Below are 127,421 nucleotides of genomic sequence, written 5' to 3' on the forward strand. Positions count from 1 at the left end.
TGATAAAAACTCTGTAACCTAAAAACAACACTGGAAGGAGCATAATATGACATGAAGAGAATGTGAATACTTTTGTTTAAGGAAAGTAAATAAAAATAATTGTATCTTTAATCATGATGATGATTTGTGGTTATGTTAGGCCAGCAGAGAAGGTCTTGCTGGCCCTGACGCCACACCACTGGATTGAATTAATGGTAGCGTTCATTATTTTGTGCCACTTCTTCTACCTTAATAACTACTCTTTGTCCCAGCAGCATCAGGTGACGGTTGCTCCTTGATCCTCAAGCCCCCCAGAGTGGTGGTGGGCTTCGGCCAGCCCGTGTCGGTCAGTTGCGAGGCCGCCCGGCCCGTGCGGGTGCTGGGCTGGGAGTCGGCCGTCAGCGCGGCGCACACTCAGCAGGGCCCGAGCGTGCAGTGGAAGGTGGACAGCCTCATCGACTGGATCGACGAGCCCATCTGTTACGGCGTCTTCTTCACCACGCCACGCCAGTGCGAGGAGAAGCTCAACCTCGTCCTCTACAGTGAGACATCTCCTCTGCTTGTTTCTCTTCTTCTTACCACACCTTATTGTCTTGTCCTCGTAGAGACAGTGTCACCATCAGGACGGTGAACCTTCTCTTCTTCTTACCACACCTTATTGTCTTGTCCTCGCAGATTCTTCTTACCACACCTTATTGTCTTGTCCTCGCAGATTCTTCTTACCACACCTTATTGTCTTGTCCCCGCAGATTCTTCTTACCACACCTTATTGTCTTGTCCCCGCAGATTCTTCTTACCACACCTTATTGTCTTGTCCCCGCAGATTCTTCTTACCACACCTTATTGTCTTGTCCTCGCAGATTCTTCTTACCACACCTTATTGTCTTGTCCCCACAGATTCTTCTTACCACACCTTATTGTCTTGTCCCCGCAAATTCTTCTTACCACACCTTATTGTCTTGTCCTCGTAGAGACAGTGTCACCATCAGGACGGTGAACCACACTTGTTTCTCTTCTTCTTACCACACCTTATTGTCTTGTCCTCGCAGATTCTTTTTACCACACCTTATTGTCTTGTCCCCGCAGATTCTTCTTACCACACCTTATTGTCTTGTCCTCACAGATTCTTCTTACCAAACCTTATTGTCTTGTCCTCGCAGATTCTTCTTACCAAACCTTATTGTCTTGTCCCCGCAGATTCTTCTTACCACACCTTGTTGTCTTGTCCCCGCAGAGAGCCCAGACAGTGTCACCATCAGGACGGTGAACCGTCTCTTCTTCTTACCACACCTTATTGTCTTATCCTCGCAGAGAGCCCAGACAGTGTCACCATCAGGACGGTGAACCACACTTGTTTCTCTTCTTCTTACCACACCTTATTGTCTTGTCCCCGCAGATTCTTCTTACCACACCTTATTGTCTTATCCTCGCAGAGAGCCCAGACAGTGTCACCATCAGGACGGTGAACAACACTTGTTTCTCTTCTTCTTACCACACCTTATTGTCTTGGGGCCGCAGAGAGCCCAGACAGTGTCACCATCAGGACGGTGAACCTTCTCTTCTTCTTACCACACCTTATTGTCTTATCCTCGCAGAGAGCCCAGACAGTGTCACCATCAGGACAGTGAACCACACTTGTTTCTCTTCTTCTCACCACACCTTATTGTCTTATCCTCGCAGAGAGCCCAGACAGTGTCACCATCAGGACAGTGAACCACACTTGTTTCTCTTCTTCTTACCACACCTTATTGTCTTGGGGCCGCAGAGAGCCCGGACAGTGTCACCATCAGGACGGTGAACCTTCTCTTCTTCTTACCACACCTTATTGTCTTGTCCTCACAGAGAGCCCAGGCAGTGTCACCATCTGGACGGTGAACCACACTTGTTTCTCTTTTTCTTACCACATCTTATTGTCTTGTGGCCGCAGAGAGCCCAGACAGTGTCACCATCAGGACGGTGAACCACACTTGTTTCTCTTCTTCTTACCACACCTTATTGTCTTGTCCCCGCAGATTCTTCTTACCACACCTTATTGTCTTGGGGCCGCAGAGAGCCCAGACAGTGTCACCATCAGGACGGTGAACCTTATGTTCTTCTTACCACACCTTATTGTCTTGTCCTCGCAGAGAGCCCAGACAGTGTCACCATCTGGACGGTGAACCACACTTGTTTCTCTTTTTCTTACCACACCTTATTGTCTTGTGGCCGCAGAGAGCCCAGACAGTGTCACCATCAGGACGGTGAACCTTCTCTTCTTCTTACCACACCTTATTGTCTTGTCCTCGTAGAGAGCCCAGACAGTGTCACCATCAGGACGGTGAACAACACTTGTTTCTCTTCTTCTTACCACACCTTATTGTCTTGGGGCCGCAGAGAGCCCAGACAGTGTCACCATCAGGACGGTGAACCTTATCTTCTTCTTACCACACCTTATTGTCTTGTCCTCGCAGAGAGCCCAGACAGTGTCACCATCTGGACGGTGAACCACACTTGTTTCTCTTTTTCTTACCACATCTTATTGTCTTGTGGCCACAGAGAGCCCAGACAGTGTCACCATCAGGACGGTGAACCTTCTCTTCTTCTTACCACACCTTATTGTCTTGTCCTCGTAGAGAGCCCAGACAGTGTCACCATCAGGACGGTGAACCACACTTGTTTCTCTTCTTCTTACCACTCCATATTGTCTTGTCCTCGCAGAGAGCCCAGACAGTGTCACCATCAGGACGGTGAACCACACTTGTTTCTCTTCTTCTTACCACACCTTATTGTCTTGTCCTCGCAGAGAGCCCAGACAGTGTCACCATCAGGACGGTGAACCACACTTGTTTCTCTTCTTCTTACCACACCTTATTGTCTTGTCCTCGTAGAGAGCCCAGACAGTGTCACCATCAGGACGGTGAACCACACTTGTTTCTCTTCTTCTTACCACTCCATATTGTCTTGTCCTCGCAGAGAGCCCAGACAGTGTCACCATCAGGACGGTGAACCTTCTCTTCTTCTTACCACACCTTATTGTCTTGTCCTCGCAGAGAGCCCAGACAGTGTCACCATCAGGACGGTGAACCACACTTGTTTCTCTTCTTCTTACCACACCTTATTGTCTTGTCCTCGCAGAGAGCCCAGACAGTGTCACCATCAGGACGGTGAACCACAGCGGTCCCATGCAGGAGGGCAAGGAATACCAGCTGCTCTGCGAGGTGCAGAACATCGCTCCCGTCCAGTACCTCAACTTGAGGTGGTACAGAGGCCCCACCCAGGTGTACAACCGCTCCTTTTCTGACCTCACGTCCGCCTCGCCGGTGCAAGTGTCCTCCGTCCTGGTCATCACGCCCACCAAAGCCGACAACGGTGCATGCTACAGCTGCGTAGCAGAGCTGGAACTGGGACCGGAGGGACCGCAACCACCTCTGGCTGTCACCTCGCAGACCCTGAGAGCCTCTGTGCACTGTGAGTCTGACATGCTCTCACTCCAAACCATATCAAGAGGTATATTTGGCCCCGAGCTTATTCAACTAATTATTAGTATTAAGGATGTGCCGATCGATCAACCACCACTCACTATCAGACAAATACATGATGGTTGCCATTATTACCTTTTATTGTTGATCACAAACACTGACCCCTTTCCACAGAGTGTGAAATGTGGGTGTCAGGGACAGACGTGGAAGGAGATTTTTACAACAAAGTTGTAAAGCTTAGTGATATATCACAAATCCAGGAATTTGTTTTTAGAATTGTTGAAGTAGATCACACAATTCCTGAACAGGCTTAATATTTTGGAGTTGGAACCGTTTGAAAAATGTGGAAGTTGTGGAACTTTGAAGAGTGTCCCATTCATTTCAATGGGAATTTCAGAAAAATTGGGAATATTGGGAAAAATGTCCCAGAAAACCTTACATTTTGGGAAATCTGCGATTACCGAAAAGGCTGAACAGTTTGAAGTTGGAACGCTTTGAATCGGGTGAAAAATGTGGAAGGTGGAGAGAGACAAAATCTGGAGAAGAAGAATAAGTAGTTGAATAAATAGATGAATTGTGGTGTATAAAACCACATGTGTGAATGTTTTGGAGCATTCACACAATAATAATAAGAAGAATAAATAGATGAATTGTGGTGTATAAAACCACATGTGTGAATGTTTTGGAGTATTCCCACAATAATAATAAGAAGAAGAATAAATAGATGAATTGTGGTGTATAAAACCACATGTGTGAATATAATAATAATAAGAATAAATAGATGAATTGTGGTGTATAAAACCACATGTGTGAATGTTTTGGAGCATTCACACAATAATAATAAGAAGAATAAATAGATGAATTGTGGTGTATAAAACCACATGTGTGAATGTTTTGGAGCATTCCCACAATAATAATAATAAGAATAAATAGATGAATTGTGGTGTATAAAACCACATGTGTGAATGTTTTGGAGCATTCACACAATAATAATAAGAAGAAGAATAAATAGATGAATTGTGGTGTATAAAACCACATGTGTGAATGTTTTGGAGCATTCCCACAATAATAATAATAAGAATAAATAGATGAATTGTGGTGTATAAAACCACATGTGTGAATGTTTTGGAGCATTCACACAATAATGAGTTCTGGTGTAGAGAAGTATCAGCATGGACAATATAATGATGTGTTTCTTCCCCCCCCCCACCACAGTCCCCCCAGTGTTCCAAAGTCCTGGAGCAGAAAGTGTGGACTTGACAGACGGTGGTGAAGTGACACTAAACTGCAGCGCTGCAGGAAACCCAGAACCCGCCTACAGCTGGTGGGCCCCCCAGGCCCTGCAGGAGCTGAGAGAGGAGGGCCACGCTGTGCTGGCCTCCTCCTCCTTGCTGCCAGGAACCTACACCTGCACCGCCTCCAACACCCTGGGCAAGAAGAGCAAGCATTTCACCGTCAGAGCCAAGGAGGTGTGAAGGTGCGCTCTTTAAAGACTTTCTAACATTATTAGCATTTCCCCTCAAACAGTGACAATTGACTCCAATAAAAGCATCACCTCCCTCATTGTGTCCCCTTCAGGCTGGAATACCGTATTTTCCGCACCATAAGGCGCCCTGGGTTATAAGCCGCGCCTTCAATGAACGGCATATTTCAAAACTTTGTCCACCTATAAGCCGCCCCGTGTTGTAAGCCGCATCTAACTGCGCTAAAGGAATGTCAAAAAAACAGTCAGATAGGTCAGTCAAACTTTAATAATATATTAAAAACCAGCGTTCTAACAACTCTGTTCACTCCCAAAATGTACGCAAATGTGCAATCACAAACATACGTATATCAACATGGACAGAGCTGCGTGAAAAAAGCCACCCGGCCTCTTCGCGTAAACTTAAACTTACCTTAACCACTCGCTCATCTTTTCTTCATCCATCCCTTCGAGTTAGCTTTTATGATGACGCCGGCTGGAAAGGTCTCTTTTGGCAAGGTCTTCCTTTTGAATATCACCATGGGTGGAAGTTTCTGGCCATTAGCATGGCAAGCTAGAACCACAGTGAAGGATGACTTCTCATTCCCTGTGGTGCGAATATTCACCGTACGTGCTCCCGTTGTATCCACAGTGCGGTTCACAGGAATATCAGTTGCTGTGAAATAGTAATCCGTGTGTGGATGGAGAGATTGCGTCTTTTCATGAACCGGATCCCTGTCGTTTAGTAGGAGCCATTTTGTGGTCTTTACAGATGTAAACACACAAAGGAAATGAAACGTACGGTGATATCCGCGCGCTTTTTCTTCTTCTACGCGGGCGGGTGGTTGCTTACAGTAGAAGAAGAAGCGCTTCCTGTTCTATGGGGGCGGGTGCTTACCTTGGCGGTTGCTTGCGTAGAAGAAGAAGCGCTTCCTGTTCTACCGGGAAAAAAGATGGCGGCTGTTTACCGTAGTTGCGAGACCGAAACTTTATGAAAATGAATCTTAATATTAATCCATATATAAAGCGCACCGGGTTATAAGGCGCACTGTCAGCTTTTGAGAAAATTTGTGGTTTTTAGGTGCGCCTTATAGTGCGGAAAATACGGTATATGTTCTTCTACCACATCTTTACCTAAACACACTGCCAGCAAAGCACACCTGGCATCTGTAAAGCTGCCATTGACAAACGATAGCGATGCTTGAGAGCAAACACTGCAAAGAAATTGCACCGAAAACTCAATTATTTTTGTATTATTGTAGCAACATGAGTTCGGTAAAGTGTTTTCCTATTGGGCTCCGTGAAGAAACGTGTCTGGGCTTGTTCTTCCACAGCTGCATGCAGGTACGTGGGCGGGTCCTGACGTTTTAGGTCTGATTTAAACATTTGAACTGAGTTTTGCTAAATCAATTTATGTTGGAAGTCCAATAAAATTAATTTTATCACATAAAAAAGTAAGTTATGAAAATATTCACACTTTTTACTTATAGATAACTCAAAAACTCTAAAAATAAAAATAAATTGATTTATTGGAATAAATATACTTTTAAAAATAAAGTCTGCCGAAGTTCTGGGTGTCCGCCTTGAAATGACACCTCACAATTTTGAATGATACAAAATTAACATTTTCATAATTGAGGGAGACATCCTGCATTGTTCAAAAAACAAGCTGAAGTCTGGTGAATCAACTTAATGAGATTAATCAATGCTATGATGATAGCGCTGCTGCCATTTTATAGAATTTTATTCCATGGAACAATCTATAGAACTTTCAGCAGATAAAGGATAATGTCTATAGAATTTCTGTTAGACATTCTATAGAATGCCCAGTTCTATAGAACAATCTATGGACTTTTCATCAGATAATGTAATGTCTATAGAATTTCTATAGGATATTCTATAGAATTCCCAGCTCTATAGAACAGTGAAAAGACCTTCCAGCACATGAAGCTGATGTCTATAGAATTTCTATAGAATTTTGAATACATATTCTATAGAATCTTCAGTTCTAAAGAAATTCCGACGAAATTCTATAGCGTTCTATATATTTCTATAGAGATTCTATAGAACATTTTTTGCAGGGAAAATTATTCACAAACGTCTATCTCAATCTGTGCACGTGTACTCCAATTTGTGTGTGTGTGTGTGTGTGTGTGTGTGTGTGTGTGTGTGTTCAGAAGTTGTCTGTCTGTCCACATTAACAAAGAACCCTCAAATATTTGGACTCGGGGGCCACATTGAGAGACAAAATGTTTCTGGGGGGGCCAATGTGTATAAATGATATATCAATCAATCAATCAATCAATCAATCTTTATTTATATAGCCCTAAATCACAAGTGTCTCAAAGGGCTGCACAAGCCACAACGACATCCTCGGTACAAAGCCCACATACGGGCAAGGAAAAACTCACCCCAGTGGGACGTCGATGTGAATGACTATGAGAAACCTTGGAGAGGACCGCATATGTGGGTAACCCCCCCCCCTCTAGGGGAGACCAAAAGCAATGGATGTCGAGTGGGTCTGACATAATATTGTGAGAGTCCAGTCCATAGTGGATCCAACATAATAGTAAGAGTCCAGTCCATAGTGGGGCCAGCAGGACACCATCCCGAGCGGAGACGGGTCAGCAGCGTAGAGATGTTCCCAGCCGATGCACAGGCGAGCGGTCCACCCCGGGTCCCGACTCTGGACAGCCAGCACTTCATCCATGGCCACCGGACCTGTGCCCCCCCCCCTCAAGGAAAAGGGGAGCAGAGGAGAAAAGAAAAGAAACGGCAGATCAACTGGTCCAACAGGGGGGCTATTTAAAGGCTAGAGTATACAAATGAGTTTTAAGATGGGACTTAAATGCTTCTACTGAGGTAGCATCTCTAATTGTTACCGGGAGGGCATTCCATAGTACTGGAGCCCCAATAGAAAACGCTCTATAGCCCGCAGACTTTTTTTGGGCTCTGGGAATCACTAATAAGCCGGAGTTCTTTGAACGCAGATTTCTTGCCGGGACGTATGGTACAATACAATCGACAAGATAGGACGGAGCTAGACCGTGTAGTATTTTATACGTAAGTAGTAAAACCTTAAAGTCACTTCTTAAGTGCACAGGAAGCCAGTGCAGGTGAGCCAGTATAGGTATATATATATGTATATATGTATATAAAGGTATATACAGTATAGGCGTAATATGATCAAACTTTCTTGTTCTTGTCAAAAGTCTAGCAGCCGCATTTTGTACCAACTGTAATTTTTTAATGCTAGACATAGGGAGACCCCAAAATAATACGTTACAGTAGTCGAGACGAGACGTAACGAACGCATGAATAATGATCTCAGCGTCGCTAGTGGATAAAATAGAACGAATTTTAGCGATATTACGGAGATGAAAGAAGGCCGTTTTAGTAACACTCTTAATGTGTGATTCAAAGGAGAGAGTTGGGTGGAAGATAATACCCAGATTCTTTACTGATTCGCCTTGTGTAATTGTTTGGTTGTCAAATGTTAAGGTGGTATCATTAAATAAATGTCGGTGTTTAGCAGGACCGATAATCAGCATTTCCGTTTTCTTGGCGTTGAGTTGCAAGAAGTTAGCGGACATCCATTGTTTAATTTCATTAAGACACGCCTCCAGCTGACTACAATCCGGCGTGTTGGTCAGCTTTAGGGGCATGTAGAGTTGGCTGTCATCAGCATAACAATGAAAGCTAACACCGTATTTGCGTATGATGTCGCCTAGCGGCAGCATGTAAATACTAAAGAGTGCAGGGCCAAGAACCGAACCCTGAGGAACTCCGCACGTTACCTTAACATAGTCAGAGGTCACATTATTATGGGAGACGCATTGCATCCTGTCAGTAAGATAAGAGTTAAACCACGACAAAGCTAAGTCTGACATACCAATACGTGTTTTGATACGCTCTAATAAAATATTATGATCGACGGTATGGAAAGCAGCGCTAAGATCAAGAAGCAGCAACATAGATGACGCATCAGAATCCATGGTTAGCAGTAGATCATTAGTCATTTTTGCGAGGGCTGTCTCCGTAGAGTGATTTGCCCTGAAACCGGATTGAAAAGGTTCACAGAGATTGTTAGACACTAAGTGTTCATTTAGCTGCTGTGCGACAATTTTTTCGAGGATTTTCGAAATAAAGGGAAGGTGGGACACCGGTCGGTAGTTTACCATGAGGTCAGGATCAAGGTTAGGTCTTTTGAGCAGAGGATGAATAACCGCTTTCTTGAATGCTAGGGGAACAGTGCCAGAGGAAAGTGATAAGTTTATAATATTTAGCACTGATGGACCTAATAATACAAAAAGCTCCTTGATAAGTTTCCCAGGAAGTGGGTCAAGTAAACATGTTGTTTGTTTTATCCCACTTACACGCTGTAATAGTTCCTCTAATGTTATTTCATATATATACACATTTAGATGTACAGTATGTGTGTATAAATGATATATACACATTTAGATGTACAGTATGTGTGTATAAATGATATATACACATTTAGATGTACAGTATGTGTGTTTGGCTCCCTCTTTTCCAGGAACACTAATAGCAAAAGTCACAACGTCCCATAGAGTTGTAAAAAAGTTGTGACAGACCACCTCAGAAAAAACGAAATGGAATTTTACAGTTTTTTTACTGAATGAGACACCCAAAATGTTCATGAAAATAGAGAAAGTGGGATTTACAATATTAACTATGAACAATAAAACAGTGAATATTAACAACATCTTTTACTTCTCAGACCAGCTCCTCCATAGTTGTGTATCTTTTACAATCAAGCAAAACACAACAAACAAACAAGTGTAATAAACAGCTACAATATGATATATTATCATGTGTTTGTGACACATGTGTTTGGGGCTGGCTGCTCTGAAAATGCCTCTTCTTTTAGCTACTACGTTTCTTCATTTAGCTACTCTTCCTCTTAATTTAGCTACTACTTCTCTTCATTTAGCTTCTTATAGCTACCATTTCTCTTCTTTTAGCTCCTATTTCTCTTTTAGCTACTATGTATCTTCTTTTAGCTACTACTTCTCTTCATTAGCTACTCTTTCTCTTAATTTAGTTACTATTTCTCTTCTTTTAGCTACTATTTCTCCTCTTTTAGCTCCTATTTCTCTTTTAGCTGCTATTTATCTTCTTTTAGCTGCTATTTATCTTATTTTAGCTACTGTTTCTCTTCATTTAGCTACCATTTCTTTCCATTTAGCTACTATTGCTCTTCTCTTACTTTCTGTTTGCTACTATGCCTCTTCTTTTAGCTACTACTTCTCTTCATTTAGCTTCTTATAGCTACAAGCTAAAAGAAGAGACATAGTAGCCAAAAGTAGCTGAAATAAAATAAATAGTAGCTAAAAATTGCTAGAAGAAGCGAAATAGTAGCTATACGGAGATACAAAATAAGAGAAACAGTAGCTAAAATACAAGAAACAGTAGCTAAATTAAGTGAAAGAGTAGCTAAATGAAGAGAAGTAGTAGCTAAAAGAAGAGACATGGTAGCTAAGAGAAGGTAAGAGAAGAGAAACAGTAATGAAAGTAAAATAAATAGTAGCTACATGAAGAGAAACAGTAGCTAAAATAAGAGAAAAAGTAGCTAAAGAAGATCAATAGTAGCTAAAAGAAGATAGTTTCTCTTCTTTAGCTACTATTTCTCTTATTTTAGCTACTTTTAGCAGACTAATTGGGAATCTTTGTTTGTTTACAGAATTTTACAGTTTTTTACTGAATGGGACACCCAAAATGTACATGAAAAGAAAGAAAGTGGGATTTACAATATTAACTATGAACAATAAAACACTGAATATTAACAACATCTTTTACTTCTCAGACCAGCTCCTCCATAGTTGTGTATCTTTTACAATCAAGCAAAACACAACAAACAAACAAGTGTAATAAACAGCTCCAATATGATGTATTATCATGTGTTTGTGACACATGTGTCTGCTCTGAAAACACTCTGCTTTGTTCCTGGTCTGAGCTGCTGTGACCTAGATTACTGTAATAACTCCTAGAACACTCTAAAGTGCACATTTCAACCATTGAAATACTTTCTATAGTTCAAGACTTAGTCATTTAAAAACATGACTGCACATCATAATGGCAAATACACTTTCCATCTTAAAGGTAAAAAAAAATGATGTAGAAGGTCCGGCGGGCTGGATTGAAAACCGTAACGGGCCGCATGTGGCCCGCGGGCCGTGACTTTTGCCACACTTCTGCCGTGATTGGTTTGAGTGAGCGCATCCAGATTGGTGAGCGTGTAATACAACGTTTGCGCGTGCTTTCAGACTTCCCCAATGCAGCTGAGATAGGCTCCAGAACCCAAGGGACAAGCGGTAGAAAATGGATGGATGTGTGTAACACAATCTGCATGTGCATAATTGAGCTGTGACTACATTTAACCAACCACGGAAGACATGGCTTAGATCACAGGTGTCAAACTCAAGGCCCGGGGGCCACCTCATTTTATTTGGCCCTGGAAATAATATGTATCAATAAAGTAGTGTAACTTTTCTTAGAAAAAGATACATGTACTCATGTAATCGCAAATTATGTTAACTGAAATGTTGTCTAATTGTGCAAGAATATATGATCAAACATTCAAACCACTTTTTAAATAGAAATAAATACTAATAATAATCATTTCAAAGCAAGTTATCCATCAAATTTTGCAATGTAAAAGTAGCAATAGATTTCATGGTCAAATTGTGAAATTTACTGTGCTTTTTACAGAATTAATCCATCCATTTTCTACCGCTGGCCTATCTCAGCTACAATCGGGCAGAAGGCGGGTTACACCCTGGACAAGACGCCACCTCATCGCAGGGCCAACACAGAAATACAGATACAGCATTTTTCTCTAAATGAAATAAACTGTACTTTTTTTTACTGTAATAAAATGCGGTGTTGTTTTGGTATTTACAGTAATACACCCAAAAATATACACTTGTTAATTTGTGGTAAAAAAAAATAAAAATTAAAAAAAATGGCAGATCAGGTGCCAACATTTTACTGTAAAATTGCAGTTTTTTTTATTTATTCACATGTGATTAATGCTGTATAATAGACTGTATTTATATTATTCACCTAGTGTGTGAATGTTGTCTGTCTATCTGTGTTGGCCCTGCGATGAGGTGGCGACTTGTCCAGGGTGTACCCCGCCTTCCGCCCGATTGTAGCTGAGATAGGCTCCAGCGCCCCCCGCGACCCCGAAGGGAATAAGCGGTAGAAAATGGATGGATGGATGAATACAAATGTACATTTTACAGTAAAATTCAGGCAACTGATCTGCCTTTTTTTTTTTACCATAAAAACATTGGGATTGTTTTTCCATTTACAGTAATACACACTACATTTACAGTAATATACACTACATTTACAGTAATACACACTACATTTACAGTAATATACACTACATTTACAGTAATACACACTACATTTACAGTAATACACACTACATTTACAGTAATATACACTACATTTTGAGGTGAATTTATTGCAATTTTATATATATTTTATGACATTTTACTTTTTTTTAAATCTACTAATAAAATGCATTAAAAAAGGGTGTAATATTAGTGTTCGCTGTTAGACGCGGCCCTCTGGGGCCAAACATAACTGTGATGCGGCCCTCAGTGAAAACCACTTTGGCTTAGATGCATGAAAGAGAGACTCCAAGACCCGCCTCACGTTCTTTATGATTGGTTTAAATTGTGTAGCGTCTTCTGTGGTTGGTTAAATGTCAGCACAGTGGATTGATGGCGAATTGGATTTGAAGCACACAGATTGAGATAGAAATTTGCAAAAAATGTTGCTACAATAATACTTCCATATTAAACCACCATTCAGGGAGTGACCAACACAATGTCAAATATGTTTTATGATCATGCATACTTTATTGCCATATATATTTGGCCTCATTTGCGGAAAAATTATACACAAATACATATTTGTTATCATTGTAAAAAAAAAAAAAATACATTAATACAAATAAAGGCATCCCTAACTTAATGATAATAAATATAATCATACCACAAAAGTGCTCACAGCACACCGTAAAAAATAAAATTAGACCAAAAAACACAGTTCAAATTGGAAAAATAAAGCAAAGAGGCACAATGTAAAGAGGAAAAGATGAAATGTTGAAATAATTATAATAACACAAAGCTGTTTTGAAGGGCTTTTTTTAAATGTTTTTTTTTTACAAAATAAAAAATATATATAAGCAAATATCAAAGTTTCCCCAAGCATTCAATGTTTTTTTGTGTGCGGCTCCCAATAGGAAAAAATGCAAACATTCCTGCCTTATCCGCATGAAATGCCTCGTGCTCTCTGCAGTTGACTAAACGCAGTCAATTTTCTTGTCAGAAAAATCTAAGTTGTACTTTGTTCCATATTGATTCAACGACTGTGTTCTTATGTTATACATTTGCTGCTGCTTTATGTTATAAAGCACACTGTGTTTGTAGGAACAAGAGCTTGGTTAATAATGGTCACAACAATCATTAGTAGCGACTGTTAAAGGTGAGGCTGCAAGAAAGAAATAAAGTTGTGTTTGTTTATTAACAACGTGATTTAACAACGTGATTTTTATTGTGAAGAGATGCAAAACCGTTTGTAATGTGAATAGAATAGAGTTTTATGGTCATTATTACAGTGAACAGGTTCAAAGAACAACGAAATTGGAACAGATCCCCTAAGGTGCAAACACAATCATTTAGTAATATAAATAGTAAAAAAAGATTAAAAAAAAGATATGTATCTATATATATGTATATATCCACACACATGCATATATCCATACATATGCATATATATACATATACACATACATAGACACACACACACACACATATATATATATATATATATATATATATATATATATATATATATATATATATACATACACAAACATATATAAATACACATATATATATATATATATATACATATCTATACACACATATATACATATATACACATATATACATATACATATATACACAATATAGACACCTCCCTGCTTGACACTCCGCATTAAGGGTTGGAATTGGGGGTTAAATCACCTAAAATGATTCCCGGGCGCGGCCACCGCTGCTGCTCACTGCCCCTCACCTCCCAGGGGGTGAACAAGGGTAATGGGTCAAATGCAAAGAATAATTTTGCCACACCTAGTGTGTGTGTGACAATCATTGCTACTTTAACTTTAATATACATACATACATATATATATACACATACATACATATATACACATATATACATATATATATAAACACATACATATATATACACACACATAAACATACACATATATATATATATATATATATATATATATATATATATAAATAAATGGGTTATACTCGTATAGCGCTTTTCTACCTTCAAGGTACTCAAAGCGCTTTGACACTACTTCCACATTTACCCATTCACACACACATTCACACACTGATGGAGGGAGCTGCCATGCAAGGCGCTAACCAGCACCCATCAGGAGCAAGGGTGAAGTGTCTTGCTCAAGGACACAACGGACTTGACTAGGATGGTAGAAGGTGGGGATTGAACCCCAGTAACCAGTAACCCTCCGATTGCTGGCACGACCACTCTACCATCTTCGCTATGCCGCCCCACACATATACATATATATATACATACATAGATATATATACACATACATATATACACACATATATACACAAATATACACATACATATATATACGTATACATATATACACACATATATATATATATATATATATATATATATATATATTGTCGGAGGAAGATATTTACATATATCCGAATTTAAGTTGTACTTCTTTTATTTCATAGTCATATTTGAAAACAGCTCGTGTTTTCCATTTCTTCTCTTGCTGCTTTGTCTCCAAGTAAACTGTGTGTGCTTAACCTTGAAGTGAGGAATGTTTGAAAGAGCGATAATAAGCATTTGTTTTGGCTAAGAGAGACATGACTGCCAGGGGGGGGGGGGGGGGGGGAAGAGGAGAGGGGTTTTTGGAATCGGGAAGGCAGACCATTTTGGCGGCGCGATAGAATGTTCTTTGCTGGACTGGTCTCCAAAATATATTTGCAAAGCTTTGAAAATATACAACAAAATACCTATTCTGTCTCTGGTGGTTTTTCAACTCAGCTTTAAGTGTCGTAAAAAGCTTGGGAGCGACTTGTGACTTGAATTCCCTGGGAGGAACAACTGGTCCAAAACGCAACAATATATATATATATATATATATATATATATATATACATTCATACATATACATATATGTATGTGTGTATACATATTGTTAGAGCCATTTACTGTTTCTGTCCGTCAAATGTATGACGTCATTAAAAGGGTTGGCTCAAGGCCAAGTGCCAGTCTACTTAGGGAGGGGCTGGGATCTTGCTCAGGTGTTGCTGAGTGGAGGCGCAACAGTTTTTGACTGTGCCAGGCTATGATTTGTTTGTTCCCGTTTATTTTCCGTTTTTGTTACCAAGTGAGTTTGATTTACGTGACTGTATATTAATAAATATGTGTGTTAAACATGGACACAATTCTGGACATCAATTATTAGCCAGCTGCACACGTCTAAACTAGCTTCGGTTATATTCGGCAACCAGTAGCAGTAATAGTATAGGACTTTACCGCTACACATATATACACACATACATATATACATACATATATATATACACACATACATATATATATATATGTATATTTATGTGTGTATATATGTATGTATATGTATGTGTGTATATATGTATGTATATATGTATGTACTTGATTGATCAAATAATGGAGACAAACAGGCTATTCTTTCGACTTTACAGCGTTTCAAAAGCCTAACTGATGTTCCAAAGGGTTCAATGTACTGTAAATATTGTTAAGTTGAAAACTTGTTTTGTTTTTAATGATATAGAAGAGTGAAAACGTTTGTTGTTGTTGTCATTAACCTCCCGAAAATATAGCATACGCTGCAATAACACAAACAGCCAAGGGGTGTCGCTGTTACACATCCAGACAATTCTATTGTGCGTCACGTGATGAAAACATTGCAAAGGCGGAAGTCCAGCGAGCTGTGACACCGGAAGTCTCCGCCAGCGTACGTGATTATCAATATATATATCTATATATATATATATATATATATATATATACATATATATATCTATATACATACATATATATATATCAGCAATGCCACAAAAAGACCCGTGTCAAAAACAAGCCTGTGCAATCCAGGCGTGTTTACAAGGTATGAATATAGTAAGTATGTAGTAAGTCTAACTGTGGCTTTGAACCTTTTCTCCTTGGCCGCAGCTAACAAGTACGTGGAGGTCAAGTGCGTGGATGTCATCCATCACATGCGGGAGTGCTGCAGAATACACGCCGAACACTCTGCATGCTGCTCCGGCTTTAAACACACGCCAGCACGACCTTCTAAAGACTTGGCTTGACAGAAGTGTAAAAAAAAAGGATTGATCATGTGCATCAACAAGTCTACCCGCTGTTCTTACACTTCCAAATAAAGAGTCGTGTGTAATAAATGCTTATGCTATTTTTATGGACTTGCTTCTTTGTGACGTTAAGTTCCTGTTATAAGCTATTATACAGTATATGCCTTCAGCTCTTGTTTTGAAGGCGCAAAGAGCGGAAGTGGTGACACATTGCGGTGCAGCGGAGTTTTTTGAAAACAAACGTAATAAATTGCTCCTCGTCCTAAATGCTTTTTTCAATTGTTCAGGAAAAAGTTTGAATCGTATAAAGAAATGTTTTTCTTTCACTGTATCTAGTTAAAACAAACAACGTAGATCTCGTTTAGCTTTATTGCTTTTATTTTCTTATGATTATTCGACTGGATCATATCATATCATGTCCTAACTGCTGTTTTTCTTTCTAGCAATGCTTGCTTTTTGGCTCTGGAAGATTTTTTTTAAGTAGGTAGCAAAGCATTTTCTGTATTTTTTTGTGTGCACGCCATCTTCTGCCCTCAATGACTGTTTCACTTATTTCCCACTTTTTTTGTTGCATTTGAACATCTCATTTCAATTGAAAATGGCTTGACCTTTTCGATTTTTAAACGACTCCCAATTTACTCGAGATTTTTTTCTTGAATATGTCAACAGGCTTGGGCTACTTTTGGCATATGATGTTACTTTTAAGTTCAGATACTTTCCCATATTTTTATCACAAAAAGTTGGTAAACAAATACAGACACTTTGAGGCTAACCTGATGATGAACTATTTTGAGAAGAATGTTTTTATGTTATTTGTAAGTCTACTGTACTTCTCAGTTTTGTAAATATTGACTATTGTGTGTGCAGTCCTACTTGAGATTAAGTTCAGTTTAAAGAATTAGGCCATCAAGTTAAGATACATGTAATTGTGACTTTATTTGATTTATTAGGGCCCGCATGGCCCATTGCATAAGGTTATGCAATGGGACATAAGGACCTATTGAATTTGTAAGGTTTTATTCTTTCTTTATTATTATTCTTCCACCGCCTCTTTGAGCACTAATTTGACCCACTTAACATGCTTCAAAACTCACCATATTTGACCCACACATCAGGACCTGCGAAAATTGTCTTTTAATAAAAAAACCGAACCCCAAAACTCAAAATTGCGCTCTAGCGCCCCCTAGGAAAAAAAAAAAACTAGACTGCCTGTAACTCCCACTAGGAAGGTCGGAGAGACATGAAACAAAAACCCCTATGTAGGTTTGACTTAGACCTAGTTTTCATAATTGTATATCCTCGGGCAAAAATCAACAGGAAGTTGGCAATTCCCCCTTCAAGACAAAAAAGTACTAAAAACAGTCACTTTTGCCTTTTTGAGCTGTAATTTGACCCCCTTAACATGCTTCAAAACTCACCAAACTGAACGCACACATCAGGACTGGCAAAATTGTGATCTAATAAAAAAACCTAACCCCAAATTTAAAAATTGCGCTCTAGAGCAATTTTTGAATAAAACAAAGAAAAAACTGCTCCTCGGGAGAAAAAAATGACAAAACTGCCTGTAACTCCCACCGGGAAGGTCGGAGAGACATGAAACAAAATCCTCTCCATAGGTCTGACTTAGACCTACATTTCATAAATTGACAACCCCCAGCAAAAATCTACAAGAAGCTTGCTATTCCCCCTTCAACACAACATTTTTGTAAAAACCGGTCACCTTTCTTCAAACATTAGCTCCTCTGAGCGTGTTTGTTGTTTCGGCTTCAAACTAACACAGGAGAGAAATTGAACTCTTTTGATTGAAAGTTATCGAAAGAGTTTTAATACCGGCTCCGGTTTTGATTTTATGACCCTTCAAAGAGCCGCTGCGCTGATGCTGCTGTTTTTTCAAGAAGGCTGCTTAAAAGCAGGAAGCACCAGCGTGCCCACACAATGCAGACAAGGTAGGTACACTACACAAAAGTATTGGGAGAATTCGGACTAAAAGTAGACAAAAGTATTGGGACACTTGTGACGAAAACTGAACAAAAGTATTGGGACACTTAGGACTAGCACCTGCCAAATATGCGGGCCCGACCAATGCTGCTTGCAGCTTTAATTAGGGCCCGCAATGGCCCATTGCAAAAGGACTCCCACAGGGAGTCCTTATGCAATGGGACATAAGGACCTATTGAATTTCTAAGGTTTTATTATTATTCTTTCTTTCTTTCTTCTTCCGCCGCCTCTTTGAGCACTAATTTGACCCACTTAACATGCTTCAAAACTCACCATATTTGACCCACCTATCAGGACCTGCGAAAATTGTCTTTTAATAAAAAAACTGAACCGCAAAAATCAAAATTGCGCTCTAGCGCCCCCTAGGAAAAAAAAAACTAGACTGCCTGTAACTCCCACTAGGAAGGTCGGAGAGACATGAAACAAAAACCTCTATGTAGGTCTGACTTAGACCTAGTTCTCATAATTGTATATCCTCGGGCTAAAATCAACAGGAAGTTGGCAATTCCCCCTTCAAGACAAAAAAGTACTAAAAACAGTCACTTTTGCCTTTTTGAGCTGTAATTTGACCCCCTTAACATGCTTCAAAACTCACCAAACTGAACGCACACATCAGGACTGGCAAAATTGTGATCTAAAATTGCGCTCTAGAGCAATTTTTGAATAAAACAAAGAAAAAACTGCTCCTCGGGAGAAAAAAATGACAAAACTGCCTGTAACTCCCACTGGGACGGTCGGAGAGACATGAAACAAAATCCTCTCCGTAGGTCTCACTTAGACCTACATTTCATAAATTGACAACCCCCAGCAAAAATCTACAAGAAGCTTGCTATTCCCCCTTCAACACAACATTTTTGTAAAAACCGGTCACCTTTCTTCAAACATTATCTCCTCTGAGCGTGTTTGTTGTTTCGGCTTCAAACTAACACAGGAGAGAGATTGAACTCTTTTGATTGAAATTTATCGAAAGAGTTTTAATACCGGCTCCGGTTTTGATTTTATGACCCTTCAAAGAGCCGCTGCGCTGATGCTGCTGTTTTTTCAAGAAGGCTGCTTAAAAGCAGGAAGCACCAGCGTGCCCACACAATGCAGACAAGGTAGGTACACTAGACAAAAGTATTGGGAGAATTCGGACTAAAAGTAGACAAAAGTATTGGGACACTTGTGACGAAAACTGAACAAAAGTATTGGGACACTTAGGACTAGCACCTGCCAAATATGCGGGCCCGACCAATGCTGCTTGCAGCTTTAATTTTACTTGTATTCTAAATTTCCCTCCTGAGAGATTAACACCTTATTGTGATTAAGACGGGGGTCGGCAACCCGTGGTTCTAGAACCGCATGCAACTCTTTACTGTCATCCCATTGGGTTGAGTTTTTCCTTGCCCTGATGTGGGATCTAAGCCCAGGATGTCATTGTGGCTTGTGCAGCCCTTTGAGACACTGGTGATTTTAGGGTATATAAGTAAATATTGATTGATTGATTAATTTAGCACCGCCCCAGTGGCTCCCCCAGAGCAACCATTTAGGTGCCCGGAACTGGCAAGAAGGACACAATAAGACCAGGGCTGGAATTTAACCGCAAGTAGCGCGACAGCCCGTGTCACTTGCCGTAATGCCCTAAAAACATAGACCGGCATCGACAGCAAGAACATGCCGTGACCTCCCTTGACCTGCTCAGTGGCCTAGTGGTTAGAGTGTGATGGTAGGTTGTGAGTTCAAACCCCGGCCGAGTCATACCAAAGACTATAAAAATGGCCACTCGCAAGCTGAAGTCTGGTGAATCAACTTAATGAGATTAATCAATGCTATGGTGATAGCGCTGCTGCCATTTTATAGAATTTTATTCCATGGAACAATCTATAGACCTTTCAGCAGATAAAGGATAATGTCTATAGAATTTCTGTTAGACATTCTACAGAATGCCCAGTTCTATAGAACAATCTATAGACCTTTCAGCAGATAAAGTAATGTCTATAGAATTTCTGTTAGACATTCTACAGAATGCCCAGTTCTATAGAACAATCTATAGACCTTTCAGCAGATAAAGTAATGTCTATAGAATTTCTGTTAGACATTCTACAGAATGCCCAGTTCTATAGAACAATCTATAGACCTTTCAGCAGATAAAGTAATGTCTATAGAATTTCTGTTAGACATTCTATAGAATGCCCAGTTCTATAGAACACTCTATGGACTTTTCATCAGATAATGTAATGTCTATAGAATTTCTATAGGATATTCTATAGAATTCCCAGCTCTATAGAACAGTGAAAAGACCTTCCAGCACATGAAGCTGATGTCTATAGAATTTCTATAGAATTTTGAATACATATTCTATAGAATCTTCAGTTCTAAAGAAATTCTGACGAAATTCTATAGCGTTCTATATATTTCTATAGAGATTCTATAGAACATTTTTTGCAGGGCGAGCATCAAGGGTTGGAATTTAAGCGGTAGAAAATAGATGGATCACCAAAAATGATTGGCGGGCGTGGCCACCGCTGCTGCCCACTGCTCCCCTCACCTCCCAGGGGGTGAACAAGGGGATGGGTCAAATGCAGAGGACACATTCACCACAACTAGTGTATGTGTGTGTGTGACTATCAGGGCCGGCCCGTGGCATAGGCCGTATAGGCAAATGCTAAGGGCACCGTCCATCAGGGGGCGCCACGCCAGTGCCACAAATGTTGGAGAAAAAAAAAAAGAAAAAAAAAGTTGTTACTATTATTTCTAAATACAAAAAATAATCTCACGTTAATTATAATGCAAAGTAAAGCCTATTTAATAGAAATATTATTTGTTACAACATTACGCCCCCCCCCCTCCTCCCCACGCACGGTGCGCCCCCTCCCTTCCCGTATCATGACTCTTTTTGGACGTCACCACATCAAAAAATCAACACAAGATGTCAAAACGGCCAAAACTGTCAGGTGCCCAGGGAAGAAAAAAGAGAAAAGAAGAGGAGGAGAAACGAGAAAAGACAGAGTTAGCAGGTAGGTAACGTTAGCCTACATGAAATTATTTGTCTGTTACAGAATGTGATAGTAACCTGGCTTTTTAGCATTAAGCTAATGCTACATGATTCGGCAATTGCTAATCAATAAATAGCTAGTTCTGTTTTAACGTCGGGTTAATATTGTGGAGGGGGCTAAATTGTTATGGAAAAGAATAATGTAACGTTAGGTAATTACAGTACTCCCACCTTACATTCCTCAGGAACATTTGTATTAGATCTTTTAAGCAGGTGTTTTTTGTTTACATTGTTATTGCCTTCTGGTTAGCTAATGTTTGCCCTGCAGGTAATAGTCACTTTTCCACCCCTTTATATATTAGGTATAGTTGTAAGTAAAAAAAAAAAGGTCAAAGACAAAGCTATTCGGGTTCTTGTGAGTATATACACTTCACTGCCGATGTGGGGGGGGGGGGGCGCCACCTAAAATCTTGCCTAGGGCGCCAGATTGGTTAGGGCCGGGCCTGGTGACTATCATTGCTACTTTAAATTAATCTTTAATCTTTTTAGTTGTTAATGTTGATAATGATCATTGGAGATAAAATTCCCAACAGTTAGTAATACCGTCTAATTTTTTAATGACTGAAAAAGCGTAATTTATTAATGCATTTTAGGCGACAGGATGCGCGTGATAATCATGGCGGACTCAGAGTAAGGGAGCCAAGCGCATTGTTTAACGTCATTTTGATTATTATATTTATATATATAAATGAATGAATGATTTATTAGATGATGTTTAAAAATATACTCATTCATATTGATTATGTTCAAATGACTGCACTGTGCTCGACGCTCGGATGTTGGTGGCGGGTCCTTTAAGAAAGGGGGAGGAGTTACCGACGCACGGAAAGTGCCCTGTGACGTCAGACGTGCGACGTCTCCCGGAACTTTCTAGAATGTAGCAGCAGCATCACGCTAGCTCCCCGCCTTGTGGATTATTTTTATCAAGATTTCTCTTTCAAAATCGCCTGAACCGTCGAAGGTAATGTCGAGTGGGATATTTGTTTCCGCATATTTAAGACTCTCATTTGAGTTTGCTGTCTTTGTTAGGCGGCACTATTTTAGCGGACTCCTCGCTTCAAGCTAACGTTGGCTGGCCGGCATCATGTCCAGGATAGACTACAGCGTGTGGGACCACATCGAGGTGTCGGACGACGAAGATGACACCCACCCGAACATCGACACTCCCAGCCTCTACAGGTGGCGCCACCAGGTACAAGTCACCCTTCTCATTGGAGGCCAGCTCCTTAGTGGCTCTCCGTGACGTCATGCTTGCTCGAAAACTTGCATGCAGTTACAATGTCAATCAATCAATGTTTACTTATGTAGCCCTAAATCACCAGTGTCTCAAAGGGCTGCACAAGCCACAACGACATCCTCGGCTCAGATCCCACATCAGGGCAAGGAAAAACTTAACCCAGTGGGATGACAATGAGAAACCCTTGGAGGGGACCGCAGATGTGGGGGACATCACAGACACAAGGTCACTAACCCAGCAGCGAGCCGAATTGCAGCACTGCAGAATACTCTACAGCGCACCCAGCTGCGGGGACTAGACCCAGCAGGCCCCAACCAAGACGGGCATCCAGAAGTGGTGAGGGGTAGGATCCAGGCGCCCCAGACACAGCCTGGCTGCTGTTGCCTAAGGTGCCAACCCCTGGCGGACAGAGAGCGCGAGGGCAAGACCGGGCCGACACCCGACAAGCCAACCACAGTGTTTCCCACAGGACAGGCATCTATTTGTGGTGGTGTGGTCGGGGGGTGGGGGGTGGCGGCGGCAGCGGCGATGACCAAGAAGAACGCGGAGTTGGAATATAATTACAACATTTTATGTACATATTTATATACAGATTTGAACAATTAGTGATTCACTGAAATATATTTATTAATTGTGGTTCTTACAAAAAATATATCTTATAAAATATAAAAGCTAAAATGTCTCTTAAAGCTCTGCCCCTTTAATTAGTGAATACTAAATAATTTAACTTTAGCCTACTACTACAACCATATTATTTACCAGCAACATGAAGTGAAACAGGCAGAGGTGTCCTGCCACAGTCAGTCAACCTCCTTCTCCTCCTCCTCCTGCTGCTGAACAGGTCGCACCTGTGGTCCGGACTGTAGGCCTACCTCCTCTCCAAGTCGAGCCCTTTTCGGCCGTTTAAAAATATTTTTCTATACTCATCTGTGTGAAGGAGTGAACATCCAACATTAGAATTTATTACTAACGAGCAGAAGCGCTCTATGTACAGTGCCGTCTAACCTTAAGTGGCAGCAGCTCAACACATGCAGGGTTCAACGTTAAGGTTTTTTTCTACTTGCCCGACTTCTCAAATCTACTTGCCCCAATATTTTTACTTGTCCTGCCTAGGTTTTTTTCTGGCTGTGTAGTGCTCATGGCTTATATCTCACTAAAATTCTTCCCGTTGACTATTTACAACACTACACAGTATTTATTATTATTATTATTATTATTATTATTATTATTATTATTATTATTATCTATAATTACATTTAAATGGCATTGCATACATGTAAAATTAAATGGTATTTCACATTATTTGACCAGTAGCAGTTACACTCATATGAACAGGTCAGCCACCTGTTTAAAGCCCGATCACAGTTGAAATCTTAAAATGAAGGGCTTTTAATGGCCAAAACATTAACCTGGACAACATTTTAACAGCTGGTTGGCTCAGATTTTATTCTTTTCATTGCATTCACATGCTGCAGTGGACAGTGGACAATTTAGCTTCAGTCCATGTGTGTTTATTGACAACATGGTTATAACCTGGACACGTTAGCTCGTCTGTAGGGTAACACGTGACTTTTACTACGTTCGTCTGCCCCGGCCCACGAGTCAAACAGCGGCGGTGTTAATGAAGCAGCGGATTAACGTTAAATATATGACGAGCCGCGAGCGATGCAGCTATAACATATCTACCTAGAACCTATATTACCCTCGTAATTTTGATCCCGTTTCGTCCGTCCGTCCGTCCCTCTTCTTCTTCTTCTTCTTCTTCTTCTGGCCCACCAGGTGAATTAAGTGCTATTGGCGGAGTTACCGCCACCTACTGCGCCGGAGTTGTAACTACAAGCAACATTCACAGACAGTCCCATTGCTTTTATGAGCGGTCGAGCGAGTCAAAAGCCGAAAAATCCATTTGTGGCGGACGTAATTCTTTCGTGGCGGGCCGCCACAAATAAATGAATGTGTGGGAAACACTGAACCAACATGATAACAAATGAGAACGCCAGCCCCGACAACCACCGTGCACGCGCCGCCACAAACCACAACATCCGCCGGAAGTGAAGACCGCTGACCACCCAATCCGCCTCTATTTATAAAAATGTAATACCTCACACTAGGGCTGGACGATATGGCCTTTTTTAAATATCTCGATATTTTTAGGCCATATCGCGATACACAATATATATGTGGATATTTTTGCCTTAGCCTTGAATGAACACTTGATGCATATAATCACAGCAGTATGATGATTCTATGTGTCTACATTAAAACATTCTTCTTCATACTGCATTAATATATGCTACTTTTAAACTTTCAGGCAGAGAGGGAAATCACAAGTAAAAGTGTATTTATTAAAGAGTTATTAAGCAGTGGCACAAACATTCATGTCATTTCAAAAGAGAAAGTGCAAGATTGTCAAGAGACATTTTAAAACAAGCTATTAGTGCACTTTTGTGCATGATGTCACTAAGATGACTTATCAAAACAACACTCAATTAAAGTGCACTTTTTGTACAGAACGCCACTACAATAGTTTAAAACAAATAAAGTGCACTTTTGTGCATGATGTCACACAAGATATTTCAATAAGTGTCAAATAAAATTGAGCTGCATATCAAATAGTATATGTCATACGGTGTTGATGTGGGAATGGTTGCTTCAGCATTTTGTGGGTGTGGCACCGAACGGAGATGTTGACATGCGGAGTTTGAAGCACTCTTCATTCTCTAGCGGGTGACTTTTCAAATGATGCTACAAATTAGCAGTGCTGCTAATTGTTCGACATATTCCCACTTGAAGCCGAACCACCGTCAGATGATGGACCCCCTGCTGTTTTTCTTGGGGAATTAATTCTTCCTCCATTTGTTACCAGATTCGCACCTTCTTTGTCTAGTATTACCACTCGCACCACTCCGTTAGCATCACAGCTAATGTTACCATGTCGATACCTCTCTGCTCCGCGGGAGCGTGTGACGTTACACACGTGACATGTGTAGTCTCTGTGAGAAGGAGAGACAAGAAAGAGGGAGAAACGCGTGCAGTGTAATGCCCACAACTGCGTGAGAACGTATAATCGAATATCACGATATAGTCATTTTCTATATCGCACAGAGACAAACCCGCAATATATCCAGTATATCGATATATCGCCCAGTCCTACTCAACAGCGCACCCAGTTGCCGCGGTAGATGCAGGGACTAGACTCAGCAGGCCCCAACCAAGACAGGCATCCAGAAGGGGTGAGCGGTAGGACCCAGGGGCCCCAGACACAGCCTGGCTGCTGTTGCCTGAGGTGCCAACCCCTGGCGGACAGAGAGCGCGAGGGCAAGACCGGGCCGACACCCGACAAGACAACCAACAAGACAACAAATGAGAACGAAGCTGGCCGGTTCGCCGAGGTCTCTGCATGGCAATGGCAGACCACCAGACCACAGTTCTTGGAACAGCACCCCCGAACCCTAACACACCCGATCATGTGATGTGGGAGTGTATAAGGTGTCCAGTGCCTACTTAACATTAGGACCTCTTGTTCCTCTAGATGTGTGTGTGACAATTCTAGCTCATTTTGACCATAACTAAATAATGCTAGCAAACACATTGAGTTGTACACTCATAAAAATGTTGCATAAAAGCGGAAAACATTTACATGATTAAAGAGAATATGTGTTCGGTAGTGACAGTTTGTAAAGATATACACTGGTTTCCAGACTGAGCAACACATTTATTTAGAAACGTTTGGATCGAGTGACTTACCATGCAGTAGTGATGGGTTGATGAGGCGTCATGAAGCGTTTCGACACATTGCAAAACTGTATTGATACTGTGTCGATACTGTGTCACTAAATACTGACATCTGCTGGACATTAAAAATCCCTACAGGCAACCTATGGACCGACTCAACTGACACTGATTTGATGCCCTAGTACAGGGGTCACCAACCTTTTTGAAACCAAAAACTACTTCTTGGGTACTGATTAATGCCAAGGGCTACCAGTTTGATACACACTTAAATAAATAAATATATTGTCATTTGTAAGTTACACGTAAGTGTGATTTAAACAAGAATAGCTAAATAAATAAATTTATATATATAAAAAAAATGAGTATTTCTGTCTGTCATTCCGTCGTACATTTTTTTTCCCTTTTACGGAAGGTTTTTTGTAGAGAATAAATTATGAAAAAAACACTTGCCGTAATTGAACGGTTTAAAAGAGGAGAAAACAAGAAAAATGTAAAATAAAATTTTGAAACATTTTATCTTTATCATTCAAAATTCAACCGACAAAAAGAAGAGAAAAACTAGCTTATTTTAATCTTTTTGAAAAAATAAAAAAAATAATTTATGGAACATCATTAGTAATTTTTCCTGATTAAGATACATTTTAGAATTTTGATGACATGTTTTAAATTGGTTAAAATCCAATCTGCACTTTGTTAGAATATTTAACAAATTGGACCAAGCTATATTTCTAACAAAGACAAATCAGTATTTCTTCTAGATTTTCCAGAACAAAAATTTTAAAAGAAATTCAAAATACTTTGAAATAAGATTTAAATTTGATTCTACAGATTTTCTAGATTTGCCAGAATATTTTTTTTGAATTTTAGTCATAGTAAGTTTGAAGAAATGTTTCACAAATATTCTTCGTCGAAAAAACATAAGCTAAAATATGAATTATTCTTTACAATAAAAAATACATAAATTTACTTGAACATTGATTTAAATTGTCAGGAAAGAAGAGGAAGAAATTTAAAAGGTAAAAAGGTATATTTGTTTAAAAATCCTAAAATCATTTTTAAGGTTGTATTTTTTCTCTAAAATTGTATTTCTAAAAGTAATAAGAAGCAAAGTAAAAAATAAATGAATTTATTTAAACAAGTGAAGACCCATCCATCCATCCATCCATTTTCTACCGCTTATTCCAAGTGAAGACCAAGTCTTTAAAATATTTTCTTGGATTTTCTAATTCTATTTGAGTTTTGTCTCTTTTAGAATTAAAAATGTCGAGCAAAGCGAGACCAGCTTGCTAGTAAATAAATACAATTTAAAAAATAGAGGCAGCTCACTGGTAAGTGCTGCTCTTTGAGCTATTTTTAGAACAGGCCAGCGGGCGACTGATCTGGTCCTTACGGGCTACCTGGTGACCGCGGGCACCGCGTTGGTGACCCCTGCCCTAGTATATACAATAATATAAACCAAGTCATTGTATTTCATTTAGGATTATTTCATATCTTCATTTAAATAAAAATATATTTTTATCTTTTTTAGATACAGTCAATAAATAATGTGAACATGTATCATAACATGGAAATCTAAGAGAACGTGTTGTGGATGATTGTGGACTGGGAATTTTTTTAATTTTAATTTTTTACACATTTTTATAAAAAAAAAAATTTAAAAAAAAAGTTTTTAGACGATTTCTCTTCTTAGTTATTATTTCTCCGGCTGTAGAAAAGAGCCGCTCACAGGGCACAGAGGAGGCGTCAGTGCGACACAGTTGGCGTATCGGTCACGTGACCAAAACAGCTCATGATCGGTCACGTAACTTTCTAAAAGCGGTACGCGCACCGGCACAGGGTTTTGCTCTATGAGCTCGACGCATGCGCCGATGCATCGGTTTTGCCGGACCCATCACTACCATGCAGCCATGAGGGGCAGAAATGTAATGTCGCTTCCTGGTCAAAAATGTAGGAGTGTGGCCTAAATCCAGAATCAGCCACGCTTCTAAAGCTATTTTGTTCCGGGAGTGACATAAAAACTTTGGACATTTTTTATTTTTTTTTTGCAAAGTTTTTTTAATTAAAACATTTTACCCACAATAAATGTCTTTCAACCTCTGTTTGAACTTTGTCATATAAGATCTTTTAAATTACAGCATTGAAATGAATGTAAAAAATGTTTTAAGCGTGGTATTTTCATAAATTGAAATGTAGCCATCAAACAGCAGTTTAAATGATTGTTATATGCTCAGGCCCGTGTGGATCGAATGGAAGAATTCCAGAAGAAAACCCAAGACCTGACCAAGGGGCTGACGGAGTCCCGTCGCAAGTTAACGGAAACGCAGAAGAAAGTCCAGGAAATGAGCCTCTCGGACGAGGACAAAGCCGACGTGAGCAAACTGAAGACGGAGGAGAAGAAGCTGAAGAAAGAGGAGCGCGACTGGGAGAGGAAGCTGGAGGACCACCGCCGGGAGGAGAAGAAGATGCCGTGGAACGTGGACACGCTCAGCACAGAAGGCTTCAGCAAGGTAAGGAGCAGAGTTCAGACAGTGTTTTTATATATACATTCGGCCATGTTATCTACCCTATAAATGCTTGTAATATATTTCAACCATCCCATTTTTTATGACTTTAAATGTTACGCAATAGGATAATATTTTTTTCCTTTTATTAAACAAATAATATTTAACAAATAGCTTACTTTATTAAAGGAAATACTTTTCATAAAATAATCATACATAAATGTAATTGATGGTTAAAGGGTTCCCACACCTGCTCTGTAATGTGCCCGACAATTACCAGGAATTATACAACAAAATAAATTGTAAATGATTATACAGCCAGAAGAGAGACACAAAAATCGTGGAATATTTTGGGCACACCAGCCTGTTCAAAAAGACATGGTGTAATAAAGAAGTAGTAGAACAAAGAAATCTGGGTTTAAATAATGGAGTGCATCTTTTCCTCTAAGAAATCAACTAACAGTTAACTGGGTCCCCAGATGAACCATGAAGTTAGACATAAACAATTACTATTTTTTTAGTCAAGTCATTTCGCTCTAAATTATTTTCTTTCAATCTTCTTATCAAACACTTTCTCATAAGTCCTGTGGCTTTACGTTGGCTGCAGTCCCTTTTATTAACGCTAGGTTTTGCTGCGGTCCCTGCTATTAACGCTAGGTTTTGCTGCGGTCCCTGCTATTAACACTAGGTTTTGCTGCGGTCCCTGCTATTAACACTAGGTTTTGCTGCGGTCCCTGCTATTAACACTAGGTTTTGCTGCGGTCCCTGCTATTAACACTAGGTTTTGCTGCGGTCCCTGCTATTAACGCTACGTTCTGCCTTGGCTGCACATGCCGCTTTGTACTGCTTCCATAAATCTTTACGATGGTGACTTTTAGATTTCATTGTGTTGAAGCTCGTCTTTAATCTGCCCCGTTTATTTCTCCAGAACACGTCCATCCATTCATGATCAGCACATTCCAAATAAATCCCTAATGTCGTTTTAATAATATCAACTTTATGAATGGCTTGTTCTTCAATGCAGAAGCTTGCATAATAATGGCTGCTTTTGCGTTTGGTACATTACTACATGTGTCCTATACATACGTTTGGTACATTACTACATGTGTGCTATACACAGGCTTTCAACGGGGGAAAAGATTTATAATGACTCTTAAAGGTTAACACTAGGGCTGCAGCTAACGATTATTTTTCTATCGATTAATCTATAGATTATTTTTTCGATTAATCGGTTAATCTATAGATTATTTTTTTCCGATTAATCTATAGATTATTTTTCCTTTTACCGATTTTTTTTTAATTTAAAATGAAGAGGAAAAAATAAATGTAGGCCAGTTTTTTCAAAAGGCATGGCTTTTATTTACAAAAAAAAAAGTATGGCCACTCAGTCAACATTGACAACAACATGACAAAATATTCTGTAACAATGTAAACATTTAAAACTTTTAACATTTAACAAAATTAAAAGTAGCTTATTTGCTTTTTAATGTGCAAATATAAAAGTAAACATCCAGTGCAAATCTTAATATTCTGGAATAGTATAAGCATTTCAAAAGTAAAAGTATTGCTTATTTTGCTTTAAAATGTGCAAAAATAAAGATAAACATCCAATACAAAAAAGTGCAAAACGGAAATATTCTGTAACAAGTGTAAACATTTCAACAAAAGTAAAAGTATTGCTTATTTGCTAAAATGTGCAAAAATAAAGCTAAACATCCAATACAAAAAAGTGTACAGTGTAAACATTTCAACAAAAGTAAAAGTATTGCTTATTTTGCTTAATAACACAACAATGATAGTATGATTAAAGTGAAAGTTAATTGTTGGTTTGTACATAGTATATGTAACTGTTAATGTTGTAAAAGGTATTTGCACAACTAATTAACGTTAGCGTTTGTGACACGTCTTGTGCCGTGGGGTTCTTTCAGGACCGACAGACTGAACGCCAGACGGCTTTGCCAGGTTTACAATCTTTTAATTTTACACAAAGTCTTTTCTCTTCCAACTGCGCGGATCGCGCACCTGGGCACGATTGCGGCGTCGCTCCCGGCGCGCCCCGCCTCGCCGCTCGCTCGCCGCCGCCGCCTCTCCACAGCGTTAAAGAGGAGCGCGTCTTTGTAAACACTGAACAGGCACGCCAAACGCGCCTCCCAGAGCGAAACGGTGCTTTAGTTTATGAATTTACAACGCAGATACAAATGACACATTCATGTTTTTGTGTAATAATGACAACGTATACGCACGCGGACGATTGACTTGTTGATGGTGATGGCAAGAACGCTGTCGGGGGTTTTCTTTTCAAATGTTCGTTCATAGCCGTTGTGCTGCTATGATAGGCCATTTCCGCTCGACACAGTGTGCATACAACAACATTATTAGGCCGTTTATTGAAATACTCCCACACTTTTGACGACTTTTGGCGTGCTTTTTTCCCCTCGCTCGCATCGTCTGCTTTGCGCTCCGCCATGACAGTAAAGTAGTGTGACGTAAATATGCGACGCGCCGACGCACAAAAACGGCGTCGACGTATTTACGTAACCGATGACGTCGACTATGTCGACGCGTCGTTTCAGCCTTAGTTAACACTGTACAGTAGATCCCTGCCTATTTGCGGTATGAAATCATCACACATTATTTTGTATTATGTCAAGCAGAAGAAAAGCAACAAGTTAAACATTCAATACTTAATTTTCTTTTATAAAGTATGAACTGCAGCACATTTTATGGACATATTGTATTATTTTAGTCATTAAAACAGACTTTTTGTTTAAAACAAATTACTTTACAAAGCTATTTTTTGTTTATGTATCATTTTTTGTAATCATGCAGTAGATTTAAATGAATATATCACAAAGTTAAGTTTTTTTCTCTGCATTTTTTTAGTTAAAATTACCATATTGATTAGACCAGTGGTTCTCAAACATTTTTCAACAAGTACCACCTCAAAAAAAACTTGGCTCTCCAAGTACCACAATAATGACAATCATCAAGTTACAGTAGCGTCGTCGGCCTAAGTATTCATTGAAAACAAGGCAGAGGTTTTATTCAACAAGTATATTTAATATTTTTGGCCACAGTATCATTACACACAGTTTGAACAGTAACACTATGTATGACTATAGGAAAATAAAACACTGTACTTTAATCAAGTGATTTTTTTTTTTTTGCCATACCACTAGATGGAGCCTGCATACCACTAGTGATACACATACCACAGTTTGAGAATCTCTGAATTAGGCTAAGTTATTACCGATCATAATTAATTAATCTATTACCGGACACCTTCTATGTTAGCTACTTCTCTTTGTTTATAATTTATATTTTCTGCTGGATCTACTCTCTATCTTATGCTGCAGCTGTTACATACTCAGTGGCCTAGTGGTTAGAGTGTCCGCCCTGAGATCGGTAGGTTATGAGTTAAAACCCCGGCCGAGTCATACCAAAGACTATAAGAATGGAACCCATTACCTCCCTGCTTCGCACTCAGCATCAAGGGTTGGAATTGGGGGTTAAATCACCAAAAAATGATTCCTGGGCGCGGCACCGCTGCTGCCCACTGCTCCCCTCACCTCCCAGGGGGTGAACAAGGGGATGGGTCAAATGCAGAGGACACATTTCACCACACCTAGTGTGTGTGTGACAATCATTGGTACTTTAACTTTATACTGTAATATTGTACATGATAATTGTTATATATTGTATATATGATATAAACATATAATATAGTATATCAGTATATATCATATACTTTACATACCGGTATATTATGTAAATATTACATATATGTTATATTTTATATTGCTACTACAGTACATTTTTAGTCTATTTTATACCTGCATTGGATCATTAAAGTTTGTCTAAGTATAAGTCTAAAAAAAAATGTTATCGCTTGACTTCACTACACAGAATGTTACCTTGATGCTAGAAGTTAGATGGTTTAAAAGTGCTTTCAGAAAGCAACGTGCTGTTGTGTGCATCTGTAGCTTTAGTGCTAATGAGTCGTGTTTGTCCACATGTGCCTCCAAAGAATATAGAAAGTGGTTGCAGCATTTTGTATTGGTACACATTTCAGCACAAAACATTATACCGTATGCCTTAACTTGTTTTTTTATGTTTAAAATTGAATTGAAAATGTGTTTAATAACTAAGAGCCTATGGAAAATGAGACATTTGAGCTTTTTATGTAGGCGGTAGAGATGCGCGGATAGGCAATTTATTTCATCCGCAACCGCGTCAGAAAGTCGTCAACCATCCGCCATCCACCCGATGTAACGTTTGATCAGAACTGCACCCGCCCGCCATCCGCCCGCACCCGCCCGAAGTTTTATTTACGGAGGCAATAATTGAGCATGGATTTCCAATCGCACTGGCTGATCACATGGGACAGTTAAATGTTTGTAATGCAACCTTTAAAAATCATTACGCGGTGATCGCGGTCCCAAAAATAAACTTTTCTTGCATGATAATGTCCAGAAAAATTCGCTTTATATTACTATAGAGTCCTTTTAACGAATGAGTTTGATGGTTTATCACAAACCTTAAATGAAAGAAGTCCTTTGTTCTCCTGCACCTGCATGCGCTTTGGCCTTGCTTCGTGTTTGGTGCGCAATCCTGTCGGCTGTATTTCACAGCACGACATACTGTTAAAAGTGTTTATACTATTTATGCTTTCAAGTCCAAGTTGAAGAAATCTTGTTAAATGTTGACAGCATAACTACCAAAATACAGAAGTATGTCCTTAATATTTTTGCAGTGCTATTTCTGTTGAAAAGTTAAAATGATTACATTAGAGATGTGATGTGCCACTTTTCAAGTGTCTGATGGCTTAAATTAATTTTCATTAATTTTTCATATTTTGAATTCTTTTGCAAGGCTTACAAAAAAACTACATTTGAATTGTAATTCCATGCTATTGACAGGACTATTAATTTTAATGAAGTTAGCTTACCATGTTTACAGTATGATAATTGTGATAGAAATGTGAATTTTAGGCACAGAATATTTTTTACAATTGAACAAGGCAGTAGATTATACAAGCTTGGACAGAAAGTTAATAATGACACCAATTTTTTTTTTAATGGAATTGTTTAGTACTGTTTTACCATTTGTTTACGGTACTGTAAAAAGTGTTTATACTGTTTATACTTTCAATTAACAAATTGAAGTCTTGTGAAAGGTTGACAGGATAACTGGCATTAACTGTCAAAATAATTTCAAACTATTGAAGTTAGCTTACAGAATAAACATGTCAATCAACCCATATGATTTTTGCTGTAATATTTTTGTTTTGAAAAGTCACTGTGACTGATAGAAAAGTGATGGTTTTAGCAACATTTTAACCTGTCTGAATGCTAATAATCATTTTGCGTCGGGGGGCGAAGCCCTGAACCCCCCACTAGGACTTTGTCCTGGACCTACCGGGGCCTGCGGCCCTTGGACCCTGGCTACTAGGTTTCTCTGATTTCAAAAGTTGGCAGGTATGGTGAGGTTATAAAGCTTTTGCCTGTTAAAGAAAGGAGACTGATCCAATGCAGTACAGACTTTCGCGTGCCACGCTGTCACGACCCAGACGCACACCAGTGCGCAATCATATGGGAGCCGCGCTGAGCGCACCTCCAAGCACTCCAGCGCCATCCATTTTCAGGGCTAGTTGATTCGGCAGGTGGGTTGTTACACACTCCTTAGCGGGTTCCGACTTCCATGGCCACCGTCCTAGCTGCTGTCTATATCAACCAGGGTGAGCCCCACCACTTTCGTGAGCGCACTGCGCGCGGAGTGACCCCTGTTACGCGCCCCCGGCAACAGGGGTGGCGGGCAGGTAAGCTGCGCGGGCGGAGCGCGCGGAGTGACCCATGTTACGAGCCCCCGGCCACGGGGGTGGCGGGCAGGTAAGCTGCTTACCTGCTGCGCGTGACGCCGGCCGCGGCGAAGGCGGACGAGGCGGGGTGTCGGTGCGGTGGGCGCGGTAGTGACCCTGGACGTGCGTCGGGCCCTTCTCGCGGATCGCCTCAGCTACGGCTCTCGGGGGAAGGGGCCTCGGTCCCGGACCCCGGCGAGGCATCCCTTCTCCGCTCCGTAAAAGTGTCCATCTCTTTTCTTTTTTTTTCTTCTGTTGTGGCATATGCTGCAGGTGCCTGCTCGTTTTTCGTATGTGGGTAACAACATTTAACTATGTATATATATTTCCCAATTGGTTTAACTGCCACCCGCAAAAAAAAAAAAAAAAAAAAAAAAAAAAATCTAATTAATCCGCCCGACCTGACCCGCGCGCGGATAAAATCTTATTTTTTTTAATTTCATCCGCCCGATCCGCGGACTCCGCGGTTGTGCCCGCAAACCGCGCATCTCTAGTAGGCGGTGTCCTTTATTTGCGGTGTTTACTCATTTGTGCGGGGGTCTTGTAACAGATAGCGAAGATCCATCCCATATATGACCTTTGCATATAATTACAGTATAAAAGCAAAGCTTCATCTTAAACTTGCACATTCTGTTTTGTCTGTGCTTGTTTTTGTGACGACGAAATAACACCATGCGTCTTCTCACTGGAAAGTTCCACTGATGACTGAGAAACACTCTCAAAAACAAAACCTTTTGTGGTTTCCTGATTTTTATTTTTGGAGCTTTTGTCTTTTGACATCACCCCACAGAGCATTGTCAACCTCAAACCGGAAGCTGAAGAAGAGTCTGAGGAAGACAAGGAGAAGAAGCACAAGTCCTTTGTGGAAAAATATGAGAAGGAGATCAAGCATTTTGGTGAGGGTTTGAATAGTTTTTATGTTGTGGTGTTGACATGTGCTCATCCTGTCTGTTGTGTTGATTGGCAGGCATGCTACGGCGCTGGGATGACAGCCTGAAGTACTTGTCTGACAACTCTCACCTGGTTTGTGAAGAGACTGCCAACTACCTGGTCATCATGTGCATCGACCTGGAAGTGGATGAGGCAAGTACTTTCACATTTTGACCTACTGTAGTTTCTGCATGAATAGCATTGATTATTTAGCACTTTGACTTTGGCTGCCACACAATCATCCTCCTTTAGAAACACGCCTTGATGGAGCAAGTGGCTCATCAGACCATCGTCATGCAGTTCATTCTGGAATTGGCAAAAAGCCTCAAGGTGGACCCACGGGGATGCTTCCGTCAGTTCTTCGCCAAGATAAAGGTGGGTTTATGTGCATGTGGATAAATTTAAAAAAAGTATATTTTATACCTGCATTATCCTTTCCATCCCTTGTAAGTGAGCTACTGTGTGGAACAATTTCCCTTGTGGATCATTAAAGTGTGTCTAAGTCAAAATATCCTTCAAATGATGTGTGCGGTGTCCTCCAAAGACGACAGATCAGCAGTATCAGGACGCCTTCAACGACGAGCTGTCGTCCTTTAAGGACCGGGTGCGTACCCGGGCCAAGATTCGCATTGAAAAAGCCATGAAAGAATACGAGGAGGAGGAGCGACAGAAACGACTTGGACCCGGAGGACTTGACCCTAATGATGTATACAAGTCTCTACCACAGGCAAGTCCTCCTACTTTTCAGCAGTTATGTTCCCTTATATTTTGTATAATTTTTTGTCAAATTATTATCGTTTTTGTAATCCAATTAATCACACTTTTGAATTTGGGTTAGTCATGATAACTCAGTCTATTACTAGCTAGTAGTGATGGGTTGATGAGGCGTCATGAAGCGTTTCGACACATTGCAAAACTGTATTGATACTGTGTCGATACTGTGTCACTAAATACTGACATCTGCTGGACATGAAAAATCCCTACAGGCAACCTATGGACCGACTCAACTGACACTGATTTGATGCCCTAGTACAGGGGTCACCAACCTTTTTGAAACCAAAAACTACTTCTTGGGTACTGATTAATGCGAAGGGCTACCAGTTTGATACACACTTAAATAAATAAATATATTGTCATTTGTAAGTTACACGTAAGTGTGATTTAAACAAGAATAGCTAAATAAATGAATTTATATATTAAAAAAAAAGGGTATTTCTGTCTGTCATTCCGTCGTACATTTTTATTTTCCTTTTACGGAAGGTTTTTTGTAGAGAATAAATGATGAAAAAAACACTTAATTGAACGGTTTAAAAGAGGAGAAAACACGAAAAAAATTAAAATAAAATTTTGAAACATAGTTTATCTTCAATTTTGACTCTTTAAAATTCAAAATTCAACCGACAAAAAGAAGAGAAAAACTAGCTAATTTGAATCTTTTTGAAAAAATTAAAAAAATAATTTATGGAACATCATTAGTAATTTTTCCTGATTAAGATACATTTTAGAATTTTGATGACATGTTTTAAATTGGTTAAAATCCAATCTGCACTTTGTTAGAATATTTAACAAATTGGACCAAGCTATATTTCTAACAAAGACAAATCAGTATTTCTTCTAGATTTTCCAGAACAAAAATTTTAAAAGAAATTCAAAATACTTTGAAATAAGATTTAAATTTGATTCTACAGATTTTCTAGATTTGCCAGAATATTTTTTTTGAATTTTAATCATAGTAAGTTTGAAGAAATATTTCACAAATATTCTTCGTCGAAAAACTAGAAGCTAAAATATTTATTATTCTTTACAATAAAAAAAATTACTTGAACATTGATTTAAATTGTCAGGAAAGAAGAGGAAGAAATTTAAAAGGTAAAAAGGTATATTTGTTTAAAAATCCTAAAATCATTTTTAAGGTTGTATTTTTTCTCTAAAATTGTATTTCTAAAAGTAATAAGAAGCAAAGTAAAAAATAAATGAATTTAATTAAACAAGTGAAGACCCATCCATCCATCCATTTTCTACCGCTTATTCCAAGTGAAGACCAAGTCTTTAAAATATTTTCTTGGATTTTCAAATTCTATTTGAGTTTTGTCTCTTTTAGAATTAAAAATGTTGAGCAAAGCGAGACCAGCTTGCTAGTAAATAAATAAAATTTAAAAAATAGAGGCAGCTCACTGGTAAGTGCTGCTCTTTGAGCTATTTTTAGAACAGGCCAGCAGGCGACTGATCTGGTCCTTACGGGCTACCTGGTGACCGCGGGCACCGCGTTGGTGACCCCTGCCCTAGTATATACAATAATATAAATATTTCATTTAGGATTATTTCATATCTTCATTTAAATAAAAATATATTTTTATCTTTTTTAGATACAGTCAATAAATAATGTGAACATGTATCATAACATGGAAATCTAAGAGAACGTGTTGTGGATGATTGTGGACTGGGAATTGTTTTAATTTTATTTTTTTACACATTTTTATATAAAAAAAAAAAAAAAGTTTTTCCGACGTTTTACATTTTAGACTATTTTTCTTAGTTATTATTTCACCGGCTGTAGAAAAGAGCCGCTCACAGGGCACAGAGGAGGCGACACAGTTGGCGTATCGGTCACGTGACCAAAACAGCTCATGATCGGTCACGTGACTTTCTAAAAGCGGTACGCGCACCGACACAGGGTTTCGCTCTATGAGCTCGACGCATGCGCCGATGCATCGGTGTTGCCGGACCCATCACTACTAGCTAGCATCATTTAAATTAACTTTAAAAAAACTACCTCAATATTTGGACACAATTACAATTGTATTGTCAGAATATCATACAGTAACATTTTAAAAATGTTTCACTTGAATGTATGTCATTTATTTGCGCAAAACTGGCTAACAGTTTTTAGCTAAAGTATCGTTAGGTTTTACTTTGAAAGAAACTTGACCAGAGAGCACACCAGTCACAGTCTCCTCACTCATATTTAGATAATAATAATGCAATAGTTTTTTTTTGTGATAAATCACACAAGTTAACTTCTTTTTGTCAGCCCTAATTAAAATAAAAATAAAAATATATATATACATATATATATATTTAAACATGTCCAACAATAGTTAATAAGATGTCCATAATCTCACCCTGATGCTGTAATTTAAGTGTGAATTTAAAAGTGTTTTTAGTAAGTAATAGGGTTGCAACAATTTATCGATTATAAATAAATGATAAATGGGTTATACTTGTATAGCGCTTTTCTACCTTCAAGGTACTCGAAGCGCTTTGACACTATTTCCACATTCATCCATTCACACACACATTCACACACTGATGGAGGGAGCTGCCATGCAAGGCGCTAACCAGCAGCCATCAGGAGCAAGGGTGAAGTGTCTTGCTCAGGACACAACGGACATGACTAGGATGGTAGAAGGTGGGGATTGAACCCCAGTAACCAGCAACCCTCCGATTGAATAAATTAATTTGATTAGAAAATGGGTTGAATATATTGTGCTCCTGTGTTAAATTCCATCCATCCATCCATCTTCTTCCGCTTATCCGAGGTCGGGTCGCGGGGGCAGCAGCCTAAGCAGGGAAGCCCAGACTTCCCTCTCCCCAGCCACTTCGTCCAGCTCTTCCTGTGGGACCCCGAGGCGTTCCCAGGCCAGCCGGGAGACATAGTCTTCCCAACGTGTCCTGGGTCTTCCCCGCGGCCTCCTACCGGTCGGACGTGCCCTAAACACCTCCCTAGGGAGGCGTTCGGGTGGCATCCTGACCAGATGCCCGAACCACCTCATCTGGCTCCTCTCCATGTGGAGGAGCAGCGGCTTTACTTTGAGCTCCCCCCGGATGACAGAGCTTCTCACCCTATCTCTAAGGGAGAGCCCTGTCACCCGGCGGAGGAAACTCATTTGTACCCGTGATCTTGTCCTTTCGGTCATAACCCAAAGCTCATGACCATAGGTGAGGATGGGAACGTAGATCGACCGGTAAATTGAGAGCTTTGCCTTCCAGCTCAGCTCCTTCTTCACCACAACGGATCGATACAGCGTCCGCATTACTGGAGACGCCGCACCGATCCGCCTGTCGATGTCACGATCCACTCTTCCCTCATTCGTGAACAAGACTCCGAGGTACTTGAACTCCTCCACTTGGGGCAAGATCTCCTCCCCAACCCGGAGATGGCACTCCACCCTTTTCCGGGCAAGAACCATGGACTCGGACTTGGAGGTGCTGATTCTCATCCCAGTCGCTTCACACTCGGCTGCGAACCGATCCAGTGAGAGCTGAAGATCCTGGCCAGATGAAGCCATCAGGACCACATCATCTGCAAAAAGCAGAGACCTAATCCTGCAGCCACCAAACCAGATCCCCTCAACGCCTTGACTGCGCCTAGAAATTCTGTCCATAAAAGTTATGAACAGAATGGGTGACAAAGGGCAGCCCTGGTGGAGTCCAACCCTCACTGGAAACGTGTCTGACTTACTGCCGGCAATGCGGACCAAGCTCTGACACTGATCATACAGGGAGCGGACTGCCACAATCTGATACCCCATACTCTCTGAGCACTCCCCACAGGACTTTGCGAGGGACACGGTCAAATGCCTTCTCCAAGTCCACAAAGCACATGTAGACTGGTTGGGCAAACTCCCATGCACCCTCAAGGACCCTGCCGAGAGTATAGAGCTGGTCCACAGTTCCACGACCAGGACGAAAACCACACTGTTCCTCCTGAATCCGAGGTTCGACTATCCGGCGTAGCCTCCTCTCCAGTACACCTGAATAGACCTTACCAGGAAGGCTGAGGAGTGTGATCCCACGATAGTTGGAACACACCCTCCGGTTCCCCTTCTTAAAGAGAGGAACCACCACCCCGGTCTGCCAATCCAGAGGTACCGCCCCCGATGTCCACGCGATGCTGCAGAGTCTTGTGTTAGATTGAATTTATTTATTTTGTTTAATTGTATTTTTCAGTATCATGTGGCAGTATCAAAAATGTTTAAAATTTAAGTAAGGATATCATTTTTATTTTTATTTCACGCAAATTGATGCACTTGAAATATTTTATGTTATGGACAAAAAAAATGTTCATACATTATTTTTGGTAAGCTGCCTTTTTTTCTTTAATGTTAAGGATACAATGTCATGCAAAGGTGTACTTCAAACAATTGTATATGTTTTTCTTCACCATCACCGCCATTTGAGTGACAGACATGTTCGCCAATTAGAATTGTTGAGCTTCACGTTTGTTCGTCTTTTGCTCAAAACAAGGAAAAAGACGTCTCATTCTTTGCATGGCTTTCAGCACCTGAGCACGTTTATTTAACAGTAGAATTAACTGAACAAAGTGATCCCTCTTTTCAGTCATCCACAATCTTTGTCTCGTCTGTGGGCGAAGAGCGGCTTTACACAAACAAGACGCACGTACAGACAGTCTCCTTAAATGCATAGTAACAAAAATTAGGAGGAAAAAATATGATTACACAGCCAAATGTGGTAATATTTCAGCTTCAAATGGGATGGGCAATATGAGCCCATCAACACGGACGAATGAGAAGGAATGCAGTGATGGCAACAAACGGCAACGTCTGAACAAATTTTCTCAACTGGAAATAAAAAGCGCTTTAAGATGTTCAATATTGATTTACTGGTAAGTTAAAGCCCCACTTGAAAACTCTTTTGGTTGATTTTGGCGTCGCCGGTGGCCAAAGCGGTCGTGTTTTGCCTGAAGGATGGCCTCATTTCTAATGAGGACCAGCGCATAGCGTCGTAAATGGCCAGAAACTACTGTCACCTACGTACAAACTGACACGATCATACCACATATTTGACTCCAACTTTATATTTAATCATCGCATTGTTTTTTCTTTTTACAGTACTTTTGGGTTTGGTCGTATCAGTGTGGAACTGCCAACTGGCAAGCTGGTGGCTATTTATTGCTACCACACAAATTTCCGATAGCTAACATTAGCAATATCATTTTGATTTGAGCACTTAGTCACTTAGTTGTCCAGCAGGAACATTATCCCTCCTCGTCTTTGAGCTCACGCCAGCGACTGAAAGCCGGGCCAATGTTGATCCTTGACTGTCCTTTTATCCTGGTAGCCTCCCTTTTTTATTGTTTTAATTAGGGCCCGCATGGCCCATTGTATAAGGACTCCCAAAGGAAGTCCTTATGCAATGGGACATAAGGACCTATTGAATTTGTAAGGTTTTATTAGGGCCCGCATGGCCCATTGTATAAGGACTCCCTTTGGGAGTCCTTATCAGAATCAGAATCAGCTTTATTGTCATTACGCAAGGTAACGAGATTGAGGCCATTCCATACAGTGCGATGTGTGCATGCTAGAAAAACAATGTGCAAATATATAAAAATATAAAAAATGTAGAAGTGCAATGAATATGGTGTGAAATGAATATATACATGAAAAAAAACAAAAACAAAAAAAAACAGGGTGGTTGGTGGAATGGGTTATTGCACCGAAGAGAAGGCAGTTATGAGGGACAATGGGGCAATGGGACATAAGGACCTATTGAATTTGTAAGGTTTTATTATTATTATTATACCGGCCGCCTCTTTGAGCTACAATTTGACCCACTTAACATGCTTCAAAACTCACCAAATTTGACCCACACATCAGGACCTGCGAAAATTGCCTTTTAATAAAAAAAACCGAACCCCAAAAATAAAAATTGCGCTTTAGCGCCCCCTAGGAAAAAAAAAACTAGACTGCCTGTAACTCCCACTAGGAAGGTCAGAGAGACATGAAACAAAAACCTCTATGTAGGTTTGACTTAGACCTAGATTTCATAATTGTACATCTTTGGGCAAAAATCAACAGGAAGTTGGCGGCAATTCCCCCTTCAAGACAAAAAAGTACTAAAAACAGTCACTTTTGCCTCTTTGAGCTGTAATTTGACCCCCTTAACATGCTTCAAAACTCACTAAACTGAACGCACACATCAGGACTAGCAGAAATTGCGATCCAATAAAAAAACCTAACCCCAAATCTCAAAATTGCGCTCTACCGCAATTTTTGAATAAAACACAGAAAAAACTGCTCCTCGGAAGAAAAAAATGACAAAACTGCCTGTAACTCCCACCGGGAAGGTCGGAGAGACATGAAACAAAAACCTCTCCGTAGGTCTCACTTAGACCTACATTTCATAAATTGACAACCCCCAGCAAAAATCTACAGGAAGTTTGCTATTCCCCCTTCAAAACAAATTTTTTGTAAAAACCGGTCACCTTCCTTCAAAAACTATCTCCTCTGAGCGTGTTTGTCGTTTCGGCTTCAAACTAACACAGGAGATAGATTAAACCCTTGTGTATAAAATAACAGAACAGCTTTTTAATACCTGCTCCGGTTTTGATTTTATGACCCTTCAAAGACCCGCTGCGCTGATGCTGCTGTTTTTTAAGATGGCTGCTTAAAAGCAGGAAGCACCAACGTGCCCACACAATGCAGACAAGGTAGGTACACTAGACAAAAGTCTTGGGACACTTCAGACTAAAAGTAGACAAAAGTATTGGGACACTTAGGACTAGCACCTGCCAAATACGCGGGCCCGACCAATGCTGCTTGCAGCTTTAATTTTTTGTTGTTTTGTAGCTTCTGCCATGATGGCAGTAATTGCACTTAGCCTTTGTATCAACTTCCGGAAAAGAGGGAGTTGGCATATGCCGTAAAGCAGTCTGCACATTTGTGTTTTTTTGTGTGGCAAGGTTCCTGCCACCCTCCTCAAAGTCGCTAACTGCCAGTGAAAGCAATACAGAACCCTCAGGCCATGACAGAGGTGTCCATGTATCATCCCAAAAAGTATGAAGATATTTGATGAAGGTTGACAAGTAACTTAGTGCCGCTTAAAATTTTTGCTTACAGAAATGAGTCCATTTTATTTATTTATTGAGGATAACAATGTTATTTACCTTCCAATTACAGTTAATTGGTAAACAATTCTACGGTAATGAGTTTTAAAAGGTTACTGGTATTATTATACACAGCCCCTTTCCAAAAAAAATAAATACTAAAAAAAAAAAAAAAAACTAGAACAGCCTAATAGCTAGAACAAGCACACATATATCTAAAAAAAAGGCTTTTTTTAAAAAGAAGGGTTTTTAAGCCTTTTTTAAAAGCATCCACAGTCTGTGGTGCCCTCAGGTGGTCAGGGAGAGCGTTCCACAGACTGGGAGCGGCGGAGCAGAAAGCCTGGTCTCCCATAGTTCGGAGCTTTGTCCTTGGAGGTTGGAGGAGGTTAGACTGTCAGGTGTCGTGTGGAGGATTTGGGGGTGAGCAGTTCTTTGAGGTAGAGGGGGGCATTTTCATGAGCAAACTTCGCTTCGAAGCGATTCTGGACCACCATCCGCCGCCTCAGGAAGGGGAAGCAGTGCACTATCAACACCGTGTATGGTGAGGATGGTGTTCTGCTGACCTCGACTGCGGATGTTGTGGATCGGTGGAGGGAATACTTTGAAGACCTCCTCAATCCCACCAACACGTCTTCCTATGAGGAAGCAGTGCCTGGGGAATCTGTGGTGGGCTCTCCTATTTCTGGGGCTGAGGTTGCTGAGGTAGTTAAAAAGCTCCTCGGTGGCAAGGCCCCGGGGGTAGATGAGATCCTTAAGGCTCTAGATGCTGTGGGGCTGTCTTGGTTGACAAGACTCTGCAGCATCGCGTGGACATCGGGGGCGGTACCTCTGGATTGGCAGACCGGGGTGGTGGTTCCTCTCTTTAAGAAGGGGAACCGGAGGGTGTGTTCTAACTATCGTGGGATCACACTCCTCAGCCTTCCCGGTAAGGTCTATTCAGGTGTACTGGAGAGGAGGCTACGCCGGATAGTCGAACCTCGGATTCAAGAGGAACAGTGTGGTTTTCGTCCTGGTCGTGGAACTGTGGACCAGCTCTATACTCTCGGCAGGGTCCTTGAGGGTGCATGGGAGTTTGCCCAACCAGTCTACATGTGTTTTGTGGACTTGGAGAAGGCATTTGACCGTGTCCCTCGGGAAGTCCTGTGGGGAGTGCTCAGAGAGTATGGGGTATCGGACTGTCTGATTTTGGTGGTCCGCTCCCTGTATGATCAGTGTCAGAGCTTGGTCCGCATTGCCGGCAGTAAGTCGGACACGTTTCCAGTGAGGGTTGGACTCCGCCAAGGCTGCCCTTTGTCACCCATTCTGTTCATAACTTTTATGGACAGAATTTCTAGGCGCAGTCAAGGCGTTGAGGGGATCTGGTTTGGTGGCTGCAGGATTAGGTCTCTGCTTTTTGCAGATGATGTGGTCCTGATGGCTTCATCTGGCCAGGATCTTCAGCTCTCGCTGGATCGGTTCGCAGCCGAGTGTGAAGCGACTGGGATGAGAATCAGCACCTCCAAGTCCGAGTCCATGGTTCTCACCCGGAAAAGGGTGGAATGCCATCTTCGGGTTGGGGAGGAGATCTTGCCCCAAGTGGAGGAGTTCAAGTACCTCGGAGTCTTGTTCACGAGTGAGGGAAGAGTGGATGGTGAGATCGACAGGCGGATCGGTGCGGCGTCTTCAGTAATGCGGACGCTGTATCGATCCGTTGTAGTGAAGAAGGAGCTGAGCCGGAAGGCAAAGCTCTCAATTTACCGGTCGATCTACGTTCCCATCCTCACCTATGGTCATGAGCTTTGGGTTATAACCGAAAGGACAAGATCACGGGTACAAGCGGCCCAAATGAGTTTCCTCCGCCGGGTGGCGGGGCTCTCCCTTAGAGATAGGGTGAGAAGCTCTGTCATCCGGGGGGAGCTCAAAGTAAAGCCGCTGCTCCTCCACATGGAGAGGAGCCAGATGAGGTGGTTCGGGCATCTGGTCAGGATGCCACCCGAACGCCTCCCTAGGGAGGTGTTTAGGGCACGTCCGACCGGTAGGAGGCCACGGGGAAGACCCAGGACACGTTGGGAAGACTATGTCTCCCGGCTGGCCTGGGAACGCCTCGGGATCCCCCGGGAGGAGCTGGACGAAGTGGCTGGGGAGAGGGAAGTCTGGGCTTCACTGCTTAGGCTGCTGCCCCCGCGACCCGACCTCGGATAAGCGGAAGAAGATGGATGGATGGATGGAAACTGACGATTAGTTGGCGAAGCTCCAGGATTTGTTTGAGTGAAGTCTGCTTTTCTTAGGAGGGAGATTTTGGTGCTCACGGACACAAATCATTAAAAGTCCATTTTGTATTATCGGGAACCTTTAAAAATGCCTCACAAAGTCCTTTTTTTGTTTGTATTCATGTCCCTGAACTGCAGGAGATGCAGAAATGCTTTGATGAAAAGGACATCCAATTGTTGCAAGATGTTATCAGCAAGATGGATCCAACGGTGGGTGACTACAATCTGTTCCAGTAAAATCCTGGTCTTTGCTATCTGCATATTTTCTTATCTTTTTGCCTAAAATCGAGAGAGCTTTATGGATGCTGAGCAGGTGTAATATTTGTGCTCTAGGAGGCAAAGATGCACATGAAGCGCTGCATCGAGTCGGGACTTTGGGTCCCCAACTCCAAGCCGGATGAGGAGGACGAGAAAGAGGAAGACTCCACCTCCGAGGAGGTGAAGGCGGAGCCAGAAGAAGAAGCCAAGAATGAATGAGCATTTGTCCTGTCAGCGTGTCAGTAGTTTATGTTTCGCCTAATGCTCATTTTTGATTGACTGATTGAAGCTTTTATTATCATGCATCCCGCTTGGAACTGCAGCTTGTCTTGTTTAGGTCCAGCTTTCAATTCCAGTCCACTCATGTTGAGTATTACTACTCTTTTTGGACTTAGTCCCTCAGCAGTCACTGTCCTCCTTTTTTCTATAAACGCAACTTCATGCCAATTTACAGTATATGATTTATTATTTATTCATTGAACTATTTCATGCATGACTATCTGGCCCACAGGTTCCTTTCACATCTTGCATTAGAAGATTACTAACTACAGCAGAGCACTCCTGTCAGATAGAAGATCTTTGACTAGTGCTTTTGCAGTACGTCCTTTGAAACAGCAAAGTGCTCCTGTCAAATAGTGTAGTAGTACATCCTCAAAACAGCAGAGTGAGCCAATCCAATATAGGATCTTTGCAGTAAATCCTTTAAAACAGAAGCGTGCTCCTGTCATTCAGCAGATTATTCCTGGGTGTTTTTTTTGCTGCAGGTCTTTGAAAACAGCGTAGTGCTTCTTTTAAATAAAATATTTTTGACAAGTGTTTTTGCAGTACATATTTAAAAACAGAGTGCTCCTGTTCTTAATAGGATCTTTGACAAGTGTCCTTTAAAAACAACAGGGTGCTCCTGTCATAAAGTGGATCTTTGACAAGTGTTTTTTTTTTTTGCAGTTCATCTTTCAAAGACAGTGCTCCTGTCATTTATACAGGGGTGTTGACTTGTCCAATATAGGATCTTTGTCTTTAAAAACAGCAAAGTTGTTCTGTTAAATACGGGATGTTTTGACAAGTGTTTTTGCAGTACATCTTTAAAAGCAACAGAGTGCTCCTGTCCAATATAGGATCTTTGACAAGTGTTCTTAAAATAGAGTGCATCGGTTAAATACAGGATCTTTGACCAGTGTTTTTGCGGTACATCATTAAAAATGGCTGAACTGATCCTGTCATATAAAGGATCTTCTTTGTGTTTTGCTGTCAGTCTTTAAGGCAACAGAGGTCTCCTGTGCAGTATAGGATCTTTGACAAGTGTCTTTTAAAACAGTAGCGTGCTTCTGTTAAATATAGGATCTTTGACCAGTGTTTTTGCACTACACCCTCAAAACAGCTGAGTGCTCCTGTCAATATTTATGTTTTTGTTGCAGGTCTTTAAAACAACAGGGTGCTCCGGTCGTATGAAGGATCTTTGACTTCTGTTTTGCTGTAGGTCTTAAAAACAGCAGTTCTCCTATCCAATATAAAATAATGTGAATAGTGTTTTTGCAGTAAGTTTTTAGATGCAGCAGAGTGTTCCTGTAATATCAGACCTTTGACTAGTGTCGTCTTTGAAAACAGCAGAGTTCTCTTGGATCTTTGGCAGATGGTGCTTACTAAACAGCAGCATGCCCCTGTCGCATAGACGATCTTTGACTCGTTGGCGCAGTACGGGTCTTTAAAAGCAGCAGTGTAAACTGGTGAATATGCAGCTTCTATTATATAACAAATATGTGTGTAGTTTCCTTAGCTTGACGCTCCTCTTCGTTTTGTAACGTTTACTTGTCAACCTAATCCATACTTGCCAACCCTCCCGAATTTTCCGGGAGACTCCCGAAATTCAGCGCCTCTCCCGAAAACCACCCGATTTTCAGCCGGAGCTGGAGGCCACGCCCCCTCCAGCTCCATGCCGACCTGAGTGAGGACAGCCTTTTTTCACAACGGGAGGACAACTGGGTGACAAGAAATAAATCATCCAGACTAGAGATAAATTGTATTATTATGTTTATCTTACCTACAAATAAATATGTTTATTAATTAAAAAAATAAAAATATATTTATATATTTTGCTAAAAACATCAAAATTAATTGGATTTTTATTTGTATTTTTTTCTGACTCATTACATCCAGGCATTAGAATTATACATTAAAATAAACATATTTGAAATAATTAATTTTAAATTATCATAATAATTCATTTAAAATGACCATATTTAATTATTAAAATAATTGCTTGTTTATCAACAACTTTAGCATTTTATTCATTACATTTTGAAGCTCTCAGAAGCCAAGTTATGTTATATTCTTTAATATTTATTTATGCAAGTTTGAAGTATCAATTATCTAAACACAGTTTTGTTTGCATATTTTCAGGATGTAGATATATATATATATATATATATATATATATATATATATATATATATATATATAGCTGAATTTGACCAAGCAACCCCCCCGTACCAAAAAGCCCTTGATGAAAGCGGATACAATTTCACCCTCACCTATGAACCCACGCCAGGAAACCAGCCAAAAAAGAACAGAAAACGAAACGACATCATCTGGTACAACCCCCCATACAGCAAAAACGTCTCAACTAACATTGGACACAAATTCCTCAATCTGATTGACAAACACTTTCCCAAAGACAACACCCTAAGAAAAGTATTCAACAAGAACAACATGAAATTGAGCTACAGCTGTATGAACAATATACGACAAATCATCTCAAACCACAACAAAACAATTGCAAATGAGCCGTCGGCCCCCAGACAGAGCGACTCCAAAACCAACAAAGGATGTAACTGTCGAAAGAAACCTGATTGCCCTCTCAACGGGGGGTGCTTACAAACATCAGTTGTCTACCAATCTAAGGTAACACGCAAGGACATTAACACATCCGACACATATGTAGGATTAACCGAGGGAGAGTTTAAAACCAGATGGAACAATCACAAGGCTTCTTTCAGGAACCAAAACCTGCGGAATACCACAGAACTCAGCAAACACATTTGGGACCTCAAAGACAATAATGTTGAATATTCAATAACATGGCAAATTCTTGCATCCAGCACACCTTACAATAGTGGTAATAAAAGATGCAACCTATGCTTGAAAGAGAAACTGTTTATTATTTACCGTCCAGACCTGTCATCCCTCAACAAGCGCAGCGAAATTGTAACAGCATGCCGCCATAGACGGAAACACCTCCTAGGTAACACATGAGCCAATCACCACGCCCCTAGGCCAGCCTGTACCCACCCACTCTGTGCCCTATATAAACCATGGTATGCGAATGCTCCCATTAAAATCTCCTGATGATTGAGGGTACCCCCCCTCATGAAACAGGCCTGTAGAGATGAAATAGTCTTGTGATTTTTTTCCCCACACATACATATATATATATATATATATATATATATATATATATATATGAAATACTTGACTTCTTGAATTCTAGCTGTCAATATACTCCTCCCCTCTTAACCACGCCCTCAACCACGCCCTGCCCCACCCCCGACCACGCCCCCACCCCCTCACCTCCCGAAATCGGAGGTCTCAAGGTTGGCAAGTGTGACCTAATCATTCAAAAATGTAAAACAATAACGATGTGGGAACAAATGAATGGCAAAATAAAGAGTTTGTTACAGTAAGAAAGAGTTAGAAAAAGTAAGAGTAGGGTCAACAAACTGTGTGGCTCGCTCCCACCATACCTGACTGTCCAAACCTTATTACCACACAGATCCTTCCGCCATATATCAATTAAACAGTTACGTAATCTTCACTGTTTTAAAGCAGTATAAAATAGTACGTCATCAAATTATTCAGACAAATGTAATAATTACAAATATAGTGTACCTTATTTTTATTCTAAGCATGCAATATATACATTTTCGTATTACGCCAATAAAGTAAATAGTCCCCTTTTGACTGAATAAACATAAAGCACCTTCCATACAATGTGAATTAACTTAAACAGCATTTAGTCTCCGACAATGTTTTTATTATACGACATACAGTAATTACTTTCTTTATTTTAATCATAAAGTATAATATACTATAAGCTACTTTAAATATTTAATTATGACCGATGTTTTGTTTTGTTGTTTTTTTTAGTGTGTTTTGCGCATGCTCACTCGGTCTATGACACGTCACTTCCGGTTATTGGTTTCAGGAAGTAAGAGGCCAAGATGAGGTAAAAAGAAGCTTGGTGAAAACTTTTTCTTTTCGACAACTTTCTGGCCGCACAGCCGCGTTCAATGCTAACCTCTTTTCAACAACTTCTTTTCGACAACTTCTGCCCGCACAGCCGCGTTCAATGGTGAGCTCTTTTCCTCTTGCCATTATGGCGGTGTAAAGAAAGATGTACAAGTCAAACTCAAAGTCCTACTTGAAATGTATTTTGTCTAACTAACTAACAATGAGAGCATTTCCGTATGCGGTTTTTAATTTTTAATTTCATTATATTCATAGACATACTCTATTATATCAGTCTTAAAGTCCGAAATGTTCCGTTAATGTAGGTCGTTATGTGGATGTTTTATTGCTAGTTGTGTGTGACGTCATTATTGTTATTATTGTATATCATTATTATTTGGGCCTGGATATTCTTACAAAGAAGAGTATTAGAAGAAAAAGAAAGTAAGAATGGGCAAAATACAATTAATTGATTTAAGTTGTGATTATGAAAATAAGGGGACATTATTACTAGAATAAAGTAGTATTTAAAAAAAAAACAGTACCGTATTTTTCGGAGTATAAGTCGCACCTGCCGAAAATGCATAATAAAGAAGGAAAAAAAAAACATATAAGATAAAACAGAATGGAATAGATATGGTAACGATAAAAAAGGTTATACAAGACATTTCAGAACCTCTGACATATATCACCAATGTATCATTTTTAACCGGTAAATTCCCTGATATAATGAAAATTGCAAAAGTCGTACCAATTTATAAGAATGGTGACGTACACCAGTTTACTAACTACAGACCAGTTTCATTACTTCCACAATTCTCCAAAATCTTGGAAAAATTATTCAATAGTCGATTAGATTTATTTATTAACAAAAGTGGGACGCTTGTGGAGAACCAATATGGATTCCGAGCAAATATCTCAACATCAATAGCACTAACCAAAATAACAGAGGAAATGACCAATGCAATAGATGGTAAAGAATGTGCGGCCGCAGTATTCAAAGCATTTGACACAATTAATCATGATATTTTAATACGAAAATTAGAACGATATGGCATCAGAGGTTTGGTATTGAATTGGGTAAGAAGTTATTTAACCAACAGGAAGCAATATGTAAAGATGGGTGAAAATATGTCAACACAGCTAGATATATCCTGTGGTGTACCCCAGGGGTCAATACTGGGACCAAGATTGTTCAATCTTTATATAAACGACATTTGTAAGGTTACGAAGGACTTAAAGTTGGTTTTATTTGCAGACGACACAACTGCTTTCTGTTCAGGAGAGAGCACACAGAAGATAATACAAATAATAACAGAAGAAATGAACAAATTAAAAAGATGGTTTGACAAAAACAGACTATCTTTGAATCTCAGTAAAACTAAAATAATGCTATTTGGTAATAGTAGAAAAGAGCATCATACACAAATACAAATAGACGGAGTAGACATAGAAAGGGTAAAAGAAACTAGATTTTTGGGAGTATTAATAGATGATCAAATGAACTGGAAATCTCATATACAAAACATACAACATAAGGTGGCAAAAAACATTTCAATAATGAATAAAGCAAAATATGTCCTGGGCCAAAAATCACTACATATTCTCTACTGCTCGCTAGTGTTACCATATCTGAGTTATTGTGCAGAAATATGGGGAAATAACTACAAATGTGCGCTACATTCGCTAACCGCGTTACAAAAAAGATCAGTTAGAATAATACATCATGTTGGATATAGAGAACATTTATTTATTAAGTCAGAAATATTAAAGTTTGGTGATTTGGTAAAATTGCAAAGAGCTAAAATGATGTACAAAGCAAACTATAACCTGCTACCAAAGAATGTACAACAATTCTTCTCAACTAAAGAGGAGAAATATAACCTTAGAGGAAAAAATAATTTAAAACATTTATATGCACGTACAACACTTAGAACTTTTAGCATATCAGTATGTGGAATTAAATGATGGAATGGATGAAGTAAAGAAGTTAAAAATTGTACTGATATGATCCAGTTTAAGAGGTTGTTCAAAATAATAGTGCTTACAGAGTACAAAAAAGAAGAATTATGAGAAATACTTTCAACCTTATTGAAAATAAGATATTCTTCATCTCAGTATGTTAATGACTGAATTAATTAATTAATTACATATTACAAAACTGTTGTATACTAATTCATAGATGTTATTTTATTATATAAAAAGGTCAGTAAATGATTCTATATATTTGTAAACGCTTTGAAGTGGGAAAGGGGTAGGATTAAATAAGCTTTGCTTCTTCCTACTCCTTTTCGGGCATGACGTAAAATGAAATGATATGAAATTGTGTGATGTATTATGATGTAAGTGTGTTCATGTTCCAAATAAACTAAAGAAAGAAAAGAAAAAGAAAGAAAACATATATAAGTCACACTGGAGTATAAGTCGGATTTTTTGGGGAAATGTATTTGATAAAAGCCAACAGCAAGAATAGACATTTGAAAGGCAATTTAAAATAAATGAAGAATAGTGAACAACAGGCTGAATAAGTGTACGTTATATGAGGCATAAATAAGCAACTGGTATGTTAACGTAACATATTATGGTAAGAGTCATTCAAATAACTATAACATATAGAACATGCTATACAATCTGTCACTCCTAATCGCTAAATCCCATGAAATCTTATACGTCTAGTCTCTTACGTGAATGAGATCAATAATATTATTTGATATTTTAGGCTAATGTGTTAATCATTTCACACATAAGTCGCTCCTGAGTATAAGTCGCGCCCCCGACCAAACTATGAAAAAAAACTGCAACTTATAGTCCGAAAAATACCGTAATATGAAATCGTATTATTACAAGAAAAAAAGACTTGAAACTGTACGTAGAATTTTTATGAATACTGTAAGTTGAAAATGGTATTTGACATTATGAAATTATGATAGTTTTTTTTTTGATCACATGAATTACGTTTTTGAATTTGGATTAATCACAGGTGATTACTGGCCTGCAAAATTGAAATATTTGTACACAAATGCAGTTTTATTGACACAATGTCAACCAGGAACTTTTTCAAATGTTTTTCTTGAATGCATCACATTTATTTGCACATAACTTTGGTAACTATTTGATCTAAAGCTCCTATAGGCTGTAATTTGGAGTGAAATTTACCAGTCGGAGTCTCTTCACTCATTTTTTTTTTACTAACGTATGCATTGATCTGTTTACTGAACGTTTAATGGTTAAGGTAAAATGAATTGCATAATAAATCCAAGTGAAGAGAATAGAATAGAAAGTACTTTATTGATTCCTGGGGGAAATTTAGCACCACAGTTCGCTCACAATAGACAATAAACTCTTAGGTATTTTTTTACATGTGAATAATATAAATACAGTCTATTATACAGCATTATTCACATGTGAATAATATAAATACAGTCTATTATACAGCATTATTCACATGTGAATAATATAAATACAGTCTATTATACAGCTTTATTCACATAAGTGCACATGATTAATGCAATCTTTTTTGTGTGTTTAATGACATGAATTAACTTGTTAATTTTGACAGCCCTACAGAAAATATATAATTATTTAAAGGTAATAATAATGTTCTAATATTTTGACAAAAAACGTAAAAAATGTAGTCGAAAAAAAATTGAACATGTAATTGTTATTGTTATAATGATAAGAATAATATATAATGTTCTGATAATAATGTGTTTATATTACGTAAGAAATCAAATGAAAATAAGGGTTTCATTATTACAAGAATAAGGTCGTATTTTTTTAATTAATAATATCAATTTGTATTTTTAAATTTGAAATGATACATGAAATTGTTATTAAAAATAGTTGTAAGCAGAACTTGAAAATTGTACTCAACACAAGTTGTAATATTAAGAGAACATATTACATTATTTTTATTATAATGTTTTGAGATTTTGTGAAAAAATTAAATGATGCTTTAAGTTATGATTTTGTAGTATACAATTAATATTGTTTTAATATGACAACATTTATATTGTTCAGATAATAAGTGTCTAATATTATGAGGGAAAACAAATATAATTGATCCATAGAAAATAAAGGTAAAGAAATACCTTTTTTTTTTTAAATAGAAAAAAGATTTTGTTTGGTATGAGAAACACACACCGTGTAACAAAGTGATGTGAAAATGATGTGGAAAAAACGAGAAATCATACAAGAAAAAAATCATGATGTGAGCATAAACATTAAGATTATTAGGGCTGCAGCTAACGATTATTTTTCTATCGATTAATCTATAGATTATTTTTTTCGATTAATCGGTTAATCTATAGATTATTTTTTCGATTAATCTATAGATTATTTTTCCTTTTACCGATTTTTTTTTTTATTTAAAATGAAGAGGAAAAAATAAATGTAGGCCAGTTTTTTCAAAAGGCATGGCTTTTATTTACAAAAAAAAAAGTATGGCCACTCAGTCAACATTGACAACAACATGACAAAATATTCTGTAACAATGTAAACATTTAAAACTTTTAACATTTAACAAAATTAAAAGTAGCTTATTTGCTTTTTAATGTGCAAATATAAAAGTAAACATCCAGTGCAAATCTTAATATTCTGGAATAGTATAAGCATTTCAAAAGTAAAAGTATTGCTTATTTTGCTTTAAAATGTGCAAAAATAAAGATAAACATCCAATACAAAAAAGTGCAAAACGGAAATATTCTGTAACAACAGTGTAAACATTTCAACAAAAGTAAAAGTATTGCTTATTTGCTAAAATGTGCAAAAATAAAGCTAAACATCCAATACAAAAAAGTGTACAGTGTAAACATTTCAACAAAAGTAAAAGTATTGCTTATTTTGCTTAATAACACAACAATGATAGTATGATTAAAGTGAAAGTTAATTGTTGGTTTGTACATAGTATATGTAACTGTTAATGTTGTAAAAGGTATTTGCACAACTAATTAACGTTAGCGTTTGTGACACGTCTTGTGCCGTGGGGTTCTTTCAGGACCGACAGACTGAACGCCAGACGGCTTTGCCAGGTTTACAATCTTTTAATTTTACACAAAGTCTTTTCTCTTCCAACTGCGCGGATCGCGCACCTGGGCACGATTGCGGCGTCGCTCCCGGCGCGCCCCGCCTCGCCGCTCGCTCGCCGCCGCCGCCTCTCCACAGCGTTAAAGAGGAGCGCGTCTTTGTAAACACTGAACAGGCACGCCAAACGCGCCTCTCAGAGCGAAACGGTGCTTTAGTTTATGAATTTACAACGCAGATACAAATGACACATTCATGTTTTTGTGTAATAATGACAACGTATACGCACGCGGACGATTGACTTGATGGTGATGGCAAGAACGCTGTCGGGGGTTTTCTTTTCAAATGTTCGTTCATAGCCGTTGTGCTGCTATGATAGGCCATTTCCGCTCGACACAGTGTGCATACAACAACATTATTAGGCCGTTTATTGAAATACTCCCACACTTTTGACGACTTTTGGCCTGCTTTTTTCCCCTCGCTCGCATCGTCTGCTTTGCGCTCCGCCATGACAGTAAAGTAGAGTGACGTAAATATGCGACGCGCCGACGCACAAAAACGGCGTCGACGTATTTACGTAACCGATGACGTCGTTTCAGCCTTAAAGATTATACAAAAAAAACATGACATAAAAAATATACATTATTCTAACAGAACCATCAAAAGAAAAAAACATATATTAAATTGGACGGAAAAAATTCCACTAGAAAACATAAAATTGCGCAAGAAAAAAGTTCATATTAATAGAAAATGTTATAGTTTATGAGAATATGGTTTCAATATGAGGGGTGAAACTCATTATTTTAGAAGAATGAAGTCATAGTCACTGTTTACTTTTGTTCAATATGTATTTCTTAATTTGTGACTAATGACATTTTTTGATCAAAAACCAGCTAAATATCACAAGTGCACTCTTATTTGTATACATTGTTGTGTACTATGTGTTTCTAGCTAAACAATTATGTGTGTGTGTGTGTGTGTGTGTCAGTGGTGTGGCGTCATGCCTGGAAGATGGCGGTCATGGAAGCGTTCCAACCACAGGTCCCGTCCAGAGCTTCTTGAGGCCCCTCAGGGTCCCGGCATCCATGTTTACCTCTTCTGGAGCCCAGATGGAGAGCGTTATTTGTCCCATGTGACATCAGACAAGGTCAACGCAGAGCAGCTGTGTATTTTGTCTGCGGAGGCTGTGGGTGAGACATCAACTCCATAATCCATGATAATATGATGATGATAAGGTTTTTTCATAATCCATGATAATATGAAGTGTGATGATGATGAGTTTTTTTCCTAAAGGATGATAATATGAAGTGTGGTTGTGGTTTTCCCTAATGGATGATAATATGTGGTGATGTTTTGTCACCAGGTGTAACTCCTGTCTTCCACGTGCTGTTTGCACTGTACGAGCCTCTGTCCCGCTGCTGGTACAGTCCTAACCACGTCTTCAACCCAGAGGAACACTCCCGTCTGGTGCTGCACTACAGAATGAGGTAAGTCACACCGCTGCCTTTTCTGCTTGCTCTGATACGCCTCGTTTGCACCTAGCCTCTCGCAAGCTGTCTTTCTTCCCTTTGCAAGCGATCTCTGGTGCGCTTGAGTTTAAACTTCAACCCCAGTGTGAAAATGATCACAAGAAGCAAAAAGAAATGACTATTAAAGCTGCAAGCAGCATTGGTCGGGCCCGCGTATTTGGCAGGTGCTAGTCCTAAGTGTCCCAATACTTTTGTCAAGTTTTAGTCCCAAGTGTCCCAATACTTTTGTCCAGTGTAAGTGTCCCAATACTTTTGTCCAGTGGTAGTCCTAAGTTTCCCAATACTGTTGTCTACTTTTAGTCGTAAGTGTCCCAATACTTTTGTCAAGTTGTAGTCCCAAGTGTCCCAATACTTTTGTCCAGTTTTCGGCTTAAGTGTCCCAATACTTTTGTCCAGTGATAGTCATAAGTGTCCCAATACTTTTGTCTAGTGTACCTACCTAGTCTGCATTGTGTGGGCACGCTGGTGCATCCTGCTTTTAAGCAGCCATCTTAAAATAAAAAAACAGCAGCGCAGCAGCATCAGCGCAGCGGTTCTTTGAAGGGTCATAAAATCAAAACCGGAGCAGGTATCAAAACTCTTTCGCCAACTTTTAATCAGAAGGGTTCAATCTCTCTCCTGTGTTAGTTTGAAGCTGAAACAACAAAGGCGCTCAGAGGAGATAATGTTTGAAGAAAGGTGACCGGTTTTTACAAAAATTTTGTTTTGAAGGGGGAATAGCAAACTTTCTGTTGATTTTTGCTGGGGGTTGTCAATTTATGAAATGCAGTGCTAAGTGAGACCTACATAGAGGTTTTTGTTTCATGTCTCTCCGACCTTCCCAGTGGGAGTTACAGGCAGTTTTGTCATTTTTTTCTTCCGAGGAGCAGTTTTTTCTGCGATTTATTCAAAAATTGCGGTAGAGCGCAATTTTGAGATTTGGGGTTAGGTTTTTTTTATTAGATCGCAATTTTTGCCAGTCCTGATGTGTGCGTTCAGTTTGGTGAGTTTTGAAGCGTGTTAAGGGGGTCAAATTACAGCTCAAAGAGGCAAAAGTGACTGTTTTTAGTACTTTTTTGTCTTGAAGGGGGAATTGCCAACTTCCTGTTGATTTTAGCCCGAGAATGTACCATTATAAAATCTAGGTCTGAGTCAGACCTACATAGAGGTTTTTGTTTCATGTCTCTCTGACCTTCCTAGTGGGAGTTACAGGCAGTCAGATTGTCACATCAAAACTATGAATGAACACATGTGGAGTTATGTACTTAACAAAAAAAAAGGTGAAATTAAAGCTGCAAGCAGCGTTGGTCGGGCCCGCGGATTTGGCAGGTGCTAGTCCTAAATGTCCCAATACTTTTGTCTACTTTTAGTCTGAAGTGTCCCAAGACTTTTGTCTAGTGTACCTACCTAGTCTGCATTGTGTGGGCACGTTGGTGCTTCCTGCTTTTAAGCAGCCATCTTAAAAAAACAGCAGCGCAGCAGCATCAGCGCAGCGGCTCTTTGAAGGGTCATAAAATCAAAACCGGAGCAGGTATCAAAACTCTTTCGCCAACTTTTAATCAGAAGGGTTCAATCTCTCTCCTGTGTTAGTTTGAAGCTGAAACAACAAACGCGCTCAGAGGAGATAATGTTTGAAGAAAGGTGACCGGTTTTTACAAAAATTTTGTTTTGAAGGGGGAATAGCAAACTTTCTGTTGATTTTTGCTGGGGGTTGTCAATTTATGAAATGCAGTGCTAAGTGAGACCTACATAGAGGTTTTTGTTTCATGTCTCTCCGACCTTCCCAGTGGGAGTTACAGGCAGTTTTGTCATTTTTTTCTTCCGAGGAGCAGTTTTTTCTGCGATTTATTCAAAAATTGCGGTAGAGCGCAATTTTGAGATTTGGGGTTAGGTTTTTTTTATTAGATCGCAATTTTTGCCAGTCCTGATGTGTGCGTTCAGTTTGGTGAGTTTTGAAGCATGTTAAGGGGGTCAAATTACAGCTCAAAGAGGCAAAAGTGACTGTTTTTAGTACTTTTTTGTCTTGAAGGGGGAATTGCCAACTTCCTGTTGATTTTAGCCCGAGAATGTACCATTATAAAATCTAGGTCTGAGTCAGACCTACATAGAGGTTTTTGTTTCATGTCTCTCTGACCTTCCTAGTGGGAGTTACAGGCAGTCAGATTGTCACATCAAAACTATGAATGAACACATGTGGAGTTATGTACTTAACAAAAAAAAAGGTGAAATTAAAGCTGCAAGCAGCGTTGGTCGGGCCCGCGGATTTGGCAGGTGCTAGTCCTAAATGTCCCAATACTTTTGTCTACTTTTAGTCTGAAGTGTCCCAAGACTTTTGTCTAGTGTACCTACCTAGTCTGCATTGTGTGGGCACGTTGGTGCTTCCTGCTTTTAAGCAGCCATCTTAAAAAAACAGCAGCGCAGCAGCATCAGCGCAGCGGCTCTTTGAAGGGTCATAAAATCAAAACCGGAGCAGGTATCAAAACTCTTTCGCCAACTTTTAATCAGAAGGGTTCAATCTCTCTCCTGTGTTAGTTTGAAGCTGAAACAACAAACGCGCTCAGAGGAGATAATGTTTGAAGAAAGGTGACCGGTTTTTACAAAAATTTTGTTTTGAAGGGGGAATAGCAAACTTTCTGTTGATTTTTGCTGGGGGTTGTCAATTTATGAAATGCAGTGCTAAGTGAGACCTACATAGAGGTTTTTGTTTCATGTCTCTCCGACCTTCCCAGTGGGAGTTACAGGCAGTTTTGTCATTTTTTTCTTCCGAGGAGCAGTTTTTTCTGCGATTTATTCAAAAATTGCGGTAGAGCGCAATTTTGAGATTTGGGGTTAGGTTTTTTTTATTAGATCGCAATTTTTGCCAGTCCTGATGTGTGCGTTCAGTTTGGTGAGTTTTGAAGCATGTTAAGGGGGTCAAATTACAGCTCAAAGAGGCAAAAGTGACTGTTTTTAGTACTTTTTTGTCTTGAAGGGGGAATTGCCAACTTCCTGTTGATTTTAGCCCGAGAATGTACCATTATAAAATCTAGGTCTGAGTCAGACCTACATAGAGGTTTTTGTTTCATGTCTCTCCGACCTTCCTAGTGGGAGTTACAGGCAGTCTAGTTTTTTTTCCCCTAGGGGGCGCTAGAGCGCAATTTTGAGTTTTGTGGTTCGTTTTTTTTTTTAAAAGGCAATTTTCGCAGATCCTGATGTGTGGGTCAAATATGGTGAGTTTTGAAGCATGCTAAGTGGGTCAAATTACAGTTTAATGTGGCGACGGAAGAATAAAGAATAATAAAACCTTAGAAATTCAATAGGTCCTTATGTCCCATTGCATAAGGACTCCCTTTGGTGGATCTAACATAATAGTGTGAGAGTCCAGTCCATCGTGGATCTAACATAATAGTGTGAGAGTCCAGTCCATAGTGGATCTAACATAATAGTGTGAGAGTCCAGTCCATAGTGGATCTAACATAATAGTGAGAGTCCAGTCCATCGTGGATCTAACATAATAGTGTGAGAGTCCAGTCCATAGTGGATCTAACATAATAGTGAGAGTCCAGTCCATAGTGGATCTAACATAATAGTGTGAGAGTCCAGTCCATAGTGGATCTAACATAATAGTGTGAGAGTCCAGTCCATAGTGGATCTAACATAATAGTGAGAGTCCAGTCCATAGTGGATCTAACATAATAGTGTGAGAGTCCAGTCCATAGTGGATCTAACATAATAGTGTGAGAGTCCAGTCCATGGTGGATCTAACATAATAGTGTGAGAGTCCAGTCCATCGTGGATCTAACATAATAGTGAGAGTCCAGTCCATAGTGGATCTAACATAATAGTGAGAGTCCAGTCCATAGTGGGGCCAGCAGGAGATCATCTTGAGTGGAGACAGGTCAGCAGCGCAGAGACGTCATCAACTGATGCACAGATGAGTGGTCCACCCTGGGTCCCGACTTTGGACAGCTAGCGCATCATCTGTGGTCACCTGATAACCTCTCCACGCAGGAGAGGGGGGCAGAGCAGAGAAGAGAGACGGCAGATCAACTGGTCTAAAAGAGGGGTCTATTTAAAGGCTAGAGTATACAAATGAGTTTTAAGATGGGACTACTGAGGTAGCATCTCTAACTGTTACTGCTAGAACATTCCAGAGTACATTACAGGAAAACGCTCTATAGCACACAGACTTTTTTTGGGCCCTGGGAATCACTAATAATCCGGAGTTCTTAGAAAACAGATTTCTTGCCAGGACATATGGTACAATACAATCAGCAAGATAGACCCTTTGGTATTTTATACCTAAGTAGTACAACCTTAAAGTCACATCTTAAGTGCACAGGAAGCCATAACATGTGAGAGAACAGGGCTGTTGCTCTTTAGAAGTATATTTTTGGAAGCTTTTTTGTCAAATCTAAGGTAGTGAATATCAGGAATGGGCATCTTACAACAACTCACGATTCCATTTGATTCTGATACTTAAGGTGACAAATCGATTGAGAATCAATTCTTGATTCAAACCAAATCTCACTGATTCTCACAATGTATTATTTGGTCAAAAAAATGATAGTAAAACTTTTTCAAAACAGTTTCCAAAAGCTCCTCTTGGCTGCTGAAGGATCGCGTATATGCACAGCTAGTAAAGGCAGCGATGGCCTAAAAAGAGATTTTCTCAGGATTTATTCTTTAAAAAAAAAAAAAAAAAAAAAATTGGAATAACTAATCACGATTTGGATGCGAATACAATTTTTTGGATAACCCAAAAGCAGTGAAGTTGTCAGGTTGTGTAAATGGTAAATAAAAAGAGAATACAACAAATCCTTTTCAACTTATATTCAATTGAATAGACTGCAAAGACAAGATATTTCATGTTCACACTGGTCATTTTGCCTGCAACATGTTTCAAAAAAGCTGGCACAATTGGCAAAAAAGAGTGAGAAAGTTGAGGAATGCTCATCAAAGACTTATTTGGAACAGGTGAACAGGCTAATTGGGAACAAGTGGGTGCCATGATTGGGTATAAAAGCAGTGCGGGTACTAGACTGGCCTGCCTGTAGTCCAGACATTGAAAATGTGTGAAGGCTAGAGATGCGCAGTTTGCGGGCACAACCGCGGAGTCCGCGGATTATCCGCGGATCGGGCGGATGAAATTAAAAAAAATTAGATTTTATCCGCGGGTCGTGTCGGGTCGGGCCGGGCGGTTGAAATAAAAAAAAATTAGATTTTAAATAGATTCAAGCGGGTGGCAGTTAAACCAATTGGGAAATATATATACATAGTTAAATGTTGTTACCCACATACGAAAAACGAGCAGGCACCTGCAGCATATGCCACAACAGAAGAAAAAGAAAAAAAAAGAGATGGACACTTTTACGGAGCGGAGAAGGGACGCCTCGCCGGGGTCCGGGACCGAGGCCCATTCCCCCGAGAGGGCCCCACCGGGAGCCGTAGCTGAGGCGATCCGCGAGAAGGGCCCGACGCACGTCCAGGGTCACCACCGCGCCCACCGCACCGACACCCCGCCTCGTCCGCCTTCGCCGCGGCCGGCGTCACGCGCAGCAGGTAAGCAGCTTACCTGCCCGCCACCCCCGTGGCCGGGGGCTCGTAACAGGGGTCACTCCGCGCGCTCCGCCCGCGCAGCTTACCTGCCCGCCACCCCTGTTGCCGGGGGCGCGTAACAGGGGTCACTCCGCACGCAGTGCGCTCACGAAAGGGGTGGGGCTCACCCTGGTTGATATAGACAGCAGGACGGTGGCCATGGAAGTCGGAACCCGCTAAGGAGTGTGTAACAACCCACCTGCCCTGAAAATGGATGGCGCTGGAGCGTCGGGCCCATACCCGGCCGTCGCCGGCAGCGAGACGCGCTTGGAGGTGCGCTCAGCGCGGCTCCCATATGATTGCGCACTGGTGTGCGTCTGGGCCGTGACAGCGTGGCACGCGAATGTCTGTGCTGCATTGGATCAGTCTCCTTTCTTTAACAGGCAAAAGCTTTATAACCTCACTAATGCCTTGCATCGTCTATATTAGATATATAACAACGGGCGGATGCGGGCGGGTGCGGTTCTGATCAAATGTTACATCGGGTGGATGGCGGATGGTTGACGACTTTCTGATGCGGTTGCGGATGAAATAATTGCCTATCCGCGCATCTCTAGTGAAGGCTAAAATATGAGAAGGGAGACTGTTGAACAACTTAAGCTGTACATCAAGCAAGAATGGGAAAGAATTCCACTTCAAAAATGTGTCTCCTCAGCTCCCAAACCTTTACTGAGTGTTGTTAAAAGGAAAGGCCATGTAACACAGTGGTAAAAATGTATTTTTTGCAATGTGTTGCTGCCATTCAATTCTAAGTTATTTGCAAAGTTTCTCAGTGTGAACATGAAATATCTTGTCTTTGCAGTCTATTCAATTGAATATAAGTTGAAAAGGATTTTATTCTCTTTTTATTTACCATTTACACAACGTGACAACTTCACTGCTTTTGGGGTTTGTAGCTACAGAAGTGTGACTCTGGCCTAAATGTGACTGAAGCGCGTTGTCAACAATATTGTGTGTCTTTGTGTGCAGGTTTTACTTTCGCAACTGGCACGGACTAAACGACAGCGAGCCGCTTGTGACTCGTTTTGCTGTCGGCGGTGGCGGTGACGCACCTCTGCTTGAAATCACATCAGTGGAGTATTTATTTGCCCAGGTGTGTGTGTGTGTGTGTGTGTGTGTGTGTGTGTGTGTGTGTGTGTGTGTGTGTGTGTGTGTGTGTGTGTGTGCGTGTGTGCGTGTGTGTACGTGTCTCACACTTCTCACCACATGCGCTTTTGTGGTTCTGATCGTCTTTCGCTCTCTCTCCTCACTTCCTGTAACCCTCCAACAGGCCAAATATGACTTTGTCAATGAAATGATGGAAATGAAAAAGGTGGACTCGGAGGAGGAGCGAAGTCGCTTCCACAACGAGTGCCTGGGCATGGCCGTGCTGCACCTCATGCACCTGGCGCTGCAGACTGGCCGCACCTTGGGAAGCGTGGCTAAAAAGACCAGGTGGGAAGTTAACATGGGCTGCTATTTGTACACACATACAGGGGAAGACTTAATTGCTTATTGAACAGGGTTCGTAAATAGAAATGTTTGTATATTGAAGCAAATTCCTCCATAAGAGACAATGTAAATGTGAATAATGGGTTGCAGCTTCAACAAAAGTCCATATTTTAGTGAAGGTTTGTACTAGAGATGCGCAGATAGGCAATTATTTCATCCGCAACCGCATCAGAAAGTCGTCAACCATCCGCCATCCACCCGATGTAACATTTGATCAGAACCGCACCCGCCCGCCATCCGCCCGCACCCGCCCGTTGTTATATATCTAATATAGACGATGCAAGGCATTAGTGAGGTTATAAAGCTTTTGCCTGTTAAAGAAAGGAGACTGATCCAATGCAGCACAGACATTCGCGTGCCACGCTGTCACGACCCAGACGCACACCAGTGCGCAATCATATGGGAGCCGCGCTGAGCGCACCTCCAAGCGCGTCTCGCTGCCGGCGACGGCCGGGTATGGGCCCGACGCTCCAGCGCCATCCATTTTCAGGGCTAGTTGATTCGGCAGGTGGGTTGTTACACACTCCTTAGCGGGTTCCAACTTCCATGGCCACCGTCCTGCTGTCTATATCAACCAGGGTGAGCCCCACCCCTTTCGTGAGCGCACTGCGCGCGGAGTGACCCCTGTTACGCGCCCCCGGCCACAGGGGTGGCGGGCAGGTAAGCTGCTTACCTGCTGCGCGTGACGCCGGCCGCGGCGAAGGCGGACGAGGCGGGGTGTCGGTGCGGTGGGCGCGGTGGTGACCCTGGACGTGCGTCGGGCCCTTCTCGCGGATCGCCTCAGCTACGGCTCCCGGTGGGGCCCTCTCGGGGGAAGGGGCCTCGGTCCCGGACCCCGGCGAGGCGTCGGGGGCCTTCTCCGCTCCGTAAAAGTGTCCATCTTTTCTTTTTTTTTTTCTTCTGTTGTGTCATTTGCAGCAGGTGCCTGCTCGTTTTTCGTATGTGGGTAACAACATTTAACTATGTATATATATTTCCCAATTGGTTTAACTGCCACCCGCCTGAATCTATATAAAATCTAATTTTTTTTTATTTCAACCGCCCGACCCGATCCGCGGATAAAATCTAATTTTTTTAAATTTCATCCGCCCGATCCGCGGATAATCCGCGGACTCCGCGGTTGTGCCCGCAAACCGCGCATCTCTAGTTTGTACACAATATAAAGTACTATACAGTACAACACAACTTTCTCTTTATTAACAAGCTGAAACAACAACGACAAGCTCAACTGTGCTGTATGTGATGCTTTGCCAACATGCACACACACACACAGAAGTCCCTTTGGTGCCCTCACAAACGATTAGAAATCACAAAAATCCTTAACATTAAAGGGTAACTGCACTTTTTTGGGGAATTTTGCCTATCGTTCGCCATCATTATGAGAGACAAGAAGACAAAAGGTTTTTTTATTTTTTGCATTGTAACTTGTAAAAATCTGCTCATTCTTGGTGGCCTGCAATGCAGTTAATGTTAGCACATACCTGCCAACTACTCCGGTTTTCCCGTAATTAGTACGGTTTTCATCAACCTATTCCGGGTTACGGTTGCAGTGATAAAAAATACGGTTTTTCACTAATTAAAAAAAAAAATCTTTTTAAAATGCGCGAGGCTATTTATAGCACCGCTGCCAAGCACGAGGCACCTGTTGCCATTGTTTCCAAACGAGCGAACGATCATGGAATCAAAATCGCAAACGAGTCTTAAACCGAAAAGAAAACTGCAGTCATTCCATGAAGAATATTCAAAAGCCTATCCGGGAATAATTATCCGTTCCAAAAAGGGTGAAAACCACGCGAATTGCACCTTGTGCAGACAAGATTTTTTGATCGGACACGGAGGAATTAGCGATGTAAAAGACCACGTTGGGACAAAAGAACACAAGTCTAATGCCGTTGCTAGCGATACAAGTGGAAAACTTTCAACGTTTTTCGGATTTTAGCCACAAAAAGGTAATGACACCAATGTTATCTATTGGAATTGTTTAGTACTGTTATACTGTTAAAAGTGTTTATACTATTTATGCTTTCAAGTCCAAGTTGAAGAAATCTTGTTAAATGTTGACAGCATAACTACCAAAATACAGAAGTATGTCCTTAATATTTTTGCAGTGCTATTTCTGTTGAAAAGTTCAAATGATTACATTAGAGATGTGATGTGCCACTTTTCAAGTGTCTGATGGCTTCAATTAATTGTCATTAATTTTTCATATTTTGAATTCTTTTGAAAGGCTTACAAAAAAACTACATTTGAATTGTAATTCCATGCTATTGACAGGACTATTAATTTTAATGAAGTTAGCTTACCATGTTTACAGTATGATAATTGTGATAGAAATGTGAATTTTAGGCACAGAATATTTTTTACAATTGAACAAGGCAGTAGATTATACAAGCTTGGACAGAAAGTTAATAATGACACCAATTTTTTTTTTAATGGAATTGTTTAGTACTGTTTTACCATTTGTTTACTGTAAAAAGTGTTTATACTTTCAATGAACAAATTGAAGTCTTGTGAAAGGTTGACAGGATAACTGGCATTAACTGTCAAAATAATTTCAAACTATTGAAGTTAGCTTACAGAATAAACATGTCAATCAACCCATATGATTTTTGCTGTAATATTTTTGTTTTGAAAAGTCACTGTGACTGATAGAAAAGTGATGGTTTTAGCAACATTTTAACCTGTCTGAATGCTAATAATCATTTTGCGTCGGGGGGCGAAGCCTGAAACCCCCACCAGGACTTTGTCCTGGACCTACCGGGGCCTGCGGCCCCTGGACCCTGGCTACTAGGTTTCTCTGATTTCAAAAGTTGGCAGGTATGTTAGCAATCAATTCTAACTTTAAATCACTTTAAAAATGCTTTCAAAAAACGTCAACAATACTTAATTTACATTCCTTAACTTGTATAATACCGGTATATGTTTTCATCCTACCTATTGCAAGTACCAGACCAATGTGTCTAATATGCAACAGTACTGTTGCTCTGGTGAAAAGTGAACATCTGAAACGTCACTATCTGAAAGAGCACCGCGAATTTGAAGAGACATTTCCTCATGATTCAGAGCTAAGAAAAAAGAAATCACGAGGCTGAAAAAGTCATATGAAACATCAAGCAAGATTTTTGTTAAATCTATGACACAACAACAAATAGCAACAGAGCAGTGACGTGCGGTGAGGTTGATGGCTGGTGAGGCACTGACTTCATCACAGTCAGATTTACAAACATATGAACCCTAAAGAGTGTCTTATTCACCATTTGATTGGCAGCAGTTAACGGGTTATGTTTAAAAGCTCATACCAGCATTCTTCCCTGCTTGGCACTCAGCATCAAGGCTTGGAATTGGGGGTTAAATCACCAAAAATGATTCCCGGGCGCAGCGCCACTGCTGCCCACTGCTCCCCTCACCTCCCAGGGTGTGATCAAGGGATGGGTCAAATGCAGAGGACACATTTTTTCAAAGTTCTTATTTATTTTTGTTTCAAAGAAAATATTTCATGTATTTTATTGGACATTTATTTTATTTTTGTTAATTTTAAGAAAATGTTAAACTACCTACCTCCTGCTATTATATAGGCTTGACCGATAATAAACGGACCCAGCCTGTTTCAAAAAAACCATTTGTGGACCTTCAAGATTTGTACTTGAGGACCCCTGCCCTAGATGTTATAATGTGACTGGGCCGGCACGCTGTTTATATGAAGGAAACGCGGACGTGACGACAGGATGTCCTCACTCAGGTCCGGCTGGAAATCGGGAGAAATTGGGGAGAATGGTTGTCCCGGGAGATTTTCGGGAGAGGCACTGAAATTCGGGAGTCTCCCGGAAAATTCGGGAGGGTTGGCAAGTATGGTGCCGGAAAGACGCAGTCGCCAACCGATGTGGATATTTCATCCGCTTTCGGATTCTATTTAAGACAACCACATTTTTGGTGTATAACATGTGAATAGTGGGCAAATAACAGGCTATAGGTCAGACCTGGGCAAATTCAGGCCCAGGGCCCGCATGGTGTTTTTTTTCCTTTGCGTAATTTACAGTTTTATTTGTTGTAATCTGTCCTATCACAACAATAACAACTACTGTAATTCTCTGACTATATTCTCTAATTTAGCTTTCCTAATACTTGGTGTACCTAATCAAGTTAAGGCTGAAACGACACGTCGACGTAGTCGACGTCATCGGTTACGTAAATTCGTCGACGCCGTTTTTGTGCGTCGGCGCGTCGCATATTTACGTCACTCTACTTTACTGTCATGGCGGAGCGCAAAGCAGACGATGCGAGCGAGGGGAAAAAAGCACGCCAAAAGTCGTCAAAAGTGTGGGAGTATTTCAATAAACGGCCTAATAATGTTGTTGTATGCACACTGTGTCGAGCGGAAATGGCCTATCATAGCAGCACAACGGCTATGAACGAACATTTGAAAAGAAAACCCCCGACAGCGTTCTTGCCATCACCATCAACAAGTCAATCGTCCGCGTGCGTATACGTTGTCATTATTACACAAAAACATGAATGTGTCATTTGTATCTGCGTTGTAAATTCATAAACTAAAGCACCGTTTCGCTCTGAGAGGCGCGTTTGGCGTGCCTGTTCAGTGTTTACAAAGACGCGCTCCTCTTTAACGCTGTGGAGAGGCGGCGGCGGCGAGCGAGCGGCGAGGCGGGGCGCACCGGGAGCGACGCCGCAATCGTGCCCAGGTGCGCGATCCGCGCAGTTGGAAGAGAAAAGACTTTGTGTAAAATTAAAAGATTGTAAACCTGGCAAAGCCGTCTGGCGTTCAGTCTGTCGGTCCTGAAAGAACCCCACGGCACAAGACGTGTCACAAACGCTAACGTTAATTAGTTGTGCAAATACCTTTTACAACATTAACAGTTACATATACTATGTACAAACCAACAATTAACTTTCACTTTAATCATACTATCATTGTTGTGTTATTAAGCAAAATAAGCAATACTTTTACTTTTGTTGAAATGTTTACACTGTACACTTTTTTGTATTGGATGTTTAGCTTTATTTTTGCACATTTTAGCAAATAAGCAATACTTTTACTTTTGTTGAAATGTTTACACTTGTTACAGAATATTTCCGTTTTGCACTTTTTTGTATTGGATGTTTATCTTTATTTTTGCACATTTTAAAGCAAAATAAGCAATACTTTTACTTTTGAAATGCTTATACTATTCCAGAATATTAAGATTTGCACTGGATGTTTACTTTTATATTTGCACATTAAAAAGCAAATAAGCTACTTTTAATTTTGTTAAATGTTAAAAGTTTTAAATGTTTACATTGTTACAGAATATTTTGTCATGTTGTTGTCAATGTTGACTGAGTGGCCATACTTTTTTTTTTGTAAATAAAAGCCATGCCTTTTGAAAAAACTGGCCTACATTTATTTTTTCCTCTTCATTTTAAATTAAAAAAAATCGGTAAAAGGAAAAATAATCTATAGATTAATCGAAAAAAATAATCTATAGATTAACCGATTAATCGAAAAAATAATCTATAGATTAATCGATAGAAAAATAATCGTTAGCTGCAGCCTTAAATCAAGTTGACATTGTAATGTACTGCCCCTTCAAAAAGATTGTTATATACAGTACTTTTCTGCGTTCTACTGCATTGAATATAATAAATCCAGATTTTCTTCTTCAGCTTTGAAACCTGCATCCCAAAATCTTTCGCCAAGCACATCTCTGAAGACAGAATCCTGACAAAAATTCGAATCCGGCGAATGTTTGGGAGATTTGTGGTGGCCTACCAGCGCAACATGGACGGCAGGCAGCTGGACGCCAAGGAGATCATGTGCAAATACCTCTGCACTCTGGAGTACTTGGCGCCTCGTTTCGGCAGCGAGACCTTCTCGGCCAGCCTCCGGAGGCTGCGACAGGACGAGGACGCGGACGCGGACGAAGATAACCACGTAGCGGCGTGTGAAATAATGGTCACTGCCACCAGGGGGATCCAGTGGAGGACACCCCAGCAGAAGGTTTGTCCGATCACGCCTTAAATATCCCTTTTTTCGCTGACCTCGGTTTTTTTACTTCAGATGAGTGAGAACTGGATCCACTTCTGTGATTTCCCTGACATTATTCACCTCGCCATCAGTCAGGCTGACGTCTGCATCAGCACTCAGGACAACAAGTACATGGTGAGACCTATCTAAGTTTTCATTAAACTAACGTATTTTCCGAACCATTGGGCGCACCGGATTATAAGGCGCACTGCCGATGAGCGGGTCTATTCAGGTCTATTTTCATACAAAAGGCTCACCGGATTATAAGACGCATTAAAGGAGTCATATTATTATTATTATTATTATTCTCTAAATGTAAAAGACTTCCTTGTGGTCTACATCATTTGGGTTAAATATATTTTTTGAAAACCAGTAATAATAGTCTGCAAATGATGTGTCGGTGCTGTCGAGAGCTCGGCAGAGTAACCGTGTAATACTCTTCCATATCAGTAGGTGGCAGCCGGTAGATAATTGCTTTGTAGATGTCGGAAACAGCGAGTAAAAAGGTACCTAATGCTTAAACCAAACATAAACAAAAGGTGAGTGCCCCTAAGAAAAGGCATTGAAGCTTAGGGAAGGCTATGCAGAACAAAACTAAAACTGAACTGGCTACAAAGTAAAGAAAAACAGAATGCTGGACGACAGCAAAGACTTACTGTGGAGCAAAGACAATGTACATCCGAACGTGACATGGCAATCAACAATGTCCCCACAAAGAAGGATAAAAACAACTGAAATATTCTTGATTGCTAAAACAAAGTAGATGCGGGAAATATCGCTCAAAGGAAGACATGAAACTACTAAAGGAAAATACCAAAAAAAGAGAAAAAGCCACCAAAATAGGAGCGCAAGACAAGTAAAACAGTACACACAGGAAAACAGCAAAAAAGTCCAAGTAAGTCAGGGTGTGATGTGACAGGTGGTGACAGTACACCTACTTTGAGACAAGAGCTATAGTGATGCATGCTTGGTTATGCTTTAGAGTCATATCCAACAATTGCGACAACGACTTTTTACTGTCAACTGGGTTTAGTTTTTTAACGATTTCTGCTGGTGGTGTGCCTCCGTGTTTTTTCGACGCAAAAAATGTGCCTTGGCTCAACAAAGGTTGAAAATCACTGGTCTACATAACATGTAATGGTGGTTATTTGCTCAAAATGTTGCATAGATGATGTTTTACACATCATCTTCAACTCACTTTCTGACAGTCTCTTCAGGATGCGTCTTATTCACGTGCCTCCACTTGGACAGTGTCATCTTTGTTGTAGCGGTGTAGCGTGCAAGGACAGGGGGAGTGGATGGCACTAACTGTTTTAATGACATTCACACTTTACTTCAATCAATAACGGAGCAGCATCTCCTCATCCGTGGCTCACTAGTGCAACAACAACGCTCGAAATGTGTCCCGTGACCGGAACTCTCTAATAAGTAAAGTTCCTTGGGTGAATAATGTAAAGTCACTACACCGGTATGTTTTAGTGCTTTCATGGTGAGTTTACTGACAGATATAAGTAAGAACTTTACACTACTTTATATTATAAATGGCAACAGTGGAGGATGAATGTCACATAACAAGAAGATAGAGGAAAAGAAGAAGCTTATCCACTACGGTGTCGGCACGGACTACAAAGGCAGACATGCACAACTTTTCAGGACTTATGCAAATCCCAAATACAGATCAGCAGGTACTAGAAGTTGGTTTTGCATAATATTGTGAAACAAAACACCAGATAATATGTTAAAGTTAAAGTAGCAATGATAGTCACACACACACGAGGTGTGGTGAAATCTGTCCTCTGCATTTGACCCATCCCCTTGTTCACCCCCTGGGGATGAGGGGAGCAGTGAGCAGCAGCGGTGGCTGTGCTCAGGAATCATTTTGGTGATTTAACCCCCAATTCCAAGCCTTGATGCTGAGTGCTAAGCAGGGAGGTAATGGCTCCCATTTTTATAGTCTTTGGTATGACTCGGCCGGGGTTTGAACTCACGACCTACCCATCTCAGGGCGGACACTCTAACCACTAGGCCACTGAGCAGGGTGCCATTTTGCGGTACACAGACAGACTGTCTGTCTGTCTGTCTGTCTGTTTTTCAGACAGACAGACAGACTGACTGACAGACTACTTGTATCTCTGACTACGGTAGACAAAATGGGCCGACAGACCATCAAGCGGTGCGGCTTCAAAGTCATACTAAAAACATTTTGAAAGATTTTTGAGCGTTGTGTGTAATGCTCTTTATTTTCAATGGAACATTTAAAGTTTTGGTGTTGTTTACTTGAGTCATATTGCAGTCTACACGTATCTCTTATGTGTGACTGCCATCTACTGGTCGCACTTATCATTACACCATGTCCATCCATCCATCCATTTTCTACCGCTTATTCCCTTCGGGGTCGCGGGGGGCGCTGGAGCCTATCTCAGCTACAATCGGGCGGAAGGCGGGGTACACCCTGGACAAGTCGCTACCTCATCGCAGGGCCAACACAGATAGACAGACAACACACACCATGTACCAAATAAAATTGCTTCGAGGTCGGTAAGCACAACCAGAATTATTCTGTACATTAGGCGGACCGGGTTATAAGGCGCACTGTCGGGTTTTGAGAAATTGAAAGGATTTTAAGTGTGCCTTTATAGTCTGAAAAATACGGTACCTTATTTTTCGGAGTATAAGTGGCTCCGGAGTATAAGTCGCACCGGCCGAAAATGCATAATAAAGAAGGAAAAAAACATATACAAGTCTCACTGGAGTTTAAGTCGCATTTTTTGGGGAAATGTATTTGATAAAAGCCAACAGCAAGAATAGACATTTGAAAGGCAATTTAAAATAAATGAAGAATAGTGAACAACAGGCTGAATAAGTGTACGTTATATGAGGCATAAATAACCAACTGGTATGTTAACGTAACATATTATGGTAAGAGTCATTCAAATAACTATAACATATAGAACATGCTATACAATCTGTCACTCCTAATCGCTAAATCCCATGAAATCTTATACGTCTAGTCTCTTACGTCAATGACATCAATAATATTATTTGATATTTTACGCTAATGTGTTCATCATTTCACACATAAGTCGCACCCCCGGCCAAACTATGAAAAAAAACTGCGACTTATAGTTTGAAAAATACTGTAATCAGATTTTTGCAAGTGAGCGAGCACAGAGGGGTTTGCTGAGCAATATTGTCACCTTTTATACGCATGACAGAATTGGTTTCTGACTCTATGGTTATCATCACACCTTCCCCTCTTTATCCGTCAATAGTGATCTTCTGCGGTGGACTCGCCAAACAAGGAAAAGGCAAAACACAACTGTGGAGTGATGCCACCGTATAAAGAAAAGTGTGATGGTATCCATAGAACCAATAATGAAACTCTTCTGCAACAAAGGAATTGGTCAAACTTTCATACTTAGCTTATTAAGTATAACCGCTGTGTAATAAACTGAAATAAATAACGCTAATTAGCATTTGAGGTATAACCACTGTGTAATAAACTCAAATAAAGTACATTTACGTAGCTGTTGAAGTTAGGGGTGTAACGGTACACAAAAAGTTCGGTTCGGTACGTACCTCGGTTTAGAGGTCACAGTTCGGTTCATTTTCGGTACAGTAAGAAAACAACAAAATATACATTTTTGGGTTATTTATTTACCAAATTTGCAAAATCTTCCACCAGAAATATTTTTCTTCATGTAATATTTGATGTGAAGTAATGGGAACCTTGCATAGGTCAATAATTCATAATAACATTGATTTTGATTCAATATTATGTTTTGAGCAATGACAGTTTGAAAGAAAAGAAAAAAACAGCTTTGTTTTATTAGTCAACATTGCAACTTTTTCTGCTAGTGTGTTGTGCCTCGGTGTGCATTGTTTACACAACCTGCGTTACGCTACTTAATATGGCCGTGTGGAAACTCGTTCGGTACACTTCCGAACCGAACCGGAACCCCCGTACCGAAACGGTTCGATACAAATACACGTACCGTTCAGTGACGTGCAGTCACTAGAGGCAGGTGAGGCGGGGCCTCACCTGCCATCATGGAAAGAAAAAAAATGTAAAAATAAAAAAAAATAAAAAATTGTTATATGTATTCAGTGATTATACTATAAAGTTATTTTCCATTTAACTTCACCAGTTTTAGATTATTTTTATTCAAAATTGCTGAATTTTCACATTTGCCGTTCAAATACTGAGAAGAGACGGTGCAGTGAACAGCAGCCAGTTGAGGCACGTCACTCAGTGCCTCAACATGGATTCCGGACTCGGCTAACTGCTGGCCTGCTGTGCAGTGAGACTGTATTGCTATATGAACTATATTATACATTTCCATAGTTTAGTTAGCTGAGGTATATAATGTACAGTGTATTTTGTCAACAACTGTATGTGTGTAACGTATTTCTTGTGCTGAGCGATCATAAAACGGCTGCAAAAGACGCACTGGCTGAGGCTCCAGTAGCCCCGCCTCCTGCACCCCCGCCGTGGAATTGTTATATCAACTAAAGCCCACACTTAAACTTTCCACGTGCAAGATTGAATCTATTTAAAAAAGTTATTTCATAAGAAGCCAAAAAGTGCAAAAACAATAATGTTCGTGTTGGAGGAGTTGTGAATGACTGCAGGGCCACAAAATTAGGTACACCTGCAGACTGCAGGTGTATCTAATTCACAACTCTTCCAACACGAACATTATTGTTTTTGCACTTTTTGGCTTCTAATTAAATAACTTTTGTAACCTATTTTCATGGGCGTTCCTCTTTGTGATGTTAAGTTCCTGTTATGCGCTGTTATACAGTATATGCCTTGAGCTCTTATTTTGAAGGCGCTAAGAGCGGAAGTGATGTCACGTTGCGGAGGTTTTTGAAAGAAGGTAAATAAAGTGGTCCTCGTGTAAACTGGAGCCTCCGTGTTTGTTATTTTGTAGTTTCATACAGTATAGGCCACATTTATAAACCCTCGGTTACACTTTTTTAAATAGATTCAATCTTGCACGTGGAAAGTTGAAGTGAGGGCTTTAGTTGCGGCGCATGGACTTAATTTATAAGTAAAGGTAAGACCATAATAACGTTTTTTTTATTAAATGTGCTTTTTTGTGTGCTACAGTTTGTATGTGTAAAGTTAAAGTTAAGTTAAAGTAGCAATGATTGTCACACACACACTAGGTGTAATGAAATTTGTCGTCTGCATTTGACCCATCCCCTTGTTCACCCCCTGGGAGGTGAGGGGAGCAGTGGGCAGCAGCGGCGCCGCGCCTGGGAATCATTTTTGGTGATTTGACCCCCAATTCCAAGCCTTGATGCTGAGTGCCAAGCAGGGAAGAATGCTGGTATGAGCTTTTAAACATAACCCGTTAACTGCTGCCAATCAAATGGTGAATAAGATACTCTTTAGGGTTCATATGTTTGTAAATCTGACTGTGATGAAGTCAGTGCCTCACCAGCCATCAACCTCACCGCACGTCACTGGTACCGTTACACCCCTAGTTGAAGTATAACCGGTGTGTATTCAAATAAATAATTCAAATGAAGTACCGTATTTTTCGGACTATAAGTGGCAGTTTCTTTCATAGTTTGTGAAATGATTAACACATTGGCGTAAAATATCAAATAATATTATTGATCTCATTCACGTAAGAGACTAGACGTATAAGATTTCATGGGATTTAGTGATTAGGAGTGACAGATTGTATAGCATGTTCTATATGTTATAGTTATTTGAATGACTCTTACCATAATATGTTACGTTAACATACCAGTTGGTTATTTATGCCTCATATAACGTACACTTATTCAGCCTGTTGTTCACTATTCTTCATTTATTTTAAATTGCATTTCAAATGTCTATTCTTGGTGTTGGCTTTTATCAAATACATTTACCCCAAAAATGCGACTTATACTCCAGTGCGACTTATATATGTTTTTCCCCTTCTTTATTATGCATTTTCGGCCGGAGCGACTTATACTCCGAAAAATACGGCGCATATATATATATTAAATGGTACCATATGTGTATACATTGCATCTACTGATGTAGTTATGTTGTAGTTACAGTTACACGTCAAAATGCGGACTCCGCGGTTGTGCCCGCAAACCGCGCATCTCTAATAACCATAAAAGAGGCAATGGCCCAAAGCAGAGTTTCTACTGATGCCTAAATATTGATTGTCCAATGCACATGTTGGAGGTGACGCTGTGCTGCTGGCGTGGTGGTGTGTTTACAACGTGTGTAGGTGGCTTGTAAGCCGTGTCTTTGTGAATGTGCACGTAGGAGGTTGAGATGAGCTCCAGCCTGGAGGCCCGCTCCTTCATCTCGCTGCTAGATGGCTACTACCGGCTGACTGCGGACGCCCACCACTATCTCTGTCACGACGTGGCGCCCCCCAGGGTGCTGCTGAGTGAAGCTAATGGCCTGCATGGACCCATGCAGTGAGTTGTTTTGCTTCCCCCTCACGCCGTCACACATAAGCTCTCATGAAAGATGTTGTGTTTCCAGTGATGACTTTGTGCGACTCAAGTTGAGAAAGGAGGCGCCAGGCGAAGGAGCTTGTCTCGTGCGCTGGAGTGTTCTCTTCTATGACAGAATTATCCTGGCTGTGCTCGACAAGAACCAGGTGAGTCACGGCGCGCTTTATAGGGGGAACACATTTAAAATAGTTTCAAAGGTACCACAAGAGTGCATTGAATGTTTATTGTCCTATTCTTAGTCGTAACACTGCTGCTTTTTATAAGCCGTACTGCTTCCACTTAGCTTTATTAACGCTAATTAACTGTGTTGGCCCACGCCACAAGTCAGAGATGGGCAAATATTTTCACTCATTGACAGAAAAAATGTGTCTGGGGGGCCAATGTGTGTGTGTGTGTGTGTGTGTGTATAAATGATATATACACATTTAGATGTACAGTATGTGTGTACCGTATTTTCCGCACCATAAGGCGCCCTGGGTTATAAGCCGCGCCTTCAATGAACGGCATATTTCAAAACTTTGTCCACCTATAAGCCGCCCCGTGTTATAAGCCGCATCTAACTGCGCTAAAGGAATGTCAAAAAAACAGTCAGATAGGTCAGTCAAACTTTAATAATATATTAAAACCAGCGTGATGTGGGCGCGCATGGAGTCGTATATCAACATGGACGGAGCTGCGTGAAAAAAGCCACCCGGCCTCTTCGCGTAAACTTACCTTAACCACTCGCTCATCTTTTCTTCATCCATCCCTTCGAGTTAGCTTTTATGATGACGCCGGCTGGAAAGGTCTCTTTTGGCAAGGTCTTCCTTTTGAATATCACCATGGGTGGAAGTTTCTGGCCATTAGCATGGCAAGCTAGAACCACAGTGAAGGATGACTTCTCATTCCCTGTGGTGCGAATATTCACCGTACGTGCTCCCGTTGTATCCACAGTGCGGTTCACAGGAATATCAAAAGTCAGTGGAACCTCGTCCATGTTGATAATGTTCTCTGGCCGGATCTTTTTTTCAGCTATCTTGTTTTTACAATATGCACGGAAAGTAGCCAGCTTTTCTTGAAAGTCTTTAGGCAGTTGCTGTGAAATAGTAGTCCGTGTGCGGATGGAGAGATTGCGTCTTTTCATGAACCGGAAACCTGTCGCTTAGTAGGAGCCATTTTGTGGTCTTTACAGATGTAAACACACAAAGGAAATGAAACGTAATATCCGCGCGCTTCTTCTTCTTCTACGCGGGCGGGTGGTTGCTTACAGTAGAAGAAGAAGCGCTTCCTGTTCTATGGGGGCGGGTGCTTACCTTGGCGGTTGCTTGCGTAGAAGAAGAAGCACTTCCTCTTCTACGGGGAAAAAAGATGGCGGCTGTTTCCCGTAGTTGCGAGACCGAAACTTTATGAAAATGAATCTTAATATTAATCCATATATAAAGCGCACCGGGTTATAAGCCGCACTGTCAGCTTTTGAGTAAATTTGTGGTTTTTAGGTGCGGCTAATAGTGCGGAAAATACGGTACACATTTAGCTGTACAGTATGTGTGTATAAATGATATACACACATTTAGATGTACAGTATGTGTGTATAAATGATATATACACATTTAGATGTACAGTATGTGTGTATAAATGATATACACACATTTAGATGTACAGTATGTGTGTATAAATGATATATACACATTTAGATGTACAGTATGTGTGTATAAATGATATATACACATTTAGATGTACAGTATGTGTGTATAAATGATATATACACATTTAGATGTACAGTATGTGTGTATAAATGATATATACACATTTAGATGTACAGTATGTGTGTATAAATGATATATGCACATTTAGATGTACAGTATGTGTGTATAAATGATATATACACATTTAGATGTACAGTATGTGTGTATAAATGATATATACACATTTAGATGTACAGTATGTGTGTATAAATGATATATACACATTTAGATGTACAGTATGTGTGTATGAATGATATATACACAGTTAGATGTACAGTATGTGTGTATAAATGATATATACACATTTAGATGTACAGTATGTGTGTATACATGATATATACACATTTAGATGTACAGTATGTGTGTATAAATGATATATACACATTTAGATGTACAGTATGTGTATAAATGAGATATACACATTTAGATGTACAGTATGTGTGTATAAATGATATATATACACATTTAGATGTACAGTGTGTGTGTATAAATGATATATACACATTTAGATGTACAGTATGTGTGTATAAATGATATATATACTCATTTAGCTGTACAGTATGTGTGTATAAATGATATATACACATTTAGATGTACAGTATGTGTGTATGAATGATATGTACACATTTAGATGTACAGTATGTGTGTATAAATGATATATACACATTTAGATGTACAGTATGTGTGTATAAATGATATATACACAGTTAGATGTACAGTATGTGTATATAATTGATATATACACATTTAGATGTACAGTATGTGTGTATAAATGATATATGCACATTTAGCTGTACAGTATGTGTGTATAAATGATATATACACATTTAGATGTACAGTATGTGTGTATAAATGATATATACACAGTTAGATGTACAGTATGTGTATATAATTGATATATACACATTTAGATGTACAGTATGTGTGTATAAATGATATATGCACATTTAGCTGTACAGTATGTGTGTATAAATGATATATACACATTTAGATGTACAGTATGTGTGTATAAATGATATATACACAGTTAGATGTACAGTATGTGTATATAATTGATATATACACATTTAGATGTACAGTATGTGTGTATAAATGATATATGCACATTTAGCTGTACAGTATGTGTGTATAAATGATATATACACATTTAGATGTACAGTATGTGTGTATAAATGATATATACACAGTTAGATGTACAGTATGTGTATATAATTGATATATACACATTTAGATGTACAGTATGTGTGTATAAATGATATATACACATTTAGATGTACAGTATGTGTGTATGAATGATATGTACACATTTAGATGTACAGTATGTGTGTATAAATGATATATACACATTTAGATGTACAGTATGTGTGTATAAATGATATATACACAGTTAGATGTACAGTATGTGTATATAATTGATATATACACATTTAGATGTACAGTATGTGTGTATAAATGATATATGCACATTTAGCTGTACAGTATGTGTGTATAAATGATATATACACATTTAGATGTACAGTATGTGTGTATAAATGATATATACACATTTAGATGTACAGTATGTGTGTATAAATGATATATACACATTTAGATGTACAGTATGTGTGTATAAATGATATATACACATTTAGATGTACAGTATGTGTGTATAAATGATATATATACACATTTAGATGTACAGTGTGTGTGTATAAATGATATATACACATTTAGATGTACAGTATGTGTATAAATGAGATATACACATTTAGATGTACAGTATGTGTGTATAAATGATATATATACACATTTAGATGTACAGTGTGTGTGTATAAATGATATATACACATTTAGATGTACAGTATGTGTGTATAAATGATATATATACTCATTTAGCTGTACAGTATGTGTGTATAAATGATATATACACATTTAGATGTACAGTATGTGTGTATGAATGATATGTACACATTTAGATGTACAGTATGTGTGTATAAATGATATATACACATTTAGATGTACAGTATGTGTGTATGAATGATATGTACACATTTAGATGTACAGTATGTGTGTATAAATGATATATACACATTTAGATGTACAGTATGTGTGTATAAATGATATATACACATTTAGATGTACAGTATGTGTGTATAAATGATATATACACATTTAGATGTACAGTATGTGTGTATAAATGATATATACACATTTAGATGTACAGTATGTGTGTATAAATGATATATACACATTTAGATGTACAGTATGTGTGTATGAATGATATATACACAGTTAGATGTACAGTATGTGTGTATAAATGATATATACACATTTAGATGTACAGTATGTGTGTATACATGATATATACACATTTAGATGTACAGTATGTGTGTATAAATGATATATATACACATTTAGATGTACAGTGTGTGTGTATAAATGATATATACACATTTAGATGTACAGTATGTGTGTATAAATGATATATACACATTTAGATGTACAGTATGTGTGTATAAATGATATATACTCATTTAGCTGTACAGTATGTGTGTATAAATGATATATACACATTTAGATGTACAGTATGTGTGTATGAATGATATGTACACATTTAGATGTACAGTATGTGTGTATAAATGATATATACACATTTAGATGTACAGTATGTGTGTATAAATGATATATACACATTTAGATGTACAGTATGTGTGTATAAATGATATATACACATTTAGATGTACAGTATGTGTGTATAAATGATATATACACAGTTAGATGTACAGTATGTGTATATAATTGATATATACACATTTAGATGTACAGTATGTGTGTATAAATGATATATGCACATTTAGCTGTACAGTATGTGTGTATAAATGATATATACACATTTAGATGTACAGTATGTGTGTATAAATGATATATACACATTTAGATGTACAGTATGTGTGTATGAATGATATATACACAGTTAGATGTACAGTATGTGTGTATAAATGATATATACACATTTAGATGTACAGTATGTGTGTATACATGATATATACACATTTAGATGTACAGTATGTGTGTATACATGATATATACACATTTAGATGTACAGTATGTGTGTATAAATGATATATACACATTTAGATGTACAGTATGTGTGTATAAATGATATATATACACATTTAGATGTACAGTGTGTGTGTATAAATGATATATACACATTTAGATGTACAGTATGTGTATAAATGAGATATACACATTTAGATGTACAGTATGTGTGTATAAATGATATATATACACATTTAGATGTACAGTGTGTGTGTATAAATGATATATACACATTTAGATGTACAGTATGTGTGTATAAATGATATATATACTCATTTAGCTGTACAGTATGTGTGTATAAATGATATATACACATTTAGATGTACAGTATGTGTGTATGAATGATATGTACACATTTAGATGTACAGTATGTGTGTATAAATGATATATACACATTTAGATGTACAGTATGTGTGTATGAATGATATGTACACATTTAGATGTACAGTATGTGTGTATAAATGATATATACACATTTAGATGTACAGTATGTGTGTATAAATGATATATACACATTTAGATGTACAGTATGTGTGTATAAATGATATATATACTCATTTAGCTGTACAGTATGTGTGTATAAATGATATATACACATTTAGATGTACAGTATGTGTGTATGAATGATATGTACACATTTAGATGTACAGTATGTGTGTATAAATGATATATACACATTTAGATGTACAGTATGTGTGTATGAATGATATGTACACATTTAGATGTACAGTATGTGTGTATAAATGATATATACACATTTAGATGTACAGTATGTGTGTATAAATGATATATACACATTTAGATGTACAGTATGTGTGTATAAATGATATATACACATTTAGATGTACAGTATGTGTGTATAAATGATATATACACATTTAGATGTACAGTATGTGTGTATAAATGATATATACACAGTTAGATGTACAGTATGTGTATATAATTGATATATACACATTTAGATGTACAGTATGTGTGTATAAATGATATATACACATTTAGATGTACAGTATGTGTGTATAAATGATATATACACATTTAGATGTACAGTATGTGTGTATAAATGATATATACACAGTTAGATGTACAGTATGTGTATATAATTGATATATACACATTTAGATGTACAGTATGTGTGTATAAATGATATATACACATTTAGATGTACAGTATGTGTGTATAAATGATATATACACATTTAGATGTACAGTATGTGTGTATAAATGATATATACACATTTAGATGTACAGTATGTGTGTATAAATGATATATACACATTTAGATGTACAGTATGTGTGTTTGGCTCCCTTTTTTCCAGGAACATTAATAGCAAAAGTCACAATGCCTGATGGAGTTCTAAAAAAGTTATGACAGACCACCTCAAAAAAACGGAATAGAATTACAGTTTTTTACTGAATGGGACACCCAAAATGTTCATGAAAATAAAGAAAGTGGGATTTACTATATTAACTATGAACAATAAAACACTGAATATTAACAACATCTTTTACTTCTCATACCAGCTCCTCGACAGTAAAAAAAAAAAAAACAACAACAACAGAACATCAGCAAATGTGATGTATACAAATATGATAGCAAACATTTGAGCAAAGTTAATGAAGTAGATAGTTGTAACACATAAATGACCATGAACATTATTACACTACAAATAGAGCAATAAGAATACCAAGAAATATAGAAATAACACTATTGATCATTAATATTGATAATAATTACCGATACATCTATTATCAACATTTTAGGAACACTAATACCAAAAGTCACAATGTCCCATAGAGTTCTAAAAAAGAGTAATGGAATTTTACAGTTTTTTACTGAATGGGACACCCAAAATGTACATGAAAATAAAGAAAGTGGGATTTACAATATTAACTATGAACAATAAAAGACTGAATATTAACAACATATTTTACTTCTCAGACCAGCTCCTTCATAGTTGTGTATCTTTTACAATCAAGCAAAACACAACAAAATGTAACAAACAGCAAAATATGAATGCAAAGTGTAAGAAACACCTACAATATGATATATTATCACGTACAAATGTGCTTCCACATCTGAAAACAAGCCCCGCCCACTCTGCTTTGTTCCTGGTCTGAGCTGCTGTGACCTAGATTACTGTAATAACTCCTAGAACACTCTAAAGTGCACATTTCAACCATTGAAATACTTTCTATAGTTCAAGACTTAGTCATTTAAAAACATGACTGCACATCATAATGGCAAATACACTTTTCATCTTAAAGGTCTAAAAAAAAAAAAAATATGCGGTCCGCAGGCCACATTTTGCCCAGGTCTGCCACAAGTGTTTGCGTTTAAGAAGCACTGTGCACTTGATCCACTGTGGTACCTCAACTTAAGAATGCTCCAACTTAGAGTCTGTTTTGAGATAAGAGCTTTCTCTCGGCTAATTGTTATACTTTAAGTCCGTAGTTCTCAAACTGTTTTCGCCAAGTACCACCTCAGGAAAAACTTGGCTGTCCAAGTACCACCATAATCCATCCATCCATCTTCTTCCGCTTATCCGAGGTCGGGTCGCGGGGGCAGCAGCCTAAGCAGGGAAGCCCAGACTTCCCTCTCCCCTCAGGAAGGGAAAGCAGTGCACTATCAACACCGTGTATGGCGAGGATGGTGTTCTGCTGACCTCGACTGCGGATGTTGTGGATCGGTGGAGGGAATACTTCGAACACCTCCTCAATCCCACCAACACGTCTTCCTTCCTATGAGGAAGCAGTGCCTGGGAAGTCTGTGGTGGGCTCTCCTATTTCTGGGGCTGAGGTTGCTGAGGTAGTTAAAAAGCTCCTCGGTGGCAAGGTCCCGGGGGTAGATGAGATCCGCCCGGAGTTCCTTAAGGCTCTGGATGCTGTGGGGCTGTCTTGGTTGACAAGACTCTGCAGCATCGCGTGGACATCTGGGGCAGTACCACTGGATTGGCAGACCGGGGTGGTGGTTCCTCTCTTTAAGAAGGGGAACCGGAGGGTGTGTTCTAACTATCGTGGGATCACACTCCTCAGCCTTCCCGGTAAGGTCTATTCAGGTGTACTGGAGAGGAGGCTACGCCGGATAGTCGAACCTCGGATTCAGGAGGAACAGTGTGGTTTTCGTCCTGGTCGTGGAACTGTGGACCAGCTCTATACTCTCGGCAGGGTCCTTGAGGGTGCATGGGGGTTTGCCCAACCAGTCTACATGTGTTTTGTGGACTTGGAGAAGGCATTCGACCGTGTCCCTCGGGAAGTCCTGTGGGGAGTGCTCAGAGAGTATGGGGTATCGGACTGTCTGATTGTGGCAGTCCGCTCCCTGTATGATCAGTGCCAGAGCTTGGTCCGCATTGCCGGTAGTAAGTCGGACACGTTTCCAGTGAGGGTTGGACTCCGCCAAGGCTGCCCTTTGTCACCCATTCTGTTCATAACTTTTATGGACAGAATTTCTAGGCGCAGTCAAGGCGTTGAGGGGATCTGGTTTGGTGGCTGCAGGATTAGGTCTCTGCTTTTTGCAGATGATGTGGTCCTGATGGCTTCATCTGGCCAGGATCTTCAGCTCTCACTGGATCGGTTCGCAGCTGAGTGTGAAGCGACTGGGATGAGAATCAGCACCTCCAAGTCCGAGTCCATGGTTCTCGCCCGGAAAAGGGTGGAGTGCCATCTCCGGGTTGGGGAGGAGATCTTGCCCCAAGTGGAGGAGTTCAAGTACCTCGGAGTCTTGTTCACGAGTGGGGGAAGAGTGGATTGTGAGATGGACAGGCGGATCGGTGCGGCGTCTTCAGTAATGCGGACGCTGTATCGATCCGTTGTGGTGAAGAAGGAGCTGAGCCGGAAGGCAAAGCTCTCAATTTACTGGTCGATCTACGTTCCCATCCTCACCTATGGTCATGAGCTTTGGGTTATGACCGAAAGGACAAGATCACGGGTACAAGCGGCCGAAATGAGTTTCCTCCGCCGGGTGGCGGGGCTCTCCCTTAGAGATAGGGTGAGAAGCTCTGTCATCCAGGAGGAGCTCAAAGTAAAGCCGCTGCTCCTCCACATGGAGAGGAGCCAGATGAGGTGGTTCGGGCATCTGGTCAGGATGCCACCCGAACGCCACCCTAGGGAGGTGTTTAGGGCACGTCTGACCGGTAGGAGGCCGCGGGGAAGACCCAGGACACGTTGGGAAGACTATGTCTCCCGGCTGGCCTGGGAACGCCTCGGGGTCCCACAGGAAGAGCTGGACGAAGTGGCTGGGGAGAGGGAAGTCTGGGCTTCCCTGCTTAGGCTGCTGCCCCCGCGACCCGACCTCGGATAAGCGGAAGAAGATGGATGGATGGATATATATTAGGGGTGTAACGGTACACAAAAATTTGGGTTCGGTACGTACCTCGGTTTAGAGGTCACGGTTCGGTTCATTTTCGGTACAGTAAGAAAACAACAAAATATATATTTTGGGGTTATTTATTTACCAAATTTGCAAAATCTTCCACCAAAAATATTTTTCTTCATGTAATATTTGATGTGAAGTAATGGGAACCTTGGATAGGTCAATAATTCATAATAACATTGATTTTGATTCAATATTATGTTTTGAGCAATGACAGTTTGAAAGAAAAAAAACAGCTTCGTTTTATTAGTCAACATTGCAACTTTTTCTAAATTACATTTAACCTTTAAGCTTTTTTTATTTCACTTTTGTCATGTTTTTGTTTATTTGAATAGTATTTTTAGAATGTGCCGTGGGCCTTTAAAACATTAGCTGTGGGCCGCAAATGGCACACTTTTGACACCCCTGCTATAGATAATAAAAAAATTAAATCTATGGATAAAAAGCAGAGCCTGGCGACGCATGCGCGTTTATCATAACTCTCTCTCTCTCTCTGTCTCTGCCCCTCCCTCACCAATGCTGCTGTTTGTTTTGTTTTTAACCCCTTCTTAACCCTGAACGTACATTGAAAATACACGCAACCCTAACTCAAAATGCCGGACATTTGAGGCATTTAAGAAACTCCGCCCTGACAGCTCCGCAAAAGAGGACATGTCCGGTGAAAAGAGGACGTATGGTCAGTCTATCCTAGCCCATTAGCTGCTAGCATGCCGTGTGTTGTGCCTCGGTGTGCATTCTTTACACAACGTGGGTTACGCTACTCAATATGTCCGTGTGGAAACTCGTTCGGTACACCTCCGAGCCGAACCGGAACCCCCGTACCGAAACGGTTCAATACAAATACACGTACCGTTACACCCCTAATATATATATATATATATATATATATATATATATATATATATATATATATATATATATATATATATCTTAATAAGGTTATCCAAAAAATAGTGCTCAATACCGTAGTAGAGCGCAATATATGTATGTGTGGGGAAAAAAATCACTAGACTACTTCATCTCTACAGGCCTGTTTCATGAGGGGTTCCCTCAATCATCAGGAGATTTTAATAGAAGCATTCACATACCATGGTTTATATAGGGCACAGAGTGGGTGGGTACAGGCTGGCGTAGGGGCGTGGTGATTGGCTCATGTGTTACCTAGGAGGTGTTTCCGTCTATGGCGGCATGTTGTTACAATTTCGCTGCGCTTGTTGAGGGATGACAGGTCTGGACGGTATATAATAAACAGTTTCTCTTTCAAGCATAGGTTGCATCTTTTATTACCACTATTGTAAGGTGTGCTGGATGCAAGAATTTGCCATGTTATTGAATATTCAACATTATTGTCTTTGAGGTCCCAAATGTGTTTGCTGAGTTCTGTAGTATTCCGCAGGTTTTGGTTCCTGAAAGAAGCCTTGTGATTGTTCCATCTGGTTTTAAACTCTCCCTCGTTTAATCCTACATATGTGTCGGATGTGTTAATGTCCTTGCGTATTACCTTAGATTGGTAAACAACTGATGTTTGTAAGCACCCCCCGTTGAGAGGGCAATCAGGTTTCTTGCGGCAGTTGCAGCCTTTGTTGGTTTTGGAGTCGTTCTGTCCGGGGGCCGACGGCTCATTTGCAATTGTTTTGTTGTGGTTTGAGATAATTTGTCGTATATTGTTCATACAGCTGTAGCTCAATTTAATGTTGTTCTTGTTGAATACTTTTCTTAGGGTGTTGCCTTTGGGAAAGTGTTTGTCGATCAGAGTGAGGAATTTGTGGCCAATGTTAGTTGAGATGTTTTTGCTGTATGGGGGGTTGTACTAGATGATGTTGTTTCGTTTTCTGCTCTTTTTTGGTTGGTTTCCTGGCGTGGGTTCATAGGTGAGGGTGAAATTGTATCCGCTTTCATCAAGGGCTTTTTGGTACGGGGGGGTTGCTTGGTCAAATTCAGCTTTGCTAGATGACAGCATCGATAGCCTTTTATTAATTCCGGTAGGTATTCTTTTCGTGGTGGTGGGTGGGTGGTTGCTGTCATGGTGCACGTATTGGAGTGTTGTGTTAGATTTCGTGAATGGTTGGTAGCTGTTATTTCTCAGGTTGAAAGTGACGTCGAGGAAGTTGACGGTTTGCTTGTTGGCTTCAATCGTGATCCGTAGGCAAAGAGAACGGCCTACGGATTGTATCAGCATGCCGTCACAGACGGAAACACCTCCTAGGTAACACATGAGCCAATCACCACGCCCCTACGCCAGCCTGTACCTACCCACTCTGTGCCCTATATAAACCATGGTATGTGAATGCTTCTATTAAAATCTCCTGATGATTGAGGGAACCCCTCATGAAACAGGCCTGTAGAGATGAAGTAGTCTTGTGATTTTTTTCCCCACACATACATATATACATATATATATATAGATTGAAATCAATTTAATTAATTGGTGCACGGCCCACCCAAAACAGCACCATTTTAACATGTGACATGCCTTTTTAAAAATAGAAAATAATTTGTTGATTAAAAATATTGTAGAAAACAATACAATAAAATATAGTACTAACAACTACAGTATGATGAAGTAAAGTAATAACAATGTACAGCATTTACCTTGGGGAGTGGACATTTTTACTGTATTTCCTTTGTGCCGCTTCTCCGCCAAGCACACCACCAGCAGCCTTTCTATATTTTCATGGATAAATGTCCGCTCTTTCGATATTTTAGCAGCATTGTCTGACGTGACTCATTCTGCTTCATTGCGGTGCAGACTAGCAGTTATACGCTCAAATTGCGTCGCCAAGTCATTTTTTTCGGGGATGATTTCTTATTTAATTCAACGACTATCATCACCTTCTTCGTCTTCACGCTCACTTTCGTCCTTCCCATGTTTGGAAAACAGAGTGATGTGGAACCCTAGCTATAAGCTAATGCTAGCCAGTAAGACTGGATGTTTTGGTTGGGTGTTATGGAGATCAAAGTTCCATTTGCTACACCAACTAAAGGCAGGGATGCTTGTAGCTCCATTTTTTTTGCTTGCAACTTAAAGCATAACAATAACTTATCTGAAAACACTCTTAAGTACTACTGTTAGAACATTGTTAAAAGGTCCATTTAAGTCTTACAAGCCAAACTCATGGTGGTTGTTTTGTAGCTCCAATATGAACCACAGAATAGATGCACGCCAAGCCACAAGCAGTTCTGTATCCAGCACAAGGCTCCCAACTTCTCCCTGGATGGCTGGGACCAGGAGTTCTCCAGTGTGAAGGAGCTCATAGACACCCTCAAGAACTTCATACTCAAATGCGGCATGGAGAGCTACGGCGTGAAAAAATGCTGCCTGCCCCGCCAAGGAGGTTAGTCCTTCCATCGCTTACGCTTCTATTTCTACTACAAAAGCCAAAAACAGTGAAGTTGTCACGTTGTGTAAATGGTCAATAAAAAGAGAATACAACAAATCATTTTCAACTTATATTCAATTGAATAGACTGCAAAGACAAGATATTTAACGTTCGAACTGGAAAACGTTGTTATTTTTTGCAAATATTAGCTCATTTGGAATTTGATGCGTGCAACATGTTTCAAAAAAGCTGGCACAAGTGGCAAAAAAGAGTGAGAAAGTTGAGGAATGCTCATCAAAGACTTATTTGGAACATCCCACAGGTGAACAGGCTAATTGGGAATACCGTATTTTCCGCACCATAAGCCGCCCTGGGTTAAAAGCCGCGCCTTCAATGAACGGCATATTTCAAAACTTTGTCCACCTATAAGCCGCCCCGTGTTATAAGCCGCATCTAACTGCGCTAAAACAGTCGGATAGGTCAGTCAAACTTTAATAATATATTAAAAACCAGCGTGATGTGGGCGCGCATGGAGTCGTATATCAACATGGACGGAGCTGCGTGAAAAAAGCCACCCGGCCTCTTCGCGTAAACTTACCTTAACCACTCGCTCATCTTTTCTTCATCCATCCCTTCGAGTTAGCTTTTATGATGACGCCGGCTGGAAAGGTCTCTTTTGGCAAGGTCTTCCTTTTGAATATCACCATGGGTGGAAGTTTCTGGCCATTAGCATGGCAAGCTAGAACCACAGTGAAGGATGACTTCTCATTCCCTGTGGTGCGAATATTCACCGTACGTGCTCCCGTTGTATCCACAGTGCGGTTCACAGGAATATCAAAAGTCAGTGGAACCTCGTCCATGTTGATAATGTTCTCTGGCCGGATCTTTTTTTCAGCTATCTTGTTTTTACAATATGCACGGAAAGTAGCCAGCTTTTCTTGAAAGTCTTTAGGCAGTTGCTGTGAAATAGTAGTCCGTGTGCGGATGGAGAGATTGCGTCTTTTCATGAACCGGATCCCTGTCGTTTAGTAGGAGCCATTTTGTGGTCTTTACAGATGTAAACACACAAAGGAAATGAAACGTAATATCCGCTCGCTTCTTCTTCTTCTACCGGGGCGGGTGGTTGCTTACAGTAGAAGAAGAAGCGCTTCCTGTTCTATGGGGGCGGGTGCTTACCTTGGCGGTTGCTTGCGTAGAAGAAGAAGCACTTCCTCTTCTACGGGGAAAAAAGATGGCGGCTGTTTACCGTAGTTGCGAGACCGAAACTTTATGAAAATGAATCTTAATATTAATCCATATATAAAGCGCACCGGGTTATAAGCCGCACTGTCAGCTTTTGAGTAAATTTGTGGTTTTTAGGTGCGGCTAATAGTGCGGAAAATACAGTAGGTGGGTGCCATGATTGGGTATAAAAGCAGCTTCACAAACAAGGATGGGGCGAGGGTCACCACTTTGTCAACAAATGCTTGAGCAAATTGTTTAAGAACAACATTTCTCAAGCAGCTATTGCAAGGAATTTAGGGATTTCACCATCTACGCTCCGTAATATCATTGCACGTAACATTGAATGCCCGTTACCTTGGATCCCTCAGGCGGTGCTGCATCAAAAAGCCACATCAGTGTGTAAAGGATATCACCACATGGGCTCAGGAACACTTCAGAAAACCACTGTCAGTAACTACAGTTGGTCGCTACATCTGTAAGTGCAAGTTAAAACTCTACTATGCAAAGCCAGAGCCATTTATCAACAACACCCAGAAACGCTTCGCTGGGCCCGAGCTCATCTAAGATGGACTGATGCAAAGTGGAAAAGTGTTCTGTGGTCTGACGAGTCCACATTTGAAATTGTTTTTGGAAACTGTGAACGCTGTGTCCTCCAAACCAAAGAGGAAAAGAACCATCTGGATTGTTCTAGGGTGAAAGTGTAAAAGGCAGCATGTGTGATGGTATGGGGGTGTATTAGTGGCCAAGACATGGGTAACTTACACATCTGTGAAGGCACCATTAATGCTGAAAGGTACATACAGCTTTTGGAGCAACATATGTTGCCATCCAAGCATTGTTATAATGGACGCCCCTGCTTATTTCAGCAAGACAATGCCAAGCATTGTGTTACAACAGCGTGGCTTCATAGTAAAAGAGTGTGGGTACTAGACTGCAATATGAAGGCTAAAATATGAGAAGGGAGACTGTTGAACAACTTAAGCTGTACATCAAGCAAGAATGGGAAAGAATTCCACTTCAAAAATGTGTCTCCTCAGTTTACTGAGTGTTGTTAAAAGGAAAGGCCATGTAACACACTGGTAAAAATGCCTTTTTTGCAATGTGTTGCTGCCATTCAATTCTAAATAAGAAAGTTTGTCAGTGTGAACATGAAATATCTTGTCTTTGCAGTCTATTCAATTGAATATAAGTTGAAAAGGATTTGTTGTATTCTCTTTTTATTGACCATTTACACAACGTGACAACTTCACTGCTTTTGAGGTTTGTATTTTTGCCATCTAACCTGTGAGGACTGGTATGCTGCAGAGTTGTCCAACCTCCTGGTGAAGAGACACAATGTGGATCACAGTCCAGATGTGCGCTCTCTGGCCTCAAAGACGTTAGAGCTGTGCATCCAGATCAAGTACAAAGATATCATTCAGGTGAGGACAACTTTTCTGCTTCTGGTGTGGTATGTCTCTGAGCCGCCAGGTGTGGGCTTTACGGACAGGGACCTCATATGGGTTACGGGACCAGAACCAAGATCTACTCGGGACAGCTGCAAGTCAGGGGAGGAGGAGGAGAAGAAGAGGTTGAGGACGAGGTGAGCGGGGATGGACGGCAAGCTGTGCGAGTGGTGCTGAAGGTTCTGGAACAAAGCCATGAAGAAATCAGATTTGTAAGCGGCCATGACACTTGATGTTGTCTGCTAATCATAAACTACAACTCATACTTGCTGTCCACCTTTCAGGCTTTCTTTGAAACGGCCAGCTTCTTGAGCCAAATGTCTCACCGTCACCTGGTCCTAATGTACGGCTTGTCTGTCAACGGATCTGAAAGTGAGAGCGCGCACACACACACACACACACACACACACACACACACACACACACACACACACACACACACTCATCACTTAAAGGGGACCTATGACATACTTGCCAACCCTCCTGGATTTTCCGGGAGACTCCCGAAATTCAGCGCCTCTCCCGAAAACCTCCCGGGAGGACCTGAGTCCGCTAACCCACAATATAACCAGCATACCTGCCCAATCACGTTATAACTGTAGAATGATGGAGGGCGAGTTCTTGGTTTCTTATGTGTGTTTATTGTTAGGCAGTTTCATTAACGTCCTCCCAGCGTGGCAACAACACACAACAACAGCAGTCACGTTTTTGTATACCTTATAGCAGTTCGTCTGCCGTAAACAGCAATGTTGTGACACTCTTAAACAGGACAATACCGCCATCTAGTGTTATGTGTCTGTATATGTGTAAATAAATGAACACTGAAATTCAAGTATTTATTTATATATATATATATATATATATATATATATATATATATATATATATATATATATATATATATATGTGTATATATATATATATATATATATGTCTTAATAAGGTTATCCAAAAAATAGTGCTCGATACCGTAGTAGAGCGCAATATATGTATGTGTGGGGAAAAAAATCACAAGACTACTTCATCTCTACAGGCCTGTTTCATGAGGGGTTCCCTCAATCATCAGGAGATTTTTTTTTTCTCCTGATGATTGAGGGAACCCCTCATGAAACAGGCCTGTTGAGATGAAGTAGTCTTGTGATTTTTTTTCCCACACATACATATATATATATATATATTTATATATATACATATATATATAATAAAATTAAAATATATATATACATATAATAAAATAAATAAATACATATATATATATATATATATATATATATATATATATATATATGAAATAACATCAAAATTAATTGTGTTTTTATTTGTATTTTTTCTGACTCCTTATTACATCCAGCCATAGAATTATACATTAAAATAAACATATATGAAATAATTAATTTTAAATGATCATAATAATTCATTTAAAATGACCATATTTAATTATTAAAATAATTTCTTGTTTATCAACAACTTTAGCATTTTATTCATTACATTTTGAAGCTCTCAGAAGCCAAGTTATGTTATATTCCTTAAGATTTATTTATGCAAGTTTGAAGTATCAATTATCTAAACACAGTTTTGTTTGCATATTTTCAGGATATATATATATATATATATATATATATATATGTCAATATACACCTCCCCTCTTAACCACGCCCCCGCCCACAACCACGCCCCCACCCCCATATATATATATATATATATATATATATATATATATATATATATATGAAATACTTGACTTGGTGGATTCTAGCTGTAAATATACTCCTCCCCTTTTAGCCACGCCCCCGACCACGCCCCCTTCTACCCCGACCACGCCCACCCCCACACCCCCTCCCCCACCTCCCGAAATCGGAGGTCTCAAGGTTGGCAAGTATGACCTATGATGATTTTAATCTACATTTTAAACACTTCTTGTGGTCTAGATCACAAGAAGTAGTACAGTACCACTTTGTGCACATACAGTAGTACTGTACATGGTTGTATCACTTTGCAGATACAGTAGTACTGTACATGGTTGTATCACTTTGCAGATACAGTAGTACTGTACATGTTTTTATCACTTTGTGCACATACAGTAGTACTGTAGATGTGTTTATCACTTTGTGCAGATACAGTAGTACTGTACATGGTTGTATCACTTTGCAGATACAGTAGTACTGTACATGTTTTTATCACTTTGTGCACAAACAGTAATACTGTTCATGTTTTTATCACTTTGTGCAGATACAGTAGTACTGTACATGTTTTTATCACTTTGTGCAGATACAGTAGTACTGTACATGTTTTTATCACTTTGTGCAGATACAGTAGTACTGTACATGTTTTTATCACTTTGTGCAGATACAGTAGTACTGTACATGTTTGTATCACTTTGTGCAGATACAGTAGTACTGTACATGGTTGTATCACTTTGCAGATGCAGTAGTACTGTACATGGTTGTATCACTTTGTGCAGATACAGTAGTACTGTACATGGTTGTATCACTTTGCAGATGCAGTAGTACTGTACATGTTTTTATCACTTTGTGCAGATACAGTAGTACTGTACATGTTTTTATCACTTTGTGCAGATACAGTAGTACTGTACATGTTTTTATCACTTTGTGCAGATACAGTAGTACTGTACATGTTTTTATCACTTTGCTACATTCTGACAGCCCAAAAAAACATGACCAAAGTTAACCATTTAGCTTTAGCAGATATGCTAACTGTCCCTTTCACACATTGTTGTGCATTGCTGATGTTGATGTTGATGAACACACCTGATATGAAGCAACACTGCACCTTTTGACACTTCTATGGCAAATCTGAAAATTGGCTGTTAGCATGTTTGCTAATATTCTTTTCATTGAGTTGACACTAGAGAAGCTCCTGGTGTGTTAACTTAGATCAGGGGTGCTCACACTTTTTCTGCAGGCGAGCTACTTTTCAATTGATCAAGTCGTGGGGATCTACCTCATTCATATATATCATTTATATTTACTTATTTATGAAATATATGTTTTTGTTAATAAGTTAAAGGTGTTTAATGGTAATGCAAGCATGTTTAACACATATAGTTAATATTGTTAATAAATTAAAGGTGTTTAATGATAATGCAATCATGTTTAACACATAGTTAATATTGTTAATAAATTAAAGGTGTTTAATGATAATACAAGAATGTTTAATACATATAGTTATATTGTTAATAAATTAAAGGTGTTTAATGATAATACAAGCATGTTTAATACATATAGTTAATATTATTAATAAGTTAAAGGTGTTTAAAGATAATACAAGCATGTTTAACACATATAGTTAATATTGTTAACAAGTTAAAGGTGTTTAATGATAATACAAGCATGTTTAACACATATAGTTAATATTGTTAATAAGTTAAAGGTGTTTAAAGATAATGCAAGCATGTTTAACACATATAGTTAATATTGTTAACAAGTTAAAGGTGTTTAATGATAATACAAGCATGTTTAACACATATAGTTAATATTGTTAACAAGTTAAAGGTGTTTAATGATAATACAAGAATATTTAACACATAGTTAATATTGTTAACAAGTTAAAGGTGTTTAAAGATAATACAAGCATGTTTAACACTTATAGTTAATATTGTTAATAAGTTAAAGGTGTTTAAAGATAATACAAGCATGTTTAACACATATAGTTAATATTGTTAATAAGTTAAAGGTGTTTAAAGATAATACAAGCATGTTTAACACATATAGTTAATATTGTTAATAAGTTAAAGGTGTTTAAAGATAATACAGGCATGTTTAACACATATAGATTCCTTTCTTTCATGAAGACAAGAATATAAGTTGGTGTATTACCTGATTCTGATGACTTGCATTGATTGGAATCAGACAGTGGTGCTAAAAACGTCCGCATTTTCGAATGGAGGAGAAAAAAGTCCTCCTTTCTGTCCAATACCACATGAAAGTGGTTGGTTTTTGGCATCTTGTTTGTCCAGCTTCCGTACTCCTTTGTATACACTTTACAAGAAATACATTGTCGGCAAACTCCGTAGCTAATTGCTAGCTTGTGCACGCCAGCTTTCTGAGACTCTTATTTTGTTAGCGCAACTGTGCAACTGTGCAGTCGGTCTTTGGAGTTTTGACGACAGGTACGGCGCCAGAGTCTGTTGAAATAAAGTGTTTCTCGCCTTCCAGTCGGTAATTTTAATGAGCTGGCAGCAGCCAGCGTCATCTCAGAAGACCCTCGGGTGCCGTGAATGTCAATCAAGTGACCAAAGTGACGTCATAGCTAATTTTTAGGACTATTTTTTTAATGCCTGGCTGGTGATCGACTGACACACCCTCCGAGATCGACCGGTAGCTCGCGATCGACGTAATGAGCACCACTGACTTAGATGAACCATTTTGTTTTCCAATGTGAATTAATTCATATACTTCAAATTCATTCTGAACCTCTGATTTGACTTTGTCCTTGTATTTTTGTTGGTATGGATGTGAAATGGTCTTAAAATATTTTCAAGATGCTCTTAAAAAAAGTCGACATGTTGAAACCTGCAAGAGTTGTATCAATAGAACCTCTGTGAACCGTGGAGACTATTTGTTTCAGTACCACAGAGACAATTGATGACATGATGAATTATTTTCTGTTGCAGACATCATGGTGGAGGAGTTTGTGGAATTTGGGCCTTTGGATGTTTTCCTTCGCAGAGAGAAAGGCAAAGTGACTCCTCGCTGGAAATGTATTGCTGCAAAACAGCTGGCCAGTGCCCTGAATTATCTGGTAAGTGGCCTTCAGGTCAATGCAAGTCTCTGTAATCACAGCTAAGTGAACTCTTGGAAGAGCTTGGTTTCTTCCCAGCAAGTCTAAATGAGATGACTGCAGTGATTGCAGACTTGTCTCAGTGGCTGGTTTTATATTGATGGCTAACTCCAGCATGGTTGTAGGCAGCTCAGGGTCGTGTTCATGGAAACGTTTGTGCCAGGAACATCCTTGTGGCAAAACCAGGTCTGGAGCAAGGTGCATCCCCTCTTGTCAAGCTGAGTGACCCAGGAATTGCCCTCCATTTGCTTTCCAGAGAAGGTCAGTACTAATACCTAAAACAACATCAATGCTCTCATCATATTTGCCTAAAATGCAAAGAAGGCGAGTGTTGATTGAAAAGATGCTGTTGTATCCTATTTGACAACTTCTTACTCTGATATTGTCCAAGAAAGCATGACAAAGCAGAGATGAAAACAGCTTTTTTGACTTGGTGTAGCGTGCAAGGACGGGAGTGGAAGAAGTGTCAAAAGATGGCGCTAACTGTTTTAATGACATTCACACTTTACTTCCATCAATAACGGAGCTGCATCTCCTCATCCGGAAACAACACCGGAAATGTGTCCCGTGAAAAACCGTCCGACCGGAACTCTCTAATAACTAAAGTTCCTTGGGTGAATAATGTCAAGTCACTACACCGGTATGTTTTAGTGCTTTCATGGTGAGTTTACTGACAGATATAAGTAAGAACTTTACACTACTTTATATTAGAAATGACAACAGTGGAGGATGAATGTCACATAACAAGAAGAAGATTATCGACTGCAAAGGCGGACTCGCACATTTTCAGAACTTATGCAGATCCCAAATACACATCAGTAGGTACCAGAAGGTAAGAAAAGTTGCTTTTGCATAATATTGCGAAACAAAACACCAGATAAATATGTCTTACCTTATACACACACCATAATAATACTCCTATGTTGTAGCAAATCAAACGATGCAGTCTACACTTATCTCTTATGTTTGACTGCCATCTACTGGTCACACTTATCATTACACCATGTACCAAATAAAATTGCTTCGAGGTCGGCACGCACAACCAGAATTATTCTGTACATTAGGCACACCGTCGAGTTTTGAGAAAAAAAGGTTTTTAGTCCGGAAAATACGGTATATTTATTCATTTGTGTCAGAGCTTGGTCTTGGGTGTGTGCTTTTCCGGGATGCAACGGAAAGTTGGCACGGGCGAGACGGGAATGAAGGTACATGATTTATTTAACACTATAACTACAAAGAAAGGATCAAACAAAAAGCGCGCAGGTACAAAACTAGACTATAAACACAAAACTTGCACATTGGCAGAAACTATGAACAATTAAACAAAACACTAACTGTGGCTTAATAAACAAACTTACTTGGCATGGACATGAAGTGCGCAGCGGTGGACAGAGTGTGACAGGGGGCATAAATGCGGGGAGGTCGTCAGGACGAACAACAGAAAATGAATGAACTTAAATACTATGGACATGATTAGTGAAAGCAGGTGCGTGACTCAAAACGTGAAACAGGTGCGTGACGTGACAGGTGAAAACTAATGGTTGCTATGGTGACAAACAAGAGTGCACAATGAGTCCAAACGTGGAACAGGTGAAACTAATGGGGTAATCATGGAAACAAGACAAGGGAGTGAAAAGACAGAAACTAAAGAGTCCTATAACTAAACAAAACATGACTTAAAACAAAACATGATTACACAGACATGACAATTTGCAGTAAAAGTTAGCTGAACATGAATCGTATATGTCAGTAAACAGCTGTGGAAGGCTTTTGTTTTTTAATTTTTTTTAGGATACGTTGGCCCAGTAGCGCCATGCTTTATGCAGCGCTAATGTTGTGGTTAATTGAGCACAAAAACATGAGGGGATTTAACAAACACCTTTATTACGGGTTTCTAACATTTGCATTTCAAAATATGGGAAATCTCCTGGGAAAATTGGTAAAAATATGGGATTTCTCTACATCACAATAACTTGCTAGCTCCTCATTTGTATACAGCTAAAATAACAGTTTATGGATTTAATACATTGTAAGGTTTCCTCATAAGGAACCCAAAAAAAATATTGCTAGCATTAAGTAAAAACAATTCATGCTTTTTATAGTATATACATTTTTCCAGCTGGCTGACATCATTTCTTCCTGAATGTTCCAGGACAGCATGAGAATGTGTGAGCTTCTTCGCTTATACAATGAGTCTTCTATTCGACTAAATATTTACACAAAGTTTAGATTTTTGCCAGAGGTATCTTTTCTTTTGTCTTCATGTCCATCCATCTCCGTCACGTTATTAGGGCCCGCATGGCCCATTGCATAAAGACTCCCAAAGGGAGTCTTTATGCAATGGGACATAAGGACCTATTGAATTTCTAAGGTTTTATTATTCTTTATTATTATTATACCGACCGCCTCTTTGAGCTGTAATTTGACCCACTTAACATGCTTCAAAACTCACCATATTTGACCCACACATCAGGACCTGCGAAAATTGCCTTTTAATAAAAAAAACCGAACCCCAAAACTCAAAATTGCGCTCTAGCGCCCCCTAGGAAAAACAAAAACTAGACTGCCTGTAACACCCACTAGGAAGGTCGGAGAGACATGATCTAGATTTCATAATAGTACATTCTCGGGCTAAAATCAACAGGAAGTTGGCAATTCCCCCTTCAAGACAAAAAAGTACTAAAAACAGTCACTTTTGCCTCTTTGAGCTGTAATTTCACCCCCTTAACATGCTTCAAAACTCACCAAACTGAACGCACACATCAGGACTGGCAAACATTGCGATCTAAAAACCCCAAATCTCAAAATTGTGCTCTACTGCAATTTTTTAATAAAACGCAAAAAGAACTGCTCCTCGGAAGAAAAAAATGACAAAACTGCCTGTAACTCCCACTGGGAAGGTCGGAGAGACATGAAACAAAAACCTCTATGTAGGTCTCACTTAGACCTACATTTCATAAATTGACAACCCCCAGCAAAAATCAACAGGAAGTTTGCTATTCCCCCTTCAAAACACATTTTTTGTAAAAACCGGTCACCTTCCTTCAAAAACGAACTCCTGAGCGCGTTTCTCGTTTCGCCTTCAAACTAACACAGGAGAGAGATTGAACCCTTGTGATTACAATGACAGAAGCGCTTTTTTTCTAACTGCTCCGGTTTGGATTTTATGACCCTTCAAAGACCCGCTGCGCTGATGCTGCTGCGCTGCTGTTTTTTTAAGATGGCTGCTTAAAAGCAGGAAGCACCAACGTGCCCACACAATGCAGACAAGGTAGGTACACTAGACAAAAGTCTTGGGACACTTCAGACTAAAAGTAGACAAAAGTATTGGGACACTTATGACTATCACTGGACAAAAGTATTGGGACAGTTAGGACTGGCACCTGCCAAATACGCGGGCCCGACCAATGCTGCTTGCAGCTTTAATTATTTGATTGAATCACGGAACATGAAACGCTCCTTTAATGAGCCGAGTGTTGCGCACAAAGATTTGATCGCTGCAGTAGTGCAACAAACAAAACAGAACCGTGAAGGCAACAGAAAAGAAGGACAAAAACTGGATTTTCCAGGGAAAAAAAGGGAAGTTTTGACAGGTAAGTGAGTGGTTGGTCAGCACTAACGGGCTGGTGCCTGAGCAGTGTTATAACAGTAGGGAAGGGATTAATATCATCCATTTCTGGGTGGAACTCGCGTGAGACGAAGAGTAGGGGGTTAATCATTTTGCGATGCAGTCTGATGAAAATAATAGAAAGCACAACTCTACCAACGCTGTGGTCAAAGTTGGAATTGCCACAAAAACATTTTGAGATATACAACCCTCTACTGCCATCTGGCGGCTAAAGTGGTTAATGCGCCTCCCAATTTGTCACGTTTCATGTGTCAGCTAAACTGGTGATGAATGGGGCTGAATGAATCCCCTTCCTACTGTACTTCACTACTTATATATTTGTATTAGGGTTGTATGGTATACCGGTACTAGTATAGTATCGCGGTACTAATGAATCAAAAATGGTACTATACTCTGTTTGAAAAGTACCGCTTCCCAATGGGCATGACGGCGCGCCATCACGTCATGACATTGCTGGTTTTACGAGCAGAGGAGCATGTTGGGCAGCGCACACACACAGAGTACTTACAAGCAGAGACAGTGTGTGGACAGAAAAGGGAGAATGAACGCATTTTGGTGTAAAAAGTCAAGATAAAGGTGAAGTTATAACACTGAAACACCCTCAGGAAGAGCTGCTTTAAGACATGGCTAACATCCATCCACAGTGTTTTAGCTACTTCTAAATCACTAATCCTGGCGACAAATAGAGTAAGTTTCTTACAAGTAGCATTATCACTGCAGGACGAGGAATAGCTAAACATGCTTCACTACACACCGTAGGAGGATACAATAGCTCACCACCGTCACAATGTAAACAAACGCCATGGGTGGATCTACACCTGACATCCACTGTAATGATACCAAGTACAAGTATCTAGTCGATACTACTACATACTTGCCAACCCTCCCGGATTTTCCGGGAGACTCCCGAAATTCAGCGCCTCTCCCGAAAACCTCCCGGGACAAATTTTCTCCCGAAAATCTCCCGAAATTCAGGTGGAGCTGGAGGCCACGCCCCCTCCAGCTCCATGCGGACCTGAGTGACGTGTTGACATCCTGTTCACACGTCCGCTTTCCTATAATATAAACAGCTAATGATGGAGGGCGAGTTCTTGGTTTCTTATGTGGGTTTATTGTTAGGCAGTTTCATTAACGTCCTCCCAGCGTGGCAACAACACACAACAACAGCAGTCACGTTTTCGTCTACCTACTGTAAAGCAGTTCGTCTGCCGTAAACAGCAATGTTGTGACACTTTTAAACAGGACAATACTGCCATCTACTGTACATGCATATGTGACCCACCCATAATGTGTCACGTTTTTGTGTTGATTTATTTATTTTATTTTGTGGTTTGAATTCGTTTTTGGAGCTGTCATTACACATTTATCAGTATTCACATTGGTCAGTAGGGGGCAGTAGGGCGTTTCTTCCCAATTGAATGCTATCACCTGCAGACCGGAAGTGTCTTGTCATTCTGATGAGCGCGACCAGTCTGTGAACAATTGAAACGTCCTGTGTGCTTTTTCCTCCTGTATAACAGGTTAGTTTTGGTGAATCAACTCACTGAATAATATCCATGTGATATTTATAAGTTTAAGTACACATTCTGATGGTGGGGCCTAACTCTAAAGTGTTTGTGAGTTGTAGTTTGTATTTGTGAATGAATCCAGTGCACAGCTGCAGTAATCAATACAAAAAGGCGACGTGAGTGCGCAATGTTTATATAGGAACTTCTGATCCTAATTCAGACTCCCAAATTAGAGCTCCCGTTTTCTTATTGATTTTATAATGTATATTTGTATAATGTGTGTGTTCTGAAATAGTGACAGAGAATAGAACAAGGATGGACAATTCAACCCTTAACTCAACAATGAGTAGATGAGTGTTATGTGTGTGTATATGTGTAAATAAATGAACACTGAAATTCAAGTATTTCTTTTATTTATTTATATATATATATATATATATATATATATATATATATATATATATATATGTAATAAAAAATATATATTGCTAGAATTCACTGAAAGTCAAGTATTTCTTATATATATATATATATATATATATATATATATATATCTTAACCACGCCCCCGCCCCACCCCCACCTCCCGAAATCGAAGGTCTCAGGGTTGGCAAGTATGTACTACTATGATTACCGCGATAATTTTAGCATCACAAAATCTTCTTTCTTTCTTTTTAAATGTATATTATGTTTATAAATATGTCAGGTGATATGTCCCTGGACACATGAGGACTTTGAATATGACCAATGTATGATCCTGTAACTACTTGGTATCACATCCATACCTAAATGTGTGGTATCAGCCAAAACTAATGTCAAGTATCAAAGAAGAGAAGAATAAGTGATTATTACATTTGAACAGAAGTGTAGATAGAACATGTTAAAAGAGAAAATAAGCAGATATTAACAGTAAATGAACAAGTAGATTAATAATACATTTTTACAGTTTGTCCCTCATAATGTGTATAAAATAATAGGTGTATAAATGACACAATATGTTACTGCATACGACTAATTAGGAGTCTTTGTTTGTTTACTTACTACTAAAAGACAAGTTGTCTATTTTATTTAAGGACTAATTGACAATAATAAAGGAATGTTTCATGTACACTAACATTGTTTTGTTCAAATAAAGACAATAATGACATTTTTGTGGTCCCCTTTATTTAGAAAAGTATGGAAACACATTTTGGTACTGGTACCAAAATATTGGTATGGGGACAACCCTGATTTGTATATATTATATATATACTATATATATATTAAATGGTACCATATGTATGTACTGATGTAGTTATGTTGTCAAAATGCCATAAATCAGCGCTGATAAGTGGTGGATCTTCACCAAATCCACTGGAATACATCCATGACCTGCACCATGAGCTTATGTACTCACTGGGGCTTGCTCACAAGGTTATGGGTGGATTTTGAGTCAACTTTCAGGAAAGGTCAGAAATGTGATTAAGAGCAAGTGATGACATCACAGATCACCTTTTGGATTCAGGATTTTTCTTAGGATTCTGTACCATCAGGAAATGGGGTCAGGCGCTCTCCTTTTCTAGTTTGCTCATTCATACGACCGTCCTCCATTGCAGAGCGACTTGAGCGTATTCCCTGGATGGCTCCCGAGTGCGTCGGGGGGGACACGCCCGTGGGCCCCGGGGCCGACCAGTGGGGCTTCGGGATGACTCTGATGGAGATCTTCAACGACGGCGATCTTCCCGTCAGCGGTGACACGCGGCGTGAGGTAGGCTGCATGGGCCTGCATTCATCAACCAAGTGATGACTGACCTGCGTCCACAGGAGGAGTTCTACCAGCAGCCAGGATGGTCGTTACCTTCCTCCCCTCAGCTGGCGGGCTTCATCAGCAAATGTCTGACCCAGCAGCCCTCAGACAGACCTTCCTTCTGCTCCCTGCTCAGAGACCTCATCGACATCACGAACACAAGTGTGCTCTTTAAATCATTAGCAGCTTTTTTGGTTGCATTTAATCATTTCCCTTCCTTTGCACAGATCCTGATATAACCCTCAGTGGAACCCCCTCTAAGGCCCAAGACACCTTCTTCCAAAAACGTTTCCTGAAATTCAAAGGGGAGTTAGGAAAGGTGCGTTTTACTGTCAACTCACCTCTTTTGTTTTCCCAACCCCTCCTTGGCTCACGTGCTCCGTCTGTAGGGTAATTTTGGAAAGGTGAGCCTGTACATGTACGACCCAGCCAACGACGGGAAAGGAGAGCTGCTGGCCGTCAAGGCTTTAAAGCAGGAGAACGCTCACCTGTCCAAGAGTTGGCTGAAGGAGATCGACATCCTGAAGTCGCTTGATCACCAAAACATTGTCAAGTACAAAGGACGGACAGAAATAGGTGAGTCCTTGCGAAAAGTTCAGAAGCCCCTAAAGGGACATGGATGTTTTTTTTTCCTATGTCAGTGAACCGGAAGTAAAACAGCCACAGCGGGAGCCTACCCATCACCTGTGCTCTGTTGTGGGACCATAACACGATCTGATGTCTGTCAGGTTCAAACACCGAACTATCTATTTAACAAGACAAGAAGCAAGGAATCAAACAGAGACAGGCTTCAATTTAGCTCATGAGGAGAGCGCGTGTGGACCTGTGCTCTCGTACAGTTTCACCCCACCGCTCTGAGGAACAAGCTCCACGCCTCCTCATTTATTTGGGCATTTCCTGATTACATAGTTGCAGCTGCTTCTAAGGGGAGGGCTCATAAACTAGGGATGTCCCGATCCAGGTTTTTGCACTTCCGATCCGATACCGATATTGTTTTTGCATTTCCGATCCGATACCGATACTGACCGATACTGGCCTATCCGAGCATGTATTAAAGTTTAAAGTTATTTAGCCTACTTAATTGTCAGAATCATGTTGAAAAGGGTTTTAGTACTCTTGATAACAACTAGCCAGCTGAATTAGGGGAGTTTGAATAATACACAATGGTTGGTAACAAGAAACTGACCTGTTTATTCAAGGATAAACACAAAATAGACAAAATTATACATGACAAACAGAAATGGCATCATTGAACTAGGGCTGGGCGATATGGCCTTTTTTTAATATTGCAATATTTTAAGGCCATATTGCGATACACAATATATATCTCCATATTTTGCCTTAGCCTTGAATGAACACTTGATGCATATAATCACAGCAGTATGATGATTCTATGTGTTTTGATTGATTGATTGAGACTTTTATTAGTAGGTTGCACAGTGAAGTACATATTCCGTACAATTGACCACTAAATGGTAACACCTGAATACTTTTTTCAACTTGTTTAAGACGGGGTCCACTTAAATTGATTCATGATATAGATATATACTATTTTGATGGTGTGGGCGTGTGGCACCGAATGGAGATAAGCGTCTCGACAGACGTCACAATATTTGAACAATGATGACGAAAACTGTTGTCTCTGTCGTGTCCGTGTGTCGAAAATTGTTATGCGCTTATTTTTTTATTTGATTTTGTGCGTGGCATAGATTTGCCGTGCGCAGAGGACGCTTGAGCAGGCGCGCACCTTAGCAGCTGCGCTAGCATCACAGCTAACGTTAGCCATGCCGCTACCTCGCTCTCTGCTGGGAGAGGACGTATACGTATGTGACGTATGACGTGACAGTATGTGACGTGTGCAAGAAGGTGCGCTCGCTGTCTGTGAGAGGGAGACACAGAAAAGAGTGAGAAGAGCCTGTCGTGTAATGCCAGCAGCTAAAAGCAACTGCGTGAGAATTGTGGATGTGTTGAAGGTGTGCTGGAAAATGCGGAACGGAAATTACGGAGCAGCAGAAAAGTGGAGTGTATTATTTAAATAGGTGCGTTGGAAAACTTTTTTTTAAACTGGATCTGGATCTGCATTTTCCCATGCCTTACCGATACGCAATTTTTGGCAAATATCGGCATCCGATCCAAATATCGGATCGGGACATCCCTATCATAAACAGCTGCTGCACTGGGTCATAAACAGTTCAAACAAAAAGGTCATTGGAGCGGTGTCAGGTTTGCCTCCTCTCTGCTCGTAGATTTCGGGTCCTTCCTGTGGCAGCCCAATACATCAAAGAAACCGACACCTCCACGGCGCATTCCATCGCACACAGTGGAGGTTTACAAGCTGTTCGCCTTTTGCTTGATTAGATCAAAGACATCTTTTGTCTTCACGCAGGGCGACCTGAACTCATAGCAAACAAGTTGTGTGATAACTTATATACAATTATTTTGACAATGTCTTTATATGTTAGGCCAATACTAAAATAGAAATCAATTAAAGCTGCAAGCAGCATTGGTCGGGCCCGCGTATTTGGCAGGTGCCAGTCCTAACTGTCCCAATACTTTTGTCCAGTGATAGTCATAAGTGTCCCAATACTTTTGTCTACTTTTAGTCTGAAGTGTCCCAAGACTTTTGTCTAGTGTGCCTACCTTGTCTGCATTGTGTGGGCACGTTGGTGCTTCCTGCTTTTAAGCAGCCATCTTAAAAAAACAGCAGCGCAGCAGCATCAGCGCAGCGGGTCTTTGAAGGGTCATAAAATCCAAACTGGAGCAGTTAGAAAAAAAGCGCTTCTGTCATTGTAATCACAAGGGTTCAATCTCTCTCCTGTGTTAGTTTGAAGGCGAAACGAGAAACGCACTCAGGAGTTCGTTTTTGAAGGAAGGTGACCGGTTTTTACAAAAAATTTGTTTTGAAGGGGGAATAGCAAACTTCCTGTTGATTTTTGCTGGGGGTTGTCAATTTATGAAATGTAGGTCTAAGTGAGACCTACATAGAGGTTTTTGTTTCATGTCTCTCCGACCTTCCCAGTGGGAGTTACAGGCAGTTTTGTCATTTTTTTCTTCCGAGGAGCAGTTTTTTTTGCGTTTTATTAAAAAATTGCAGTAGAGCGCAATTTTGAGATTTGGGGTTAGGTTTCTTTTTTAGATCGCAATGTTTGCCAGTCCTGATGTGTGCGTTCAGTTTGGTGAGTTTTGAAGCATGTTAAGGGGGTCAAATTACAGCTCAAAGAGGCAAAAGTGATGTTTTTAGTACTTTTTTGTCTTGAAGGGGGAATTGCCAACTTCCTGTTGATTTTAGCCCGAGAATGTACTATTATGAAATCTAGATCTGAGTCAGACCTACATAGAGGTTTTTGTTTTCATGTCTCTCCGACCTTCCTACAGGCAGTCTAGTTTTTTTTTTTCCTAGGGGGCGCTAGAGCGCAATTTTGAGTTTTGGGGTTTGGTTTTTTTATTAAAAGGCAATTTTCGCAGGTCCTGATGTGTGGGTCAAATATGGTGGGTTTTGAAGCATGTTAAGTGGGTCAAATTACAGCTCAAAGAGGCGGTCGGGATAATAATAATAAAGAATAATAAAACCTTACAAATTCAATAGGTCCTTATGTCCCATTGCATAAGGACTCCCTTTGGGAGTCCTTATACAATGGGCCATGCGGGCCCTAATAAAGTTCTCCCACGGATGATGGGTAGGCTCCTCCATCGCGGTGTCTGTTTTACTTCCGGTTCACTGACATAGGAAAAAAAAACTTTTGCGAGATATCGCAAAAAGTAAAAATTTTTCCCTCCATGTCCCTTTAGGGGCCCTATATATTTCAACTATGACTGGAACATTAACAAATGTAAGAAAAAAACTTTTGAGAAAGTCACCAGAAGCATTGGCGTAATGGCCCTCGTTGAAAAGACTCCAAGCAAGTCATTGGCTGTGAGGCTGAGGGCCGCAGGAATATAACAATAAAAATGGTTGATGTATTTGTCATTGTTGCCTTTAAGAAGGGTGTGCTAAAGATGCTAACTTGTTTGCCACCACCAGGAGGACGAGTGGTGCACCTAATAATGGAGTACCTGACTCTGGGTAGTCTGGATAAGTTCCTTCAAAAGGGTGAACACAGCACATCTCAGTACGTGCTCTTTGCTAAGCAGATCTGCCAGGTCAGCAACTTTCAATTTGTCATGGCCAATTCTTTCACTGCTTGTCAGTGACGATCACGCACTCTTTTCTTCATGATTTTTCTCAGGGGATGGAGTACTTGCACTCGCAGCGATACATCCATCGGGACCTCGCCGCCCGCAATATTCTAGTCAAGAGCAACAGTTCGGTAAAGATCGGAGATTTTGGCCTCTCCAAGTACATCTCTGAGGACGACACCTACTACCGCGTGCGCGAGGATGGTGACAATCCTGTGTTCTGGTAAGATACTGTGCCCAAAGTATGCCCCAAAAATCTTTTGTTGCCAGCCAGCGTTGAAAAATAGGCTAATCAAGCCTAAAGCAGGGCTGTTCAATGCAATGTCAACTTTTTTTGCAGAAACAGTCAAGGACTCTTCTTCATATAAAAGAGGGGTGTTTTCCACTGAGGGCCGCACACTGAAAAATAAAAAGGATGCTAGGGCTATTTTAATAGTTTTCCATTTTAAAACCAATACAATATATAGATTTTAAGTAGGTCATATATATATTTTTTTACTTTCAACGCTTACATCCAGTGTTTCCCACACATTCATTTATTTGTGGCGGCCCGCCACGAAAGAATTACGTCCGCCACAAATGGATTTTTCGGCTTTTGACTCGCTCGACCGCTCATAAAAGCAATGGGACTGTCTGTGAATGTTGCTTGTAGTTACACCTCCGGTGCAGTAGGTGGCGGTAGCCTACTATGCATTGTAACTCCGCCAATAGCACAGAAGAAGAAGAAGAAGAGGGACGGATGGACGGACGGGATCAAAATACTCGCCGGCTACTTTTCATAATGATGGCGCTTCCTACGTTTCTACCTCAAACGTCCAAAAGCTGCTGAAAGCCTTGATATAGGATGCCATGGGGAAAAAAACTTCAATGGTGCCTTTTGGCGATAGTTAGCAGCTTGGTGGCTCATAGCCGGCTAGCTAACGCTTGCTAACGTGGTAGCCCATCCATCCATCCATCTTCCTCCGCTTATCCGAGGTCGGGTCGCGGGGGCAGCAGCCTAAGCAGGGAAGCCCAGACTTCCCTCTCCCCAGCCACTTCGTCCAGCTCTTCCTGTGGGACCCCGAGGCGTTCCCAGGCCAGCCGGGAGACATAGTCTTCCCAACGTGTCCTGGGTCTTCCCCGCGGCCTCCTACCGGTGGGACGTGCCCTAAACACCTCCCTAGGGAGGCGTTCGGGTGGCATCCTGACCAGACCAGACCAGAATAATCTCGCCACACCTAGTGTGTGTGTGTGACAATCGTTGGTACTTTAACTTTAACTTTAACTTTAACTTTAACTTTAGATGCCCGAACCACCTCATCTGGCTCCTCTCGATGTGGCAGCGGCTTTACTTTGAGCTCCCCCCGGATGACAGAGCTTCTCACCCTATCTCTAAGGGAGAGACCCGCCACCCGGCGGAGGAAACTCATTTGGGCCGCTTGTACCCGTGATCTTGTCCTTTCGGTCATAACCCAAAGCTCATGACCATAGGTGAGGATGGGAACGTAGATCGACCGGTAAATCGAGAGCTTTGCCTTCCGGCTCAGCTCCTTCTTCACCACAACGGATCGATACAGCGTCCGCATTACTGAAGACGCCGCACCGATCCGCCTGTCGATCTCACGATCCACTCTTCCCCCACTCGTGAACAAGACTCCGAGGTACTTGAACTCCTCCACTTGGGGCAAGATCTCCTCCCCAACCCGGAGATGGCACTCCACCCTTTTCCGGGCGAGAACCATGGACTCGGACTTGGAGGTGCTGATTCTCATCCCAGTCGCTTCACACTCGGCTGCGAACCGATCCAGTGAGAGCTGAAGATCCTGGCCAGATGAAGCCATCAGGACCACATCATCTGCAAAAAGCAGAGACCTAATCCTGCAGCCACCAAACCAGATCCCCTCAACGCCTTGACTGCGCCTAGAAATTCTGTCCATAAAGGTTATGAACAGAATCGGTGACAAAGGGCAGCCTTGGCGGAGTCCAACCCTCACTGGAAACGTGTCCGACTTACTACCGGCAATGCGGACCAAGCTCTGGCACTGATCATACAGGGAGCGGACCGCCACAATCAGACAGTCCGATACCCCGTACTCTCTGAGCACTCCCCACAGGACTTCCCGAGGGACACGGTCGAATGCCTTCTCCAAGTCCACAAAACACATGTAGACTGGTTGGGCAAACTCCCATGCACCCTCAAGGACCCTGCCGAGAGTATAGAGCTGGTCCACAGTTCCACGACCAGGACGAAAACCACACTGTTCCTCCTGAATCCGAGGTTCGACTATCCGGCGTAGCCTCCTCTCCAGTACACCTGAATAGACCTTACCGGGAAGGCTGAGGAGTGTGATCCCACGATAGTTAGAACACACCCTCCGGTTCCCCTTCTTAAAGAGAGGAACCACCACCCCGGTCTGCCAATCCAGAGGTACCGCCCCCGATGTCCACGCGATGCTGCAGAGTCTTGTCAACCAAGACAGCCCCACAGCATCCAGAGCCTTAAGGAACTCCGGGCGGATCTCATCTACCCCCGGGGCCTTGCCACCGAGGAGCTTTTTAACTACCTCAGCAACCTCAGCCCCAGAAATAGGAGAGCCCACCACAGACTCCCCAGGCACTGCTTCCTCATAGGAAGACGTGTTGGTGGGATTGAGGAGGTCTTCGAAGTATTCCCTTCACCGATCCACAACATCCGCAGTCGAGGTCAGCAGAACACCATCCTCACCATACACTGTGTTGATAGTGCACTGCTTCCCCTTCCTGAGGCGGCGGATGGTGGACCAGAATTGTTTCGAAGCCGTCCGGAAGTCGTTTTCCATGGCTTCCCCGAACTCCTCCCATGTCCGAGTTTTTGCCTCTGCGACCGCTGAAGCCGCACACCGCTTGGCCTGTCGGTACTTGTCCGCTGCCTCAGGAGTGGTAGCATTGCTTCATTTTTACAGGTGTTATAGGTAGATAGGTTATAGCTGCATCGCTCGCGGCTCGTCATATATTTAACGTTAATCCGCGATTTCACCGAGCGTTTCACCGACGAGCTAACGTGTCCAGGTTATAGCCCTGTTGTCAATAAACACACATGGACTGAAGCTAAATTGTCCACTGTCCACTGCAGCATGTGAATGCAATGAAAAGAATAAAATCTGAGCCAACCAGCTGTTAAAATGTTGTCCAGGTTAATGTTTTGGCCATTAAAGGCCCTTCATTTCAAGATTTCAACTGTGATCGGGCTTTAAACAGGTGGCTGACCTGTTCAGATGGGTGTAACTGCTACTGGTCAAATAATGTGAAATAGCATTTAATTTGACATGTATGCAATGCCATTTAAATGTAATTATAGATAATAATAAATACTGTTTAGTGTTGTAAATAGTCAACGGGAAGAATTTTAGTAAGATATAAGCCATGAGCACTACACAGCCAGAAAAAAACCTAGGCAGGACAAGTAAAAATATTGGGGCAAGTAGATTTGAGAAGTCGGGCAAGTAGAAAAAAACCTTAACGTTGAACCCTGCATGTGTTGAGCTGCTGCCGCTTAAGGTTAGACGGCACTGTACATAGAGCGCTTCTGCTCGTTAGTAATAAATTCTAATGTTGGATGTTCACTCCTTCACACAGATGAGTATAGAAAAATATTTTCAACGGCCGAAAAGGGCTGGACTTGGAGAGGAGGTAGGCCTACAGTCCGGAACACAGGTACGACCTGTTCAGCAGCAGCAGGAGGAGGAGGAGGAGGTTGACTGACTGTGGCAGGACACCTCTGCCTCTGTTTCACTTCATGTTGCTGGTAAATAATATGGTTGTAGTAGTAGGCTAAAGTTAAATTATTTAGTATTCACTAATTAAAGGGGCAGAGCTTTAAGAGACATTTTAGCTTTTATATTTTATAAGATATATTTTTTGTAAGAACCACAATTAATAAATATATTTCAGTGAATCACTAATTGTTCAAATCTGTATATAAATATGTACATAAAATGTTGTAATTATATTCCAACTCCGCGTTCTTCTTGGTCATCGGCGCTGCCGCCGCCACCCCCCGACCACACCACCACAAATAGATGCCTGTCCTGTGGGAAACACTGACATCTGTAGATCAACTTCAGATCCATCTGCCGATATAAAGTTGTTTTTTTTATTTTACATGCCCTTTTTGTAAAATGAAACCCTGTTTTTATGTCAAAAAAAAAATATATGCATTATTTTCCCTCGATATTGTCCAAGTGGAAAATTTGGAAAGTAATTTGACATTTTAAATAGGTCAATAATTCATAACATATATTCTGACTAATATATATATATATATATGTTAGAGATGTCCGATAATGGCTTTTTTACCGATATCCGATATTCCGACATTGTCCAACTCTTAATTACTGATACGGATATCAAGCGATACCGATACATACAGTGGTGGAATGAACACATTATTATGCCTAATTTTGTTGCGATGCCCCGCTGGATTCATTAAACAATGTAACAAGGTTTTCCAAAATGAATCAACTCAAGTTATGGGAAAAAAAATGGCAACATGGCACTGCCATATTTAAGTCACAAAGTGCATTATTTTTTTTAACATGCCTCAAAACCAACAGTGCAATACGTTTTCATAACATGGTCACTACTGCCTAGTTTCTCTTGTTATATTCTTATTTTACTGTTATATTTTTATTCTCATTGTTGCTTTTTAGTTTTATTCTTATTGTAATATTTTTCTATTCTGTTATCATTTAGACCGCCGTTATTTACTTTTTACTTTTTAAATTCGATCTCAATTTTGTACACTGCTGCTGGAATTTTTATTTTCCTGAGGGAACTCTCCTGAAGGAATCAATAAAGTACTATCTATCTATCTATCCAAACAGCAGCTTGGACTTTAGGACATGCTCTCCCTGTGAGAGACTATGAGGAGGTTGAGGTGGGTGGGGGTATGGGGTAGCGGGGGAGTTTATAGTGTAGTGTCTCGGAAGAGTTAGTACTGCAAGGGATTCTGGGTATTTGTTCTGTTGTGTTTATGTTGTGTTATGGTGCGGATGTTCTCCCGAAATGTGTTTGTCATTCTTGTTTGGTGTGGGTTCACAGTGTGGCGCATATTTGTAACAGTGTTAAAGTTGTTTATACGACCACCCTCAGTGTGACCTGTATGGCTGTTGACCAGTAGTCTGTTAGGGCGATAAGCAAACTGGTATGGGTGGAATGTGGGGGGAAGTCTAGAGACAATGTATTCCTTTACCAGCCTCTCCAAGCACTTCATTATGATGGGGGTGAGTGCCACGGGGCGATAATCATTCAGGGAGGAGATTGTAGGTTTTTTAGGCACCGGGAGGATTGTGGTCGTCTTAAAACATGATGGTACCACAGCCTGGGTCAGCGAGGTGTTGAAGATGTCTGTGAGAACCCCAGCCAGCTGGTCTGCACATCCCTTAAGCACCCTGCCCGCAATGTCATCAGGTCCCGCTGCTTTCCGGGGTTCACTCTCCTCAGGGTTCTCCGGACATCCGCTGTGTCCAGGTTGAGCGGCTGCTCATCAGGACAAGGGATGGATTTGTTAAGTGCCTCAAACCTCGCAAAGTGGTTGTTGAGGTCGTTCAGAAAGCTGATGCTGTTGCCACAGGGACAGGGGGCAGCTTTATAGTCCGTGATGACCTGTATGCCCTGCCACATTCGTCTAGTGTGCGTTACACACTATGTTCAAATGAAAAAAAGAACTACACAGTCACAAACGTGAGGTTCTGCCAAAAATAGGGAAACTAATTAAGACAAGATAAACGTTTAACAAAGTGTGTAGAGTGAGACAAGAAGGTAAACAAAGGTACGTAAAAACTAGCCTGTATTCAAAAGGTTCAAGAAACACATCTGTCATATTGAAAATCTTCCACTAATGTTTTTGCAGTCGGCCATAAAGAAGAGCAGAGCGCTCAGCATATAGAGGATCTTTGACTAGTCTAATCCTGTGTTGGCCCTGCCATGAGGTGGCAACTTAATAATAATAATAATAATAATAATAGATTTTATTTTAAAAGCACTTTACATTGAGCAAACAACCTCAAAGTGCTACAATGGGGGCGGTATGGCGTAGTGGGTAGAGCAACCGTACCAGAAACCTGAGGGTTGCAGGTTCACTCCCCGCCTCTTACCATCCAAAATCGCTGCCGTTGTGTCCTTGGGCAGGACACTTCACCCTTACCCCCGGTGCCACTCACACCGGTGAATGAATGATGAATGATAGGTGGTGGTCGGAGGGGCCGTAGGCGCAAATTGGCAGCCACGCTTCTGTCAGTCTACCCCAGGGCAGCTGTGGCTATGAAAGTACCGTATTTTCCGCACTATTAGCCGCACCTAAAAACCACAAATTTACTCAAAAGCTGACAGTGCGCCTTATAACCCGGTGCGCTTTATATATGGATTAATATTAAGATTCATTTTCATAAAGTTTCGGTCTCGCAACTACGGTAAACAGCCGCTATCTTTTTTCCCCGTAGAAGAGGAAGTGCTTCTTCTTCTACGCAAGCAACCGCCAAGGTAAGCACCCGCCCCCATAGAACAGGAAGCACTTCTTCTTCTACTGTAAGCAACCACCCGCCCGCGTAGAAGAAGCAGAAGCGCGCGAATATTACGTTTCATTTCCTTTGTGTGTTTACATCTGTAAAGACCACAAAATGGCTCCTACTAAGCGACAGGTTTCCGGTTCATGAAAAGACGCAATCTCTCCATCCGCACACGGACTACTATTTCACAGCAACTGCCTAAAGACTTTCAAGAAAAGCTGGCTACTTTCCGTGCATATTGTAAAAACAAGATAGCTGAAAAAAAGATCCGGCCAGAGAACATTATCAACATGGACGAGGTTCCACTGACTTTTGATATTCCTGTGAACCGCACTGTGGATACAACGGGAGCACGTACGGTGAATATTCGCACCACAGGGAATGAGAAGTCATCCTTCACTGTGGTTCTAGCTTGCCATGCTAATGGCCAGAAACTTCCACCCATGGTGATATTCAAAAGGAAGACCTTGCCAAAAGAGACCTTTCCAGCCGGCGTCATCATAAAAGCTAACTCGAAGGGATGGATGGATGAAGAAAAGATGAGCGAGTGGTTAAGGGAAGTTTACGCGAAGAGGTCGGGTGGCTTTTTTCACGCAGCTCCGTCCATGTTGATATACGACTCCATGCGCGCCCACATCACGCTGGTTTTTAATATATTATTAAAGTTTGACTGACCTATCTGACTGTTTTTTTGACATTCCTTTAGCGCAGTTAGATGCGGCTTATAACACGGGGCGGCTTATAGGTGGACAAAGTTTTGAAATATGCCGTTCATTGAAGGCGCGGCTTATAACCCAGGGCGGCTTATGGTGCGGAAAATACGGTAGCTTACCACCACCAGGTGTGAATGAATGATGGCTTCTCACTTCTCTGTGAAGCGCTTTGAGTGTCTAGAAAAGCGCTATATAAATCTAAGTCATTATTATTATTATTATTACAATGCATTTAAAAAACAAACAACAACAACGCTAGAACCACAAATATCTGCCCCCAACAAGTAAAATAAATAGTAAAAACAATATAAAAACTAGAACAGCCTAATAGCTAGAACTAGCACACATATATCTAAAAAAAAGGGTTTTTAAAAAAAAAAAGAAGGGTTTTTAAGCCTTTTTTAAAAGCATCCACAGTCTGTGGTGCCCTCAGGTGGTCAGGGAGAGCGTTCCACAGACTGGGAGCGGTGGAGCAGAAACTTCTCCAGGGTGTACCCCGAGTGCAGCTGGGATAGGCTCCAGCACCCCCTCGAGAGGGACAAGCTGTAGAATAAATAATGATAAATGGGTTGTACTTGTATAGCGCTTTTCTACCTTCAAGGTACTCAAAGCGCTTTGACACTACTTCCACATTTACCCATTCACACACACATTCACACACTGATGGAGGGAGCTGCCATGCAAGGCGCTAACCAGCACCCATCAGGAGCAAGGGTGAAGTGTCTTGCTCAGGACACAACGGACATGACGAGGTTGGTACTAGGTGGGGATTGAACCAGGGACCCTCGAGTCGCGCACGGCCATTCTTCCACTGCGCCACGCCGTCCCTAGAAAATGTATGGATGGATGGATGAATGACTTAATGAACGTATTAGCCATTCAGTGATGCAAAAATGTGAAGGTGTTCTATATGAAGTCCAAATACTAGTGAAAGAACTCCTGAGCTTCCTTAAAAGGGTAGAAAAGTCCTCGTCAGGCTGCACACACACTTTTAAAGATCAATGGCATGAAGCAAAGCGCTCTATAGTTTGCCCTCAAACATGCACCTTTTTCAGGTATGCACTGGAGTGCCTGAGAGAGAGGAGATTCTCCTTCGCCTCCGACGTTTGGTCTTTTGGTGTGACGCTCTATGAGATTCTAACCCGCTGTGACCCCAGCCAGAGCCCCCCGGTGGTACGTTGTCACACCTACAGTGGGGCAAAAAAGTCTTTAGTCAGCCACCGATTGTGCAAGTTCTCCCACTTAAAATGATGACAGAGGTCTGTAATTTTCATCATAGGTACACTTCAACTGTGAGAGACAGAATGTGAAAAAAAATATCCAGGAATTCACATTGTAGGAATTTGAAAGAATTTATTTGTAAATTATGGTGGAAAATAAGTATTTGGTCACTTCAAACAAGGAAGATCTCTGGCTCTCACAGACCTGTAACTTCTTCTTTAAGAAGCTCTTCTGTCCTCCACTCGTTACCTGTATTAATGGCACCTGTTTGAACTGGTTATCTGTATAAAAGACACCTGTCCACAGCCTCAAACAGTCAGACTCCAAACTCCACTATGGCCAAGACCAAAGAGCTGTCGAAGGACACCAGGAAAAGAATTGTAGACCTGCACCAGACTGTGAAGAGTGAATCTACAATAGGCAAGCAGCTTGGTGTGAAAAAAATCAACTGTGGGAGCAATTATCAGAAAGTGGAAGACATACAAGACCACTGATAATCTCCCTCGATCTGGGGCTCCACGCAAGATCTCATCCTGTGGGGTCAAAATGATCATGAGAACGGTGAGCAAAAATCCCAGAACCACACGGGGGGACCTGGTGAATGACCTGCAGAGAGCTGGGACCAAAGTAACAAAGGTTACCATCAGTAACACACTACGCCGACAGGGAATCAAATCCTGCAGGGCCAGACGTGTCCCCCTGCTTAAGCCAGTGCATGTCCAGGCCCGTCTGAAGTTTGCCAGAGAGCACATGGATGATACAGCAAAGATTGGGAAAATGTCATGTGGTCAGATGAAACCAAAATAGAACTTTTTGGTATAAACTCAACTCGTTGTGTTTGGAGGAAGAAGAATACTGAGTTGCATCCCAAGAACACCATACCTACTGTGAAGCATGGGGGTGGAAACATCATGCTTTGGGGCTGTTTTTCTGCTAAGGGGACAGGCCGACTGATCTGTGTTAAGGAAAGAATGAATGGGGCCATGTATCGTGAGATTTTGAGCCAAAACCTCCTTCCATCAGTGAGAGCTTTGAAGATGAAAGGTGGCTGGGTCTTCCAGCATGACAATGATCTCAAACACACCGTCCGGGCAACGAAGGAGTGGCTCCGTAAGAAGCATTTGAAAGTCCTGGAGTGGCCTAGCCAGTCTCCAGACCTCAACCCCATAGAAAATCTGTGGAGGGAGTTGAAAGTCCGTGTTGCTCGGCGACAGCCCCAAAACATCACTGCTCTCGAGAAGATCTGCATGGAGGAATGGGCCAAAATACCAGCTACTGTGTGTGCAAACCTGGTAAAGACCTATAGTAATCGTTTGACCTCTGTTATTGCCAACAAAGGTTATATTACAAAGTATTGAGTTGAATTTTTGTTATTGACCAAATACTTATTTTCCACCATAATTTACAAATAAATTCTTTAAAAATGTGAATTCCTGGATTTTTTTTTTCACATTCTGTCTCTCACAGTTGAAGTGTACCTATGATGAAAATGACAGACCTCTGTCTTCATTTTTAGTGGGAGAACTTGCACAATTGGTGGCTGACTAAATACTTTTTTGCCCCACTGTATATGTGTGTGTGTGTGTGTGTGTGAGTGACGCCATGTTGTCTGCAGACATTCCGTAAGATGTCAGGGCTGGCCCCTGAGCAGATGACGGAGATGGTGCTCATAGGTCTGTTAGAGCGACGGCGGCGCTTGCCTTGTCCCAAACTTTGCCTGCCTGAGGTAAGGAACATCATGACATGCCTTTTTATGGCCGTCTCATATTACACCCTTTTTTAATGTTGTCACAGCTGCAGATGCTCATGGCTCAGTGTTGGGATGAAGAAGCTGCACGACGGCCATCCTTCACGTTCCTCTTTGAGCAGCTGGAGGGTGTCCGCCTACAGACAAATGTCTGCTTCTCTCTGGATCCCATCAGTGCTGCAGATCCACTTGTCTGAAGAAGACCAAGGAAGGTTCTGCAAGGCTGGTAAAGTGACTTTGTGCCTATCTCCATTGGAACATCTGGGTGTGGCCTTTGCATGTTCTCCCGTGCTGGCATGGTCACATGCATGTTTAGGTAGTGTGAATGCTTCTTCTTCTCCGGGGTAACAATTACCCTGCCTATCAACTGGAATAGACCCCAGTCCACCTAGACCCTAGTCAGGACTCGCACTATACACCACGGCTATTCAACTGCATCGTCCAAGTCACGTGGTGACATTGCTGCTTTACCAGCAGAGGAGCATGTTGGGCAGCGCACACACACACAGAGTACTTACAAGCAGACACAGTGTGTAGACAGAAAAGGGAGAATGGACGCATTTTGGTGTAAAAAGTCAAGATAAAGGTGAAGTTATAACACTGAAACACCCTCAGGAAGAGCTGCTTTAACACATGCAGCTAACATCCATCCACAGTGTTTTAGCTACTTCTAAATCACTAATCCTGGTCTCCATGGCGACAAATAAAGTGAGTTTCTTACAAGTATCATTATCACTGGAGGACGAGGAATAGCTAAACATGCTTCACTACACAACGTAGGAGGATACAATAGCTCACCACCGTCACAATGTAAACAAATGCCATGGGTGGATCTACACCTGACATCCACTGTAATGATACCAAGTACAAGAGTGTATCGAGTCGATACTACTATGATTACGTCAATATTTTTTGGCATCACAACATCTTCTTTCATGTTTTTAAAAATGTATATTACCGTATTTTCCGCACCATAAGGCGCCCTGGGTTATAAGCCGCGCCTTCAATGAACGGCATATTTCAAAACTTTGTCCACCTATAAGCCGCCCCGTGTTGTAAGCCGCATCTAACTACGCTAAAGGAATGTCAAAAAAACAGTCAAATAGGTCAGTCAGACTTTAATAATATATTAAAACCAGCGTGATGTGGGCGCGCATGGAGTCGTATATCAACATGGACGGAGCTGCGTGAAAAAAGCCACCCGGCCTCTTCGCGTAAACTTAAACTTACCTTAACCACTCGCTCATCTTTTCTTCATCCATCCCTTCGAGTTAGCTTTTATGATGACGCCGGCTGGAAAGGTCTCTTTTGGCAAGGTCTTCCTTTTGAATATCACCATGGGTGGAAGTTTCTGGCCATTAGCATGGCAAGCTAGAACCACAGTGAAGGATGACTTCTCATTCCCTGTGGTGCGAATATTCACCGTACGTGCTCCCGTTGTATCCACAGTGCGGTTCACAGGAATATCAAAAGTCAGTGGAACCTCGTCCATGTTGATAATGTTCTCTGGCCGGATCTTTTTTTCAGCTATCTTGTTTTTACAATATGCACGGAAAGTAGCCAGCTTTTCTTGAAAGTCTTTAGGCAGTTGCTGTGAAATAGTAGTCCGTGTGCGGATGGAGAGATTGCGTCTTTTCATGAACCGGATCCCTGTCGCTTAGTAGGAGCCATTTTGTGGTCTTTACAGATGTAACCACACAAAGGAAATGAAACGTACGGTAATATCCGCGCGCTTTTTCTTCTTCTACGCGGGCGGGTGGTTGCTTACAGTAGAAGAAGAAGCGCTTCCTGTTCTATGGGGGCGGGTGCTTACCTTGGCGGTTGCTTGCGTAGAAGAAGAAGCACTTCCTCTTCTACGGGGAAAAAAGATGGCGGCTGTTTACCGTAGTTGTGAGACCAAAACTTTATGAAAATGAATCTTAGTATTAATCCATATATAAAGCGCACCGGATTAAAAGCCGCACTGTCAGCTTTTGAGTAAATTTGTGGTTTTTAGGTGCGGCTAATAGTGCGGAAAATACGGTACACTAACATTTGTTGTTGCAATAAAGCAAATAATGACATTTTTTGTGGTCCCCTTTATTTAGAAAAGTACTACGGTGTGTAGTGAAGCATGTTTAGCTATTCCTCGTCCTCCAGTGATAATAATACCTGTAAGAAACTTACTTTACTTGTCCCCATGGAGACCAGGATTAGTGATTTAGAAGTAGCTAAAACACTGTGGATGGATGTTAGCTGCATGTCTTAAAGCAGCTCTTCCTGAGGGTGTTTCAGTGTTATAACTTCACCTTTAGCTCGACTTTTTACACCAAAATGCGTCCATTCTCCCTTTTCTGTCTACACACTGTGTCTGCTTGTAAGTACTCTGTGTGTGTGCGCTGCCCAACATGCTCCTCTGCTGGTAAAACCAGCAATGTCATGACGTGACGACGCACCGATACTTTTCAAACAGAGTATAGTACCATTTTTGATTGATTAGTACCATGATACTATACTAGTACCGCTATACCGTACAACCCTAATGTATATAGCAGAGGTGTGGACTCGAGTCACATGACTTGGACTCGAGTCAGACTCGAGTCATGAATTTGATGACTTTAGACTCGACTTGACAAAATGTAAAAAGACTTGCAACTCGACTTCGACTTTAACATCAATGACTTGTGACTTCACTTGGACTTGAGCCTTTTGAATTGACATGACTTGACATGACTTGCTACTTTCCCCAAAACCCAAAGATGAAAAAGTTATTCGGGAGCGCTCCGTATTTTTCATTGTGTACTTGTCTATTCAGCAGCACCGCGTATTTTAGCCACCTAAAAAAAGACAAAAATAGTCAAATAAAGGTCAGTTAAAATGTATACTATATTATGAATATGTGTACCGTTTTAGCTAGCTTTCTGACATACTGTTGGTTGTTTACCTCAGTGGTCCCCAACCACCGGGCCGCGGCCCGGTACTGGTCCGTGGATCGATTGGTATCGAGCCGCACAAGAAATACTTTTTTTTTAATTTTCTTTTTTTAATTAAATCAACATAAAAAACACAAGATACACTTACAAGTAGTGCACCAACCCAAAACAACTCTCTCCCCCCTTTTGTTCTGGGCATTGAACATGAAGACTCTTCCTTCACTGTTCCGAGTGGCCATGAGAGTCTTGGCAGTGCCTGCCTCCAGTGCTCCAGTGGAGCGAGTTTTCAGCCATGGTGGCATCATACTACGCCCCCATCGTGCACAAATGACTGACAGACTCTTGGCTAATTTGGTCTTTTGCAAATGCAATGCAGCATAGGGCCCTGACATATAAAAAGTACAACTTTTTTGTTATGTTCACGTATATGTCATGTTTTTTCAATGTTAACACTTTTGTACAAATAAGTACATTTGCACTTTATTTTTCAATGTGTTTGTTCTGTAAAGGAATGAGTTAATGTTTAAAATGACTGCTTAATAGTGCTATTATAAAGTGCAATGTCAGCACAATTTTCTTTCCTGCAATTTAAAATGCACTTGTTTTAATAAATAAATACAGCGTTTGAAAAGCATACACAATCTGTGTTAATATATTAGTCTGTGGTTAAAAGGACTTGAAAGGACTCGAAACTCAAAATGCAGGACTTAGGACTTGACTTGAGACTTTCCAGTCTTGACTTTGGACTTGACTCGGGGCTTGCCTGTCTTGACTCGGGACTTGACTCGGACTTGAGGGCAAAGACTTGAGACTTACTTGTGACTTGCAAAACAATGACTTGGTCCCACCTCTGATATATACTGTATATGTGTATGTGTATATGTACATGTATATCCATCCATTTTCTACCGCTTATTCGCGGGGGGGCGCTGGAGCCTATCTCAGCTACAATTGGGCGGTAGGCGGGGTACACCCTGGACAAGTCGCCACCTCATCGCAGGGCCAACACAGATAGACCGACAACATTCACACACTAGGGCCAATTTAGTGTTGCCAATCAACCTATCCCCAGGTGCATGTCTTTGGAGGTGGGAGGAAGCCGGAGTACCCGGAGGGAACCCACGCAGTCACAGGGAGAACATGCAAACTCCACACAGAAAGATCCCGAGGCCGGGATTGAACTCACGACTACTCAAGACCTTCGTATTGTGAGGCAGACGCACTAACCCCTATAAATATGACAAAACTTTGTCATGTTTTATATAGATGACAAAGCCTATAAATATTAGATATTAGTATAAACATTTCAGTTTTGTTCCTCATTTACAATTTTACTGGATTTTATTTTGACAATATGTGGCAGGCCAACCAAACCACAGCTGCGTGCCTCAAACGGCCCCCACGCTGACTTTGGACACCCCTGCTTTAGTCTTTTTAAAGATCTGCTCTTAGTCCATCCACCCATACACTTTCTGAGTAGCTTCCGAGTTTTTTCAACTGAACTGGAATAGGATAGGATAGACTTTATTCATCCCAAAACGGGGAAACAATGTGGCCCTGCTTTAATCAATGTCGGAATCACTTTTATTGACCAAGTATGTTTAACACGCAAGGATTTGACTTGGTAGACTGGGCTCTCTTTCTTCCATGCAAGAAAGAAAGAAAAAGGTCAAAACTAGGAAAGAGCACAGCGGTGAGAGGACATCAAATACATGAAAGAGCACAGGCCACTTCATAGGTGCTACTTCTACACACAGCTACAAACGTGAATCCCAACAGAAAAACAAAAAAAAAGCTATGTCATTAATCACAAATGCCTCAAAGGGCCGCACATACTACAATGATCCCCATAAGGTTAAGAAAAAAGTCAACCCAATGGGATGAGAAACCTTGGAAGGGACTGCAGATGTGTGCCGACTGGATACGGTTCCTAGTGTGAGAGTCCAGCAGTATCACCAATTCATCCATCCCGGGTCCCGTGGAAACTGATCTGTGGTCACCTGATAACCTCTCCACGCAGCAGAGGGGAGCGGAGCAGAAAAGAGAGACGGCAGATCAACTGGTCTAAAAAGTGTTCTATTTAAAGGCTAGAGTATATAAATGAGTTTTAAAATGGGACTTAAATGCTATGCTAATGCTACATGTTGCCCACATACCATTGCACCATGCATCCACAACAAAAACAAAACAGGACAAATTATCGTCATTACTCCTGCAGACATGCACCTGGGGATAGGCAGCATCCCCCGCGACCCCGAAAGGGACAAGCGGTAGAAAATGGATGGATGGCTGTAGATATTTTTTAACAAGCCCAAAGTACTATACTTTTTGTGTATGCAACTGAAGCATTCAACAATACGGGAAGAAGATCAACTAAGCGTTTACACCAATTAGGTTGTTTCATATTGTACATTTTAAAGTGTTGATTTTTGTACCTATCGTAAAATACTTTCTTAATCTAATAAAATAATTTTCCACAATTCCTTTTTTTGGTCCTGTGTGTTTTTGTTTTCTTTACTATTATTGATATACAAACAAATCAAGGCACTTCCAACACATTTTAACATTACACACACGAGCAATCAACATCTTTATGCAAATAAAAAAAAGTTAAAGAGAGTAAAGTAGGGGATGATAGAATTTTTTTTAATTAAAAACACAAAAAACTGAAATTCCTATGATAAAGACAATAATTTAATTTTCCAAAATGAAATTTGAAATCATTTCAGTGGGCGAATTCGGGTTTCACTTTCAGAAATCATAAAATCCACTAAAGTTTACACAGTAAAATGACAATACATTTGATCGGTTTTTACACCATTTTACTGTAAATGTAAAAAAAACAGACCACTGTTTATTTGATGTTAAAATTCCGCCAATGAAGCTGCCAGTTTCATATCGTTAAACACGATGTTACCGTTGTCCCATTTACAGTAACACACTGTAAAGTCCGTAGTTGTGTTTACGGCAAAAAAAATAAAACTGGCATCTCAGTCGGCAAAATTTTACCGTAAAAAGCAATATTCACAGAAGACAAAAAGTACCTTATATGTGACTGTAATATATTTGACTAATATATTTGACTGTAATATATTTGATTGTAATATATGTGACTGTAATATATGTGACTAATATATTTGATTGTAATATATGTGACTGTAATATATTTGACTGTAATATATGTGACTAATATATTTGATTGTAATATATTTGATTGTAATATATGTGACTGTAACATATTTGACTGTAATATATGTGACTAATATATGTGACTAATATATTTGATTGTAATATATGTGACTGTAACATATTTGACTGTAATATATGTGACTAATATATTTGATTGTAATATATTTGATTGTAATATATGTGACTGTAATATATTTGACTTTGATTGATTGATTGAGACTTTTATTAGTAGATTGCACAGTGAAGTACATATTCCGTACAATTGGCCACTAAATGGTAACACCCCAATAAGTTTTTACACTTGTTTAAGTCGGAGTCCACCTAAATCGATTCATGGTAGAAGTTTGTTTTTGTGCAGAGTAGAAGTTTGTTTTTGTGCAAAGTGGACATTTTTTGTGTGCAAAGTAGAAGTTTGTTTTTGTGCAAAGTAAGTTTGTTTGTGCAAAGTAGAAGTTTGTTTTTGTGCAACGTAGAAGTTTGTTTTTGTGCAAAGTAGAAGTTTGTTTTTGTGCAAAGTAAAAGTTTGTTTGTTTTTGTGCAAAATAGAAGTTTGTTTTTGTGCAAAGTAAAAGTTTGTTTTTGTGCAAAGTAAAAGTTTGTTTGTTTTTGTGCAGAGTAGAAGTATGTTTTTGTGCAAAGTAGAAGTTTGTTTTTGTGCAAAATAAGTTTGTTTGTGCAAAGTAGAAGTTTGTTTTTGTGCAAAGTAGAAGTGTTTGTTTTTGTGCAAAGTAGGAGTGTGTTTTTTTTGTGCAAAGTAGAATTTTGTTTGTTTTTTGTGCAAAGTAGAAGTTTGTTTTTGTGCAAAGTAGAAGTTTGTTTTTGTGCAAAGTAGAAGTTTGTTCGTTTTTGTGCAAAGTAAAAGTTTGTTTGTTTTTGTGCAGAGTAGAAGTTTGTTTTTGTGCAAAGTGGACTTTTTTTTGTGCAAAGTAGAAGTTTGTTTTTGTGCAAAGTAAGTTTGTTTGTGCAAAGTGGACTTTTTTTTGTGCAAAGTAGAAGTTTGTTTTTGTGCAAAGTAAGTTTGTTTGTGCAAAGTAGAAGTGTGTTTGTTTTTGTGCAACGTAGAAGTTTGTTTGTTTTTATGCAAAGTAGAAATGTGTTTTTGTGCAAAGTAGAAGTTTGTTTTTGTGCAAAGTAAAAGTTTGTTTGTTTTTGTGCAAAATAGAAGTTTGTTTTTGTTCAAAGTAAAAGTTTGTTTTTGTGCAAAGTGGAAGTTTGTTTTTGTGCAAAGTAGAAGTTTGTTTGTTTTGTGCAAAGTAGAAGTTTGTTTTTGTGCAGAGTAGAAGTTTGTTTTTGTGCAAAGTAGAAGTTTGTTTGTTTTTGTGCAAAGTAGAAGTGTGTTTTTTTTGTGCAAAGTAGAAGTTTGTTTGTTTTTATGCAAAGTAGAAGTTTGTTTTTGTGCAAAGTAGAAGTTTGTTTGTTTTTGTGCAAAGTAGAAGTTTGTTTGTTTTTGTGCAAAGTAAAAGTTTGTTTGTTTTTGTGCAGAGTAGAAGTTTGTTTTTGTGCAAAGTGGGCATTTGTTTTGTGCAAAGTAAGTTTGTTTGTGCAAAGTAGAAGTTTGTTTTTGTGCAACGTAGAAGTTTGTTTGTTTTTATGCAAAGTAGAAGTTTGTTTTTGTGCAAAGTAGAAGTTTGTTTTTGTGCAAAGTAGAAGTTTGTTTGTTTTTGTGCAAAGTAAAAGTTTGTTTTTGTGCAGAGTAGAAGTTTGTTTTTGTGCAAAGTGGACATTTTTTTGTGCAAAGTAGAAGTTTGTTTGTTTTTATGCAAAGTAGAAGTTTGTTTTTGTGCAAAGTAGAAGTTTGTTTTTGTGCAAAGTAGAAGTTTGTTTGTTTTTGTGCAAAGTTAAAGTTTGTTTTTGTGCAGAGTAGAAGTTTGTTTTTGTGCAAAGTGGACATTTTTTTGTGCAAAGTAGAAGTTTGCTTTGGTGCAAAGTAAGTTTGTTTGTGCAAAGTAGAAGTTTGTTTGTTTTTGTGCAACGTAGAAGTTTTTGTTTTTATGCAGAGTAGAAATGTGTTTTTGTGCAAAGTAAAAGTTTGTTTGTTTTTGTGCAAAGTAGAAGTTTGTTTTTGTGCAAAGTAAAAGTTTGTTTTTGTGCAAATTAGAAGTTTGTTTTGTGCAAAGTGGAAGTTTGTTTTTGTGCAAAGTAGAAGTTTGTTTGTTTTGTGCAAAGTAGAAGTTTTGTTTTTGTGCAGAGTAGAAGTTTGTTTTTGTGTAAAGTAGAAGTGTGTTTTTTTTGTGCAAAGTAGAAGTTTGTTTGTTTTTATGCAAAGTAGAAGTTTGTTTTTGTGCAAAGTAGAAGTTTGTTTTTGTGCAAAGTAGAAGTTTGTTCGTTTTTGTGCAAAGTAAAAGTTTGTTTGTTTTTGTGCAGAGTAGAAGTTTGTTTTTGTGCAAAGTGGAAATTTTTTTTGTGCAAAGTAGAAGTTTGTTTTTGTGCAAAGTAAGTTTGTTTGTGCAAAGTAGAAGTGTGTTTGTTTTTGTGCAACGTAGAAGTTTGTTTTTATGCAATGTAGAAGTTTGTTTTTGTGCAAAGTAAAAGTTTGTTTGTTTTTGTGCAAAGTAGAAGTTTTTTTGTGCAAAGTAAAAGTTTGTTTGTTTTTGTGCAAAGTAGAAGTTTTTTTTGTGCAAAGTAAAAGTTTGTTTTTGTGCAAAGTAGGAGTTTGTTTGTTTTGTGCAAAGTGGAAGTTTGTTTTTGTGCAAAGTAAGTTTGTTTGTGCAAAGTAGAAGTTTGTTTGTTTTTTTGCAAAGTAGAAGTTTGTTTTTGTGCAAAGTAAAAGTTTGTTTGTTTTTGTGCAAAGTAGAAGTTTGTTTTTGTGCAAAGTAAAAGTTTGTTTTTGTGCAAAGTAGAAGTTTGTTTTAGTGCAAAGTAAAAGTTTGTTTTTGTGCAAAGTAGAAGTTTGTTTTTGTGCAAAGTAGACGTTTGTTTGTTTTGTGCAAAGTAGAAGTTTGTTTTTGTGCAAAGTAAAAGTTTGTTTGTTTTTGTGCAGAGTAGAAGTTTGTTTTTGTGCAACGTAGAAGTGTGTTTGTTTTTTATGCAAAGTAGAAGTTTGTTATTGTGCAAAGTAAAAGTTTGTTATTGTGCAAAGTAAAAGTTTGTTTTTGTGCAACGTAGAAGTTTGTTTGTTTTTATGCAAAGTAGAAGTTTGTTTTTGTGCAAAGTAGAAGTTTGTTTTTGTGCAAAATAGAAGTTTGTTTTTGTGCAAAGTAAAAGTTTGTTTGTTTTTGTGCAGAGTAGAAGTTTGTTTTTGTGCAAAGTAGAAGTTTGTTTGTTTTTGTGCAAAGTAGAAGTTTGTTTTTGTGCAAAGTAGAAGTTTGTTCGTTTTTGTGCAAAGTAAAAGTTTGTTTGTTTTTGTGCAGAGTAGAAGTTTGTTTCTGTGCAAAGTGGACATTTTTTTTGTGCAAAGTAGAAGTTTGTTTTTGTGCAAAGTAAGTTTGTTTGTGCAAAGTAGAAGTTTGTTTGTTTTTATGCAAATTAGAAATTTGTTTTTGTGCAAAGTAGAAGTTTGTTTTTGTGCAAAGTAAAAGTTTGTTTTTGTGCAAAGTAGAAGTTTGTTTTTGTGCAAAGTAAAAGTTTGTTTTTGTGCAAAGTGGAAGTTTGTTTGTTTTGTGCAAAGTGGAAGTTTGTTTTTGTGCAAAGTAGAAGTTTGTTTGTTTTGTGCAAAGTAGAAGTTTGTTTGTTTTGTGCAAAGTAGAAGTTTGTTTTTGTGCAGAGTAGAAGTGTGTTTTTTTTGTGCAA

General features: G+C 40.1%; 4 protein-coding genes across 4 annotated transcripts in view; all 4 read left to right on the forward strand.

Annotated features, from left to right (window-relative positions):
* LOC133620555 (hemicentin-2-like) overlaps positions 1–5,183 on the forward strand; it is a 103,899-nt gene extending 98,716 nt beyond the window's left edge. The window contains exons 17-19 of the mRNA XM_061982140.2: positions 255–521; positions 3,094–3,426; positions 4,653–5,183. Of these exons, the coding sequence (XP_061838124.1) occupies positions 255–521; positions 3,094–3,426; positions 4,653–4,912 (860 nt within the window). The 3' untranslated portion in view covers positions 4,913–5,183. The remainder of the gene's footprint in view (positions 1–254; positions 522–3,093; positions 3,427–4,652) is intronic.
* A 10,862-nt stretch (positions 5,184–16,045) lies between these two features.
* Positions 16,046–16,478, forward strand: cmc4 (C-x(9)-C motif containing 4 homolog (S. cerevisiae)). Its single transcript, XM_061982120.1, has 2 exons — positions 16,046–16,165; positions 16,231–16,478. The coding sequence occupies exons 1-2, from the start codon at positions 16,108–16,110 to the stop codon at positions 16,365–16,367; spliced, it is 195 nt and encodes a 64-aa protein (XP_061838104.1). The 5' UTR covers positions 16,046–16,107; the 3' UTR covers positions 16,368–16,478.
* A 5,728-nt stretch (positions 16,479–22,206) lies between these two features.
* cdc37 (cell division cycle 37 homolog (S. cerevisiae)) lies at positions 22,207–46,459 on the forward strand. Its single transcript, XM_061982088.1, has 9 exons — positions 22,207–22,360; positions 22,429–22,591; positions 28,603–28,878; positions 35,520–35,625; positions 35,697–35,812; positions 35,912–36,034; positions 36,204–36,386; positions 45,893–45,964; positions 46,088–46,459. Exons 2-9 carry the CDS (start codon positions 22,484–22,486, stop codon positions 46,229–46,231), a joined length of 1,128 nt encoding a protein of 375 aa, XP_061838072.1. The 5' UTR covers positions 22,207–22,360; positions 22,429–22,483; the 3' UTR covers positions 46,232–46,459.
* Positions 46,460–50,209: 3,750 nt separating this feature from the next.
* On the forward strand, positions 50,210–119,109 carry tyk2 (tyrosine kinase 2). The gene is given in 23 exon segments (XM_072916025.1): positions 50,210–50,357; positions 56,244–56,445; positions 56,619–56,742; positions 63,310–63,433; positions 63,611–63,774; positions 69,490–69,985; positions 76,128–76,285; positions 76,353–76,470; positions 88,634–88,835; positions 91,350–91,465; positions 91,534–91,701; positions 91,774–91,861; positions 96,123–96,250; positions 96,415–96,550; positions 103,020–103,171; positions 103,228–103,372; positions 103,438–103,529; positions 103,600–103,786; positions 107,232–107,350; positions 107,437–107,609; positions 115,679–115,796; positions 117,460–117,570; positions 117,639–119,109. Coding segments are annotated over 23 exon segments (3,474 nt in total). The 5' UTR covers positions 50,210–50,354; the 3' UTR covers positions 117,789–119,109.
* Positions 119,110–127,421: the final 8,312 nt, after the last annotated feature.

Source organism: Nerophis lumbriciformis, linkage group LG24, assembly GCF_033978685.3.
Source record: "Nerophis lumbriciformis linkage group LG24, RoL_Nlum_v2.1, whole genome shotgun sequence".
NCBI classification, from domain to species: domain Eukaryota; kingdom Metazoa; phylum Chordata; class Actinopteri; order Syngnathiformes; family Syngnathidae; genus Nerophis; species Nerophis lumbriciformis.

What these genes read in the sequence shown, in the direction of transcription:
- cmc4 (XM_061982120.1), top strand. Translation starts at nt 16,108, where the DNA reads ATGCCACAAAAAGACCCGTGTCAAAAACAAGCCTGTGCAATCCAGGCG. An exon ending in AATCCAGGCGTGTTTACAAG is followed by an intron (nt 16,166 to 16,230) that starts GTATGAATATAG and finishes CCTTGGCCGCAG; the next exon opens with CTAACAAGTACGTGGAGGTC.
- cdc37 (XM_061982088.1), top strand. Translation starts at nt 22,484, where the DNA reads ATGTCCAGGATAGACTACAGCGTGTGGGACCACATCGAGGTGTCGGAC. An exon ending in AGTTCTTCGCCAAGATAAAG is followed by an intron (nt 36,035 to 36,203) that starts GTGGGTTTATGT and finishes TGTCCTCCAAAG; the next exon opens with ACGACAGATCAGCAGTATCA. An exon ending in TCAGCAAGATGGATCCAACG is followed by an intron (nt 45,965 to 46,087) that starts GTGGGTGACTAC and finishes TTTGTGCTCTAG; the next exon opens with GAGGCAAAGATGCACATGAA.